Source organism: Anoplophora glabripennis, unplaced genomic scaffold (assembly GCF_000390285.2).
Source record: "Anoplophora glabripennis isolate ALB-LARVAE unplaced genomic scaffold, Agla_2.0 scaffold44, whole genome shotgun sequence".
Classification (NCBI taxonomy): Eukaryota; Metazoa; Arthropoda; class Insecta; order Coleoptera; family Cerambycidae; genus Anoplophora; species Anoplophora glabripennis.
In genome coordinates, this window is record NW_019416229.1 from 1241751 (window position 1) to 1385929 (window position 144179).

Genomic DNA, 144179 nt, shown 5'->3' on the forward strand with positions numbered 1-144179 from the left:
TAAAAATCACGCGCGTCTTAAGTTCTTGACTGGAGTTCGTTTCGTTCATGCGTTCAATTCGTTTCTTGACAAATTACTGAGCGGTTAAAGTGGTTTCTCTATCAGCTCATGATTTATTTATTTTAAGTTTTTAAGGCTTTAGTTTACTTTGATTATTCTTATTTTTTTAATGTACCTAGTTATAAGTCTGTGTAGAAATTTTATTATAAGCAGATACCTAATGTTGATGTTGATTGTGAAAATATTTAGTTCCTGTTCCTTTAGTTGATTAATTTATTTTTGTTTTGTTAATTAAAAGATTGTGATTATAAGTGATAAATTAATAGGAAGAACGCTTCTGTATCTTTAAATTAAAGCTTTTTTTAAGATTTCTTCGGTTAAATTCCTTATTTACTATTTATTTAATTAAAATACTGCATGATTAATGATTATTAATAATTATTATTGGAAGAAAGCTACGATTCAAAAACATTGAAATAAACATAAGTATATTGAAAGTGTTTAATAAAAAAACAAGTTAAAGGTTTTTAAGAAAAAACTCAAAGTTTAATTTAGTTTTGTTAGTAGAAGTAGAAACATAAGTAATTAATAAAAATACTGAATAAATAATAAATGTTAATGATGATTGTTAAGTATAATAGCATGTTTATATTTCGCATTGCAATACCAAAATTATGACTTTTTAAAGTTTTAGAAATTTCTCGAGAATTCGAGAATTCTCGGAAATTCTTAGTCGAGAATTCTCGAGACCCGAGAAAAAAAGTAGGCCGAGAAATCAGAAACCCTACTAGGTAGGTATATTTACCGGATTTCATGAAAAACGCTGCAAGCTGTAATATTTAGTTCAATTTTCAGTCCAGTCTAGTCCAAAAGTAGACAAAATATTATATTTTATAATATTTTACAGTTCCGCCAAATTTGTCAAGTGTGTCATGAAAACAATAAAAAAGAACAACACACTTGGAGATAAATATCATTCAAGGTGGAAACACCATTTACAGACGTATCTACATTTAATTTTATATTAAATTTTATATTACGAAATTAATAAAAAACTCATCCATGTCAGTGCATCGAAAAATTAAATTACCTATTATACAACGTTAGTTTTAACAAAATATTGAGACATGTTGCCTCAACAGGCCTTTGTACACATCTGGCTTTTTACTTGACTTGCAGGGTGCAGAGAGTATAGAAAGTAGATATTTGTTTTATGTTGCTATACAGGGTTCTTCACAGTAAGTCGCCTATTCAACGTTTCAGAGAAACCAAAGATAATATGACCCTGAACTTTTGTATACGGGGGTTATTAGATATGCTTTCTCCAATGAAAATAATGCCATCAACCTAGCACTTTTGGTTATACCGGAAGAAGCTGTCAACTTCGTACTTTTAAATGGAACTCCCTATATATAATTGCATTATCGACAAGATAAATTGAATATAAGTCAAAAATGTTAAAGTTTCCCTGTACCTAAATCTAACATTTTTCGAGATAATCGACATTCTATAAAAATTTTCAGGCGTTTCGAATATTCCTTATATATTCCTTCGTCCTGGAAGCTTTCACTTGCTTTTCGGTACACACAAAGAACATAAGATGCACTAACTTCCACTATCAAAATTACCTGAAAAAAATTATACTAAGTACTGAAAACTTCAAACCGATAAAACTTTTTAAATTCAAATGGAATACCACGCATTTACCATACCATATAGTAGAAAATCTAATTCTCTTTTCATCGATATAGCCATTGAAGGGGTTACTATTTCGATTTCCTCAGATATTTGCAGTTTTCTTTTATTCCCAAAAATATTACAATAAAAATATCATCAAATGTGCCTTGAAAGCCAAATATTGGTATGTACTGTCATTCAGATTTTACAAGTATGAAGTATTTTGAATTTATTTTATACCCATGAATTAGAATTATTAACTGTATTTGTATGATTTGGGATTTTGCAAGTAAAACGAAATAATTAATAAAATGATTTCGGTTGGTTGCCTTAGATTTTTCCTCTAATTTTTAATGTTGTAACAATTTTTAAAGAATAACAAACATAAATAATTTAAAATAACTAATAAGTGCATTATTAGAAAATTTTATGATGTTTGGAAAGAAGCCGACTGGAGAAAGAATACAAATTAAAATTGTGGTTATTTTACATATCATTGTGTTCTTAATGTACCCATTTTATTGTAGTTGCAGTTGCTAATAATAGTATCCCATTGGCAGAACATCTTACTAGTTTTTGTAAATATATTCCCTCATTATTTAAAACGCAACAAACGAGAAAACACGCATTTTATTAATATAATTATGAAAACAAATGTATTTCAATGTTCTACAGAGAACGATATTGTATATAGCTCGCCTATTTCATTCGAGTTCAATTCCTCAAATGTTGCAAAACACCAATTCATAGAAATGCAGCTAATAATTCTGATTCATGGTGAATGTCGCATTGATATAAAATAAATTCAAAATATCTTCTTTAGAATAATTATTTTGCTTTTTTCTTGTCGAGCAAATACTTGATACTTGAAGAATACTGACAATGCCAATATTTGTCGTTTAAGGCATATTTGATGATATTTTTAAAGAAATATTCTTGAGAATGGAAGAAAAGATCAAATATCTGAGAAAATCGAAACTGTAACCACTACAATATACATATCGGTGAAAAGAGAATTTGATTTTCTGTAATATGGTACAAAATTACAGGGTGTTTCATTTGATTTTAAAGAGTTTTGTCGGATTTATGTTTTCAAAATGTAACGTAAAAAATAGTTCACTTGGTATAATTTTCTTCAGATGATTTTGATAGCAGAAGGTAGTGCATCTTCTGTTCTTTACACAAAGAACATAAGATGCACACGTTCCAAAAAGCAAGTGTAAGCTTCCAGGACGAACAAAGATAGGAATTTTCAAAACGCCTGTCAATTTTTTTTATGATATGTCGATTACCTCGAAAACAGTTAGATTTAAGTACAGGGAAGCTTTAATATTTTTGACTGATTTTTAATATTTATCGATAATGCAATAATTGATATATAGGGTGTTCCATTTAAAATAAACAAGTAAATGGCTACTTCCGGTATAACTAGAAGTGCTACGTTGATGGCATTATGTTCATCGAAGAGAACATATCTGATAACCTCCGTATACAAAATTTCAGACATATTATCTTTGGTTTCTCGAATAGATCTATTACCGTGAAGACCCTGTATACCTACATACAGTTGGATTCAGGAAAATATATACATTATTCCATTTCCGATCTGGTTACCATGCTGTTGGTACAGTTTTCTTAACGTTTCGACAGCCATCTCGCTCTCTTCTTTAGATTCAGAATTTCTTTTGAAGAAGAGAGCCACACGTCTCGAAACGTTAGGCAGCCTAAACGGACGACGTGATAACTGGCCCGGAAATTGTTCAAACACCTGCAACTGTCGTGGAAACCTACAAACCAAGCCACATAAATTGTTCCATAAAAAAAACTTTTCAAGGCCTTGAAAAATATAGTAATGAGTAGGTACCACTTTGTAGTAGTAGCTTGCGGCGTTTTTTACGAGCCATTCAGTCATAATAAAGTCAATTTATGTTCTTTTGTTCTATCGGATTCTTGTCAAGACAAATATCTGTTTCATCCGGTGTATTATTCATACTAGTAAAATAATTATTACTTAATTGAAATTAAATCTATAAATGAAATTACATAATATATTCATCTTTTATTCTTTGGGCATTTTGATTAAAAAGTTAGGAGTTGTACGACAATATACGTTTATAAATGTTCTAACTTTAGAAAAAAAAACCGTAAAAATGAAATTCTTAAATCACTCACCTGCCAGAACTGCCACTATCTGAGGCAAAGTCCTTTTGACGAGGGCTCCGACACTTTCCACAGTCATTTTGGGACTTTTTTTAATAAGTGATGTTAAGCAGTGCCTTGGCGACACCACGCAATGGCAAGTCGGCGGACAATTGGCAGCAAGTAGTATCCTCTATTAATAGATCGGGCATTAAATATAATAACCTTTTCTGATACTCATCAGTGAATTGTGATGGATTAACTATCTAAATTTGCGAAGCAACAAAAGTTTGTTTAAACGGCATTGTATAGAGCACGTATTCAAACCCACTATTGTCAAAATAAATATGCTATAATATATCAAGAAACATAGAAATGTCAGAACGAAGTTAATAAAGCTTAACTGTTTTTTACAAAGCAACTGTTGTTAGAGCACGTATTTATATTATTTAAATAAAAATATGTTCGTTTTCTTGGCTTACGACATCTTTTATTCGTAAAAAAAATAATCTTACTACAATAATATAAGTTAATCTCTGAATAATTATTATATTTGACAAATTGGAATCGAGTTTCTTGCTTTAATTTTTTTTTATCAATTTAAGTTATGATCATGAAATATACAGTGTGTCCGAACGTGTCTCCATCGCAGGCGAAGTAGGTTCTTGGAAATATGGTCGATGATCTTATTTATTTTTGCCTTTCTCGCTCTGGCGTGGTAAGGATTTGCAAGCTTTCTGCAGAGTCTAGTTACATTAAATATGTTTTAGGCTTTGTGGTCTTCTGTGAGTGCCTGAAAAAATGGAAGCCTTTGAGAGCTTGTACAGGCCTCATGTGAGGAAGAAATTGTAAAAATTTTGAATGTTGTGGAATATTAAAAACATGAATTTATGGAAAAATATTGATTTACAATAAAAGTATTAGATTTGTATAGAGCTTTACATAATGCAACCTTAAATTTTGTGTCGTACTACACGCACAGGTCAGGTTCCGGACCTTGTTACTAAACTGTAACCATCAGGGGCGTTCAATCACAGTCCTTGGTGGGACGCAGAGATGGGACTAGGGTTTGGAAATTGACTTTTCTAAATTTCTCTTTGGATTGTAGTCCCCTGGAATGGCTGATGAGCTTACAATCAGAAGTAATCAGTTCGAATTTTGCATTCTTCGGAGACATTTTTATTTTCCGACTGCTTCAGTATTTAGGGCCGTTGGAAGCTTAATTCATTCCTTTTAATGATTTAAACCAATGTACTTCTATTAAAAAGTATCTACTGATACATAGGCTTCTGATTGTAGTACCGTAAAATTAAATTCACAAACGTATATCCCTGTAGACGATAAGTTTTCTTTTTTGAATTGATCTAAATCATAAAAAATATTTAATTCAATTCCAAATTTAGCAAAGAAGTAAAGTTTAATGGGGTCATTCAGTAAATTTTCAAAAACGTTCTTATTTTGTATACACAAAGTATTGCTCATGATTAGGCGATCCTCAAAATTTCAACTCAATCCGTTGAGCGGTTTTCAAACTATGTGATTTTTAAAATTCAAATAGTTGTCTGAGCCATGGCAATGCAATGACGTCACCGCATGGGACAGGCAGCTTGGCGCGCGGTATACGCTACTTCCAGATGATTGTATCTGCAGAATGTTTTAGAATTTGTGCATATTAAATTTAAAAAATGGAAGCAAAAGCAGAATCTTCTAATACGCCAGAAGTAGGTTACGATTTTTTCTTTAAATAAAAACCACGACTTTATCAGTGCTGAGATGAGAGGAGTGAAAATGCAAAGGTACGTTTGAATAACATGTATAGCTTCTATAAAGTACGTTTGTTGTACGAATGTTTTGATGTTTTTATACAATAAGAATAGTAAATAAGAATAAGGATATTGCGTTTAATTGGACGAAACCATTTTTGTCACTGGTTTCAAAGATTTACCTAATCAAATGCAAAATTTTTATTACCATTTTTATTCCCATAACTACATAAAATCTACCTAATATCTTATAAATATATTAATAATATGATATTTATTATGTATTTTTATATAAATACTTGGTACCTATAGGTATTTATATAATACTCAAAACAATCAACAATGGAAAAACACGAACACAACACACACATACACACAAATGTAGTGTTTCTAGAGGATACAAACGTGTTTATTACATACCTAAATTACGCGGGGTAGTTTTGTTGCTTTCAAAATAAGTCATTTTCAAATAAAAGATATAAAAAAACAAATCAAAGTAGAGACTAATTGATTGATTTTAGTTCCGCACGACAGAATTACGGAGACATTATTATTATTTTCTTAGGTGTCTTCACAGTAGTGCTCTCACACTGGGGAACAATACAATACCTATACCTATGTAATTTTTTTCTGTTCTGTGTCTTCCATATTGCTAACAAAATTCAGTATCTTAACGTTCTCAATCGAAACTTAACAGACAACTAAAACCCGACTACCCGACTGACTGACAACACACGCAAGCATGCGGTTTCCCATGCGGTGACGTCACATCCGTCGGTTTAGCGGATACTCGGCGCGCCAGTTTATGATTTTTTTTGGATGACTTGTAGGCGATATAAAATCTAATTTTTTTGCAGAGAAACTTAAAATTGCAATCGATATATTTCCTTTAAGCAAATAAAAAAAAAATTATGAATGAGCCCATTAGAGTACAATATCGCCAAATATTCAATTGTTAATTTTAGCGACATGATAACAAGCACTGTTTTTAATAAGTATGTAAGTTGGTGTTTCCAAAAATATTTACCAACAACAAAATATGACGAAAAAAGAAAAATATTCTTAAAGTGATATTAGCTACCTCCAAGTTTTAGGTAAAAAGTAAGATCATATTTACATTCGGCTACCTCAAAAACTATCCCACATTAAATTTCATTGAAACAAATTTAAAAGTGACGGAGTTATGGTAAAAAACTTTTTAAGGAAGCAAAATTATAGTAGAGCAACTTAATCTAACAATAAATCGGTTTATTTTCACCCGAGAAAGCTACCCTTGAAGCCCCTTCGCTTCCGGGTCCCTGTATATGTCTCAAAACAATTGTAAATCATTTTGTCAATATTAAGTCCATGAAGCCTAGAGCAAACAGTTGCAATATCTGTCTTCAAATAGACGCAGCGTTATTATAGTTTATTGTCTTAATTAATACCCTGTTTCAAATTAATCATACTACTGCTTGTCTTGAAAAACGTCTACGTAACGAACACGAACCTTGATAATGAACATGTCAGTTTAAATCTTCGCTTTGTTGTAAAATTTGTAAAAAGCTTTCGTAGGCTGTGATAAGATTAGGGCGATGATTGTTAATGGTTAAATTCAACTTGTATTGATATTGAAACAGGAATTACAAAAAAAAAATAAAATAATTATAGATATTTTTCCACTATCCGAACAAACACCTATGAATGTATGGTATTGCGTCGACGAAAGTGTATTTTTCTAAACTTCTAAATGTAAGACTAAGGTTTTTCGTGAGGGGACATAAAGGGCTGATAAAGGTGAAAACGGTAGTCGATTGATACGTTTATAACTTGTGAATGTTCCTTTATCTTGTGGGCATAAATATACAGGGTATTTCGCATAATTTTCTCTTCATTTAACTACGTCGTAACTTGTATTGGAAAAATATTTGAGTATGTGGAAAAGATATAAGAAATATTATAAAATAATTTCTTTTGCTGCTTAAAAATACTATGTAGTTTTCTTGTTTATTAATAAAATTACTCTTTAAATGTAAATTACATTTTATTGAATTCCACAAAAAATGTAAAATTACACGCTTAATGTAACTTTACTTATATGATGTAATTTTACATATCTGCTTTGACGTCAAAATAACCAATGTAATTTTACGAGAGATTTTGATGAGTAATTAAGCATACTAAACGAATATTTTTGTTGCTATGCTGGTAAAAAATCATGTTTCAGTGTTTAGGGAACCACTGATACAAGGTTAATTGTTCAAATTTTCCCAGCACTGCACAAAGTGGGTGTGGACATTATGTACGTATGTACGTACGCAGCTAAATTGTTAAAACTTTTTGCAGCAGAAAGAATAGATACACCTTCTCCCGAAAGCGCTTTTATATAAACAAGGACAGTATTTTTATTTCACGTAGTAATTAGAAGAAGTAGATATGTAAAATTAGATACGAGCTGAAAGAAAAGCATAAGACATCTATCAAGGTCAGACTTGCTGAATAAAATGTTACACATAAAATCATTGCGAGAACTACAATAGAGTGATATTAACTCTGCTAGTTCGAACCGGATTCTATTTAGACGGATTCGACTAAACAGCTGTAGCTGTCAAATATTGACCTCTTTAATTTCTTTGCTTTCATATATCCGTAATTTATGTCGTCAGATGAAAATAAATGAATAAATAATAAAATAAATAAATAAAATTGCCAGTGACATTCTTCTTCTAGATAAGAGACGGTCCAGTTTTAAGAAACATATGTTTTATTATTAGTTCCCACATTTTAAATATATTGAAAAAAAATTATCAAATCAAACAATGTTCTTCGACACCAGAAATTTAAGTATGCAAAAGGCATATAAACCCAAAGGCGCTACTTTTAACTGCTCATATTTCGAGAATTATTCTAAGGGCTATATGGCCCAAATAGTATTTAATTATGTCGCTATAAATCCTAGTAAACAACTAGTAATAAATATTTATTCAAAACGTGATTAATCCTTGACAAGGGTGCAATAGTACAGCAAGAATACAGGATGTTTCTTTCGATGGTTGCATTGTGTAACCTTTTCATTATGTCAGGTATGCGTTTTTGCATTAATTTATATTGATGGCTTTCTGCCAGAGTATTGCATACGACATAACCTAAGATTTACAGGAAATGGCATAATTGTTTTCATGTTAGTCTTAATGTAGGTTTGTCCTGAGGTCGTTTTTAAGGTTTTATTAGGGCATTAAATTCACAAACATTAAGGATTTTCACCTGAAATAAAATTTTATACTGTTTATATTACTGTTTTATATAGTATATATTTTCAAAATACTATGGATTAAATTTTGAACAAAAAACAACGTAAGTCGTCGAGTTACGATAGTTTGTTGGGATTACTGGACTAATTAAAAAATGTAAGTTGTAATTACACTCGACTATAGTTAAAAAGTTTATGGTTCTTTATGATTTTACTGTTTAAAATTACTTGATAATCTGCTACAAAAAGAAAATAAACTACGAGTCCTTTAAATATATTTTTATTCTATATATTATTTATTATTTTATTTATTTCTTCTATAAGTACTAAATTGTCATTTTCTTTAGTTATATTATTAGGTCCGTTTAAAATTGGAATATCGTTTTCAGCGGCAAATACTAATGGGTAACGGCATTTTTCTCAGCTAGAACAAGACGGAAACTTGTCTTACAGTTAATTTATTAGTGTTTTCTAAAGAATCAAGTTGGTTATATAGATTAGAATGATTGTTTTTTTATTGTACTAGGGTAAATGAGTGTGGCAATATCGAATATTATTTCTCTTGTAGGTTTAAAACAATTAATCTAGATAGTTTTCAATAGTTTGGGAACTAATACCGAAAATTTTTATATTTTTTTATAAAACGAACTTACTAGAAGGTACCGACTGGAACCCATGCAATAGCACACTAAAAATAACGTAATCGTAAACAATATCACGTGACTGTACATGCGATACTCTGCTGATATGTTTTCTAAATAACAACGTGTCTTACGATATTTTGGCTGAACCTTAAATAAAATAAGTGGATTTACGACAATAAAACCGTTTTTTCTCAATAAATTGGGAAATCATCCATTTAGACCTGTGACTTAAGATAATCAAAAGAGTTTAGTTTTGGCCAAAAATGTTACTTACGATACTTTAGCAAAAACCCATTGATATGTAGACATATCATTTTTAGGTTTTTATTTTGGATAATTAATTATTACTAGCTGTTTCCTAGGTAGTGTTGTGATATAATTAAATGCTAGTTGAGGCAAGTAATTGTTTCCTATATCAGCAGTAAAGAGTCTTGTCTGTGGGTTGGATATCTTTCGCATACCTCGATTTCTGGTATCGAAGAATAAGGTTTGACTGTATTTGATAAGATTAAAAAGAAAATAGTTTTTGAATTTGTTTAAATTGTCTACATTAAAATAGAGTAAAAAGGTCTTTCAGTTTATGAATCTCCTGAAACAATGAAGCAACAAAGTCACGGGTAGAAGTAGCAGCAACATATACAGGGTGTCCCTAAAAGGTCTTTACAACGCTCTACCAGGTATAGTGCGGTTCAAAATAAGTCGATTTATCTAAATTTTCCTTAGTTCAAAGTTTCATTAATTATACCTTCCATAATTCTACGCCAATGGAGTAAGTATAAAATTTAGATTAATAAAATTATTTACTACAAGAAAGGTACTCTTGATAAGTCTCGATTATTCTCATGGTTTATTCAAAATTTGTAGTTTTAATCATTGGCAGCAATTTTGACACACAAATTATTTACAATTCATTGTTCTTGATATTCTTTAAATAAAAATGAGACTTTTTAACAAACACGCTTATTCGTTTCGACGTATTCCATATGATTTTTGTGTACTAGCTTTTTTAACAAGTTACCAGGTACTTGCCTTTACACAAATAATTTTGATTGTTGGTTGTCATATTTTCAAGTAAACAAATCTTGTTACACTTAAGACACCTAAATTATTATCAAGATTCAAAAGTTGCTCATTTACTTAGTTGCTACTACTTAATAATTTGAATTAAATTTTCATTTATCAGGGCCGTATGATACAACCAATGCAGAATAACCGACATGTTATTACACTGAAAGAAATGGGCTTATTAAACTGTTTATGTAGAATAATATGTATAGCACATATTAAAACTTTAATACAACTTTTATTTAAAAAAATCACTTATCTCCATACTCATTAAACAGAGTTTAATTGAAAGGTGCTTATGTACCTATGAAATAAAGGTTATAATGAATTATTACTTATACATTATTATGTGTTACAGACTTTATGTTACAATTGTATAGTAGGGAAGATTTGTTGTATAAAGACCAGTATTCGAATTTGTATATAACAATTTTATTAACAGAATTATTCGTTCTTATTCGCCACGATAGCGCAGTCGGTCGAGAGTGCGGTGGCAAGCATTTCTCGGCTAGGCTTCCTACTCTGGTCCGGGTTCGATCCCCGGTGTCGGCACTGGCAATGTCGATGGATAATGGGTGTTTGTCCGCGTTTTTTCAAATGTAGCCCCCTTCCGCACAAGCCTTTGGCTTTTGGATTTGGGGGTTGTCTCATTTCTGTGGTGTGTTTTATGTTTTTTTTTTATACTGATTATGTTTCCGTTTTTAACGTGCATAATCAGTTATGTTCGTAAAATTTCCGATAGTTTACTGTGCATCAACTATTACACTTCTAGTTTGATGAAAATAAACAGTATAGGCACATGTTTTGTGAGATAAATGATCATATCGCCTTGTGTGTAACTGTTTTATGGTTTGTAATTGTTTTGTTTTTTCAAATGTAAATCTTGTCTAAATCTTAAAAATTATTATCCTGTATACCATATTAGAAACCGCTGATGTTAAGTTTTACGTAAGATGGAGGAACACAAGGCTAACCGTGACAAAGAAGATCATGGGTAAAGTCAATCAACCAAAGGAAATAGAATTAGAAGAAAAGAAGCTCAACCTTTCAGGGAATGCTTCATTCTTAAGGTGGAAGAGTTATAGTGCAAATTCTCATGTAATACAAGAAAATACGGGTGCATCGTTACTAAGAAAATACAGTTTTGGGAGCGATTTGTCATCATTTTTAATACTTAAATGTTTCTTATACGTTTACATTAGAACCTTAGCTTGTAATTACAGTTATACAATAAAATGTCTGAAAACTTAATGTCATATATTTTTAAATCATACAGAGTATACAACAGTTTAATACATTTATTATTATAAAACTTATAACCAGTACTAGATGATTAATAACGATATGGACCACTTTAATAACAGTTATTGCTATCATTTCATAAAGGGTATAAAAAACATTGTATACTTGTTATACAATAATTTAATAAAGAATACGGTTTATAGTCACTATACTAGCAATACGCGTTTTATATCAAATATTCACCTGTTTATCTGTCACATATAATATATAATGGTTTTATAATGTCATATACAATTGTAATATAGAATAAAGTGCATTTCTTGTAATTTTTAGTCAGAGTGTACTCTGGAAGATTTCCAAATCATCGTATACTCAACGAGTGCTGCTGTGGGGAGACGTCTTCGGAAACCAGTCGCTTTGCTCCTGAAACCCCGGATTATGGAAGGCAGCTTTATGTAAGGGTTTCTGAAGTTGAACAAGATATCTTGGAACTGTTGAAGAAGACCCGGAAGGATTAAGTAGATAAATAGGAATATCTAAAAATATTGGTAATCGGGTACTTAGAGAACAGTTGTTATATCCATACTAGTTCAAGACGTCTTACCCCATGATCCTGTAAGGCGCCTAGGTTTTTGTCAATTTGTTAATAGGCAAAGAGAAATGGATTTCAACTTTGGGAGCAATATTTTGTTTACCGATGAAACATGTTTAACAAGAAGAGAGATATCTAATTTTCACAATGAACATGTTTATGCAGACGAAAATCCGCAAACAGTGAAAGTTAGACATTTTCAAGACGAATGTAAAATTAATGTGTGAGCAGGAATAATTGGAAATTTTAATGTTGGTCCTGTTATTTTACCACAGAGATTAAAGGGAGAAATTTATTAGGAACATCTACAAAATACGTTGCAGACTTGTTAGAGGATATACCTCTACAACTTCGAAGAGATATGTGGTTTATGTATAATGGGGCTCTACCACATTTTTAATTACCTGTTCGTAACCAATTACCCAAACAAATTGATGGGCAGAGATAATGACGCTCCTGTAAATTGGCCACCACGTTCCCCCGACTTAAATGCATTGAATTATTTTTTATGTGGTCATCTTAAGTCCGTGATTTACATGACATCGATAGAAAACGAACAGCAACTATGGCAACTGGTATACCGCCCAAACGGAGCAACTTTGATCTAAGGTAAGTTTAACTAAGTCGACTTATATTGAGCCGCACTGTATCAGGTGGAGCGTTGTAAAAATCTTTTACAGACATCATGTATAACATTTATTAATAAACAAATAATGTTTTACACAGTTCTTGTTTTTATATTTATACAAGATAAAATAAATAACATAAAACTACTTAACTATTTTGTATCCATCCATGTATGTTTCGTTTAGCTGCTAGAGCGTGTCAAAATTGGCAAATGTGTTGTTTGCGTTTACAAACAATAAAAATATCTTATGTTTTTATCTATTATTGTAGTATTTCTATTATTATATTATAAGAAAGCCGTTTGGATATTGAAAACATTTACCAGATTAAAAAAACCTTGTCTTTGTGCCAAAACTGAAGTAAGATTTTCCGCACAAAAAAAATCTAAACTAAACAAAGCAACTTTGGCTAGACACCATGTTTTTATCTTACCTGAGTTGATAGTCTGTATATTTTCCAATTTTGCATGCCCATTGCCGACTATTCTACCAGAAAGAGACGGATTCCAGACGAATTCAAAATCGCATTCTATCGAGGTCGTTACATTCTTCATCTGCATTGCCTTTCTATTTATTATATAAGAAGTTTAGAATAATTTATGGAAACTAAGTATAGTGACAATGACATAGTAGAAGGCAAAAGCACTAGTAATTAATTGATAACTTATCTTTTGAATTAAATTGAATAATTACTGTTTCTAAAGACAACTTGCGCGATTATTCTTGTCCCAAACACGTTTAAAAATAAAAGTAAATTAGAGGTGATCTAAAATAGCACCTATTTTCACGGTCATGGTCACAGCTGCTAGACGACATGTAAATTGATTGCCTCACTGTTTTTTGCGCCAAATATATTTAGCTGATCCTCTGCCATTTCTTTCAAAATGAATGAACAGCCATGGTTCTTCGTTCATTTTATAGCTATATCTATTTATTAAATAAATACAGATTTAATAAAATAAGGTTCAACAGAACAATAATTAATTAGAAATTAAAATAATAAACGAATATTTTTAAAAATGGTTCTAGGAATATAAGAATATTTATAAACTATCAATTAATGACTGAAATCTAATTTATGTAATTCATTTTTTATTCTAGAAGAAATGTTATGAAACTTATAACAGAATGCAATGTGCAAAGTAAAGTCTGCGTATTTATTTTTTAGTGACAATATTCAAGAAATACAATAACAAGTGGATATTATATTTCAAATCTATTTTTAACTTTGAGACGTTATTTGAGACGCAATAAAATGTTATTGTATAGGACACTTATGTAAAAACATGGGTGTAAAGAAGGTGGAATTAATAAAATGAATACGAATTTTCCTTTAACTTAAATACCCAAAAAATATTTATTAATGGAACAATATGCCAACAACAAAGCCTGTTTCTTATTAATTTGTTGTACACAGGAAGTAAAAAGTCTCAAGGTTAATAAAAAACTAAATAAATAAAATTTTAACACAGAAGACAAACTTTTATCCTGATATTTTTATCGATGTTCTTAAAAATCAGCAGTAAATAAACTAATTTATGATAGGTTGCGATATTTGTTTAATATATTTGGATGCAAATTATATTCTAACACATGTATTTTATTCATTTATTGATAATTGTTGATGCAATCTTTATAAACATAATAATACAAAGCACGATTCCTTTATTATCAATCTCATATTAGCTACATTGTGTGGTTAATAAAAGACAGTTACTGATACCTTTGGGAAATTAAACATAGAATAGAATGAAGTTTTTAAAGTACTTTGATAATGATGAAACGCTACACTTGGGCAACTTATTCGATTGTAACTAATTTGTCTGACAAATATCTTTTTGTCGAATCATCTTTCTATGTCACGACAGGAAAAACCTTTCGAACGTGTAAATAAAACTGATTATTTGTTTACATTTTTATTGTTGTATACGACTACAAAATAGTTTCACAAATAAATATAATTGCTTAATACTACTGACGATTTAGTGTTCTTTTTATTTCCAGTTTATAATACTTAAGCTAAAAATAAATATTGGTTGCTTCTGTTTTCTTTTAAATAAATAAGTGTTTCATTCAGGAGTACCCATGTAATTGATTGACACTACAAACAGGAAAATTTTACGATAGTTTTGACTTAAAAACAATTCCTCGCAAACAGGAAAATTTTGCGAAATAAAATATGTCTGATGCAATATTTACTTATAATTGTAATATTTTTCGTGTAGATTTATGTACTAAGTATCCAAGTAAAAGAAATAAAGGAAGTACGTCTGTCATTATCAGGTACTTAAAAAGTTCCTATATTTGGCGGATATACACAATACTAATTAGTTTTGATTTAAAAACAATTGCTGTTTCTTCAATTTTCTAATAACGCATACCCAGATAAGGCAGTAGATAATAAATTAGTAATTTTTTCAGTACTGAATAATACAAAGTACAATTAAGGTTGCACTTTTTAAAATTTAAGGTCAACGGTTTCCTAATGAAAGGAGGGATGTTCACTTGAGATTAGCGTGACTAGATTTAATATTATATATTATTGTAACTTCAGAATATTGGGAAGCCTATACTTTCAAAAAATAACTGTTGCCAAAATACCTTATTTTAGTATTAAACATAACCGAAGAATACGTTTAATGTCATTTGAATAGTGGGATATTACTGCTTACTCAATTGAAACATTTTTATTGTTATTACTCGTTTCTTAGTCATTTTTAGCAATTAGTAAGTGAGTAGTCTCTCATTATAATTAATAGTAATACAAGCAGAATAATAAACACGAATTATAATAGATATTCACAGTATCAAACAGCACCTTACCAACGATATCAGTGAATGAAGCGCCTTGAAAAATTTCATATACAGGGTGTCCGGAAAGGTCATATCAAAAATGAAGGGTATACAGGGGAGGTCAAAATACTTGTAGTACCTACTTCATTCAAAATTTTTCCTATCGGGCTTCATTGTGGAGTTATTCGCCTTCAAAGAAAGAAGTTTGAAAATCAAATTCCAATTATAGCTTCTAAGTCGTTACTATGACAACAATGAAATTTGGGCAATTAAAGTAACTCATGGTAATGTTCATTTCCAAGTAAACTGAGATTAAATATGTCTAGATTAAACAGGAGTAGACGAAATTATCCATTTACATTTATACATCATTGACAGCGTTGCTAAATTTGACATTTTTCTTTCATAGTGCGATTCCTCTTTCACTTTGCTAAAAAAAAGGTATACCACATATCAGTGGATATCTTGTACCGGAGACCCTATATAACTGCGAAAATTTATTGGCTATATGGCCGAGCATAATCACATATTGTCGCTAATTTGTATATATTTGAGGGTTGCTTTCTCTGTACAGCAAGAATAAAACGCTTTCTTACCGGTAATAATAAAGTATTTTATTGAAAACTAAGTTGTATAGAAAAAGACGGGACGACTGTTTGCTGGAGAGTCCCTGTGTGTGGAGTCGGTCGTAGATATATGAATACGCATCTAGTCGCCGGCCGGCGCCAATCCGCCGTAGACCCTTCCTGGAACGCTGGTACGTCCGGCGGCGTCCTGCTGGCGCTCTTGACGTAATGCTTAAAAATGGGTCACTTGCGGCATGTGTACCCACATGTTCCTCTATTTTAGGAATATTTTGGGTTACAGACGCCGTATTTTCATTTTGTAATGCAACAAATCATAAATGTGGTTAAATTATCATGGAAATACATAGAGAACAAAAATACCTATCCTAAAATATGTATGTGGATATGAAATTCCTTTGTTTATAGTAGTTTTGGCAACAATTTATCAAATATTCATATAAATGAGGTAGAAAGACTTTCATCTCTTTACTCAGTCCGAATTCCACAGCTACTATTGTGTATTTATATTTCCCATACCACTATTTTGGGTAAGATCGCCATTTACGCCGAAATCCTCGTAACCACCAGGCATTGCCGGGACTCTCGACTCCGGCGGCGGCTCAGCAGATACGAGCTCTGTTGGGAAAACAACCGAACTTAATTTTTTTTTTAAATTTTATGTTTCTATTTCTTGAAGCATTCATTTGAAATGCCGTTTAAAGTCTTTAAGTGACGAACTTTGATATCGACAATAGTCTGAAACCGGGTTCTTTCATTGTAATTTCGGAAACAAGAAAAAAATCACAAGGAGCCAGGTCTGGAAAGTAAGAAGTGTGAGACAAGACGGTAATCTGATTTTTGGCACAACACTGGTGACGAAGCTGAGTGTGCGGGTGCATTGTCATGGTGCAAGAACCATGAGTTGTCTCGCCACAACACCTTGCGGATTTTTTTTTACGTAACCATTATAAAATGCTTTGTATAGTACACACGATTCACGTTTCACCTTGAGACAATAATTCAAAACGAACAATTCCATTAAAGTCGAGAAAAACAATGAGCATTATTTTGACATTGAATCAGAACTGACGTGCTTTCTTGTGACGTGGAGATCCTTTGCCGATCCATTGTGATGATTGAACTTTTGTCTCAATGTCGTAGCCGTAAACTCAGCTTTTGTCTCCCGTTATGATCCTTTGAATGGATATTTCATCATCATTGGATTGTTCAAGAAGTTGCCGATAAACATCCATAAGATTTTCTTCCTGTTGGTCGATCATCAAACGAAGAACAAATTTTGCTGCAACTGGATGCATGTTTAATTTTTCAGTCAAAATTTCATGGAATGACCCAATTGGGATGCTAACCTCTTCTACAATTTCTCTGACATCAGACAATGGGCGATTTACACGCACCAGATCTTTCACTTTCTGAACGTGGTCGTCAGTTGAAGTCGAAGGCTTTCCTTCCATAGCTTCATCTACTGCGAATATTTGACACATCGCACCAGTCGGTCTTTCTTATTTCGGCTGGTTACCTTGTTTCGAGGTTTAGTCCACGCTATCATTTGTTTAGCCTGGTAGCAATGGATACACTTTCCAGATGACACTAGTTTGGTAGAAAGGCTTTCAACTGATCCGTTTTCTACATATTTTAATTCTTATGAACATGTTTTTGCCCTGTGGCTAGTTTTTTCACTGTCTCTGTGATTATATATTGAGATGTATGGAAATGTGATGTATTTAATAACAAATATTGGTTTGGAAATTAAAAAAATAAAACAGAAAATTAATGTATTGAACTGGCAGTAATTAGTGTTGTATATAATGATTATAAATTGCATATGAGAAAGGGGTAAAAATGAAAGAAGAAAATATCTTACAGAAATCGCTGGTCAAAAAAATAAAAAGTAATGATAAAATTAAATTGATTTTTTTTATATAAATTTGAAATTAACGTAATATGGTATTAAGTAAATTAAGTAGTGAGCAATGAAAAATTGAAATGTGAAAACAGGAGTGCGGTTACTTAGAGACCGAAAAGAAAAAACAAGTGAGTTAGTTGATTTTCGAAAAATTGAAGGAAAGAGAATTAATCAGAAAGTTGAGAGAAATACTAAGAAAAGATAATTTAAATATTTAAAAGGTTCAGAAATAAATAAAGAAGACAGAAATTGAGTATATAATACGTTAATATGAATTGAAAAAGGTAAATCATTGACAAATATTAACATATCAACATTTCCCAGAGGATAGTCTACTGTGGAAGACCAGATACCCAACATCAAACCGAATACCAGCTGTAATATAGAGAAGCATATAGATGGTAGCAGATGTATTCTTGGAGCATAGCAGTTCAGTACGAGAATTGAAGTAGAAATATAGAAAAACAAAACAGGAGCACAAAAAGTGAACGGAAGGATAGAAACTGTGTCCAAAATTGGAAAATAATTGTAAGAGATTTGATAGATAATTGTAATTAGAAATAAGTTAATTAGTAAATAGTATTGGCGTAGGTTACGTAGGAAAAATATAATTTTATCTAAATTGTGTCAAACTAAAAAAAAATCTATTTAATTTAATACAATTTTTTTTGAAAAGCAGGATTTCATTCAGTGATAGTTTCTTCTAAAGAAAGAGAACCACCTATAGAGATAATAGAATATTTTTTTGTTTTACATTCTATAGAAAAATATTATTTTCAAATTTATTTTGTTTTGAAGAATTTTAATTTAAAAATTAATAAATATTCATATTAACCAAAATTTTATTTAAGAATAATTTATGGCGATAAAAAGAAATATAAATTTCACTGAGACTATTGTCTACTTTCTTAAGCAATTGAAGGTAAGTAGATTTCCCCATTTGACAATTTGAGATATCCAAAGGTACATGAACATAAATTATATAAACAAATTAAATTACAGGACTAATAAAAATAACATTGGAATATATATAATTGCCTTTAAATCCTTTTGACATTGCCTTTAAGCTTGACTTTATCCCTTATTATCTTCATAAGCACAGAAAGTCCTAGGCAGACTGAACTGGAGATTAATGATCGCCCACAAAAAATAACAATTTATTTTACCAATAAAAAGCTTATTATTGCAAATTTTTATGGTGTACTGATATATCACAAGTAGAGGCGTGCTCTACCTACATTGAAACTTTACAACGCAATAAATATTCAACGAAAAAACTATATTTGGTTTTTCGGGATTTTTGGACCTGCCGCACAGTGGTCGGAAATCGATATTAGGTGGCCAAAAATGGGAAAAATAAAGTTTTTAATTTTTTATCAAATATAAATGTTTCTTGTTTTCTACGTTACGAATGAACGTGAATATAAGTTTTAGTAAAATATGCAATATTATGAAGGAAATATTATGAAGGAAATATCAATGATCAAACTTAGCTTATAATTTAGTATTTGCTGAAGCTTTTGAAAATTAATGTAAGTGTACTTAATTAGTGATTATTATTAAATTAAAGAATAAAACTATTGATATCGGCTTAGTTACATAGTAACATGGTTTATTTCACGCGACTTCAGTTGTATGTAGGGTTTCTGATTTCTCGGCCTACTTTTTTCTCGGGACTCGAGAATTCTCGACAAGGAATTCCCGGGAATTCTCGAATTCTCGGAAAATTTCTAAAACTTAAAAAGTCATAATTTTGGTATTTCAATGCGAAATATAAACATGCTATTATACTTAACAATCATCATTAACATTTATTATTTATTCAGCATTTTTATTAATTACTTATATGTTTCTACTTCTACGAACAAAACTGAATTAAACTTTTGAGTATCTTCTTAAAAACTTTTAACTTGTTTTTTTATTAAACTTTCATTATATTTATGTTTATTTCAATGTTTTTGAATCGTAGCTTTCTTTCAATAATTATTAATAATCATTAATCATGCAGTCTTTTAATTAAACAAATAGTAAATAAGGAATTTAACCTAAGAAATCTTAAAATCTTTAATTTAAAGATATAGAAGCGTTCTTCCTATTAATTTATCACTTATAATCACAATCTTTTAATTAACAAAACAAAAATAAAATAATCAACTAAATGAATAGGAACTAAATATTTTCAGAATCAACATTAACATTAGGTATCTGCTTATAATAAAGTTTCTACACAGACTTATAAGAAGATACATAAAAAAAATAAGAATCGTCAAAGTAAACTAAAGCCTTAAAAACTTAAAATAAATAAATCATGAGCTAGTCGAGAAACCACTTTAACCGCTCAATTATTTATCGAGAAACGAATTGAACGCATGAACGAAACGAACTCCAATCATGAATTTAAGACGCGCGTGATTTTTAAATTTCTGGATTTCTCTACACTTTTTTCTCGTCTCGAGTAAGGCCAGATTTCCCGGGAATTCTCGCTTCGAGAAGTCTCGACCAGAAACCCTAGTTGTATGAAGTATTATAAAATATATACAAGATTAGTGATTCCTCATAAAACACAGGTACAATCTGATGTGAATTGAGAAGTGCTGGAAAAAAATGAGTCTGAATAATAACTGAAAGTTGTTTTAACTTGAAATAAAAGAATGAAAGAAATACAAAAACAACAAAAAAAATATAAAAAAATTTTATCACAAAAAATAAAATCTATATATCACTTTAGATGTTAAATCGTGAATATGATTATTAAATATACATTATCTAACAAGTTAGGAATTTTGGCCGGCTAATTTTGCTTTTCATCCACTGTGTGCCGTGTACAGTGCAAGGAAGGCTTCAGGGTATCGAAGGGCAACGAATATGCTTGGTGTACACACACCGACCAAAGACTGCTCTGGTTATACAACTATAGAAGACCCCACATTCGATCCCGCTTCATGATGCCACCTCAAATTTGTGCGATTCATGGGTATGAACTTGCTCTGTTGTGGAACCTGGGCTGTTATTTTTTATCTGTGCAAAGCAACTCGATCTCCTTGCCTCAGACCGCATCTCGTGGCATTCGTGACATTCTCGCTGAAAATTAGAAAGTGAGGTGAAATTTTAGGTCATGAGGGTCATCTGCAGTCGCCCTGCTAGCACTATCAGGCTCTTCTGATGTCGGCTGCTGCGGCTTAGTATGTTTGGAGCCTTTTGCAACTCTGGATAGTTTCGGCGGTTGGATTCGAAACTTGGATATAATTTTATTTCGAAACGTGGGTGAAAATTTCGATTTTAGCTCTTTTGTTTCACAGGGATAGTCGCCTACATGCCTTCGAATTCGGTAACTACTCTTGGCTATCTCTTCCATGTGTAGGAGCTCTGCAAACGGCTCCGTAGGTCACATTCAAAAGTTGAGTGAAATCCTAAACACACAATGGACGTAGAATACGTCACCACTTGCAACAACAAATTTAAACAATAATATTACAATACTCCAATTTTTTCTTGAAAAAATCTATTGAAACAGATGAAACCTTGGTTTTTCTTTTACATGTTTCCCAGTTTTTGAGAAGAACGCATTTCAGTATCTAGGAACACTTGCACATATATTCAAATTAGTATTTGTGGTCAGGGTCAACACGTTTTTTGTACACGTTTTTCGTTTGTAAATTGATTGAACTACAATTAACAAAAACATATTAACTTAGGGAACCATAACAGATGATCTTATATGTAGAAAAAAACGTATAATTTCTGACATTTTTCAGTTCAACTACTTTCCTCGTATTTGGTTTGATCCAGTCAAACGTATTTAAAAAGAATGACAAATCTGCATTGGAGGTTACTATACAAAGTTGTCGTAGTGAACTAATGGCCAAGTAACTGAACCATTTGCTGACCTTCTTACATTTGCGGTTTACTTCTCTTGTCGTGCGTAAATTTTAGCAGCCCACACAGGATACAAAGTACGGATCCGTAGGGAATGCTAGTTTCCCGGCGGTTTGGATTTGAATATTCCACGTGCTGGTGACTAAGATTAATTCTTGTTTATTATACAGTGTCGTACTTCGCATAATAAGGACAATTATTGTCCTTGAGCTTGGGATGTCGCCAAGACTTTCACACCAATTAGTGGGTACTTTACTTGGATCACGCGTAAACGTGTGCAATATACAGGATGCCTCTAAATTAGTTCTTAAAACTTTAAAAGGAGCTGTCAATATCCGGAAATGGAAATGCATATTAAAAGAGATAATAGCAACACATTTTTTTGTAACTACATAACTATAAATGCTAAACAAGTATACAGAATTTAGCTCTAATACTAATAATAATTCTAGCAACAAATACTGTCAACTGAAAACTTCTTATTTTAATTTTGATCAAAGCACACGCTGTAGAAGTATGGTAGTTGAACTAAGGGACACTCTGTATACATATACGTGAGTCACAGCCTATAAGTGTGTGCGTTTGTTATACTCGGGACGAAAAAGTTAAAATAGTTTCTGTCAGGGCATCAGTCACTTAGGGGAGGTAATTCGTCTATTCTTTCTAAACTCCGCCTGAGATGACGACGAAAATCCTTGGAACTAATGGACTTATAAGTTTCCGGGGAGAAATTTAATATAACGCCCCTGTCATGTGATCTGGTCAAGGAGACATTATAGAAACAATTTTGTATATAATGGAAATAATCAGGAAGCGTCAGAGTTTAAACGGAAACAACTGTGCTGTGGAAATTAGAAACCATAATCTCGGAAGATTAAATGTGGTTTCTAAAATGCAATCTGGAAATGATTATCGTATCACGTATTTTTACCAGATAATATTTTCCGGATACACAATGTGCAACAAGAGCACCTTTCTGCATAAGTAAGGAAAATTTTTCAAATAAAAAATTTAAGATAAAAACGACGTATCATGTTCCGTCATGTTCCATCATTACAATTTTGTCATATTTATTTTCAAACATAATTCAAACATAAAAATAACGTCCCTGCACTAGAAAGAAAAATAAAAGAAAATGAAATAAATAAAACAAAAATGTATAAAAATTTAGAAAAAAAAAAGTATACTATTGAATGTCAAGGTACCTAACAGTTTGCGAAATAAAAACAATATTTTTGTTTCACGTATCCTAAACAGGAACCTTAATTTGATAACGTAATGTTTTTCATTCACCTCCATTTTTTACAATTCCTGCACCAAAACGGTTTTTTTAGCAAGTGATAAAGCGTGATAACATTTCTTTTGTCACATAACAGTACAGCACATCAAACATGCTGATCACATTGTTCTGTTGTGTTGTATTGGTGTTTAAAGATGGTTAAGAGTAAGACAGACAAGTTATTTAGTAGGTATCTATTTTACCCAGTTGCGACTATGTTGATATAATTAAATAAATAGGATTTTTCTTTTTGCAATGGAACAGTTAGATAAGGATTAGAAGATATTAGTTGTTATGTAGCAGTATTTGAACTCTACAATGAATGCAGATAGTGTCTGGTTCATCCGATAAAGGAGCATATGCAACTAAAGTCTGTATCAATAAACTAAAATCTGAAAATTGATGTCATTGCATCCCACAGATCTGGAGCAACAGAATTTATTCTACTGTCGTAAGAAGCAGGCATCATTTGCAGCTACGCCAAAGCTTAAATAGAATTGCGGATAACAAATACATGTGTAAATTCAGAATTGTATGAAGTAAATATATTGACAATGGTAAAAATACAATTAAGTGTGACCCCATTAGTTCTAGTGAAAAATATTATTCTTCTAATTCATCTGTTCAGATGACTTGCAACACAAACTAAACTTACGATCCACAAATTATCATCATTTCCCATTTGTAATTTAATGACGTTCATAAAATATATTGTATTGAAACATGCCGCCAGTAAACTTTTAGTTCGCGAGATAGGTATTTTAAAGTATATAGTATTTCTAGTATTAAGGTTAGTAAGTGGTTACTTGTTGAGAATATGTTTGGAGATCGAGATGAAGTCGGGATCTCCAAAATATTCTAAACCTGTAAGACATTTAATGACTGCAGTGTTTATGACGTTTTTTTTTGTATGCTCAAAATGCCTTTCTCTCATTCTTAATCGTCAGGTCTTCTGTTTCATTACAGGTGCTTTTTTGCTCTGCTTTTTTGGTTATTTACGTTGACCTATTTCTGCTAAACACCGACTCCAAGAGACGAGCAATCCCCAACTTGGAAATTTGGTCGAATCCCATACTGAATAAATTTAGTTAAAACAAAAAAAATTATAATATATGAGACCGAATATCGTAAAGAGATATTTGTTGTCATTAGAAATTTCTTCTCCAAGATAATATTTTTGCCACAACTTAAGGTTCTTTTAAATTATGATTCAAGAAAGTCACTTATTCAGACTTAGAAAATACTTATCTCAAAATCACAATATTTTTACATAAAGCTGTTGATATTGTCAACTATAAGTATCTTAGAGAGAGGAAGAGTAATAATCAAAATTTAAATAATCACTAAATATAGTTAAAACTTTGAAAGATAAATATGTATGGACATATGGCATTACTTTACTTGGACACATATTTCTTTAGTAGATTTTTACAAAAATACCTTCGGTACAAATATTCATTTAACTCATTTTAACATTGGACAAAATTCATAAATATAATTGGAATCAATTACATGTCAGTATTACACAATATATTTAAAAGCAACGAAGTGTCCAGTTGCAAATTGAATGCATATTGAACTGACCCTTGCACTATGTCCATCTCGCTCGCTCTTTCTATAAACTGGTGTACTGATTTAGTCATTGTTCCTGATTTCTTCTACCGTTTTTTTTAATTCTAATGCACTAAGTATTTTGTAAGGAATATTTAAACTCCGGAAACATGGTGAATCGGGGCCAGGGGTATAAGTATGTTTTGTGTAATAAAATGTAAAAATGAATTGTTATTGTCTCTTAGCAGCCAAGCGAGTTGACCGAAAAAATAATATATTTTTTTTAATATGTAGTTGTTTTGGTATTTTCAATAGGAAACGTGACAATATTTCAAAATATACTGCTTTTTTAAGTGGAAAAATGTTGGACATAAAGGAAAAAATTAAGAATCTTTACCAGAGAACACATATATAAGTTTTTAAATAATTTTTCTGATAATGTCTATTTAAATATAAAAATTGAAATGATGTTTGGAATAGCAGGGCCTTAAAAGGCACGGTGGTAGGCGTTCGTCCTCTGTACTGAGGGATATATCAAAAACTGTGTAGAGTAGAAATCAATTTTCAAACAAGATTTTACATGGGAATTCTCGAGGAAATTCTAAGGTAACGAATGTGATATCGAAGCCCAGACTGTTATTGCAAAATGTGAAGCAACTATAGCATCATCAGAAGAGAACGTTGTTATAAACACAAATTCGATTGCTCCAATAAATTGTAATAAAATTGTTCAAATTGTAATATTAATTTTGTTTTTAATAAAATATGATTTTTAAAATTCTACATTTATTACAAGTGCAAATTAATTGAAACACTAGCTGGTGCTACAACATGACGTCTATCTGAAACTGTCAGATTTCTGAAGTTTTTTTACCCACTGAACCCGAATTGCTGTATATTGTCATGTTCGAGATATTCTAACCTAAAAGTGCGACCAATTACGATTTTTCGCTATACTTGAGGTTATTTTACATAACGAGGTTGTTTTCCCCACAAAAGTTGTTATAATATCTGAAAGTATTAATCTTCCCCTCTTCCAAAATCCATTTTGATTCGTTCCAATATCTTCTTTCTTCTCCGAGAATTCGTCTGTTCAAATTGATTAGTTTGGAGTAGCATCAGGTGAAGATTCAAAAAGAGAGAAGGATCAAATTAGAAACACCTAAATTTTCTCTGGCTAACAGGTTTTCGGAGTCGCTGATTACGAATCTTATGTAAAATTTCAACATACAAAATGGCGGATGGATAAAATTCGAAATGGCCGATCCAATATGACGGGTTAGGTGGTTCTATAATACCATCATTCTGAGAATCGAATTTCCCCTGGAACAAATATGAATAACGTAGACTCCACAATCGGGAAAATTATGAGAAAGTACACTCCACAACTACAAAGCCCTAGAGATCTAAGTCCTAGTACAACAAATTCCTTAACCCCATAGCCCTGCTTCAACAAGCCATTTCGTGGGGAAGAAAAGAGATATTCGCACGATTCAAAATGCATTCTGAAAAATAACTAAAAAACGTATTTTTCACACTCTATTGTAATCTCTAAAACCTAATGTGATCGAACTATTGTAGGGTCGGATTTGGATTTAGCGTGTTAATAACCTTCGGGAAAGTATAGCCTAGTTTCTGGTTTGGAAGGGTTTGGAAGGTCAGGCACATTTTGTCAACTTGTGTAATTATCTGCGACTTTTATTATTTTTATACAATGAGAATATGAGAAATCATAACGAGTTATTTTTTTCTACCAGGTACAACCTTGTGTTAATGGAAGAAAAATACCTTAAAATGCAAATTGATTTAGGAGTAAGAGGAATTCGAAGAGGAAGTCAAAAAACAGTAATTTATTTATTTAATTATTTCTAGTAGGTACTTTTTGCTCAATTCGGCTATTGTAATAGATTTTTCCTCTTGGCCTACTAATTTAATTGTTTTATTTATCCATATTTACAATAAGTTGAATATACTTCACTCAATGCAGTTAGTTATTCACTTTTCGCGAAGTCTGTATTAGGATTTTTTAATATCTATGATTCCTGAAAACTCTTCGTCGAGATGACAAAATTATTCCGAGTGCACTAAAAATAGGCGTAATATCACATAATATCTACACATTTTTTTACATTCTCGTACTTAGGTAATTTTCTTCCATAGTATCTAGTGTAAATTGATTTTAAAATTATTTATTATTTAAAATTTAATTATTGTACATTTGAAAAATATAAAAACCATCAATAAATATTTACATCAATATTAGAAAGCTGGATAATTTTGTTGTTTGTATACCTACTAAGTGTTATATGTTACTGAAATCATACTTATACATACAGGGTGTCTCACGGTGACGGCCCATTAGAGTTATTTCAGAGACTACTTCGATTTGAATTTTGAGAATTTGGGATACCGGGTTTTTGGGCATGCCCTTCTCAACTAAAATAATGGCGTCCACGTACCACTTCTGGTTATACCGGAAGTCGATATCAACTTGCTTATTTTAAATGGAACACCCTATATATTATTGCAATTTTGGATTCTACTTATTATTTTAGGTGGACTTTTATGAAGTTTCCCTATTCCTAAAATTAACCGTTTTCGAGATATTTAATTTTTTTCAAAAAAATGGAGAGAAACAGTGACTAGCTTCAAACCATGTTGTAGTAAGAAAGATAAAGCAACAATATTTATAGGGGGGATAGCTAGACCCCTAAGCTTCCTATCCATACTTTCAAAGTGGCTTAATTGCATAAAGGGTGCTAGAAATTTAATGCCGAGTTTAGTTAACTTCAAACCTTCATAAGTCGTTTTTTTATGGAACACCCTGTATGTTTTTCTATATTCTGATAGTTTTATTCTCTTTCAAGCGATATTAGGGTTCCCTAAACCTCTCTCTTCTAGTTTTTAAGTTATCTACTATTTTTTGTGTAATTACCTAAAATCATGTAATTTCTTGTGAGCATAGCTATGGAATTTTTAGCAAAACTTCAAAACATTCATAAGTGATCAATATGACCCCCATTAACAGCTAAGCTCTTGTGTATTCTAGAGATAACACCATCAGTCACCGCTTTTGCTATTTCAGCTGCAAGAATTCATGGAACGCTCTTCGTATTCGAGCAATCAAATCCTCTTTTAAAGCAACGGGTGTAGAATAAACTTTTTGCTTTATTACTCTCCAAACATAAAAATCTAATGGAGTGAGGTCGGGAGACCTCACTGGCCAATTCCACGGTCCTAGGCGTCTCATCCATTTATCTTTAAACATTGTTTGTATTTGTTGTATTGCAAGAGTCTAACAACAAATTGACAGTTTAGTTGTTTGTTTTGAAGTTTTGCTAAAAATTCTACAGCTATCCTCGCAAGAAATTACATGAAACTAGAAGAGAATAAAATTGTGTATCAGAATATAGAAAAACATACAGGGTGTTCCATTAAAAATTAAAAAAAAAACAACTTATGAAGGTTTGTAGTTAACTAAACTCGGCATTAAATTTCTAGCACCCTGTATGCAATTAAGCCACTTTGAAGGTTTGGATGGGAAGCTTAGGGGTCTAGCTATCCCCCCTATAAATATTGTTGCTTTATCTTTCCTACCATAAAATACAGATGGTTTGACTATTTCGCTCCATTTTTTTGAAAAAAATTAAATATCTCGAAAACCGTTAATTTTGGGAATAGGGAAATTTCATAAAAGTCCACCTAAAATAACACGTAGAATCCAGAATTGCAATAAAAATTTATTTAAAATAAGCAAGTTGATGGCGACTTCCGGCATAACTGGAAGTGGTACCTACGTGGACGCCATTATTTTAGTTGAGAAGGGAATGCCCGAAAACCCGTTATCCCAAATTTTCAAAATTCAAATCGAAGTAGTCTGAAATAATTCTAATGGGCCGTCACCGTGAGACACCCTGTATAAATCACAAATTATCTTATATATTATGTTTTATTTTCCAGGCATTAAAGAAGATACATGGTTTCCTTTTGTGTACCTTGAAAACATCACTTTAATCTATAAAGTATTCAACCATTATTTTAAAGTTGCATTTTTATTATTTTTGGTAATGAACATCAAATTTCCAAAAAATCTGGAAACACCGTTGGACCTAATCCAAAGATTCTTCTTGAAATTTATCAGGATCAAAAACAAAAATTGATTTGGATCAGAAAGGAAAGTGTTCAATTCTTAAACATATTTACAGAAGCAGAAGTTAATAATATAGACATATTTCTTTTCTAGATATGTAATATTCCAAAACCAAACCAACCATATTATGTAAATATTATGTAAAGTTTTATATTTTAAAATAATACATAGCTGATAATGTCATATTCTCCAAAATATAATGTACTAAAGACGCGTTATTAATTATGCAATACGAGTTTACATCCATTTCGCAAATTCACTGATTTAACGTTGGTTACAACGTAATGTGATATAATTTTACAAATAACCATTTTTCAGTGTGTACACGCTATTATTCTTTGTTATTGTGTTTTAAAAAATATTGTCATGGGCATCTTACTGATAATGTAAGTAAAAAGTGCATAAAAAATTAAATAAGATTCTTTTAAATACAAAAGTTCAAATCTGGCCCTTCAAAAGAACAAAAACACTTTCAACTATGTACTTAGTTCTTACTCAAAATGAATCAACATTGTATTAATTTTTGTCTATATTGCCATTGTTATTGTCTTTGTCAAAATCAATACTATTCTTGAAATTCTCTTTTTGAAAATATTGAAATTGATATTTTCAATTCAGGTTTTGAAACATTGAGAAAAATCCAAAAAATTATTTGACACCCTGTAGGCTGAAGGGAAGCAAAACGTGTTCGTTATATTTTAATCTCAGGACCCTCCTGCTTGGTTATGTCGCCGTCCTTAATAAAAAAATTCTACATAGTCATATCCCTTTGGAAAATAAGATGACGCACCTCATTTAAAATCGGAATTAATTATAAGATTAGTAGAATATTCACTGCTCGTACATAGATGCAAAAAAATCCTGAGCATTTAATTATTTTTAATTGATAGCTATATTTGCATTATTGACATGTGTTACATTAAATATTCGCATTTATTATGCAATTGTTGTAAGAACGTTTAAGTCTACGTTTATTGATATGATTTTTAATAAACTTTATAAAAGTCGTCAATTTTATAATAAATATCCTGTTTGTTCTTGCCAATGCATACTATGATTTTAATTTACACTTCAATTAAACTCCAGAGACCTAGGGGTCGGTCTGCGGTAAAAGGGATAATTTTAAACTTATACGTAATAACCATTTCCCTGAAGACCTCTATCTGGCGTGTTGGGGTTGCACTCCTAGGGCATACGAAACTTTGATTATTTCCATTTTATCATTTTGGGCTCAATTTTGTCGGAATGGAGATTCAACTTATTGCTTAGCGCGCAAGAAAGTTTCCATAAAATTAGTATTAATTTGTCCGGTTACAAATATATGAAAACAAAACGAATAATGTGACGTCATTTAGTAAATCTAGATATAGTTTCTTGAATTGTGACGGCAATTTATACTGAATCGCCGTATTCTTGGTATTAGATATTAACGACTTCATTATGTGTAACAGGTAGCTTAATAAGAATTTAATGATAGAGGATTGGAAATACTTCTGAAAATCCCAAAAAACCCTCAACGTCTTCCTAATACTACGTATTGATTTAAATATTCAATTATTGCACTGTATTGAAACGAGTAAATTGGAAATTCCATTTTCCCGTGAAAGCATATTCTGATTTTATTTCATATTACGGAAATTAGTTTATTAATCTTTAGTTTTACCAATTATGCAAAATTAATTCATAATGCAATAATATTTGACACTGATACCATTTTGGTAAAACGTTAAGTTTTACTGTACTGTATTTACTTAAATGTATGATGTAGGTATTGATAAAAATGTTTTAAAGAACCAAGGAATATCTATGTAGTTTCATATGATATTCTGCAGCGGTGTCACAGTTAGGTTATTTAATCATAATTTCGTTAATTAGCTACTATTTTCATTTTTTGCTACATACTCGTATACTGCAGAAAATATATTTCCAAATAAACAACATTCGTAATGATATTTTAAATAGCTTGTGATATATATTTTTTTAATATTTGATGATGATGATAAATTTATTTAATATGCAAGGTGGGTTATTAGTAGGTACGTCGCGGAATGTAGTTACAGTTTTTTTTTTGTATTTTAACATCCACTTATAGGTTTAACAATTAAATATAGAAAAAAACTTTAAATACAATTGTACGACTTTTCCTTTATTTCTTTCAACATCAAAATTTGTTGGCATAAAATATATGTTTAAATTAAAAATATCATTATAAAAATTAAAATTCATCATTACTGAAATAACAAACAACGATTTTTATAACTAACTTTTACAACAACAGAAGGAGAATACATAAAAAAAGAAATAACATTAAAATACCTACAATTTTTACAAATTTTCAACATGCAGGTAATTCGAAAATATACTTTAATGAAAATGAAAAACGTCCGCATGTCAAAAAAAAACAGGACCAACGGTGTGTGACATCATAGAATAAAAAAGTTTTTATAACTCGGAAACGGCGCTGAATTGAAAAAATAATTGAAAAAATCTCTCCACACCCCAGGTGCTAATTGTCCCTTCTGCGTTGAATGCAAAAAGTCCGAAGTCCATATGTTGAAAATAAATTTCGGAAAGAAAAGGTGTGTGAGGTGATACAGTAAAAAAGGTCTTATAACTCAAAAAAATAATTACACCCCTGGTTCTGATTGTCCGTTCTGCGCTGAATGGAAAGGGTCCGAAGTCGGTCTGGCGAAAAACAAAAATGTTGGTCAATAATTGCAACAGCAATAGGTTGCCAATTTCAAGCACTTAAATCGCGGTTTGAGGCTATATGTCTGTGGTATTTGATTATTATATTATCAGTCGCATACGTATTGTATGGCTACACATACAGATACTTTTGTATATAGGCAACCAAATATACAAGTAGGTAACTGCTCACTGTGATACAGACATTTATTTATGCAAAATTTTAGCTTTCAAAAACTTTTTGTCTTTATTTAGGTATCGATTTTGATTATTTTTTCGGCATATTGGGAAGAAATTCGTCTAAATTTCAATTTTGGAAAAAGACTGTGTGAACCAGGATGATGGTATTTTATGATCTAAGTTTTGAAAGACCCTGTGGAGGCTTGGTCAGATTGTCTTGTATTATCTTCCTAACATATCAAAAAAATAATCAGAATCGATATAGATGCCCTTTAACGTTCAAAATTTTGCAAAATTCGGGGTTCGCGTTTTTCATGTCTATGAGATTTATTTCTAAACTACCAGTTAAATTTTTATAAAATTTCCACACATCGACAAACTGAGAGAAATAAAACAGCGTAAAGCTTTAGAAAATATATTCTAAATGACATATTCATACCACACAAAATAAATAAAAACGACATTCTAAGAAAATATGGAATATGATTGATCACAGAAAATCACTTCTGGTTTCACAGTCATAAAGTTTTGATAAGGCGAAGGCTATACTGTACATTACTTACAAAGCAGAATCATATATGTATTAAATAACTATACAGTGTGTTTGCTTCTCCTTACTTTCTTTTTTTTAATTCTTTGAACATTTCGTTAAAATTTCAGCAGTTCAGGATTTAAAACAAAAACAAAACAATTAACATGCTAGAAGGAGATATAATCAATCACACTGTAAACTCTTAAAAACTAAAGTCAGTCATGTAGTAGTATGTTATTAATTTTATAGTTCCTAGCATCAGTTTTATGTTAAAATCCAGCAGAATGAGAATATATTTTTTATAAATATATACTTTCTAATAGTGTAATTTACATATTTCAGCATAAATACATTGTTGCTTAATACATTTGCATTGGTAGACCTGTGCATAATTATTTTGATAAATTCATCATTTACAGGCAAAATAGTAATTATTGAGATACGACGATACAATATTGTATCGGCGTCATTTTAAATTAATTTAAAATTGAAACATGTTTTACTTATTTCTTATCACAATTTTATAAGTACATAAAACATATAATATTACTCAAAATAAAGGTTATCTTAACTAATTAAGAACTACTCTGCTAGAATCATATAATAATCTTGTGCATATTACAGATCAAATTCTAAAAAAGAAGAAAAATCTTCTTACCTACTCGACATTAAATTATTGGCAGCTACGTTTTAAAAATAACAAATAATTTTGCTAAAAAGATAGCACCATGATATATTTTTAAGAGTATACCCTAAATAGATAGGCACTTAACATATAACGATAAAATATGTTAGTAATTCCAAACTGGTGTTAGTTACAATTCTACAATTACATAATTATTTCGTATTATGTACAAAGCTAATAACTAATATTGTACTTTACTAGAAAAGACCAATTTCCTTCCATACTAATTTTACAACTGAATCCGTAGATAAAAACTAGGCACTTGTAATGTCTTTAGTTTTGATTTCTAAGTCGTCGATGCTCCCACCCTCTATTTTAGAACTTGATTGTTTGTGGGGGAAAGGTTCGCCCTTCAGCATGAACTGGATCTCCTCCAAAGTTTTCCCCTTAGTTTCGGGTATGTAAAATTGTGCAAATACTGCGGTCAGAAGGCACGAAGCTGCGAAAATATAGAAAGGTAGGTCATAGTAGTAGGCATTGGCTAGCCTCTGGTATAACTCTACGGAGATGAGAGCGAAAATCACGTAGAAGAAGTCGGCGATTGTCATGCCCATAGCCTTGACTTTGGCTGGGAATAGCTCCGCTGTCATCACTATGGGGATGATACCTAGGCCGAATTTGAAAACAGCAGCGTAAACCATGACCGATGCTACTGGTATCCACGATATACTATCTACATCAGCGCCGCTATGTTTGAGTGTGAAGAATATTGCCAGAACTAGCAACGAAAGCCCTGTCAAAAGACTCGAGGTCGTCAACAAGATTTTTCGCCCGAATTTGTCGACTATAAAGTCGGCGATTGTAGCAGCTATCAACATCAGAGCTGCGAAAAGTATGCCGGCTATATTTGAGCTTAAGTAACTAGATTCGGCCGCTGTTAGGATTTCATGGAGATTCATCAACATTACGCTTATACTGCTAAAGTGCTGAGCAGCGTTCAAGACGAACATGATCAAAACGGCTTTCCTGTTGCTTTTGGAAATGACGAGATCCTGGGGCCTTCCTCTTTCAGTTTTCTGTCTCTTCACAGCAGCCGCTATCTCAGCAAACTCCTTGTCGATGTTTTCAGAGGTGCGGAGCTTTTTCAGATGTTTTTTGGCTTTTTCTTCCTTGCCTTTAGAAATTAAGTAATAAGGGGAATCAGGCATGAAAGGAAATGTAGCTAGCTGTACGACAACTATAATTCCTCCGATGATTGAAGGTACGCAGAAATCAACGAAGGGAGCTACAGCGTAAATCACTAGGATCCCTATCAGCATCATAATGTAGATGATCCCAGCTAAGAACCCCCTGACTTTTTGATCTGCGATCTCAGCTATGTACATCGGCGCCGCTACGAAGGCTACGTCTCCGGAAAGGCCAGTGAGAAATCTCGCCACGTAGATGTACTCCACCCTGTCTGCGACCCCGATGAGTGTCCAAGAGATTAAACTTATCACCGCTGACATTATGATGGAGTTCTTCCTTCCTATTTTATCAACTGCGAAGATAGTAACAGGTAGACCCGTTATTCCTCCGCACATGTAAATGGACTCTAGCCATGTGTGGTCGCTGTGCGTGATCTTCACTGGGCTGTCTGGTTTTTCCAAAATGGGGAGGACAGGGGCTGTCCATCCATACTGCATGCCATCTGAGATTGCTCCTAACGTGCCTATAACAAAATGTATTTTTAACCATTTAAAAAAAACTATCTTACTTTGTGAGTAAGGAGATATGTGATCTCTTTCACGGGGTTCATTATTTGCTTTACCATTTGTTTATATTTATATGGTAAGTGTTCTAGATTCTTTCAGTTTTTATTTGTGACTTTCTGATCAAACGAAAGATATGAAAACTGGCATTGCCAGTATTTTTAGCAGATTCAAATGCGTACATTCAAATGTTTTTATCGGAATTTTGGGCAATTTCTTATTCTGAAAATTTTTATTTAGATACTTTCTATTAAAAATTGTTTCTTTGACTTTTTATTCTAGAAACATTATGAGCTAAACTGAATTGAAATTAGTTATGTTCCTTGATTGGAGGCTTTCTATTTTAACAAGTGGAAATATGCTACTGTTTTTAATAACGCCATTGAATTATTGGATTGATCTAATAAAATGGAGTCAGTATCGTGAATCACATCACATAATAAACAACCTACAGTGTCAACAAAACTATTTTAAGTTAATTTATCGGTGCTTATGGAATTCGTGTACAGGGTTTACCAACAAAATTAATCACAGCAGTAACTTTTTATTCGAGAATTGCAAAAATTTTTATAAAAACTAATTTAACACCGCATATCTAGATTTCTAGATGTAAGTTATATTTTTTGTGGAATAATTTTGTCAAATAAAAAACAGTAACTAAAAATTAGGTAACTTAAAATTAGCAGTATATTTTGAAAAATAAAACATAAATTAGACAAAGATTAAAAGAATTATGATTTTATTATCTTAAGTGGGACATATTGAATGTAGAATAATATTTTTAATATGTTGTAATCCTAGTTTATCTATATTTTAAATGTATTTTAAATTTAATGGTAAATACCAGTAGTAATATAATAAGACTGCTACTCAGATTGGAATATTCGTAGTGAACTAATAACTTTCAATTATATACATATGACATATTTAATATTTACATAGACATAAAAAAATGCAAGACATTTCGTTCAAAAAAGACATAACTTATATCTAGAAAACCCTCAGACAACCATATACAGGGTGGGCCATTAGTGTGAGAAAGTAAAATAACTCCCTTGTTATTACAAAAATAATTCCCTTGTTATTACAAAAAAAAAGTTTATATAAAAGTTGTACAGAATAGAAAAACCTATGGGACAAAATTAATTTGAAACACATAGGGCGATGAGTAAAAACGGGACACGCCAAATATTACATTTTTTAAATGAAACACCCTGTATATTTTTAAACATTCCTGAGAAAATTATATGTACAGCATTATAAACAGTTTAACATTTTAGTGCGGGGCTGCCAAGTTATGTAGAAAATTCTTCGAATTTTGGAAAAAACATGACCTCGAATAAGTTGTATTAACTTTCAACTAGGTACTAACACTTGGAGCAAAAATATTTGACAGAGTTATAAGCAAGTGTTAGGCAAAGACTCCTATATTAGCTATTATCAGTATTTTATACAGGGCATTTTTTATAATACGGTCATTTCAAGAAAGTTCAAACTTAATTTTATAAAATTTTTCAAATGGAACACCCTGTATTTTATGGTTCTGTTTTATTCACATATCAGTCCATTTCAACTTTTATTAAGTATATTCTACACCTAAAGTTGTTAATTTTTAAGATATAACAATTCTGAAAAAAACTAATTTTTATTATTTTCGGTCTCACGAAATGGCTTTGGAAAAAAGTTTCTCATTGTGTCAACTTGTCAGTTCATAATTTATCATTTCATTTTGAGTTAATTTTATTAATTAATATTTATTTGTGGTATTCTATAAATAATAAAAATTAAGTTTTTTCAGAAATGTTGCTGTATCTTAAAAACTAACATTTTAGATATAGAACAAGTTTAATAAAAGTTGAAGTGGACCGATATGTGAATAAAATAGAACAATAAAATGCAGGGTGTTCCATTTGAAAGATTTTAGAAAATCAAGTTTAAACTTTCTAAAAATGATCGTATTATAAAAAATGCCCCGAATAAAATATTAATATTAGCATTTGTCTAACATTTGCCTATTTGTCTAATTATTTTGTTCCAAGGGTTAGTAGCTGAAAATTAATATAACTTCTTCGAGGTCGTATTTATTCCAAAATTCGAAGAATTTTCTAGCTAAATTGGCAATCCCGCACTAAAATGATAAACAGTTTATATTGCCATATGTAAAATTTTCTCGGAAATTCATATATTTAAAAATATACAGGATGTTCCATTAAAAAAATGTAATATTTGGCGTGTCCCGTTTTTACTTATTAATCTGTATATATCAAATTAATTTTGTAGTTTAGGTTTCTTTATTCTGTATAACTTTTATATTAACTACTTTTTTGTAACAAGGGAGTTATTTCACTTTCTCACACTAATGGCCCACCCTGTAGCTATTAATTGAATTTTTTTCCTAAATATAAAAATAAAGAAAATACAGGGGCAATTATTTTTATTTTTAGTGAGGAGCCCTCTAGATATTTAAATTCTTGATATTTTTTAACATTTACAGATACTTATAGTAATAATTTCAATTTCTCTCTCTCTTCTCCTATAGATACAGGTATTTTGAAAGCGTAAAAACCTTTTTAAGCGATTGCAATGGTAATATCATCTAATACAGAATTAAAAATGACTAGATTATGTCATAAAAATAGCAGCGATATATTTAAAAAAATCAATCTGATTATGGCCCCTCGAAGACGAAACGTCGGATCGCAAAAATGTTGACGCCATTAGATAGAGCGAAAAAAGTGGCAATGTAAATATGCAATTTATTTAAAATTTGTTTTCAAATAAAGCCAGAAAAAAAATAAAGTTTTGGGTCAAACAATGACAGTTTTTTTTTCGTAGAACTGAATGGTGTGATAAATTTTTGAATGTTTTTTAATTTAAACAAATTATCAACAATAACTGAAACATTCACTGTTGCAAGTTATTTTTTATTTTTTTTGCATTTTTGAGTCAAAACGAAAAAATGATTACCGGCAGAACTCGTACGATGATTTTTTAAGTAGAATTTTTCTTTGAAAAAAAGTGTTCCAGACCGAAAAAAATGAATATCAGAAAAAAATTTAAAGTTATTTAAGACAGAGGAAGGTATACTTTCACCAAGTTTCGTCAAAATTAAATTATTTTTACGGAAATGAGAAATAAAAAACGAAAAATCAGAGAAATGCCTGTTTCTCGCATTTTCCTCGGAAATTTTGAGGTTATGTTAAAAAGTGACTTCTACAAAAGTTGTAGATTTTTGCATGATCTACAACTGTTGTATTGGATACTTTCTTTTTTGACGTCAACTTTCGCCAGAAATCCCAGTGCTATAATTTTTCATAACTTTTCAACCCCCCAAATTAACCCTCCGTCGCCCCTGCTCACGCATTTATTTTTTTTTTAGGTTTATTATAAGCCCCTTTACCATTTCCACTTATAAAAGTCCAGGTAACAATTTTTTTTTCTCCAAGTGTAATTTGGTTGGGCTATTAATAATAATGATTTCATTTATTTCGCACCCAAAATTTATAATAGGTGAACATAAATAATTAAATGATTGAATTTGGATAATAAAGGAGAAATACAAAAATACCTAAAGAAACGTATTACAATCTTGTGAACTATAATTAATGTCAGAGATATTGAACGTACTGTTAAATAAATGACATATTTTTAAAGGGTGATTTCATCATAACATTTGTTCTGTTAAATGAGCAATAAAATATATAACCGAGAACTTTTCCTAAGTAGGTTCTAACAAACAGATTATGAACTAATTTAAACAGAAAACATAATCAAATACAATCTTCCTATGTGTAAGATAATCTAATTGAATTAATTTAATAAATAATTAATCATTTTCAGTACTCCTGTGAGAGGATTATTACCATAAAGTGTAAAAAACATATTTAAATTAAAAATTGTTAATTGACCAGATTTAATTTATCCATCAAATTTTGATAAAGACTGTAGCTAATCCATAAACGGTATGCTAGATTACTTCTGATAAATCATGCATATATTATCTCAAAATTATTATTAACATTAATAAAGCTATTCAAGTGTCTAGTAAAAAATTTTCTTATAGTCCAGTCGAATTAGAACATAAACCCTGAGAATTTAAAAAAAAATTATTTAGACTTTTTATTGCACTTTAATTAATTAACGTTAATTTTTATTGCTGCTAGCGCGTTTATAACATCAACCATCAATGTAAAATTTTTTGGAAGTAAAAGTTTAACTCTTTCTTTAATCGTATCCAAAATCCCAGTCCGATACGTCCAATAGTTAATTAACATTTAACGTTATAAAAAATCTATCTTGGGAACAAAAAGGCGTAAGTGATATCCTTTTTTTTCAAATTATAGTAAAAATAAGCTGTATTTAATGCAAAAAGAGCGAATTCCCGAGCGGCTTTTGCATGACCCTAGAACAATTTATTGTAACGCTGTATTGCACATCTTACTCTGATAGTTGCAAGGAGAGGAACTTAATTTCAATTTTTTTAAAATTTTCTTCTTAAATAAATCTTTGGATCAATTAGAAGCTATATCTACCACCTTAACTTTCAAAATAACGAACGAAATTAATTAATTAACAAAAACCTGAAGCAATAATTGCACGGCCAATCGAATCGGCCTTAGGCACACATATTGGTGTTTGGATTGACCGTCTTTTCCATAAGTTTCATCTACATCCATCGTTTTTTGCAATAATAATGCGCAATTTTCGAAAACTGATTTTTCTGCGTTCACGCTTTATTTTACAGTTAACAAATTGGTGAAACATGACTTTAGATATCTTAAATTGTTGGTAATTTAATTGCTTACAACATAAAATAACTAATTTTCTGATAAGTCGTAAGTATAGATTTTTATGGGCTGTAAAAAAAGTGAAAACAAACACGTAATTTTGCCACTTATTTTCAATTTGCCAACTTAGCGTCATTTCTTTCGAGTTATTTTTTTGATATGATCATTCTATATATCCTTCACCATCATAAAGTGTAATAAAGTGTCTACTAACAATTTTTTTAGGTTCAAACTCTAATTCGATTGGACTATTAGTTTATTTGCTGAGGATAACATATCCCTTAAGATTGTTAACAGTTAATTTACAGATTAGATAATCACTGAATTGGCAGTATATATTCGAGAAATAGGTAGGTAAGAATACTTTTATTATGCTTCTCTCTCCTTAAATATTGATTGTACCTTTAAAATCAATATTTGTTCCAAGAATGATACCTTCCATTGTTATTAAGAGTTTGTTTATTGTAAATGCTTGTATTTGGTCCGTTTTCTACAGAGCCAATACAGAATATTTAAAAATGTTATATTTCTAACATTTAATAATAAGTTTCAAAACATCTGCAATACCACAGTAACCTATACAATCGATTTACTGCGATTTAATGTCTATTCTTGACCGTGACTTCATTTTGTATAATATGGATTTAAGAAAGCTCTCCCCACAAACTATGAATATGTTGAATAATATAGATTTGTAGATCTAGATAAAGTTGCAGTGACTACTACAAATTCAATGAGAAATGTTTGAAAAGCTTTATGGATTTTTATTCGTCTTTTTATTTAATGTTTCAATGTGTTGTTTTAATGGATTTTTTTAAATAAGCGTTAAACAATGACATACGTACAGGGCGTCCTGTAATCCGGGAGAATTAGACCAAACACATGACTGTTTAAAAAATCTGGCCTACCTCGAATTTTATGGGCTTCAAATTAAGTAAAAAATACACAGAATAAAAGCCTAAATTTGAGTATTTGTAGAGGTCGAGCGTCATATTGTTTATAACAAAAGAAAAAAATAATAATTGCTCTTTTTTCAGTTTTTAGCTTATATCTCCGAAAATAAGCCTCTAATCGACATGAGGTATAGGTACTCATCGATTTTGTTCCTGAAGAAATTTGCTACATGAATAGGCTTTTGCGAAAGCTCGCAAAATTTTGCAAAATTAGGGGTGAAAGAAAATGTGCAAAATTTTTAACATTAAATAAAACGAACGAATTTAATCCAATTGGTTTGAAATCTGTATATTAGAAAATCGCCGAGATAAGGACCCTAGTTACCGTTTTTATTTGTTTTTTGTTAATAACTTTTTTATTTTACATCCCAAAAATCTGAAATTTACAAAGAAGCGAGATAATGTAATTACTTTTCGATCCTTTTCTGCCGAATTTATATATCTTGACCTAGGCAGAAGATATACGCGCTCGCGTTTTCGACTTTATAATTTTGCAGTAGGCCGCCATTTTAAAATTGGGGGTCCGGATTGCGGGTAGTTGTTGAGCACCCCAACAGTTATCTTTTCCTGTAGTTTCATCCAATTTCAGTCAAATTTGTTCTTTTTATTTAATGCTGAAAATTTTTTTTCACCGCTATTTTTGCAATGTAAAAATAATTTTGCGAGCTCTCGCAAAAGCCTACTCATTTCCTCAGGAACAAAATCGATAAGTATACCTCATGTCGATTAGAGGCTTATTTTCGGAGATATAAGCAAAAAACTGAAAAAAGAGCAATTTTTTTACTTTGTTATAAACAACATGACGCTCGACCTCTACAAAGACACAAATTTAGGCTTTTAACCTGTGTATTTTTTACATAATTTTAAGCCCATAAAATTCGACGTAGACCCGATTTTTGAAAAAAAAACCTAATTCGCCCGGACTATAGAAATGGTTTTTATTTTATAGGGATGTTTCGTATATAATTATTCGTTTCGAACCTTCCCCTAAAATGTAGATAATTTTCTATTTAATATGTTTTTGACAAACGTTAAAAAAATTTTGTTGATCGTTTATTGCTTTTGATAAAGTAATACATGTCATTTTCTACTTTCGGCAATTTAAAAGTTCAATATTTAAAATTGTAACGTTGGATTGTTGTTACATAATTAAACTTATAGTAACAACTAAGTTTTTTATAAAATCTTAAAATGGGAAAAAAATCGCAATTCTAATAAATGTGTAAATTTTTATATTGATGCATTTTATTTATGCGCTTTTCCAGAAAATAATAAACAAAAATATAATTCATTTTAGGTGGAGCAAATAAATAGTTTTTTCAATATTTTCACAAACAGCGGTAGTATGCAAATTTTGGAACATTAATGAAACATCACATTGGTATTAATATATTTCCAGTTTCTCTTTATCTTCTGCAAGGGACTGATGAAAGTTATAAATGTGTGCATTTTTTCTAGTTCTCTCATAAACATATAGTCCAATTAACTAAGCCTTTAAATCGAAATTTTGTCAACTTGGCTAAAATTTTGATAAGAGTTAGTTTAAGGTATATTATAACAATAAGTGAGAGTAATTTTTTGTTCAACCCCCGGCCAAGGGTGGAAAAAGTTAAAACAAAGGGCTTTTTCAAGATAACTCAAAAAGGGTAAGAGCTAGAAAAAAAAGTTTTTCATGAAAGTTGTAAAGCAGACAATTCTACATAAAAATGGTCTCTTAGCTTTTTCTTGTACTATTAAAATTAACAGAGTTAGGGAGGCTAGAAGTTAAGGGAAGATTTCAGAAATTTAATTTTGTTAAATCATTAAAATTAACGATTAAAAATTTGATTTTTTGTTATAACTTTCTTATTAAAAATTAAAAAATATATCTATTTCTCTGAAAAGAAAAGTTACATATTTTAGAGCAGATTGAAAAAAAAAATTACAAAATTCAATCATTTTTCTGTTTGTTATGATTTTTTTTAAATTTCTGAAATCTTCCCTTAACTTCTAGCCTCCCTAACTCTGTTAATTGTAATAGTACAAGAAAAAGTTAAGAGGCCATTTTTATGTAGAATTGTCTGCTTTACAACTTTCATGAAAAACTTTATTTTCTAGCTCTTACCCTTTTTGAGTTATCTTGAAAAAGCCCTTTGTTTTATCTTTTTCCACCCTTGGCCGGGGGTTGAACAAAAAATTACTCTCACTTATTGTTATAATATACCTTAAACTAACACATATCAAAAATTCAGCCAAGTTGGCAAAATTTCGACTTAAAGGCTTAGTTAATTGGACTAATAATTTTAAGTTGTTCTATTTGGGAACTTTTTGTATGTCTTGTAAACTTTCCGTATCTTCCTTTTTTATAAATAGGTAGGTATTATAAACTGACATTTACTATTTTTTTATTTTTTAACTTCTATACCATTAAAATAGGTTTTTAATAGGACGATGTAAATACATATATTTTTCAACTTAGTCTAATTGCTTTCTGATTTTACTTAATTATGTAACTGACATTGAATCATTGCTTACTTCAAAAACAAAATACGTAACATTTTACAACCTTTGAAAAATGTACCCACTACACACTGTGTTTCACTTTCCACCGGGTCATCCTTATATTAAATTAAAAAAGGGGCAGACTTTTATAAACATCTATTAGCGATCCTTTTATTTGTAATACTTTAGTAATATATTTTAATTTGGCATCCGAAAGAAATCTTTTGTATTAGCTGTTTTACATTGACAATTTATTGATGAATTAATTCATGAAGTCGCTTCATCAAGAAATTGGACTAGTTTAATGCACCAAATCTGCTGTCAAATAACTTCATGAATTTATTCACCAGGTTCTTGACGAATTAGAGCATGTTCTAATTTTCGTCAATTTATTCGTGAAGTTCGAAAGTACCAACCCAACAGATTTCCACCCTCAGATCAGTAATGAGGTTATGTTATTGGAATATGTAATTAATTGTGTGGCGTCGTACTAGTTTTGCATTGTTTTTAGTGATTTGTTACTTACAAACACTAATATTTATATAATATGTGTCAAAACGGTACCGCTGTTGTATCACTACAATTATGAGTGGAAAGGTGACATTTTTGAAATTTATTTGCTTCTTTGATTCGTTGGTAGAATTGATTCATGCGTCAAAAAACTTGATAAAGTCTGTAGCAGTGTAAAACTACATTGTTTACCAATAAATTCGTGAATTAATTCATGAAGAACTTCGTCAATTTATTCATCAATAAATTGTCAATGTAAAACAACTATATCAAATTTGAATGAAAAGCTGTGAAAATGCTCAGGCACTAAACATTTAGTTTTTTTCTTTAGCATAACCGTTAATTTAAAAATTAACAAAGATGGATTAGTTTTTTCTTTTATACTATTTATTTTATCAGCTATCAAATTCACGGGAAAACTTTTCTACCTAGTCGTTAAAAAAGATTAGTGCAAGAATATCAAGTAATACGCATCAAAAGAAGAAACAAAGTTACAACATTAAATAACTAAATAATTACCTCTGTTTCTTAAAAGTTATTAAGTAAAATGTTTATAAGGATAGTCTTCTTATTACGAGGTTTCATAAGATAAAATTAGACATAGATGTGGAGAAATTACTAAGCATGGAAGAAGAAAAGTAATAAAACGGCTGAAAATACATAAAAAAGGAAGTTGGATAATTATTATTTATTTATTTAATATCGTTTTACTATTTCGATTGTTCACATTCATATTTATTTTTGTCACAGTGTACACAAAAATACTGTTTGTCTGTCTAAAAATCGGATGCTTAGTAATAGTGCAAAAAAAATAAAAATAGCTGCAACGAGACTTACGTTGTTTTGAAATAAGCGATTCAAATACTTTAAGCAGTTGTAAATACATTAAATCTAGCAACAAAGTTTAAAACGTTTTAAAAAAATTGCTCACAATTCGTGCGTTTATGTTATGAAATATTATTATTAGCCGAAAAATGACATAAACACAATAAACTGGTAATAGCAATTTGGATTTGTCAATCGGAACAACATAAGCCTTACTATTCAACCACTTCATTTACTCCGACCATTTCCGAGACACGTTGTTTACCGCCAAAAATTAGGCATCTGTTTTCGCTACAAAAATAGTTTCACTTAGTTACGTAAGCCGCGATTGACGTAAACATCGGGTGAAACGTCATAGCGTCTATTTTTATTCCCCGTTTCCTGAAATTAGCAAAGCACCAACAAGAATAACATGAAAAGTACTCACCGGTCAGAACGGCGATCATCTGAGGGAGCGTTCCCTTGAACATGTGGCAGATCGTATTCTCGCGCATTTCTGTATGTAGATGCAGACGTTATTATTCAAGATCTGGCAGTGGTCCGCTGCTATAATTAATAGATTTAACTGTAATGCACCAAACAAGTGCTGGTGGTTCAACGCAGCCAACAAACATGCAGTTGGGAGACCTTTCCACGATTCACTTGACCTGCACTACCGATCGATTGCTTCCTCGTTAAGAAACATAAGACCTTGCAGACGACCTTCTTGTTCTTAGGATCCTCCTTGTCTCCTCTGGAGCAGATCTACCTGCGACAAATACCACAAAGTAGTACCTGGACGAAACTAAATCTAAACTGATTATCGGATTTATACTGGTTGTATATTTTCGCAGAGTTATTTTTAGTCAGGATCAGGAATTGGTCACTGTACAACAACTACTCCGTAGTTGCCTGTTCAGTGATGGTTCCTTATTGAGAGGGATCACTTGTAATCTTCTTTTATTATAAAAAAGTGAGACGAGGGGGAGTAAATACAACTAAGACAGATGTGTAGATAAGATAAACGTGTGTTAAAACTAAATCTGACGTGAAACTAAAAACGGATTAGGCACTAATTCGTGGCCGAAAGTGTTTTGGTAAACTATAACGGCTTTTAAAATCTAAAGGACAATACGGGCAGAATTTCTGATTTTCTAGGTGACATTTTAATTGCAAAATGACAGATTTATGATTACCTGAAAATCAATGACGGCAGTATTTTTTGATTGATCACCTTCGTCGGTAATCTGAGGATTACTCGGAAGTTCAAATTCTTGTTGAAATCGTTACTACAAGAGACAAAGAAATACAGGGTGCCTTGAGCGTTCCTTTCAACAGAACATATAATTCAATAAAGTAAGCAAAGTTAAGTATCTAACATTTTTTGAAATTGCAAAGATAAAAACTAATTTGCTAATTTAAATAAGTCAGGATTTATTTAAAAAATAAAATTATTTGGATCAAGTTACCTTAGTACCATTTTAGAAACCTTATGGCCTGCCAGAAACAATTTCTTTGTTCCATTTTTTCATAGTCCTCAATTCTATTGCAGTTATCAAGTTCCGTAGGATCAATATTTGGGTATATTCTAATCAAATATTATCCTTTTGCTAAATCTATTCCTTATTTTTTTTGCTATTTAAATAAATTTACCTCAACTGAAATCAATAACATTAGTGAGACGCCGCGACATAAGAAAGCAGTAAGTTGGTTTAAATCAGAAAAGTATTTGATATGGCTACAAATTTCGCAAATAGATTAAGTTCAATTAGATTAGAGAGCATTAGAAACATTCAACATGTATATTTTTTATAGAAAATGCACTCCTAGTGACTATGCTATAAATAAGAATTAAATTCCGTATACCAAATTTCACTGAAATAAACCTGTGTTCAAAAAATAAGGTGAATTGCTTATTTAAAATTCGCTGGTATTATGAAAGCATAAAATTATATATTTTTTGTAGGTTGGTAGTACTGTCCTTGATATCCATGCATAGTTTCAAGTCAATATATTCAATATGCTGCAAAGCTACTCGTGTTTTTGTAAACATACGAAAGTGAGTTTATCAATTTTCACTGTTTCGAGAGTTGGAAAAAACGTTGGCATAAGTGCATTGTATCAGGTGGGGATTACTTTGATGGCGACGAGATTGATTTGAAAGCATAAATAAAGATTTTTTATTTTTTGACAAATTCACCTTATCTTTTGGACAACACAGTATATTTAAAAATGATAAAATTATCTATAACAAATATGGCCTATTAGTTATGGCACACGCTGTATATTTTCAATGGGCATTACCGGATGTCTCGTAAAAAATCGCTGCAAGCTTCATTTTTGGACCGATTAAAAAAAGATTAGCGTTAATCACTTCGAAAATACTACAGACTGGGTTCTTCTTTCAAGGCCTATCTTAATGACATGCGATTGTCATTTTTTATAGTGGAACAATGCGTTCTTTTTATTTTTCCTGGAACATAATTTTTTTCAGAACACTGTATCTGACAACCTAATTCTTGTCTCGATTTATGTCAAAAATTTACAAAATAAATTGGTACAATACTTGTGATTATATACTCCAAAAAAAAATGTCAATGAACCATGAAAACAATCGTATTAACATAGAAATAAATGTCATTTAAGGTACACGGAAAAAATACACATTTACGACAAGAATAAATTGTACGAAAATTTGACATTTACGTTGTGATTATTTTTGCAATTGCGAAACCATTACCAAATTTTATTTTGCAGTATCGTGGGCAAGTTTGATACAATTTATGAATTTTTATAACTCTTTTCTGTATGTAGAAGGAAATAATTACCACGTATGTTTCTGCCTTAAGCTTTTGCATTAAATTTAATATTACCATTTTACTAAAGTAACAAAAAATCATCTTATTCAGTGCACCGGCAAATCAAGTTACCTTAAAAATTAGATATGTACATATTTCATTTAAAAAAACACAATCGTTTTTCATTAAAGTAGGCTTTAAAAAGATTATAGTTTCTTTTTATTTTTTTTTTAGTCATTAAAGTTAATTTTGTTTTCAAAACAGGACCAACAATAGTGGACTTATAGTTTAACACAGCCGAATGCATTTGCTAAAATCTTTAAAAAATGATTATTTGTAAATAATTTACAAACAAGTCAGTACAACACAATATACAATACAAAGCTTATTTATGACGCATACATATCGTCGTAATTATAAAATAAAAAATTTAGATAAATGAAAAATAATACCTGCAAACTGGTACGCCTATGGCCGTTTTATACATGATTGATTTATTACTTTATACCATTTTAAAACAGGCTACAGAAGCTGATTATTTGTAAAGCTCAAGGAATTATTCGGGTTCTTTGATGTGTTCATCCAAATATATCGAACATTTGTAATGCAATTTTGTTTTTCCAACACTTCATTCATATTTCCTATTCTAGGCTCTTTTATTAGAATGTCACGTCCAGTGCCTGTTCTAGATTGAGACTGTAAATTTATAAACATCCTGTGTAATAAAATTACAGAGCATCTTATGAGTACACAGACTTGTGATTTCAGGTGATTAGGGTATCGTCTCTAATGAAAAATAGATTTTATCTAAAAAGTTGCTTATCCATCCATCAGTGTCGGATTTTAGTATCCAGTTCGTTTGTTTTAATTTTTTAGCGAATTAACTTATTCCAATTTAGTAAAGCAACAGATTATTGTAACGTTAAGGTAATAACCCGAGAATTAATGTAATTATGATATGCGATGAAAGCCCGAGTTTGTTTCTAATTATACCCTATACAAATCAACTATTTGGCTGTTTCTTCGTAGTAATAGAATAAAAATATTAAAAAATATATATATTTACTGGTGCCTACGGCGCGCGACGTACTGATTTTGTTTAAAATTTTAGTAATAATGATCTTGCGTTGATTGAAAAGTGATTTTCAATCTAGACTACGTATCCATCAGTGTCACATATTTTACGGATTATTAAAAATAGATAAAGTAGGGATTAAGTAGCTTTTGTAAAAGTGGGTTCTTTTCTTAAAATATCATAGACCAAATCATTAATAAATTTTGTCAACAAAGGATTATGGTGAATGAACATTCTTTAAATTCCTACGCAAAAATTTTTAATATCACGTTTAGATTGATTTCATAAATCAGTGATGTCTTTAAAAGGAAAAAATCTATTCCATAAAACTATAGACTTATCTTTAACGATGGGAAAATTTAATTTATAAATCATTAAAAACACAAGGTTCAGCCGGAATTATTCGGATCCAGTTTGATTTATGAAGGCGACAAATTAATTCCAGAATGAAAACAAAACCATAGGAGTTTGTAGATTTCAAAATTTAATTCGCTGGCTTAAATATCATGTTTTGAGCTAGGTGTATGATACATAAAAAGCCGTAAGTCTCCAGCGAAGATATTTACGTTGTTTTGAAAAATCCAACCATTAAGATAACCCACCTGACGGAATTTTTCCATTTGTTTCTAGATCCAATGAAGCTAAAGCAATTTCTATACCAAATAAATGTACAGGATGTTTTGGCAAAGGTACTATAAATTCAAGAACACACAGAATATTAAAAAATAAAAAGATTCTATTCTTATTAGCCATGGGCTTTAGTCTTTCACTAAATTGAAATTTACATTCAAGCAAACTACTCCCGAATTATGGCCCATTCGTTTTCTGACATCCTGTGTATTACGCAGTGAACTAAATCGGTACGTTTCCAGTGATTTTAACCAGAACGTAAAATAAAATTTTATATTAAAATATACTACACCATAAACAGCCTAACCTCAAATACGTGGATATAAAATATTACTGGGTAAGGTTTTACCTAGCAAGTTCCAGCATATGACCAAAAATTGACCATACTGACGTAGTTGATAACCTCAAAAACTTACTTGCACAAATTTCATTATATTTTCTGAAAAATATGGAAAAAATATAGTCCCTCATCTTTGACACCCTATAACTGCGAAAGAGAATAAACCCATGGAAAGGAATAAAACATCTTTATGTTTCGGTTCCATTAGCGTTTGTGTGATGTTAGCCTACGGTTTCACCAGCCACGGTTTATGACGTGCAGGAAATCCTTTTCGGGATGGAGTTGCTCAAATCACCGAATAGACTCTTTTAGTGTAACGTCAACAAATTGTCATACCTAATTGAAAATGTACTGACCGAATCTGACCCTTGCGTACTGTTTACATAGATATACTATAAAAATGAACAACTTCAAATTAATTTATTTTCACAAGGATTTCGAAGTATTTAAGGACAACCAACACTTTTTTGGTAAAAGAGATACACTAATGTGCTTAAAACTTACAAAAAACGATATAAAAGAATATTCCTAAATTTAAATAAAGTAAAAATTTAACATTAGCCGTGTTATCCCTAATGCGCATTCTCGGAAAGAATAGCCTCATACGCAGGTGAGTTCTTGTTGATATGTCAACGCTGTCATTATTAGCGTATTTTCTCTTCTTCTGCTTAATCTTGACATTTTCTAGTTCTACTAAGTACTTTTTTTGTTTTCCTTGGTGTTGTGTCAGTGTGTTTATCGAGTGTTTTTTTTCTTCGAGTGGTTTACTATAGACGTACCTTCTCTTAACTAATACCAAACTTTTCTTGAATGATATCCTATTGCGAGGCTACTTCGCTTACATGAAATTATCTTTAATGCACATGCTCAGTAACATTGATATAATTTTAATTTATTAATTACTATAAAAATCAATATTGTTTTGTAAATTTAAATATGTAAATTCTATAATTCTTTTAATTTGTCACTTGGTGTTCGAAACTTCTTAAATATTTCTAATATTGCCAGAATATCGCGATATTTAAGGTCATGACAAAGACATTTTTTTGGTACATGTCCAACGTACATAAGGTTGAAAATTAATCTAGTAAAAATATTGGGAAATTCTTCATGACAATATGCACAATGGGGATTTATTGCGAGCGGAAAATTATACTCCGTTTGTATGTTTATGGCATCTCGCTTATAAATAAATAAAAGTAGAACGACTAGGGGAATCTATAAGCAACTCAGAACCACCCCCATTATTTCCTGTAAGTAAGTAGTAAAAAAATGTCAAAATTTTCAACTTTATGTGAGCAAAAAATATTTTGGTCAGAATTTTGCCGGAAAAACATCTGCACCCCATCTGAACATTCGTGTTGACAAAAATACAACTCAGAACCACCCTGTTTTTTTTTTTGGTTGTACACCTAGGGGTAGAAAAATATTATTATGGTACTTAAATATTTTGTTTAGGATTTTCAACTTTATGCCGGAAAAAAATCTACCCAATAGTCCATTGAAATGAAGGCTGAACCTCCATTTTTTCCTCTCTCGATCAAACCTGACCGCAAATATGTATTCGACCCTCAGGAATCCGAATCCGCAAATTTTTGACCTAGGTGGTCAGGAAAGGGGTCAAAAGGTCAAAAAAACGTAAAAAATAAGGTTTTTCGCAAATATCTCGTAAACTACGGCAAGTAGCAAAAAAATAATTGCACCATCGTGTTCCCAGGGAAATTTTACATCGATTTTATGCTATTGCTTATTAAAATTAAATAAATTTATGTCATGTTTTGGACAATTACTAAGCAAGAGAGGGGAAGTGTATATCTCCGGCGGTGAAACGTATTTGGGGAGTAGTAGAGCGCGCACGCTACATGTATCGGCTGACTCGCAGTTGACAGCTCTAGCAGGTGTGCCTCTTTGGAATATAATGCGATTTCAAATATAATTAGCCTGCAGTTGTAGTGGATTTTTTTTGCTACTTTAATTTTTAAATGGAAAACCAAAAATATTACTAATGATTAATGAATGAACAGAAAAAAAATTTTAGAATGAAATACTTATTGCAAAAATGAAATATACAGGGTGTCCCGAAATTAGGGGGTAATATTTCTACAGGGTGTTCTGTGTCGAAAAAGATTACTTTTTCTTTATATAAACGTGGGTCCAAAAATTCTTCCTAAATTTACCATAACTTTTTTGTGCGTTGACTTTTTTTAACTTTTGAAAAGTATGAAATTTCATGATTTTTTATTAAAAAAAGGTACTCTTGGTTCATATTGGTAGAATGTTCCATTTTTGTGTAAAATCCGTTTAAAAATAATGTTATATGTGTTAATCATCGGGAATTGAAATTGTCAATATCGCAGATTTTGAATAACAAATATGCGTTTGACGTTATTTGCATTGACAGTTCAGTTATTTAGTTTTTGTGAATTGTTATCTTCATAAAAATTCTCGAATCTTTAGTAAATGATTATTTGACAAAGTAAAAAAAAAAAAATTATTTGCAGCCAAATAAATGAATCCTCTGTTGTAATTCTTCCAAATGATTTATTTCTGTAGCATAAACTACAGCCTTCAACCTACCCCACAGAAAGTAATCTAGAGGATATAGGTCTAGAGACCGAGGTGGCCATGGAATGGGACCATCTCTACCTATCCACTTGAAAGGAAAATTACCGTTTAACCAATTTATGACATTATGGGTAAAGAGAGGTTGTTGATAGTGTAATGTTAAGCGTACTTTTAACGGTGTATCATCCAATAGTTCTCTTACATCATTTTGCAGAAAGTTTAAGTATCCTTCTGTATTCAGACAAACGGGAAACTGGATTGGTCCAAGTAGCTAGGTCCCCTAAAATTCCTGTTCACAAATTTATTGCAAATCTATTTTGAAAATTTGTGCGCTGTATTGCCTGTATTTAATGGATTTTATACAAAAATGGAACATTCTACCAATATGAAACAAGAGTACCTTTTTTTACTAAAAAACTGAAATTTCATACTTTTCAGTCAAAAGTCAAAAAAGTCAACGCATAAAAAAGTTATGGTAAATTTTACCCCCCTCCCCCCCAGTGTTGGAACGTATGTGATGAAAATTTGTAAATTTCGTTTCAGTAGCGGACTGAACACGTAAGAGTTAAGCTAATTACCAAATTTTATAAATTTATCTCTACTGGTTTCGGAGTTATTTAGAAAAAACCATCATCAGATTGTCCCCTTTAATCGGCTATAACTTCCTTAGGAAGAATTTTTGGGCCCACATTTATATAAAGAAAAAGTATTATTTCTCGACATAGAACGCCCTGTAGAAATGTTGCCCCTAATTTCGGGACACCCTGTAGTTCTCTGAAAAATTGACTAGTAAAGCCAATTCTACAAATACTTGTTCATAAAAAAAGTAAAAATTTGTATAAACAATTCTTCACAGAATGACAACCTTTTATTTCTTAATTTTAAAGATAGTAAACTTTTGAGGAATTGAATAATGAATAAAATAAGCCTAGTAGTCCGGACGAATTAGGTTTTTTTTCAAAAATCGGGCCTACCTCGAATTTTATGGGCTTAAAATTAAGTAAAAAATACACAGAATAAAAGCCTAAATTTGTGTATTTGTAGAGATCGAGCGTCATATTGTTTATAACAAAAGAAAATAAAATAATTGCTTTTTTCAGTTTTTCGCTTATATCTCCGAAAATAAACCTCTAATCGATATGAAGTAAAAATAAAAAAGTTATTAACAAAAAACTAAAAAAAACGGTAACTAGGATCCTTTTCTCGGCGATTTTTTAATATACAGATTTCAAACCAATTGCATGAAAGAGTGCTTAAAAAACATAAATTTCTTAAAAAAAGCGTCTCGATCCAACCAATAGGAGTCGAGATATTTTTTTTTATTCTGGCTGTTCTATTTACTATTTTGTAATAAACTTGGGCTCGTTGTGAAGTAGAAGACCTCCTTTATACGTTGAATTTTTTTTTGAAACGATTTGACCAAGAAATGACCAAGTAAACGTTCGTTAAAGGCAGCGCGATTCGCGCGGCTGAGCGGTAGTCAGGAGAGGGGAGTGCTGTGACGTCGTAATGCCCTTGCTGCGCTCATCTTCGCAAAATTCTTCCTTAACAAATGGATTGTGGCATTTAGAAGGCAGCTACCGATATGCTTTTTTTTTAATCGACTTTATTTGCGTGCTCAGAAGAGGTCGACGTATAAAATATTGTCTTAAAATTAACTGTTGATGCCTACGAAATTTAGCACATTTTTCTTTTCGCCGCTAATTTTGCAATAAAAAAAATGTTGTGAGCTTTCGCAAAAGCCTACCGTTGTATCAAATTTCCTCAGGAACAAAATAATTAAGTATACTTCATATCGATTAGAGGCTTATTTTCGGAGATATAAACGAAAAACTGAAAAAAAGCAATTGTTTTATTTTCTTTTGTTATAATAAACAATATGACGCTCGATCTCTACAAATACACAAATTTAGGCTTTTATTCTGTGTATTTCTTACTTAATTTTAAGCCCATAAAATTCGAGGTAGGCCCGATTTTTGAAAAAAAACCTAATTCGTCCGGACTACTAGGCTTATTTTATTCATTATTCAATTCCTCAAAAGTTTACTATCTTTAAAATTAAGAAATAAAAGGTTGTCATTCTGTGAAGAATTGTTTATACAAATTTTTACTTTTTTTATGAACAAGTATTTGTAGAATTGGCTTTACTAGTCAATTTTTCAGAGAACTACAGGGTGTCCCGAAATTAGGGGCAACATTTCTACAGGGCGTTCTATGTCGAGAAATAATACTTTTTCTTTATATAAATGTGGGCCCAAAAATTCTTCCTAAGGAAGTTATAGCCGATTAAAGGGGACAATCTGATGATGGTTTTTTCTAAATAACTCCGAAACCAGTAGAGATAAATTTATAAAATTTGGTAATTAGCTTAACTCTTACGTGTTCAGTCCGCTACTGAAACGAAATTTACAAATTTTCATCACATACGTTCCAACACTGGGGGGGAGGGGGGTAAAATTTACCATAACTTTTTTATGCGTTGACTTTTTTGACTTTTGACTGAAAAGTATGAAATTTCAGTTTTTTAGTAAAAAAAGGTACTCTTGTTTCATATTGGTAGAATGTTCCATTTTTGTATAAAATCCATTAAATACAGGCAATACAGCGCACAAATTTTCAAAATAGATTTGCAATAAATTTGTGAACAGGAATTTTAGGGGACCTAGCTACTTGGACCAATCCAGTTTCCCGTTTGTCTGAATACAGAAGGATACTTAAACTTTCTGCAAAATGATGTAAGAGAACTATTGGATGATACACCGTTAAAAGTACGCTTAACATTACACTATCAACAACCTCTCTTTACCCATAATGTCATAAATTGGTTAAACGGTAATTTTCCTTTCAAGTGGATAGGTAGAGATGGTCCCATTCCATGGCCACCTCGGTCTCTAGACCTATATCCTCTAGATTACTTTCTGTGGGGTAGGTTGAAGGCTGTAGTTTATGCTACAGAAATAAATCATTTGGAAGAATTACAACAGAGGATTCATTTATTTGGCTGCAAATAATTTGTTTTTTTTTTCTTTGTCAAATAATCATTTACTAAAGATTCGAGAATTTTTATGAAGATAACAATTCACAAAAACTAAATAACTGAACTGTCAATGCAAATAACGTCAAACGCATATTTGTTATTCAAAATCTGCGATATTGACAATTTCAATTCCCGATGATTAACACATATAACATTATTTTTAAACGGATTTTACACAAAAATGGAACATTCTACCAATATGAACCAAGAGTACCTTTTTTTAATAAAAAATCATGAAATTTCATACTTTTCAAAAGTTAAAAAAAGTCAACGCACAAAAAAGTTATGGTAAATTTAGGAAGAATTTTTGGACCCACGTTTATATAAAGAAAAAGTAATCTTTTTCGACACAGAACACCCTGTAGAAATATTACCCCCTAATTTCGGGACACCCTGTATATTTCATTTTTGCAATAAGTATTTCATTCTAAAAATTTTTTTCTGTTCATTCATTAATCATTAGTAATATTTTTGGTTTTTCATTTAAAAATTAAAGTAGCAAAAAAAAATCCACTACAACTGCAGGCTAATTATATTTGAAATCGCATTATATTCCAAACAGGCACACCTGCTAGAGCTGTCGACTGCGAGTCAGCCGATACATGTAGGGTGCGCGCTGTACTACTCCCCACCGCCGGAGATATACACTTCCCCTCTCGTGCTTAGTAATTGTCCAAAAGATGACATAAATTTATTTAATTTTAATAAGCAATAGCATAAAATCGATGTAAAATTTCCCTGGGAACACGATGGTGCAATTATTTTTTTGCTACTTGCCGTAGTTTACGAGATATTTGCGAAAAACCTTATTTTTTACGGTTTTTTGACCTTTTGACCCCTTTCCTGACCACCTAGGTCAAAAATTTTTGCGGATTCGGATTCCTGAGGGTCGAATACATATTTGCGCCCAGGTTTGATCGACAGAGGAAAAAATGGAGGTTCAGCCTTCATTTCAATGGACTACAAGAGATTAGCAACAATTTCCTCATCAAAATAAAAAATTTTATGAAATCGGATTTGCTTTCGCTATTTACTTTCCACAATAATCCAATCCATTACGACAACATTTACTTTACATCAACATTTCATCAGTGGAACAATGCATGTATTTGTCATGCACTCGTACTCTTGTTTACTTATAATTTGTGGGCAAATGTTTCTAATAGTCAGTATTTACTTACAGTTGTCAATATACACCTGTTCCGACTTCAGCCACTACCACCTAAACTTTTAGCACAACGATACATGCTTGCAGTATAATCAATATTTATCGGCAAAGGAATAACAATGAATGATTTTGTTTCGGTTCTACACCGACTTCATATCGTGTTTGATTAAGATAAATTTTGCTGACCTTACCTTTTATAGAGAGAAAGATTTTGTCCGGAAAAAATCAATGATACTGTTAGTATTAAAACTACTCCGAAATAATTAGACTTAGTTCAGGCACAAAATTTTTCAGTAAAGTGGAGTATATGACCAGTGCATAAATTTAACATTGACCTTATGCCAACGTGTATCAATAAAGATGCCCTTGATCTATTGCCCGTATGTCGTTATCCTATACGACTGCACCCAAATATTTTTATAGTCGCTAAAATATAACCGATTTCTGACCTAAATCTGTTCTTTGTATTTATAGTCCAGTCGAATTAGATCATAAAGCCGGAAAGCCTAAAAAAATTACACAGGCCAACAAAATTTAACTTGGAAGCAGAAACGTGAATATATATTTCCGAAGGATTTAGGTGCGCTGAATTCGAATCTGGCAGCAGAATTGCTCTATCACGTCAGGTTTTTGAGATATCCTAACCTAAAAGTGCAAAAACACCGTTTTTCGTAATATTTGAAGTTATGTAGTAATTTTTTTTCAAAAAACTAATACATTGAATCTAATAGTACAACGCTCCCTCCTGCGAATGCCGTTGAGTTTGCTCAAATATTTTTTTTTTCGTTGAGATATCACATGTTGAAATTTTTAAGTTTCTCAGTTTCTTAATATGCAAAAATCTACTAAGGATCCATTAAACATCAAGCAGTCGATTGCAATTCAGAAACTTCATACCCATACGGTTTGTGGGTTTGGAGTTGGTGGGCTTGGGGTTTGTAAGCTTGGAGTTTGTAGGTTCGGGTTTTGTGGGATTGGGGTTTGTGGGTTTAGGGATTGTCGGTTTGGGGTTTGTGGGTTTGTGGATTTGGAGTTTGTGAGTTTGAGTTCGTATGTATTGAAGGTTTCTGAGTATGAAGTTTCTAAACTGCAATCAACTGTTTGACGTCTAAGGGATCCTTAGTAGGTTTTTGCATATTAAGAAACTGAAAACGTAGAAATTTCAACATGTGATATCTCAACGAAAAAAAAGGATATTTTAGCAAACTCAACGCCATTCGAAAAAAGGAGCCTTGTACTTTTAAATTATATGTTTTTTTTAAAAAAAAAAAGAACAGATGACATTACTACATAATAGTGATGTAACGAATATCCGCATTCGCATTCACATTCGCGAATATTCGTTTGATTTATGATATTCGCATTCGCATTCGCAAATATCTTTGAATATTTTGCGAATATGAACGTGAAAGAAAAATACAGAATGTGAAAACAATATTAGGTAAATTAAACAAAAAAGTATTCATTTCTTTTCTTTTTAATTACAAAACTTACTTAAAACAATTATATCTTTCTATAATCAACCTTTATATTTGATGTTAATTAATCACCTTTCTTTAGACATTAGAAAACAAATAATACTATGTTTATACAGAGTGTCCCAAAATTCATGCAACAAAATTTGGTCACAGATTCTTAAGACCCGTATTTTTTATTTTTGCCAAGTGGCTTCCTCTTTCAGATTTACAGCCCCCTGAAGTTAGCCCCTAAGAATAATCTTTTTTTTATATCTCAGAACCCTGCTGTACGAGAATCACTAAATTTGGTACACAGGGGTTTTATGACATGTGGAATCTGATGGTGCTACGTTTTTGGCAGGGAACCCTCTTAAGACAATTTTTCGTGGGCCCCCTTGTCTTTGGAGCCAAAAAAATTTGATCGCATATTTAAATTTCTTAAAAATTATCAGTCCCCTAGAAAGCCATTAAATTTAGAAACTTTTTGTCTCTTTATACTTTTTTCGTAAAACGCAATGTTTTCGAGAAAAATGTCAAAATGTGATCGAATGCATATCGTGATTCGCCATTTTCCTCAAAAACATTGCGTTTTACGAAACAAATATCAAGAGACAAAAAAGTTTCTAAATTCAATGGCTTTGTAGCTAACTAATTTTTAAAAAAATCAAATTTGCGACCAAATTTTTCTGGTTCGAAGGACAAGGGGTCCCACGAAAAAGTGTCTTAAGGGGGTTTCTCACCAAAAACGTAGCACTGTGAGATTCCACATCTCATAAAACCCCTGTATACCAAATTTAGTGTTTCTCGTACAACATGGTTTTGAGATATAAAAAGACTTCTTAGGGACAGATTTCAGAGGTCTGTAACTCCGAAAGAGGGGCCCAGTTGGCAAAAAGAAAAAATACGGGTCCCCTAAATTTGTCTTAAGAATCTATGACCAAATTTTGTTGCATGAATTTCGGAACACCCTGTATATATTATGTATGTATGTAGGTAATCTAATTAAGTATTGTTTTGATCAGTCTTTGTCTACACCTATTTTAATAAACATTTAGACTTAAAAAATAAAAACTTCTATAAGAAAAAAAAAACAAATCTTAAACTTCTATAAACATTAAAACAGTCTAACCTCACAATTCACAAACTCATCTGAGCCGGTAGTGAAAACAAAACAAAATTCCAATCATACAAAAATACCGTACTACCAACTTAACAACGCTAATTTCTTTAGCTTCTAGCGCCGCTGTCACCGGAAATATTATGTGCGTCGCGCGCGGCATATTTTGAATCATAGATAAACGGCGCTAGATTTAAAAACTGAATATTCGTATTCGCATTCGCGAATGTCAACAACAGATGTTCGCATTCGCATTCGCGAATGCTTAAAAACTGGCATTCGTTACATCACTACTACATAACCTCAAATATTACGAAAAACAGTGTCTTTTACACTTTTAGGTTAGGATATCTCAAAAATCTGACATGATAGAGCAATTCTGCGGCCAGATCCGGATTCAGCGCTCCAAAATCCTTCGGGAATGCATATTAGTCTGCTTCCTGACCCTTGTTGACCTGTGTATTAGTAGACATTTTGTGTTGTAGACAATTTAAGGTACTTAAAGCCATATTTCACCAATTTGTTAACTGTAAAATAAAGTCAAATGCGAAAAATCAGTTTTGGAAAATTGCGCGTTACTATTGCAAAAAGCGACATGTTGATGAAATTTATGGAAAAGACGGTCAATCCAATAATCAACATAATATGTGCCAAAGCCGATTTCATTGACCGCGAAATTGTTGCGCCAGGAACTTGTTAATTAATTCGTTCGTTTTTTGCAACTAATTGTTTAATTATTAAACGTTACTTTTAGAAGTTAATATCATAGATATACTCGTATGTACTACTTGATCTAAGGAAACGTATCGAAAATGAAAAATTTCAAAATGGTAAAACTGAGTTGCTTAAGTTAGAACTAACAAAGCAGGATGTGCAAAAGAGTGTTATAAATAAATTGATCTTATTTTTACGGTAATCAAAACAAAAGTCACCTACGCCTCTTTGTTTCCAAGATAGCTTTTTTATAAAGTTATTTGTTATTTAACTATCGGACGTATCGGACCGGGATTTTGGAGACAATTAATGAAAGGCTTAAACTTTTATTTTCAAAAAGTTTTACATTGATAGTTCATGTAATAAACGCGCTAGCAGCAGTAAAAGTTAACGTTAATTAGTTAACGTTAGTTATTTAGTTAATTTAATTTCCTACAACATAGAATAACTATTTATTTATTTGCCAACTTAGCGTCAGTTTTTTTCTTTTTCGTGCACAGAATTGAAAATAAACAAGCAAATTATACCTTCACAATTTTTACTTGTTTTAGTTATTTATTAGTTAACTTTCAGTACTATGTTAATAACTTTCGCATTTCCAACTCACCATTTTAGAAACGTAATATATGTACAAAAAAGCATTCCCTGAATTTCTCGCAGTTTATCTTCCCCTATCGGAGCAAAAACTGTGTTGTTATTTTTATTCCAGCTTTAAATAGATTGGAGGAGATTGTACGTTTTCATTTCATTTTAAATAAGTCATTAAAATCTACGCTTGCCGGTATTAAACTTGTCTTCAAGGCATTGTTTAAGATTGAAAGTTTAATTCTGCGATAAATTAAGATTACTTCGACTTCTGCTTTGAAAACAAATCCCTCTGAAGCCAGTAGTAGGACATTTTCTCAGATTACAGTGCCGTTTTAATAAAATTACTTTCTCATGAAAAAATGTCCAAAAATTGTTCTTACAAACTGCATCAGAAGTGTCAATCAATCAAAGTGAATTAAGTGAACGTGACAGAATATTATTAAGATTCAGATTATAAATTCTATAAAAATATAGAGATTAGTGGATCATATATCTTAAACATAATTGATTTTTTCTTGATAAGGGAGTACAACGCATTTTTCACTATTCACCAGAATGTTAAATGAAAAGATTTAAAATATTTAGTTCTCTTCTCTCACTCCTTCTACGTCACTTGCTTCCTGTTCAAATGGCCATTTTACAACTATAAATTTATATAAATCTTTACTGTAATGACATTGAACATTTATTAAAACACTAAATATTAATTGTTGACAAGAAATATTTAAATTACTATGTCGTGGTCCATAACAACATGTTAATTATTCGTTATTTAATTATACCGCTACAAGACGGAATTATTGTTGGAGTTTAATAACGCAGGATTAGTGACAGCTGCCCTGCTCAGTCACTGGAGAGTCATAAGAGACAAATTGGACATAATTAACTATAAATTAAAGCAAACCAACATTATTTAATTGCGAAAGAAAATAGAAGATCTAACAAAACAACCAAAAACACATTAGTGTTTTAACCACTACATTTTTTGAAATTTACTAAATATACATGGTGTATCAAAAATGTGCATTTAATTTTCTATAGTGTATATTTGTCTGTATATTTGAACGTAAATATATTGTATGAAAGAGAACAATTTAAATGTATCTAATAAGGCCATGTTTTTGTGAAATTCACTCACAAAAAATTGTTTTTTTTTGCTTGCCAGAAATCCCATTTTTTTCAAAACTCTTTAAATGTTTTGTCCACACAAACGTATGTCATAGTTTCCCATTTTCTTCGACGTTTTAAGAAGCTAATAAAACACACATGCTCATATTTATAACTACACTAGCACTTTTTGAGTTATTATTAATGTCTTCTTCGTGATTTGAAAAACGCAGCTGATCTTAAGGCTTTGTTGTTCTTGTTTAATTCAATCTGTTTGAAATCTTCTCTTTAGTGTTGCGATTTTATTTGACTGAGAATCCTCAATGTCTTTGTGAATTGCAGCATTTTTTAATGGTCGTAAGATCTCCACCTGAATTGGCTGGTAATAAAGCAGCTGATGAAAGGTCTTATATTGTGGGTAGTATAAAACCAGCATCGCTAAATTCAGGCATTCTTGACATTGTATTAATCCCAATTGATGCTGCGGTGCACAGTTTCCACTTAACGTTTTGTAGAAAAAAATTTAGTCGTTAGAAGTATATGTTGAATGTAATAGTATACATATATTTTGGTTCTTCAGAAAAGAAATTAGTTAACCATATTTTCAATATTGTTTAATATACATAATAATTCATTCACAATGATGTCACAACAAATCGTTTATTAGCATTGGAGAAATACGTCAGTAAAACATTTTCAGTAATTGCTGTTATTCCTTTCTTTTGTTCCCATTACCAAAGATAGATAATTTTTTTCCGAATGCACCATTACACTTTATCAGGATTAATGCAAAGTTGCTTTCTAATCTCGGTACTTTTTCCATTTTTCAAAGATGAATATTATTCGTTAGCAAACTGGTTAACCTCACCAAGACAAAGTTCTGTTTACATTTGTGCATTCTTGTCAAAGACAGTTCAAACACTGGAGTTGGGGTCTTGTATTTACTCTTTTCTTCCTCTTTTAAAGACAATTTATAAACTTTTCCTGTCTCACTACTAGGAAACAGACTTACATTCTTTGTGGCTAAACAATTTCCGGCTGGTTGCCATGTCGACGGTTCAGGCTTCTCAAACTTTCGAAAGACATATTGCTCTCTCCTATATGTATATGCCTAATGCCTAATACGACACGTATACTATAAATAACTATTTAAGTTTGTTTTTGATTAGAAAACATGTCCTTCGTTCAATCTTTTGAACCAACATCTCACATGACATATCAAAATTGTCAAAACAATGTCAAGATAACGAAAATTTGTACTTAATTCCTCGAGACATGTCGAAGGAATCGTTAATTCTGGTGGGAGAATTAGGGAAAATAAAAAAATACAATTCGTCAATCACGTGGATTAAAGCTATTAGTAATAAAGCGAGAATTAGCAGATAATTAGATTTCTCGAGAGCCGTGTTGAAAAATGACGAAATTATAATCGAAATGGAGTAATGTACAGATTGGTTACGGGAAAATTATCCCCTGTCTTATATTTTCTATTACTATTCTAGACTGAAATAAAAGATGCGGGAAATTTTGATTACTCTTCGTATGGAATTTTTTCATTAGTAATGTGGCAAATTTCATTTTACCTGATTCAGACTATGACTTACAAGTCGCCACGAAGTGATATAATTTTTTTTTAATAATGGCATAACTAACATTTTAGAGAAAACTAACTTCTATGTAGGTATACAAGAGTAATTAAATTAGCAACAACTAATATTTGATAAGCGAACTGCTAATTCAATTTCAAAGTATCGTCATTATCAGACATAGAGTAATTACATAGCTACATTCAATTCGGAACATGTATAAAACCTTTTCTCAGTGTATCATTAAAATATCGTTTACCATTTTATACCCAACACGATTCATCGAGTTGAAATATTAAGACACGACTGTAAATGGGAGGGCGTTATATTTATTCCGTGCAATAACTTGGCTGGGCACGTGCTAAGCTGATTTGTCCCAAGATTTTCTATTTTCGCTTATCAGATGAATATAGAGAGACATATTTGCCCATTGGAGTGAATAAAACCTGCCCGTATTCCCATATTTTATGAATAAACTGCTTGAAATAAAAGAGGATCAATGTAGGTCATGAAAGAGATTTCTTGTCCTGAAATATTCATAACTACAGACTGATTAGTTACAGTTTGAACACTACGGAAAAAAATGGATAAGGCTCAATTAAAATATCAAGCAGTTACTCATATTTCCTCCTTAATTTATACAATACTGTACTCGTAGGTACAAAATTAAAGGAACAATAATATTTCATAATTTTTAAAATGATTTTTCAAAGGCTGGATCTCACTGAAAAATGGTAGTGTCGAAATAAAGAAAACCCGTTTTGAAGCTTTAAGTCTCTAGTTTCAAAATTTTTTTTGAATTGTGACTCGAGGAATCAAGAGAAAAAAAATATTTTGAATTTTTGGACTGCCCACGGATTTTTTCGAACTCAATCAATACGATTGGTTACCGAGATATTGATGGTTGAATGTCGAATCATCGACATTTCAGCAACAAATTATTGCACAGTAAATACTAGAATACTTGAATAAATTCTCTACAAGGACCTGTTATGGAAGAAACAATTTTTTTTCCATACTTCATTTTTTATTCTACCATCGATATCTCGTACCCAATAGTCGTACGGAGATCTTTCGAAAAGCAAATTGAAGCTGATTAAACAAGATAACTGACTTCTATATTGATTGAGTTCGAGAAAATTTTCCTATGTCCGTGGACAGTCCAAAAATTAAAAAAAAAATAATGAAAATTCTTTTTCTCCTCTATAATCATAGCTCAGAATAGTTTTTTGTAAAAAGTTCTTGGAACTAGAGACTTCAAGCTTCAAAACAGTTTTTTATCTCGACAGGTCTATTTTTCAAAGATACAGTTTTTCAAATGTCACTAAAAGAATGATGAAATATTTTTGTTGCCTTAATTTTTTCCGGTAGTGTAGTATGACTATTTTTTATATATTTTTTTTCAACGTACCTCGATTAAGTCCAGCATTTTACTTTATAAATATCCAATCTTCTACTGACAGCTGAATTTGAACGACAGTTTTCAATATGCTATCTATTTAAGAGACAAACAATTTCTGGAAATGACGAGCTCAGTTTACATTTCAACAGATGAAAAGGATAACAGCAACTGTAAACCCTTGTTTGGGAAGTCCAAGAAATGTCAGGATATATCGAATATAGTCAAAGGAGTACACATGAAGATAAAAATCTTTGAACATTGTTAAAGGAATATATGTACTGTAAAGATTTTCAGTAATCATTTTTTGGTATACTTACTATGTTTATAATTCAATAAGTTATATAGACGTAAGGTCAGTTTTATAGCTAAAAGTTGTTAAACAGTCTAAATTTTAATTTTCGTGAATCAAAAAGCATTTGCAACATCTTTCTATAATCGTTGGTTTTTCAGTTATCTAATTTACATACAGTGTGTTTATTAATTGAATGCCGATACTTAAGGGTGTAAATTCTTGGGTCATTTTAAGAAGAAATCTTAATATCAACATATGTCCTAAATCTCTTAATTTTTGAGCTACAGGGTGTTTCAGTTTTAAGAAAAAATTTACTTTTTTATTATAATTTTCTTATCACTCCAGATATTTTTATGAAATTTTGTACACACCTACTAATCATTAAGGAGCATTGTTTGATGTAAAAAATGTTTTAAAATATTTGCCAATGACGTCCGTACGAGGTTTGACCTAATCATTTTTGAAGAAAAAAATGGTACGCCGCTGCTTTTTCTAAAAATTAAAATTATTTTTAAAATCTCCATTTATTTTACAGCAAATTCGGTCCCTAGACTTACTCTCGTACGACGCACCATTTGCACGTAAAAAAATGAAAACCAAAAAAGTTTTTTCCCCAAGTTCATTGAAGAGCTTAGTGTACGCAATGCCAATTCAAACCGAAGAAGTGTTACGAAATCGTATAATAGTATGCTGCCAAACCATAAGAGACACCCCAGGAATTTTTGAAAATGTACGTCAGTCTATGCGAAGAAGAGTAGATGCTTGCGTGTGGGTGGAGGACAATTTTAACAACTACTGTAAATACATAATAAATACATTATGACACTTTACCCAGCCTACTAATTTTTATTTCATTTGCTTTAAGGGGGCATTTAATGAGCTTACCGTTTTTTCTATCCAAACATTTAATATTATGCCTACGTGAACGTCATTTGTGAAAGTAGAAAATTAATTTTTGAACCACAAAAAGTGTTTCCACGCATGGTGGGTGTCTACAAAATGGCAACAAAATATTAAAAGCAGTCTCAATGAACTTGGGGAAAAAACTTTTTTGGTTTTCATTTTTTTACGTGCAAATGGTGCGTCGTACGAGAGTAAGTGTAGGGACCTAATTGGCTGTAAAATAAAAGGAGATTTTAAAAATAATTTTAGTTTTTAGAAAAAGCAGTGGCTTACCATTTGTTTCTTCAAAAATGTTTAGTACAAACCTCGTACAGACGTCATTAACAAAGATTTTAAAACATTTTTTACATTAAACAATGCTCCTTAATGATTAATAGGTGTGTACAAAATTTCATAAAAATATTTGGAGTGATAAGAAAATTGTAATAAAAAAGTAAATTTTTTCTTAAAACTGTAACCCCCCGTAGCTCAAAAATTAAGAGGTTTAGGACATATGTTGATATTAAGTTTTCTTCTTAAAATGACCCAAGGATTCACACCCTTAAGTATCGGCATTCAATTAATAAACACCCTGTATATCCTGAGATACCTTATGTTTAATGATTTATTACATCAACATTAAATTTCCTTTCAAATGATGTATCGCATTTTTTTGCAATTTGACTGTTTCTTATCAAAATTAGAGCTTTTCGATTGTATTTGATTTACTGACGAAAAAATGTATGGCACATTGAATTGTGTCTATGCTTTATTTATTTTTTTATAATTATCGCAGAATTGAAAAATCATGGGTTATAAAAAATATCGCGAACGCACTGGATTCTGTATCAAACAGTGCAAAAAAGTTGATTACAGAAATTCTTAAAACAAAGTTAAGAATAATGACCAGTAACTTCTAATGTGTCCCAAAAGAAACGCAGAATTTCACATATGAAAAAGAGATTTTATTAATTAAAAAGTTGGTAAAGTTTTTACATGTTTTTAAAGGGTAGACAGTGCACTAAATACGATAGAAGATATCGGACAGATGTCTTCCGTGACTGATTTAGCATACTCTTTTAAGAGATCCTAAACTATATCATGCTTTCGTGATACCTGCCGCTGAATTTCGTTGATAACTCTCCGAATGTCTGCCTTTAATTCATAGTATTCCTTCAACAGAATAAACTTTATACTTTACGAATCCCCACAGGAAAAAATTGTTTGGTGTAAGATCGCATGCTCTTGATGGTCAAGTCACTGCACTGTTACGCGATATAAGTCGTGCATTATATTTTTGCCAAAACCACATGTCATCCAAATCCTTACCATCCAAATGAGGCCACAAAAAGTTCAATAGCATCTCTCGATATCGTTCTCTACTGCGTTTCCTACCTCATTTTCAAAAAAGAAAGGACCAATCACCCACCAGCGTAAAATCCACATCACACTGTCTCTCTTTATCATTTGGTACAGTGGTCCTTTTTGAATGACCCGAGGATTGTCCCTGCCGTAAATTCTACCGAATTTCGCTGGTTTACATAAACACTAAGATGGAAATGCGACTATAGTCACTACAGATGATTTTTTTAGCAAAATCACCGTCCACTTGTTGATTCTCCAACATCTAGTCCACGAATGTCCGGTGCATTAAATGCTCGTCAGGTTTCAATTCCTGGGTTAACTCAATATAGAATGGTTGCAGATGTAGATCTTTTGTTAAAATCGGCGGCTGCATTGTGTTTTTTGAAATATTTAATTGCAGTGACCGATGGCGACGGCGCACTGAGGTTACGGAAATTTCCGTCACACTATCACTCACCAATATTTTAGGCTGTTATTTTATTGTCTGAAACTGTCTTGTTTGTTCAAATTTGTCAACTAATCTTTTCAGTAATTTCATTCGAGGCGTTCCTTCTATCGAATATTCCACGTAATGTGCCCATAGTCTCAACTACACACTCTCTGTACTTGTAATGAAGTTTCACAATCTTCATTTGCTCATCCGTTGTATAGCAATCCATTTTGTCTAACATCCCCAGATGTGACAAAAAAGTCTCGCATTTGCCTATAACGCTTTCAATGAACAAATTTGTTAATTCCTCTCTTCTACATACTCTGGCCAATTTAATAATCTTAGTAACTGCCCAAGAATAGTTTATCTTCTATAAAAACTTACCGACAAATTGTTTAGGAAAAGAGTTAGTTAGGTCTGCAGTAAAACTTGTATAGGCGTTATATTTTTCATACTTTTATTCGTATCCAATTCCTCATAACGAGTAAACAGTCTAATACAGAACTCGTGTTCCTGGTAGAAGAAAACCACTATACCACTATAGAACACTTATTTTATTTAATTACAACGAATATTCACTAATTCAGTAATAATTTAAAAACAGAGGGACTACTTTAACACTATAAATATTGTTCATAGTCCAGACGGTATCTGTTTCAAAAAGCCATATTTGGGTGAATCGTATATCCACGGAGATTTTTGGCTTTTTGGCTTTCAAATATCACTAGAAATTAAAATTTTTCTATGCGCAAAAAAAAAACGTGGGCTTAACTTCTGGCGGCACAATATGTTAAAAAAATTAGAAAAATGTCATATTTTTCTTCCTATTTAATTATGTATCTTTTCAAGAGTTGATTTTAGGCGAAAATGGAAGAGGAAAAAATTTTTTGTAATTAAATCTTTTACAAAAAGTGACTAATTACAAATCGAATGAATCATGATTATTATGGTAAAAATCGAAAAAATCGCAAAAATGGGGTTAAAAAACAATGCTTTTTAGGGAATTTTTTGGGGTATTTAAATTGGGTATAGGACCTTTATACTTGGCTCAAGAAAACTTCATGTTATGTAGAATCTTCTCACCAAATTTTATCAAGATCGGTTCCATAGATTTTGCATAATAATTTTGCATTCCAAATCTTGAAAAAAAATTGCAAATTTTCAAAATTTTGCTCAGCAAAAACCAAGGCCCTTAGATACTTGAAAATTTAATCACATATAGAAGGGTTTCAAGCTTTTCAATCAAATCAAATTTTTTAAAGCAGGTTTTATAAGTTCTTGGAAAAATGCTTCTTTTAAAAAAATTTTACATATAATTATTTGCCAGATTTCTGCAGTAGCTACTAAAACGATAATTTTTTAAATGGCAACACCGGAAAAAAATATTTATAAATTTTTCTTAATCAAGTTATTTCCTACAACTTTGCATTTGGAAGTACTAGTCTATTACTTCAAATAAAAAAATAACACTGTATTGTAGAGATTCTTTTCCTAACGGTATGTACGTGTATCTATTTCTTTCAAGGTCGTACTTTTCGAATACGAAATAATATATTGAAATGAAAGAAAGATTCCTTATTTAATATTAATTTTTTTCTGTGATTAAAGTATAATTCAAATATTATTTATTGTTTAAAATATAAGCAAATGAGAAATTAACTCTATATATTACTAATTTTCGTCATAATTTGAAAATAATTGTTGTTTAAACAATTTGAGAATATTTAAATAAATTTGTTGTAAAGTTTAAAGATAAATAATTATCGGACTGTTGAAAGACCAATAATTATTAACGATAGGCATTTGAAAATACGCTAAAATTGAAAAAAAAATCATCAAAATCGGACCTCTAGAAGGTGAGATATTAAAAATTTTTAAACGCATCGCGGTTTTGAACGCGCCGATTCAATTTCGAGCAGGCCGGAGCGGCCGCGCTCTCTGCTTCCCCCACCACCACCACTCGTACGATTTTCTTGAATTTCTCGCTTGCATAAATAACTTTAAACACGTTTTAAAGTAGATTGCCAATGAAGAAAAGTATTGTAATCTTAGACCTGGTAAGTACTCGGAATACCAAAGGTATTTTTCGAAAAATTTGCCCGGATGTCCCAGTACCAAAGTTATTCTAATTGTTTATAAGTACAAAAATTCGAGCAATGTTTAAACAAGCGCCAAAGCTCTCCTAATTGACGGATTCGAATTTTTCAAAAAAAGTTTGAAAGCTTGAAAGCCCTTCTGTATGTGATTATATGATATTAATTTTCAAGTATCTAAGGGCCTTGGTTTCTGCTGTGCAAAATTTTGAAATTTTGCAAATTTTTTTTGAAAATTTGGATTGCAAAATTATTATGCAAAATCTATGGAACCGATCTTGATGAAATTTGGTGTGAAGATTCTACATAACATTAAGTTTACTTGAGCCAAGTATAAAGGTCCTATACCCAATTTAAATACCCCAAAAAAATTCCCTAAAAAGTATTGTATTTTAACTCCATTTTTGCGATTGCGATCAACTCATAATTACATACATTACATAATTAAATAGGAAGAAAAATATGACATTTTTCTAATTTTTTTAACATATTGTGCCGCCTGGTCTATCAATAATATGTATACAATTCGATCGCTGTCAATGAAACGATGATTTAGCTTGTACTATTTTCAAATGATATGAAATTATATAAAATATATCAGTGTTATTGCATTGTAATCATTTAGATTTAAAATTTTAAGGATCTTAATTGATGCCAGCAAATAAAGTTTAGTTTGTAATTCGGATCATAAACGAACATTATGATACATGCCGTATTATTTGCGGTTAGTAACATAATAATCCTTATTATGATCCTTATAGCATAAATAACTATTCAAGAGAAAATAATACTGCTTCCTTGTTTATTCAATTCAAATGGTTCTAGAAATTCACTGTTGGAACACAAATTAATAAATATTTATGTAACGGGGTAGTAAATTCCGCAATAGTAGATTAAAGTCGATGAATTAACGTACCTACCCAACCACCTTGAGGCATGAAGCGTGTTGCTGTTTATTTTACCAACATTCTACTGTACACCTGTTTCCGACATGCTCTTCAATATATTTTTGAACTCTTAATAACAAAACTAAACATTGAGAGAAATGTAACATTGAACATATGTTTATTCAAATTGAACTTGCAACGTCAAAAAATCATGAAACTTACTTTATTTGAGATCCCTATTTCAGACGTTCGATGATGTGATGTTTCTTACATTGCACCACTCGAATTTTTGCTATGTACATAATATTCTAAAATTCAGTTCGAAAAATTTATTACGCTTGGCATAAAAACATCAGCTGGGAGATGAGCAATAAAACACTAAATTCCTGTCGGATGAAAAATTAAACAATTGAAACAAATTGCGTTCGTCTAATCTACGCATAATTAGGGCAATTAGATCTCTACTTCGGCTTGCTTTTTCATCTTGTTTGGTTGGTTAAAGGACCTCATTTCTTAGAAACTTGATTTTTCAAATGCAGCTACTGCTAAAGAAATGTAAACACGCATAGTAATTTAGTTTTGCCTCCAGATATATCAGGATGAATAGTAGGTATATCCAAAAATTACGACATCATTGTATATAACTTATAAATTTTTAAAATTAATAATATGTTTGCCAGATATCTATCTTATTCATACGGCAAACTTATTGTTTGAAAGTTCTTATTTGTGGCATTGTCTATACAGTTTTTCTTCTTTTTTCGCCATAAGTATCGGTAAGGGATTGTTACTTAACAAACTTGTTGTGTGACATTTTAAAACTGATTGATATGATTACTTTCATAGACAGAGACTTCATAAAAGATTACAAGCCACGAAAAATTCGTAAATCTAATCAATGCTAATGATTCGTCTACAATGAACAGTGACAAACCGTTACGTTTACGCTCGAGATAATGCTATCGCCGATTGGTTAAATAGAATCTAGTGAAAAATTATACCAATCACAGAAGATGAAACAGAACATTGTATTTTAATGGAAAGTTGATTTTATTGTTTTAATAATTTTTAATTTTACTGAAATTTATTTGCCAACACGAAGGAAATAAAATTACTATTCTAAACAAAATTACTGGTCACGTGGCTTGTAATCATTTATCAAGGCTCTGTAAGACAGAGTAAGTATATTATACTACTACATGATAAATATTCCAAGCAGTCTAGTATATTTTATGTTGTGATTCTTCACATTATTTTACGAAAAAGGATAATGCCCAGGAATTTATCTTTTCCAATATTCAAGGCGTTGAAAAAATTTTTCTCCTATTTTTTAATATCAGTAACGAAATATTTTCTTTTTCTCAAAATTTGTCTTTATAGGGCATGTTCTAGCGTAAATCAAAATTTAATTAACTCACCAGCGGCATGCGATACGTTAGACAATAGCATTCAATTATTTTAAAATATAATGATATGCGCGCCACTGATATTTTAAATTTTGTGAGCACTTTTTGAAATCCTCGTTCACTGCTTAACAAAGATGCCTGCTAGTATTTTTCATTGGCAGTTTAGTTCCGGAGAAAAATGCTATTTTATTAAAAATAATACACGATTTATTCCTGAACTAAGTTTATTTTAAGTAATGAACGAGAATTACAGACAAATATTACAAAATTAAAATTTTGCAGAGACATGCATACTATTTTTTTAAATAATTGCCTACATATACACTCCTGGGTTTTTGACATAATATAAACATTTTTTCATAAAATAATTTGAAGAATCGCCCTCAAGAATAATTGTAGATGATTTAGAAACACCTTGTATACCTAATATTCAATCTATTATTATAACGAGCGTTCAAATAAAAACGTGGTCAAGTTGGTTCTGAAAATTTGGACGTAGGGCGTAGCGTATAGCAAATGAACTTAAACGTCCTCTGTCAAAGGGCTATATCGCCGCTATCAATTTGAATATTTTCGTTTTAAAAAGCGTTTAAAATGGTGTTTTCTCAAGAACAAAAAGTGTTTATCATAGAGTCCTAATTTAGAAATGGACGCAAGATTGATGGAATATGGAAGTATTCTATTGAGGAATGTTTCATAGAATTTCAAAATCAATTTCCCGGCGTTGTTGAGTACAAAATTTTTCAAAGTGCAGTTCAGCGTTGTGTTAATGTTATTCGTGAAACGGGCAGTGTAACAAGAAAAGAAGGAAGCGGCCGACCTAAAAAGCGGACTGAAGAATTAAAAGAAAATGTCCAACAAATAATGGAAAATGCGCCAAGAACTTCTGTACGTGTTTTATCACAAATGGTGGGAGTATCAGTCGGTACCTGCCACACAGTGTTAAAAAAAGATTTGCGTTTGTTCTCCTATCGTTTAATTTGTCAGCAAGAACTTCATGAAGTTGAATCTCCGCGACGGGCTGTATTTTGTGAATGGTTTTTAAACAACTACGGTGAACTTCATAATACCACCTTTTTTCTGATGAAGCCTGGTTTCATTTAAGTGGTTACGTAAACTCACAGAATATGAGAATTGGTCTTCTGAAAAACCAGATAACTTTTTTGTCGAGGGCCCTCTACACGCTCAAAAAATTGGAGTTTGGTGTGCTCTCAATCGAAGGAGGATTTATGGACCTATTTTTTTAATGGTACTCTTACTGCGCAAAGGTATAGAGAATAAATTATCGCTCCTTTTGTTAACCAGCTGGAAGAAAACGAAATTACAATTATTAATTAAAATTAAGTTATATAGTCATTAACGTTATTGAAACTGACAGCTGCTATACAGCTAGTTGAGAAATGAGGTTAAGTTGGTCGCTAAAAGCTACTCCCTACGTCCAATGTGTCAGAGCCAACTTCGACCACGTTTTTATTTGAACGCTCGTTACTTATCTCGTCTCTCAGGTTTCTCAACTAACACTGCTTAAAATTTAAAGAAAAATTAGACACCTATTTTCATTTAAAGAGGACGTTTATATACTCATAATTTTGTTCACCATTATAAAAAATGTAAGCAAGTTAGAAACAATATCTCTTCACTGTACCAGTTTACAGGTACAGGTTTGAATCACAAATGGTGACTAAAAATGAAATGTCGTATTCTTTGGTGTGATTATGTTTATTGTGTGTGATTGTGTTTATTGTGTGTGTGATTATGTTTATTGTGTGTGATTGTGTTTATTGTGTGTGTGATTATATTCTGTATGTTCAACAGGCGTACAAAATTCAGGAAACGTAAGATAAACATACGAGATGAAAATATGCTTTTTTCCTTAGTTTCAGTGTATTCTAGTTGTCTTATACCCTGAAGAAAACTTATACAGGGTGATTCACAATAGTAACCAAAACTGAAACTTCGTATTTTTTGGGGTGAATTTTAAGTACGCTTCGTTAAAAAGATACAGGGTGTTAAACTTCAAAAAATATTTTTAATTTTTTTAAATACTAATACTTTGTCCAAAATTTGAGGGTTTTTTCTAAAATTTACATGCTCTAGTGGCGGAGATAAAGGCTATCGGTGGCATATTTTTCTAAATAAAATAGTACGCCACTGCTTTACGGCAACAACCTATGATATTTTCGGATAAGATAAATTGCTACTCTTTTACGTTTTGCGAAAAAGCCTGATTTTCGAGTAAAACTTAAAAATCCAACTGAAAACACTTTTACTTAAATGACATGATAAGCACTAATCATTCGGTTATTTATTCGAATAAAGAAATTACACACACATCATTTTAATAATTTTATTTGAGTAAATGCTCAAAAATACCTCCATTTCCACGAACACAGGCCCGACATTTTTTTAGTAACGAAAATGTAATTTGTTGGAAATTTGTTGCTTCAATTTGATGAAAAGCAGTAATTATTCTTTCTTCTAACTGCTCAGAAGTCAAAGTTGCTTTCGAAGCTCACTATGTAATTTTAAAAAGAATTATATTCAAATATCGAAGTGTGTTCTCAGTTCGATTTTTAAGTTTTACTCGAAAATCAGGCTTTTTTCGAAAGGATAGTAATTTGTAGAAAATTGAATGACGAATCCGAAAATATCATGGTTGTTACCGTAAAGCAATGGCGTACTATTTTATTTAGAAAAATATGCCACCGATACCCTTTATCTCCCCCGCTGGAGCATGTAAATTTTTAGAAAAAGCCCTCAAATATTGGACAATGTTTACATAAATACATGTGCCCGATTTCAAATTATTTCACTTACTTACTAGTTTTTAAATTATTTAAAAAAATTAAAAATATTTTTTAAAGTTTAACACTCTGTATCTTTTTAACGAAGCGTCCTAGATGAAAACTTTATAGGAAAGACTACCCTTAAAATTCACCAAAGAATACGAGGTTTCATTTTTGGTTACTATTTGTAAATCACCCTGAATTTTGTACGCCTGTTGAACATACAGAAAATAATCACACACACACAATAAACACAATCACACACAATAAACATAATCACACCCCGTATAATGCTTTTAAGAAACTAACACATGCATTAATAAAAATTATTGAGTATCTTTACAAATTTACTGGAGAAAGCAGGCAAGGCATATTTTCTGATATTTATATGTTCTATGTGATCTTTCAGTGCGAAAAATTAAAGGAAGTTGCTCTAGTTTAGCGTTACGCTTCGTCACTTCCTGGATGGATCTAAGTACTTGTTCTATCATTGTCCTACTATGCGATTTATATTCTATATGACTCCAGCCTTAACAAAATAACAACCAACAATATTTTTATGGAATCCTATTTATTAATATGACCGTTTTCTCAAATTGTAAATAGGATTTTTTTAATCACCTATTTTTTTTAAATATTAAAATTAATTAAAGATATTTATCTGCAAATAAAACTTCACGTAAATTTTTGTTTTCAAAATATTTGCAATTTCGATATCTGCAGTAAAATGCAAAATAATAGTGCACAAATTAGTAGGCTTTGAATATTGAATTGCAAATTGTTTCAAATATATGAAAGGTGTGCTATATTTATAGTATAGTATATAAAAGTTTCTATGGCACTATTTCCCAACCGATCAAAATTTTAGTAAGAAAATTTCATAATTTCCATACCGTCATTTGCTTTGAGACATATAATTACGGATCACCCCGTATATATGGAATCTTTGGGTATTCTTATATTTTCGAAATGTTCTAGCAGCAAAATTTTTAAAGTAATAGATTGTTAAGTATTAAATTATGTTTTAATAAATTTTAATTAATTATGGAAAATTTAACTTTTTGAAGAAATTAATTTTGATTTATCATATAAATATTTAATTATACCCTTCTTTATGAATGGACATTAAATTTAAATACTTATTTATATGAGTAGGTTTTCTGTAGACACTCCTTTCATAAGTATTATCAATTTTTTAAATGAATACACCCGAGAATGGTAATTTACTTTCTTCTTCTATTTCTCAAGCAAATTTTCTAGATTTTTATTTTTTAGAAATGCATTCAAATCGCAAATAGCAAATATATCGTCTCCATATCCAAATAATAGGTTTTTACCACATTTTTTACATTTGCTGACTGATGAGGACATGTTTTTTAGAAACGTATTATTTTTAGTACCATATTAATTAATCAATTGAGAGCCATATGCAATATTCTGATTTTCATGTACAGAAGCCTCTATTTGTATGCACAGATATTTTAGATATCGATTCCGCTAGTTGTTGGCCAAAATCGATTCTAATTTTAAATAGGTACCATGCACATGTAATATTTTTTTCACCTACTGAACTCGATTCAAATGTAGTTTCGATTAAACTTTCAATCCAATCAAATTTGGTTTGGACTGAAAACTAAATGTTTTGATAAATTTATTTAGCAAACAAGTAAAGATAACACACAAATTTTTTGCTAAATCGCTTCCTAAACATTTGCTCAGGCCAATAAACCAAAACATTACACCTAGAGTAACGTTCCACTGGAATATTCAAATCTAACCTAGTGAAAGTCGCTTTATCTTAGTTTGCATTACTGCAAGGCAATCGCAAAATAATCATTGTCGTGACATAAACACGTGTTGTTATTTTACATCCTGTGGGAATGTATTGACGAAATAATAGAATATTTTACTTACCAAATCAGTTAGACCCTGCTTTGGTCTCTAGTCGCATTGCGGCTGACTTGTGGAGCAACAGAAAACTGCTCGATTGTAAAAGCATGAACCACATGCAGTACGAAGCACTGTGTTATGGGCCACCTCTTGCTACGTTCTATTCTCCTGATGCCTAGATGAAGAGCAATTTTGAAACTGAAAGTAAACAATCGCGTTTCTGGTCTATTGGTGTGGACTCCAAGTCCGCTTCACCAATCTAAAAAAATGAGATGTGAATGAGAAGTCGATAATACTATTAAAATTATGTGTTAGTACTAAGCTCAGTTAACTGGTAGAACTTTCTACATTACAGTATTATTGCAGGCTGGGCTTATATAGCACATTTGTGCGGAATTATGTGTTACTGCAGTTGCTGTAAAGTGAATGTTTTTAATTTAACAATTATGGCTAGTTATATTATAGAGCTTAAAATAAATTTAAAACTAGACAGTACCTAAATATTTGTTTTAGGAAAATATGTTTTATATTTCCCTCACTTGAAGGATTTAAAATATGCATATACGAGTAGTTTTATAATATTTAATATAATAGTTATCACACGTTTCTAAAAGTCAAGGCTTTAATAATTAAAAATAATCCACAAAATATCACTTTTCCAGGCTAGACTGCACAATTAATTGTCATGGAAAGAATCCCTTCACTGTATTTATATTGTACATATGTATATATTCTCTTCAAAACAACAATCCTAATAAAACAAACCTTCATTAGAAAATTAATTAGATTAAACGATTTGTCCAACTTTGTCATTCCAAGAATGCCACCTAATAATTTACAATTTAACTACTATAATGCTTTATAAGTAAACGTACAGATTTATCCATCAAAGACTTAATTATTTTGCGTAGTTGTTACTTGAGAAAAATGTCAGGTGTAAGCAAATTCTTTTATGTATTTTCCGCTTTTTTGTACCAAGTAAGCAAAATATGGTTTAATTGTTTAATATTTATAAACTTGAACATATTATAAAATGCGATCAGATAACTTAACTATTATGTAATTTTAAAAATCATGTTTTAATTCAATGATAAAATAACGTGCTTGAGGTCTTAAATATTTTAAAATATATTTATAGTTAAGTAAACTATAGATATAATTTATATAGTAAATTAATCCTGTAGTTTTTTACTTTTTTTGTTCTGTTCAGTGTCGTACTTTTAATATTAAGAGCTACAGTATATTTTAGGATATCAGGACATTAGTATTCTTTTAACTTGCGGTTTTCTGAATATTAAATATTAGTACTAAACAGTACAGTTATACAATTTATTTTTTATTTAACATGAACTTTATTAACACAAAATATTGACTATTTTAACATTATAAGAAAACGAAAATATTTAAAATAAATGTTCAAATTGGAGACAGCAGCCCAACAATATGCTAATCAATCAGCGAATGTTCTTAAGGCTTGGATTTTATAGTCAGCAAATCGCATTTTTAATAAAACAATAATGGAACAAGTAGGTCCATCCAGGAAGTGACGAAGTGTAACGATAAATTAGAGCAATTTCTTTTAATTTTTCGCATTGAAACATCATGGAGAACATGTAAACATCAGAAAATGTACCTTTCCTGTTTTGTCCAGCAAAGTAAAGATGCTCAATAATTGTGAATAATGCATGTGTTAATAGCTTCCTAAAAGCATTTTGCGGGGTGTAATATGTTTATAGTATAGTCTTTCCGAAGTCAGTTGAACATGTAAAAAAACGCCTGGCAATAAAATTTAACGAATTTCATAGACGTCCCTAAAAAAATTTTCTGCTAAAGGTAAGAAATTATAATAATTTGTATATAATGTGTAGAAAATTTCTATAATATGTTCATTTGGCCAACAACATTTATGTCCTCAAACAATTTTATTATATTGATGGTAAATTTCGTTTTGTTCCATTTCAAAAGGCCTCCAAAATGCCATGTTGTAATAATATTAGTAAACAAAATATTCCACTTAGTTCTCCCTTTCGCAATTGTAATATGAATGATTAATAGAAGGCGCCTATAATAAATTAAAATTACCTGAATCACAACAAATTCCGCATTGCTGCACTGCACTGCTGGGAAATTTGTCAACCACTTGTCAACTGCTGAGATTTATTGCCCAGTAGCCCAATACAGCTGTTTGGATTCCGTTTGGCCGCGCTAGTATTCTTCAACTGGGCGAATACATTTCTACCACGTTAAGTTCAATCAGACCTGTATGTGGGTATAGCCATACCCAAACATGGGAACAAGTTTTTCAAATATTTCAATGCCGAGTTGCTGCGTCAGCGACCGAACCTGATCCATACAGGCAACCTTTTGATTCTTCAATTAATATCGGAAAGACTTTTTCTTATAACGTGCCCTTCTTTCTACAGGGTAGGAAAGTATCGATGGTAATAAGATCCACTTCTTATTTGTGGAAGGGCGAAATGGGCGGTGACTATTAGACGCCTTCACTATACCCATCCTTGTCTATCACATGGATTTCTATGGCTTACTTTATCGCTCTCACGTAACTTCAGATAGACCATCGGTACTTTCCTACCCTGTATATGTTCAACAGGCGTGGAAAATTCAGGAAACTTAAGATAGAACATTTTTCCTTATTGTAAATGTATTGTCGGTTGTCTCATACCCTGAAGAAAGCTTATATACCTGATATAGTAAAGATATATTGTTTCTAACTTGCTTAGATTTTCAAAAAAGCTGAACAAAGCATTGCGCATATTAAGGAGTTTTACAGAACGCGTTGCGTTATTTTCTGAACAACCACTTTAATTCGAACTTCCAACTGTTCTAACAATTAAAGTTTGGTCTTCAGTAATCGATTGTAAAAGCCTTCAAAGAAAATAGTCTGAAGGATTTAAATCTGGTGATCGTGCAGTATTGACAGTTATGTCGATTTACAAAACCACTTGGACAAAATGTCGATTCATAGAAAAATATGATATTATTGAAAAAGTTATCATTACCCTCAACTGCAGCCTTCTGAATTATTTTTATTTAAGTCTTGTACTAAGTGTATTTTATACGGATGAATTATTTTGGACGATATTATATTACTAATATCTCGCTAATATTGTGAAATAAGGCTAGTTTTGTCACTGAGGATTTTATTTCTTCTTGCAAATTGAGAACAAGCAGCAACATCTTCGTTAGATCGGCCAAATTTTGACTTCTATTTAATAATGATTTAATTTAAATGGAATTTATCTGATAGTGACCCCATTTCAAGTAAGAATATAATGTTTTGTTGCTTATTAAATGAATGAGCAACAACATTGCAACGAAAAACAATCATTTGGGAGGCAATCGTGTAGTGATAAATTAAAATGTAAAAGTTTTATGGAACTTATAGTTCACCCTGGAACAGGTTTTAACACACTATTTAAAAAGCTGTACTTTTATCTAAAATAGAAATAATTTTAAATATTAGTGACATCTACAATTAAGTAGATAACACATATTTTTCGTTCATCGCAATTATTGATTAATTAACTTTTTCATTTTATTGATGGATTAATATAATGCTTACAATTTTCTAACTCTAATATTGTATTTTAATTGATGAAAATCCGTAAGATGGCGCAGCAAGTCTCTAAAGTTTACTGCGGATAAGTTTCTAGTACGAACTTCTAGATGTCTCCCTAATATTGATATACGTATATTACTTTCACTAAAGTTTTTCCATCTTCTGTCTATCAAATTTACAATTATTCTAATTTGTATGTTATTAATTGCATAGCATATATGTATGTAGAAATGTTTTCTAATAAAATCAGGAATTTTTTTAGCTTTATTAGAAATGGGCCCGCTTCAAATAGTTAAGGCCAAAGTAATTGAAATTTAACAGACATTCATTAAGTGGCGTTGTCTGCTGTATTAAATTTAATGCGTTACCTTGAATTTGGCTTTGTCATAATGTTTATTTTAAACATATTCGAGCATACTATTATTATATTCTCTTTCTTTTAACTACATCTATACCGTGATTTTTTTTATATATTATTGGTCTTTGAGGGTAATAATAATCAAATACCAAATAGATTAGTTTGTCTTTTATTATTCTATTTATTAAAGAAACTATAGATAGGTATCTAAATCAATATTGTAGCCTACATGTTTTTACATTTAATTCTTCTTCAGCTTGGTTTTATTCAGTCTTTTACGATAAAAGTAAGTACACGTTACCTTTATTAATATCACAGTTGTAAGAATAACACCAATGATAAATGCAAGGACGTCCAGCAAATAGAACTGATACCAGGTAAGTTCTAGGTAAGGTACTCTTAGATGCTTAGCACCATTATGACGTATCACGTATTCCACCCAGTATACTGCATTGTCCATTGGTTTCACTTGCCTGTCTTTCATGATTATTGATCGTTCCTTGACATTATTGGTATACCTATAAATATACATATGGTATTAGAATACTTCTGTTTATTCATATCAGTCATATAACTCGTCATATTTAGTCAGTTCCGGATACACTTTTGTGTAGTAACACTTACTGAGGATTTGCCAAAACTTCATCTAGAAGTCCCGATAGCTTTTCCTCAGAAATTTCCCTCAATGGGAGGACGATACCATAACCCTGTCTTTCCGCACCGTAAGCGTTCATTTTCTGGTCTCCTCCAATTGGAATAGCAATAATTGGTACGCCATGGTAGACCGTTTCTATTGTACTGAGAAGCCCTCCATGCGTAATGAATAGTTTTACATTTGCATGAGCTAAGAAAAATAAGACTGGATTAATCGTATTCTCAAAATATTGTCTGTAACACTTACCCAAAATGTCCTGTTGCGGTAACCACTTTCCCACTTTGACGTTAGGTGGTTTGCCCGGCAGCACATCATCTTCCCACTTCCACAGTATCTTTTCCTTTCTTTTACCAAAAGCCTTTAAAATCGCTTCTCTCGTTTCGATTGGTAGGTCCTGACTTTTCAAATTGGAGCCCATACTGAAATAAATTACTCCTTCTTTCGCTTCGTCCAAAAATTTTTGTAGGTCATCAGGCAACTTCTTTGGTGGTTGTATGTGATATCCACCAATTTCAACCATACAAGGGACATGTGGTTGAGCGGAGGAAATACTTTCGTGAGAATTTAAGAGCACTAGAGACACGTTATACAACAGGTCGTCAATATTCACAGGATTTGGGAAGTATTTCTGGATGAACTCATTATGTTTTGGATAAATGTATAAGTTGTAGTACAAAGTATTTGCTAATTTGAAAATGGTGTTTTCTAATCTCTGCATAAAGGACATCTTTTCGGGGAAACTTAGTAATATTTCCGGAAAAAATGAAGGAAGTGATGGATTTCCCACAAAATGATTCAGCCAAGAGTTCGCCGCAACGTTGCTAAACAGAATCAAGTGTGCGTTGAAATGGCTCGCAAACGCTTTCATTGCTTCAACATTAAATTGAGTAATGATAACCGCGTCGAATTTTTGATTACTTTTTAACAACTCCTGGATTTTGTTATTTTTAAGAGTCTCTTCTGTTATTAGATTTGTTAATGTTTCTATCAAAAATGTTGTAGATATTCCGCTGGATATTCCACTAAGTCCTTCCATTTTGAATAAGTCTGGTTTGGGAAAAGATTCTACAAAAAATTGCATTCCATTATTGGGCAGTTACTGTTAAAGGATCAATCCTAATCTATGAAGTGCTACATAATTTCTCTTCTGTCCTTCATAAACCGTTTTGAATTTGCGTATATAAACTTTTGTTCTAACTAAAAAAATATTATATACTTACTCATTACAGCTTCCAAAGTATTCTCGACTATAATTTCGGTCCATTTTCCGCCTTTTGGAGGGTTCTTTTCTTTGAAAGGGCTGATGATGGTAACGTCATGACCAGCTTCGGCGAGGCCTTTCATCAATGTACTTCCTAATATATAATGACTTGGAGCAAAGAAAGGAAAGACGCCAAGAATTCTAGCACCTTCATTTTTACCTATAATTGTTAAAAAGAGCACTAAAAAACTAAAGAAACCTATTCGCGCACTCATGTTGACAATATATGTTTTGACGATTGCTACTTCCACATTATATAAACGTCGCTGACGTAAGATAAGACCGCATCTAGAAACAGATTGATAGCGGCAAGTAGAGCAATTTCGCAATATTAGGTAGGTCTGAAATTTAAAATATGTATGTTCAATGTTCATAATAAGTGTAATCTAGGATTATTTACAGGGCATATCAGGTTTTATTCCGATAACTTCAGGAACATGTAGAACAAGTGAATATATTTCCAATGCCAAGAAAGTTTTTTGTCTCCTCTGATATTTTGATATACAGGGCGTTTCCTAAGTACGGTCCGTAACTTCAGGACACAACTTTTTATGGTATTTAAGGAAAAAAGTTCCTATAAACATATAACCGGAAACGCTTAGAATCCGAGATACAGGATGTTGAAAATTAAAAAAATATAGTGATGTAAAATAGCATGCTATTTATTTTTGGGTGATATATATCAAAGTATATATCAATATACAGGGTGTCTCGCATTTAAATAGCAGGACTTCAGGAATCAGTAGAAGACCTCATTTTGAGTCTAAAAGTTCCTATATATATGGGTCCTAAAACGCTTTGTTTCTGAGATACAGGGCGTTCAATTTTATTTTTGTTTTATTTATTTATTTTTTAACTAAATAACCGCTGACAAAAAAAATCATCATGTTGCGGCGAAAGACTTAGTATTTAAGGGCAAATAATTTGACACAGAAAATCATCGCATATTAGTTCCAGTGGTGGAGATAGAGGGGTCTCTATGCATATTTTTATAAAAAAAAGTATAGCCGATTTGATATTTTCCAAATGTTTTCGAAAAATATGAAAGAGCATTCAATTTTACCCAGAAAAGGCCCTCTTGTCCAAAGTCGATAGGAGGTGGCGTTTTCAAGAAAAACCGAAAATACTGTTTAGAAGTCGAATTAAGAAAAACCGAAAATACTGTTTAGAAATCAAATCAGACTTGAAATGTCATTCTAATATTGACATTTGCGCTTATTTTATTATAGTTTCTAATTGTGTGTAGAGTATTAAAAAAAATTGCAACAAATTCAAAATGCCGTTTAAGTTTACGAACCAAGAATACGCAGATATTCACTTCGTATACGGGTTTGCCAATGGGAACTCGGCAGAAGCTGCTAGGGAATATCGGAGACGATTTCCTAATAGAAGACAGCCGCATCCACACGTTTTTATTAATATTCATCAACGTTTCGCTAATGACGGATTGAATCTGGTCCATAGGGATCGCAACATAATTAACGTTAATATTGGCAGAAATAGGAGGAATCAGCGAATCTTGCACGAATTTGACAGAGATCCCACGACGAGTACCAGAAAAATTTCCAGGATTATTGGTGTTTCCAGGTGCACTATTTCTAGAACATTAAGACGAGATCATAGACATCCCTACCACTTACAACCTGTTCAGGGTTTACGTCCGGGTGACGAGGAACATAGAATAGCTTTTTCTCGGTGGATTCTTAACTCAATTGAAAACGACGGAAATTTTTTATCACACATATTATGGACCGACGAGTCATGTTTTACTCGTCGAGGTGTGACAAATTTACACAATCAGCATGAGTGGGCACATGAAAACCCGCATGCAATCAGACCACGAAATTTTCAGCACGAATTTAGTGTTAATATTTGGCTCGGCGTTTATAACAATTGTCTTTTCGGCCCTTACATCTTACCTCAACGACTGAATTCTGCGAATTTCTTAGAGTTCTTAGAGACCGAGAGTGCCAACATGTGGGAGGAAATTCCTCTGAATTTAAGAATGCGAGCATGGTTTCAACTTGATGGCTGTCCAGCTCATTTTGGCCGAAATGTCAGGAACTGGTTGAACACCCACTTTCCCGAAAAATGGATTGGCCGCGGGGGTATCGTTGCATGGCCTCCCCGATCCCCTGATCTGACACCCCTAGATTTTTTCCTCTGGGGTTTTATTAAAGAGAGAGTTTATACCACTACTGTGGACACAAGGGATGAACTTATTCGTCGGATTCGGAACGCATGCAGTGAAATCAGAGACAATAACTTAATTCAAATGAGACGTTCTATTCAGCGTCGGTGTCAGTTATGTATCGAAGAAAATGGTTTACATTTCGAACATTTGCTTTGATGTAATATGGTTTTCGTTATTTATTTTTGTATTTATTTTCATTTAATTAATTAAAAACAATTTTAACCGAATTTTTGAACTACATATTTAATTTAGTTGTAACACAATGTTTAAAAATTATTATTTGACTTCTAAACAGTATTTTCGGTTTTTCTTGAAAACGCCACCTCCTATCGACTTTGGACAAGAGGGCCTTTTCTGGGTAAAATTGAATGCTCTTTCATATTTTTCGAAAACATTTGCAAAATATCAAATCGGCTATACTTTTTTTTATAAAAATATGCATAGAGACCCCTCTATCTCCACCACTGGAACTAATATGCGATGATTTTCTGTGTCAAATTATTTGCCCTTAAATACTAAGTCTTTCGCCGCAACATGATGATTTTTTTTGTCAGCGGTTATTTAGTTAAAAAATAAATAAATAAAACAAAAATAAAATTGAACGCCCTGTATCTCAGAAACGAAGCGTTTTAGGACCCATATATATAGGAACTTTTAGACTCAAAATGAGGTCTTCTACTGATTCCTGAAGTCCTGCTATTTAAATGTGAGACACCCTGTATATATCAGATGAATTTTGTTAAAAACAAACTATACTAAAATTAGTTTTTTTATATTGCTAATGCCTTGCTGATTATTTTGACACCAAATACATGTCATTTATATGAACTGTTAGAAAAGTTATCAAGTGATCTTTATTTTTTTCATATTTAGATTGGAATTTTTTATTTTTTTTATCATATTTACATTAAGACACCTTATAGTAAAAGTAATAATCTATTTGAAATGGGTTGTTGTTTTAATTAATAAATTCATTATAATTATGATGATTATGACTTCTAATTTTTGTTGTGTACTTAATATAATACAATGACTGTTTATAAGCAATTTAGTTTTACCTACCTACAAATAAAAAATGGGAAGTTTCTAGAACAAGAAAATTTAGTATGTATATCACAATACTTAAAAAAAATTAAAGATATAAAAATTGAAATAAAAATTATCAAAAACTTATGATAATAAAGAAACTGCTTTAAAGTAGTACCTACTTACTTAAGGATGGGAAGATAAATATATAAAAACTTAAAAAACAAAATAAACTTTACTCACATTCAACACTTAACAGAAAGTATGGAAATAAATAAAACTAATAATAAACATATTTTGTTTTCCAATATGAAAAAATAAAAAATATAGTAAATCAAATTAAGACATGGATAAATCATTGGTCTTTTTCTGTAGTAAGTCTTCCAAGTACAAAAAACTTGCCTGGCACGTACATAATTCTATCCTGTTCATTAGTGTCAGTGCCAATTACTGGGTCTTCCTCATTCTGTCCACTAATTATATTTAATTCATTTACCATATCCATATTTTGGTCATCTTCATCAATGGTCTTTTCATTTGCTTCTTCTAAACCTTGCTCATTATTTTCAGAAAAAGTTCTCTGATTATTTTCAATATCAAATTCTTCGATGCATTCATTTTCTAGATCTATCTCTTCTGCCATTTCTTCGTCAATACTGTCTTCGCCATTAATATCATCAATTTGTTCATCATCAGTCTCATCATATATTATCAAGTCACTGTCCTCACTTGCTGTACTTTCGCCCATTGCAATTTCTTCATCACTCTTAACTTCAGTTTCTTTTCCGGTAAGTAAATCGGTTTGTTGGAAATCTTCGTCATTTAATAACTGCAAATTGTATTTTACTGTTATTAACTTATTTGTTCTTTCTATGGTCAATCGATTTCGCTTTTTAGTTTTAGTCAAAGAGTACGTTTTCCAGTTGCGCTCACAACTAGCTGATGTTGGAGGGAAATTTAGTATTCTTGTGGCTACCTTTGACAACTCATAATTCTGGAAAAAACCCTTCCACCATATAGTAGGATTCGTACTGTTGGCAGCTCGCCAAATATTTGAATTACTAAATGGCCCTGCTCGGGCTTTATAATTTGCCAAATCTGACAGTATTTTGTCCATATCGTAGTTCCGGATAGAAGCAAACTCAGCTATGAAATTCAAAGCTATATTCATATCATCTTCAGTCATTCTGTTACCTATTTCTTTCGGGTCCAAAAGATAAGCCGCTAATTGGACTGGGTGAAAAATAAAGGATTTTCTGTGTTCAAATATTTCTTTAGCCTTAATTATCTCTACATTATTTAGGAAATCCAACTTATCACAAAATAAGTCATCCAGTACTTTTATGTGGGAATATACTTTAGATAATAAAGAAGTATCTCCTTCCAGTGCCTTTATTACATCTGCAATTGGTTTAGTAAATTCCGTAATAAATTTTACCTTAGGCCAAAACTCGTCCTCGTCTAAAATGTATCTACGAATTCGTGCGTCCACTATTGGACGAATATATTTATGCAACACAGCTTTTTGAAGAAAATCTTTGTTCTTTAAAACACTTACAAAAGATTGCACCATTGAGCCCCATCTGGTCTCAACATACGTTATTAGAGCAATTTCTTTATTACCATTATCGGTTAAATGAATTTCTTTTAAAACTTGCTTTGCCATATGCTTATTTTTGAAAAATTTTATAATATCTTTTATAGATGCAGTACATTTTGAAACTGAGGGCAGGCTGTAAAGATCTTTAAGGAGAAGGTTAATTCCATGAGCAATACATCCATAGGTTACTAAGTGTGGGTGTTTTTCTTTTAATAAACTCCATGCTAGTTTCATATTTCTCGCATTATCCGTCACTACGGCATCTACTTTTTGTGATCCCACTTCTTCTATAGCCTTAGATAACACATCTGCTATATATTGCCCTGTATGACTTTCTGTTTTACTATCTATCGTTTTGTAAAATATCGGTTCCGGTGTTGAAAATACTATATTTATTAAGGATATTCCGTTGATATCCGTCCAACTATCCGAAAGCAGGATCAGAGAATTGGCTTTACTTAATTTTTCACCAATTTTTTCCTGTATTAAATTGTGCTCCTTATCCAACAAACCTGTGGATATTTGATATCTTGACGGAGGACTGTAAGATGGTCGTATAGTTTTCAGAAATGTCTTGAAATATTTGTTTTCCACCAATGACAAAGGGGAACATGTGGCATATATTGCTCTAGCTAGTAGCGTATTCAATTGTAAACTTTCTTTATCACTTATGTGGTCGCAAAAGTTTAGAATGCTTGAATTCGAAGATTTTATACTTTGTGTATCAGCAGTAGGAATCTGCAAAAATTAATTAGATACTTTGTAATCTTAGTAGGTAGATTTTTAATTAAATGGTAAAAAAGTAGTACAATTTAAATGAGAAATTTAAGTAAGTAGATACCTGATTTTCTTTATTCTGAGGACTTCTGTTTTCTTGAGAAAACAATCTTTTAATTTCGGCTGGCGCTTTTGAACAAACTGATAAGTGTTTTTCCATTCTCCTAGGATTGGCTATAAACATTTTTTTACAATATATACAATCTCCATGTATATATTTTCCTCTCGAGTACCTTTTAAAGTATTTCCATACAAGGTTTTGTTTACGTGGCATTTTGATTTTTAAATAACTTTTTATTTTATGATTTGCTTGACAATGACAAGCCACCTCAACTACCACCATAGATAAAAGAGTTAACTACCACACCACAAGCTTTTAGTTTTAAAATGTAAGGTTAAGTTTGAAATTTGGCTTTGTTGATGAAATGGCGGGAAAATTGATATATATCAGCTATTAACATAAATATAATAGCTGATATGTATCAAAAACAGATATATATCAATTTGTTATATATTTTCACTCACATCACTAAAAAAATATATTAATATTTCAAATTTGTAACATTAAATGATAGGTTCCTGAAATTTGACAGTTATTGAGTAAAGAGTTATACTGTTAGTATAAAACCAATTTTGATCTGCCACCAGTGGCGTAGTTAGGCGTGAGTCAGTCAACGTCTTCGTCTTAAAATGTGGAACGCCAATGGATTTTTTAAAATTTTAGTTATTTTCGGACTCGCTTAACCTAGACCTAAATGGTATGTGTCTCTAATAGTTTAGGAGCCGTACAAAAAATATATAACTATATTATATACCGACTATTTAAAGTGTTCTATTTTGAACCAGATACGTAGAAATTTAAATTCTGTCAAATTATTGAATGCAGTGATGCAATATTATGTATAGGGTACACTTAATCCATGCAGCAACTTAGGGTTATGTCCACTTAGTCATGTATTGATACAAGATTTGACGTAGAAATACAAATTAAATACATTCGTAACCATTATTGAACACTATGGTGCAATATTAGATATAGGTACGTATTATGTACCTTTACCACTTATCCATCATAACTACAAATTATAGCTATACTAATAATTGCAAAATAAATATATTCGAGGTCAAACTACTGAATTATTTTTTAAAGAATAATAATTATATACATTTATCTATGAGTTAAATGTTTTCTATAAGGCTATATATAGGGTGTTCCACCTAAAAGGAATTCTTCTGTAACCCTGTAACTGTAAAATTTATAAAAAATGGTTTTAATAAAAGTTGTCTGAAATCATGTGGGCTATGTAAAGAAAATTTTTAGCTTTACAGGGTGTTCAATTTCGAGTGGGCGCTACATAACTTGGAACACCCTGTATATTATTTTGTTCTGTGCTGTACTTTTGTAAAATACTATGTATCGACATTGTACTAATACAATTGCAAGGCCGTCTTGACGCTCTTACATAATTACACTTTTTCGAACTTTAGAAAAGAACCTGATTTTTCTGGAAAACTCTCAAATGTAAGTATGGACAACCTTATATCAGTCGAAAGGGCATTCAATTTTGCATTCACCCATGACAATTAATATGGGTCATTCCATTTGAAAAAAAAAAAGTTTTTCAACTCGTAAGATTATTAAATGTAGGTCTCAGTATTTCCGAGTCTGAATAAAGTACACGTTTTGCTCACAGATGATAAGATAGAGCCAAAACCAACTGTGAAAACTGCAAGATTCTAACTCTTACGGTTTACACTCTGTCTAGCCTCATTTAGAGAGCTGAAATCGTGATTTTTTTTCAAAAACAGCTGATTATCTCGAAAATGGTAAGTTTTAAACACTACGTACATTTAAGGAGGTATATCGGGGTCCGGGGGAAGTGAGCGCAGGGGGGGTCCTATGCTTTTCTTATGGGACTAAAACCAGCTACCAACTTGAAAAAATTTAATTCTATCGAAATTATTTGCGATAAACATTATCTATATTAGCAAAGAAATCTCCTCAAAATGCACATAACATACATATTAAAAATTAACAACATAAAAATATCATATTTAAGTAGTTTTAAATTATATTTAATGAACGCATAAACACTATGTAGATGGGGCAACAGCGCTAATAATCGAGTGCAGTTGTACTCACTGCGAACCTACAGACCTCGGACATCGGAGATATTGCGCGTCAGATTCGGGTAAACATGCGTACGCGTTCAAAAATGTATTGTGTGCAAACTATGTACAATATAATTATTAAATATATCAAATATATCGTATTATCCTCGCGAAGATTTGTATCCTTTATTTAAAATCCTTAAATGATGTGAACTGGTAAAACAACGAGAATTATGTTAATTTAGTTCTAAAGAAATGAAATGACACTCGCGCCCATCTCTCGTCCAAGTCGAAGAAAATATTGGACGCAATTTTGAAGGTTCCGCGCTGGAAATTACATTATTACTCACTGTTCGTGTTTTTAATCTCTATTTTAGTAATGTTACAGAAGTTTTGCAACTATAACTATTTTTTTAGATATAAAGTTTGCTGAGAAATATTTATGTTCCTTTGTTATTCCGTACAAATGCTTTTATCTCAAGTATTACTAATTATATTAATCAAGCAAAGAAAACCCTATGTAACCCTAAATATTGCTGGGTAATGATTACGATGTTTTTATAAACCATTAAATATATTAAAAGGATTTATCAAATGTATTTTTTATTCCAATAATATATCACAGTTTCCTATAGCCTTTTCTAATTAATTTAGTTTTTTAAAAACAGTACAAAAAAATATCTGTTGTGGATAATTTATTGTTGATAACAATGTACATGGGATTTAGGAAAAATGTATATGTTTGAAATCAATTTCGTTTTTATCAAGTCTTTCAAATGTATTCCCTCCTTGCTGTCAGCTGATTGCGATGCCACATTAATCCTCAAGTCAGACAGAAATGCAATTATTGGTTTCTGTTTCCAATTAATATAGCTGTACTATGTTCAAAACTTACATTAGTTTTACATCAAAAATAAGATAATACTGTGGTGTACTATCAATGGAAAAGTTTTGTTTCACAATCTCTACATTTTTTTCTGTTATGGGCAAAAAAAGAGCCGCACCGTCCATCTTCAACATATAAACCTATGTTAAAATGAACAACTTTCAACAACAATATCTCAAAATCTAGATTCAAAAATATTTCAAAAAAATATGACGCACAGAGGGAGCACTGGGTAATACGCTATATAAATTTCAAGTACCTACATCTGTGCATTTGAGTAGGTAAACCCGATATACCTCCTTAATAAACTCTACCTAATATTAACCAAGGAATTCAAAAACGCAATAATATAGAGGGTGTTCAATTTAAAATAACAAAGTCAAGTAGCGCCCACGCGAAATGGTATATTTATATTTATATTTATATTTATATTTATATTTATTTTCTTCTTGTAAAAATATAGATTTTGTTCATCGTACACAAAGATAAATTAAATAATAGTACTTATTTAACTAAATATCAGAATGATTCTATTGCGATAAGTGGGACATAATAGCTCTTTCTTCGCAGAATGTACTATGTACAGTTCTAAAAATCCAGTAACAAAATAATAACTTGTTTTAATTACATTAGACAACAAATAAAATTATCAATCAAAGAATTAATCAAATTAGAATAATATAACATAATATTAAAGAGTAGTAATACCTTTTCTAAAAACTTTTTGCAAGATACATAACCTAGCAAAAAATGTTGAGACAAAAGAAAAAATGCCAGTTCAGGGTTTCATACCAGTTTAATTCTTTACGGTAACAAGTTCTAATAAAAAAATGACACGTTAGTTGTTTCTGGAGCAATAATTAAATGTAGAACAAGTCGTTTAACACAAAACATCGAAGTAGTTCTTGAGAGTGTTGCTGAGAGCCGTGGAACATCAATTCGGCAACATGGTCAAGAATTGAATATTTCGAGAAACGTATTCTTAGGAAAGATTTGCTTACAAAGTTCCATTGACTTAAGAACTGAAGAGAGTTCGTTGGATGAATTATGGAACAATAAGTGGATGCTGATTTTTCGAACAAAATAATTTTTAGCGATTAGGTTCATTTTCATCTTAATTTCGTTAATCGACAAAATTGTCGTATTTGGGGTTCAGAAAATACACCAGTGATTGTTGAGAAACAAATGGATCCACAACGTGTCACTGTTTGGAGCGGATTTTGGGCTGAAGGAATCATCGGACCATTCTTCTTCAAAAATGCGGCAAGTCAGGCAATAACAGTTAATGGTGCTCGCTATAGCGACATGATAATCCAATTTATTGTGTTTAAATTGCAAGATAAAGATGTAGACGGCACGTGGTTTCAACAAGACGCTGCCCCATGCCATACGGCCCGAGAAACAATTCGGTGCATGCATGAGTCATTTCCTGGTCGTGTAATTTCCCGTTTTAGTGATCAGAATTGGATGCCCAGATCATGCAATTTAACGCCGTTTCTTTGGGGCTTTTTGTAGTCTATGGTTTACGCCAACCAGCCCACCACCACCTATGCCTTGAAGGAGGAAATTGAGAGCTGTATCAACGAAATTCAACAAAATGTTTGCGAAATTCACCCTCAAATTATGTTAACATAATTATTTGAACTAAACATATATTTCTGAAAATATTTGATATTCTAAGTTAAATTTTTCAGGCAATTTTATATTTACTAGACCGTTAATAATAAACACAAATATAAAAATATTTACTCTTTCTTGGTCTTACTTTGACTCCTACGACATAAATACGAAACAGCCTTTTTAATCACAAACAGAACCGTAAAAATAACGGCAAAGATAAATAGAAAAACATCTAATAAATAGAACTGATACCAGGTCAGTTCCAAATAAGGAACCCTCAAATGTCTAGCGCCATTGTGGCGTATAACGTATTCCACCCAGTATACTGCATTATCCAGAGGTTTGACCTGTCTGTCATGCATGATTCTCGAGCGCTCTTTAGCATTATTGGTGTATCTACAAACAAAATAAACATACGATAACTTCTACTAGTCAGTACAAGTTTTATCAAATCAAATCAACAATAACATGTATTAACGCTTACTTAGGATTTGACAAAATCTCATCCATAAGTCTCGACAGATTTTCTTCGTTAAGTTCTTCAAATGGAAGGACAATACCATAACCTAATCTTTCCCCATTGTAAGCGTTCATTTTTTGGTCGCCTATAATTGGAATAGCAATAATTGGCACGCCATGGTAGACCGTTTCTGTTGTACTAAGAAGCCCCCCATGAGTTATGAAGAGCTTTACGTTTGGATGAGCTGAAAAAATTAAAACCCAGCTTTATATTATTTGCAAAATTTTACCTGTATCACTTACCCAAAATGTCCTGTTGCGGCAACCACTTCCCTAGTTTGACGTTTGGTGGCTGACCAGGTAGTACATCATCCTCCCACTTCCACAGTATCTTCTCCTTTCTTTTACTGAAAGTCTTTAAAATCGCCTCTCTCTTCTCTACAGGCAGGTTCTGACTTTTCAAATTGGATCCCATACTGAAATAAATAACTCCTTCTTTTGCCTCGTCCAAAAAATTTTGTAGATCGTCGGGCAACTTCTTCGGTGGTTGTACATGAAACCCTCCAATTTGAATCATGCAAGGGACATGGGGTTGTGCCGTAAATATACTTTCGTGAGAATTTAACAGCACTAGGGACACGTTATACAACGTGTCTTCTATATCCACAGGATTTGGGAAGTATTTCTGGATGAACGTATTTTGGTGTGGATAAAAATATATGTTGTGGTACAAAGTACTAACGAATTTGAAAATGGTGTTTTTTACTCTTTGCATAAAGGACATTTTTTCTGGGAAATTTAATAATATTTCTGGAGCGAATGATGGAAGAGATGGATTTCCCACGAAGTGATTTAGCCAAGAGTTTGCCGCGGTGTTGCTAAATAGAATCAAATGTGCGTTGAAATGATTTGCGAGCGCTTTCATCGAATCGATGCCAAACTGTGTAATAATAACTGCATCGAATTTTTGGTTACTTTTTAACAACTCCTGTATCTTGTTATGTTTAAGAGCACCCTCTGATACTATATTTGACATTGTGCTTATGAGATTTATAGTAGATATTCCACTCTGTCCTTCCATTTTAAAAGGGTCGTGCTTAATAAATAGTTCTACAAAACATATATTTATTAAACTGCTGAATATAAATAAACGACTGATGAAATATTACGATTTGACTAATTTTCATACTTTTGTCCTAATTTAAAACAATCTTATGTACTTACTCTTCAACGGCTCCATAAGATCATCGAGAATAATTTCAGTCCATTTCCCACCTTTTGGAGGGTTCTTTTCCTTGAAAGGGCTAATGATGGTGACATCATGGCCAGCTTCAGCGAGCCCTTTCATTAGAGTACTTCCAAGTATATAATGGCTTGGAGCTCCAAAGGGAAACACTCCAAGAATTCTAGCACCTTGGTTTCCATTAATAATTCCTAAAAACAGCAGCAATAAGCTTACTCGCGCGCTCATGTTGGAAAGTAAATAGTAACTAATGTTTGGAGGATTGTTACTTCCACATTATATAAAAGTTATTGACGTTAGATAAGTCAGTTCTCCTAAACAGATTGATTACAATAAATTAAACGCAATGGCGCAATATTAGGTGGATCCGTTTATCATGAATCCAAGATAACTGTAACCTGGGGATATTTATATCAATTTAACCATAATTCAAAATAAATGTGAAAATATGTTTATCATTTTTGTCTGAAGGTTAATAATAAAAATATAAGACGTTGTTACGTCCTTATCAACTAATGAAGTCATGATTTTGTTTGATCAGACAGATAGTACCGAAATGTTTAATAAATACAGGGTGACATATTCAGGGTTAAATTATAGAAAAAAGTATGATAATTGGGGAATGATTATAATAGATATTTATCAATTCATGAAATGCTTCCTCTGACAATAAAAATTCGTTTCTTTATTAGGTAAAATTTCAATATTGTTTTACATGGTGTCTGCCAAAGAACGTTTAACCGCGTTAGAACGTTGGGAAACGGGAATAGTTCATATACAAATTAGTTCATATAAAACAAACCATTGAAGTTAGAAAATTATACATATTTATTTTTAGTCACATTTTGGAAAGCTATACAGCATTTTATGTATGAATAATATCCTCAAACTCTTATTACCGTTGGATTAAAAAATTCAGTTTACCAAAAGTATTCTTTTGTTTCATATCTATAAAATTCACCATTTTCAATAGAAACGGATTTTCCTTTAGGTACTCACGTCAATTTCCTATTTTTTAAGTTTATAAGTATCTTATGATGATACTAAATTTTATACAGGGTCATAACAAACAAAATTTAAATTATTTTCAGTGGAACATCAATGTTGATTCATACATATTTGAATTCTTTTCAAGATTATAGTAATATTGTGTTTAATAATATTACCTCTCACGGAAAGGATATCGTTATTAGAACATGCCATAAATGTTTTGTAACCACATCCTTCTTATCATGAAATATCAAACTTTATATTACAGTAATCTTGAGAAGACGTTCCGTGTAAATATAAAATAACATACAGGGTGTTCCGTTTAAAAACTTCATGGGTTTAGTTTTTCACGTTTTCGAAAAACGACTGGTACAAAATTAAATATAATCATATGATACTTCCATGTGAAAGAAATAAAATAATTGTCATCTCCGAAATGACATAGTAGTCCTTTTTGATTTATGTACAGGATGTCCCAAAGTTCGCGTCTCGGGTCCATAAAAGATAAACGAAAAATGACAGTAAAAATCTGGTGTGAATAGACTTGCTAAGGTCCATTTTGCACTTGAAAAATATATTTTTTTTAAATTCGGAAAATAAAAAATTACGTTATCAGATTTTTTTTTCCACCCATTATAACTAAAATTATCTATTTTTTATGAACATTGTTTGTGCACAAATTTTTTCTCTTATATCTTTTCCTTAAAAAGTTACAATAACAAACATTATACAAAAATGTATTCTATTGTATTGGAACTAGTAATGGCAACATTACTGTGAAACACAATCGCTGTAACTCCTGTCACAAAGTTTATATATTAGTTGTTATGCTTAAAAAAGGTCACTCCACGAAGAAAAATAGAACTATACACAAAATGACGGTTAAATAGGATAACCAAATATGGAAAATATTAAACAATTTTAATTGTAACTAATAGTAATATATGTATATAATAATAATAATAACAATAACTAATAACAAACTAACTTCCCTTGCAACTTTAAATAATGTTTCTCTTGAAAGATTCTCACAAACATGTCGAATCTTTTGCTTTAAATGCTGCAAGCTTCTCGTAGGTGTCTTATACAGGGTCGGAAAGTCCCCATGGTTCATCGGCCGTTACGTGAGAGCGATAAAGTAAGTCATAGAAATCCATGAGATAGAAAAGGATGGCTATAATGAAGGCGTCTCATAGTCACCGCCCGTTTCGCCCTTCCACAAATAAGATCCACTTCCACTTGTAATTCAGCGACCGGTGGTCATCTTTGTTTTCGTCGTTTGCCTTTTCTGTAATAGATGTCACTACTTATATAATTCCGACTTCGTATTCCGATATGTTAATACAATCCGTTAACAGAGGGCAGAACTTATTAAAATGTTTATATTTACAAAGGTTAAAAAAATATGAAATTTTGAAAATGTATTACATACAATTTTAAACTATGCAATGATAAAAGTGAAATATGTAAATGTGAAAGCGATAACCTATTTTGAATTATATTAGCATTTTTGTAACCAAATATAATATGAAACACCAAGGTTCGATATTCAATACCTATTTGTCAAACATACCATTGAAGTATTAATATCAGTTGGTAAATAGGTATCACTTACAATTAGTCAATTTTGGATTATAAGCGATGCCAGTTGTAATTGTTAATTGTATTATTAGATATTAATTTAAATTAAACCACGCCATATTTGAAGAAAATATTTATTACCTCAAATTATGTTTTCAGACAATTACTAGATTTCCTGCAGCGCACTATTAACAATAAATGTAGGATATATAATTATTCTTTCTTAATCTTACTTTGACTCCTACGATATAAATATGAAACAGCCTTTTTAATCACAAACAGAACCGTAAAAATAACGCCAAAAATAAATAGAAACACATCCAATAAATAATACTGATACCACGCCAGTTCCAAATATGGAACCCTTAAATGTTTAGCACCATTGTGGCGTATTACATATTCCACCCAGTATACAGCATTGTCCAGAGGTTTCACTTGCCGATCTTTCATGATTGTTGAACGCTCTTTGGCATTATTAGTATACCTTTAAAGAAAATTAAGTTTCATTGCTCTCCACCACATATTCATTATATTTAATCTGTTAATGGCTAATATATTTTGAATACCGTTTAAGACGTAATTAACCAATTAGACATAAAATAAGTCTGTATGTATAAAGTCCTATAATCTGATGAATTAACCTGTCCTAACAGACACTCAAAGTACTGGTGCTGAATGTATTAATACTTACTTAGGATTTGACAAAATCTCATCTAGAAGACGCGATAAATTCTCCTCGGAAACTTCTACAAATGGAAGGACTATACCGTAACCTAACCTTTCCGCGTTGTAAGCGTTCATTTTTTGGTCACCTAGAATTGGAATAGCAATGATTGGTACTCCATGATAGATTGTCTCTGTAGTACTAAGCCCTCCATGGGTTATGAATAATTTTACATTTGGATGAGCTAAAAAACAAATTTCAGGCTTAACAGCGTTTGGAATGTATTTTATATAAGAATTACGCAGAATATCCTGTTGCGGCAACCACTTTCCTACTTTGACGTTGGGTGGTTGACCAGGCAGCACATCATCCTCCCACTCCCACAGTATCTTCTTTCTTTTACTGAATGCCTTTAAAATCGCCTCTCTCTTCTCTGCCGGCATATTCTGACTTCTCAAATTGGAACCCATACTGAAATAAATAACTCCTTCTTTTGCTTCGTCTAAAAATTTTTGGAGGTCATCGGGCAACTTTTTCTGTGGTTGTACGTGGAACCCTCCAATTTCAACCATGCAAGGGACGAGAGGTTGTGCCGTGAATATACTTTCCTGGGAATTTAGAAGCACCAAAGATGCGTTATACAGAAGGTCGTTTATATCTACGGGGCTAGGAAAATATTTCTGGATGAACTCATTCTGCTGTGGATAAAAGTATATGTTTTGGTACAACATAATCGCTAATCTGAAAAAGGTGTTTTTTAATCTCTGTATAAACGACATCTTTTCAGGCAGTTTTAATAGTATTTCTGGAGAGAATAACGGTAAAGATGGATTCCCCACAAACTGATTCAGCCAAGATATTGCCGCCGTGTTGCTGAACAGAATCAAGTGTGCGTTGAAATGTTTTGCAAGCGCTTTCATCGCATCAACACCAAATTGGGTGATGATAACCGCATCAAACTTTTGGTTACTTTTTATTAAATCCTGTATTTTGTTATGTTTAAGAGCGTCCTCTGCTACCAGATTCCCAATTTTGCTTAGGAAGATTCCGGTGGATATTGCACTTTCTGCTTCCATTTTGAACGGGTCGTTCTTAGTAAATACTTCTACAAATAATATATTTATTAAACTGTTGAATATAAATACATGACTTTTAAATAATATTTCATACATTTGTTCTAATCTAAAATATCTTTGTACGTACTTTTTATTGGCTCCATTAATTCATCGATGATGATTTCAGTCCATTTCCCGCCCTTTGGAGGGTTCTTTTCCTTAAAAGGACTGATCATGGTGACGTCATGGCCGGCTTCAGTCAGTCCCTTCATCAAGGTACTTCCAAGTATATAATGGCTTGGAGCTCCAAATGGAAACACACCCACCAAGAATTCTAGCTGCTTGATTTCCATTAATAATAACTAAAGAAAGCAACAACAATTCGTGCACTCATGTTAGAATACAAAAAGTACCAAATATTTTGAGGAATGTTATTTCCAAATGTACAAAAATGTTACTAACATCAATACACTTTTGCAAACAAACTGAGTAAATTGAGGCAATTTTACTTAGGTATATTTATCATGTAGCCAAGATAACTGTAACCAAGAGTTATCTATATCTACTTAATCACGAACCCAAACAAATATATAGACACTGTTGTTTTCAAGGTTACGTGTAACTATATCATTTATCAATTAATTATTTAGTTGGGCATCAGATAACGCGAAAATGTCAAGTAAACATATATTCAAGGTTAAAGTATTGCGCAGTTATGATAATCAAGAAATAATTATAGTCATTTATCTACGAATCATGTTTTTATTTTAATTAATCGTATTTATATACTTGAATAAAATTGAAGTTTGTTACAAATTCTTGTAATATTTCTTTTTCTGCAAAATATACCTTTTTGGTACTATTTCTCCAAGAAATATAATTGTGAAAATTTGAAGTATGTACATTTATGTCAAAACAAGAATTTATTTTCAGATACATTAGTAGTTTTGTCGTTCTGCAACATTTTTTCAAGCATACCTAACCTCAAATTAATTAAACCAAATTAGGTACATAATATGTGAAAATATTTATTAAACTAAATTTGACTAAGATTTGCTATAGGTACTATAACAATAAACAAAAATAAAACAACGTTTATTCTAACTTAGTCTTACTTTGAACTCTACGACATAGATACGAAAAGGTCTTTTTAGTAACAAACATAACCGTAAAAATAACGGCGAAAATAAATAGAAATACATCCAATAAATAATATTGATACCACGTCAGTTCCAAATAAGGAACCCTTAAATGTTTAGCGCCATTGTGGCGTATTACGTATTCCACCCAGTATACCGCATTATCCAGAGGTTTGACCTGTCTGTCATGCATGATTCTTGACCTTTCCTTTGCATTTTCTCGATACCTGGAATAAAAATAATGTTCAATAGTTATTAATAAGCTATTAAGGATGATCCTTTGCACAAAAACGCAAAAAAATCAATATGAACATGGGGCCTAAATTGGTTGAAATGAAGTATTGTACTGTTTCTAATTAAACTGCGTTTAAACAAAGATACAAAAGTAGGTTTATTGAGTACGAAGTAAGAAGATTTGTAGTTGATTTTATTTTAGTGATAAATTCCAAAATTCTGATATATTTGACCCACTATCCCTTAATTAAGTGCAGAAGGGAAATTTTAGTTATTTCAATTGTCTTTGGAGTGTTTCTGGTCATGGCCAATTTGACAACAGTTCTGATACGAGAAAAACTGCCCAAAAAATAGAAAATTGAAAATATCTCTTAAAGTAGTAATGGCAACCCTAACAATGTTTATATGGCTTGAAAGGAAATTTCAGTCTGCATACGACAGAGCAAAAAAGGTTCCATTTAAGTGAACAGAGTTATAGCTGTTTGAAATTATCAAAATGTAACAGCAAAACTGAAACACCTAGTATTAAATGTTTTAATACTAGGTGTTTAATACGTTTGATATCATGCTCCTGAAAAGAATTATTAGCATCTCCGCGGACTCTTGCATCTATCAATTTTTTTTTTATAAAAATTAATATCTCAAAATCTATAACTCCTAAGTATAGGGAATATTCAAAAAAGTGACCCTCAAATTTCATGTAGAATATGAAAATGCAATAATAGGGTGTCCCATTTAAAATAACGAAGTGTGTCGTCTTCCGATATAAACGGTAGTACTGAAGAGATCTATATATTTTAGTTTTGCCCCAGGGACATTGCCATGTTGACAAATTTTTCAGAGCAGTACTTTCCTAGATATTGATATACGCAGTTCTCGGTGGGACACCCTGTATATACGCAAGTATACGCATAATAGTACGAAACAAAAATAATTTTTGTTTGAATTAGCTTTATAATAAATAGGATAAAAAATTAAACGTTTTCACAAATCCAACCAACACTAAAAACCACCCTTATCCATTTTACGAATCAGGATATCGAGAAGGGGTTTTCAACTTTTCGCAAAAAGCGAGGTAGTGAGTAACATCTAAACTATTTTTTCTGTTTTCTGGGAATAGTAGAAACATTACATTTTCTCAAAAAAAGTAGTTCAAAATAGGAAGGAAATAATTTATTTGTAAATTTAAGGTTGCTTTAAGGTTTCTTTGATATTTTTGAACAGACACTATCCGATTTAAACCATTCCTTTTTCTGGTAAATTATTACAGGAATACGTGTTTTATGTAAAAAATACCGTCGACCCGAAATTTTAAGAGAAAAGTAGTCTAACTTCAAAAAATAACCTTTGTTGGCAGTAATTCATAAATAAAAATTCAAATCCGCACCTTCTCAAGAATATAAAACATAAACTCATTTTCAACAGCCATCTTTGAGCGATCAAAATAGCTCCCTTATGACGCATTTTAGTAACTATGAACTTTTTCTTGTGTAGAATGACCCTTCCAAATATATGAACAACCTGCATTTATATGAATTGAATTTATCGGTTCATAATCTAGATTTAAACTCACTTTGGATTTTCCAAAATCTCCGCTAAAGCTGAAGATAGTGTTTCTTCAGTCATTTCTGTGAATGGGAGAATAAGACCATAACCGGCTTCTTTGGCGTTGTAAGCGTTCATTTTTTGGTCTCCGAATATGGGAATTGCAATGATGGGGACACCATGGTACACAGTTTCGGTAGTACTTAATAGTCCTCCATGAGTTATAAATAACTTTACATTTGGGTGAGCTAAAATTGAAGCAGTACATTATTTGTAAATCAGGCAAAATATCGGTATATAGCATTTTGAGTATTATATTGATCGTAAGATATAATCTACCTTAAAAGTAGATCACATAGATTTCAAGAAATAAATCAATGATAAGATAAAAACCGAACCGTATGATTTATTTAATAAGAGTCATTCATTAATCTGCAATGCTTTACGTTCTGTGTTTCTAGAACTGTGTAGGTATTAATTACTAATGAAGATACGAACAACTGGTAAGATGAAGAAAGAATCCTAGAATACCTTTTGAGAAAAATTATTACGGTACTTTTATAATAAAATAAATCCACACTTACAGGCACGCATCCACTCACGCAGATACCAACTCATGCACCCACACCCACATGCATCTCTACTTTACATATCTCCCGCCCACAGTCAAAAATACGAATTAAGTTGATAAGTTTGCATACCTAAAATGTCTTGCTGAGGTAACCACTTTCCCAGTTTAATGTTCGAGGGCTGACCAGGTAAAACGTCATCTTCCCACTTCCACAGCACCTTTTCTTTCCTTTTACCAAAAGCTTTCAAGATGGCCTCCCTCTTTTCTACGGGAAGGTTTTTGCTTTTTAAGTTGGAGCCCATACTGAAGTAGATAACACCCTCCGTGGCATTGTCCAAGAAAGACTGTAAGTCTTTCGGTAATTTCTTGGGAGGTTCCACATGGAATCCCCCAATTTCCACCATACATGGAACCGCAGGTTGAGGAGCAAAGAGGCTGACATGGGAGTTCAGCAAAACCAAAGAGATATTGTACATCGCGTCATTCAAATCCACCGGATTTGGAAGATACTTTTGGACGAGTTTATTTTGTTTAGGGTAAAAGATTAAGTAGGTGTTCGACATAGAAAAGAACTTGACCAATGTATTCTGAAGTCTTTGAAAGAATGACATTTTGCTTGGGATATTTAACACGACCTCTGGGAGGAACGAAGGCATGGACGGGTTTCCGACCAAGTGGTTGAACCAAGAATTAGGCGCCGTTTGACTGAACAGAATAAGGTGACCACCAAAATGATGCGCCAGGGCCTTTAAGCCGTCATTCATGAATTGCGGCACAATATAAGCGTCGAATTTTTCATTTGATTTTATCAGGTCTTGTACTTTGGTATAGTTCAATGTTTCTTCCACTATCTTATTACCCATTTGATTAGCCATTATAGAGAATAGTAGTGGATTGAAGTCCATTTCAAACATGTTTATACTCTCAAATTTCTCTGAAATAATAAATATCAAGATGTCAATTAAAATACATACAGGGTGATTCATTAACAATGGGAAAATCTAAAGCTGACCGTACTACACGTGAAATGGTGACAATTGGCGCAAACATGCCTTATCCGAAAGTTGATATTTTCGGAAATACAGGGTGTTGAAATTTTAAATTTTAATTCGTTTTTTGCGATTGTTCTGAAAATATGTAGGTTAGGAAAATTTGTGAGACAATATTTTTTTAAGCGACGAATAAGATGTGTGTTACAATTTCAGCGTTGCTCATAGAGGGCGCCACTTACGACAAATTTTACAGAAAATTTAGTTAATCACTTTTTACCCTGTATATCTAACATGAAACTTGATGAAACTTGATTCAAAAGAGCAATCATTTTTCCATTAATTATATATTCTTGTTTCATTTCGGAATCTCGATCCGTTTTCGAGAAAAATCGATTTAACGAACACTATGTTTTGATAATACGAAAAATTTCTTCATGTTATTACAACAATTAACAATAAAACAAATGAAATACGTAATAATGATTTAAAGTAATTGTTCGAAGAATCCACCGTTGACACTGATACACTTTACACGACGTTTTCTGAGAGATCCTCGAGTTTGAAACAACATATTGGGATTGCGTCTGACTTCGTTGGCAGCGATTTGTATTCTTTGCCACAACTCTTCAAGCGAATCAATATATTCTTTGTAAACTATATTTTTCATTCGACTAAATGGAAAAATCAAGATGATTGAAGTCCGGATTTCTGGGTGGACAAGCAAAAATGCTTCCACGTTCAATTCAGCGATTTGGAAAAACTGTGTCTAAATATGCACGCACTGGCCGAGAAAAATGCGGTGGAGCTCCGTCGTGCATGAACGACGTCTCTTCTTAAATAAAGTGGAACTTCTTCAAGCCGAAGCATTTACCCTCCAATTACCTGTATCGGCGACACTGCTTTTCGGAAAGAAACCGTTTGCACATTATTCTTAACGCACAGTTGATGTTTACTCGTGTACAAATTATGACATTTTTATCTTTAGCCGATTTAAAAATAATTAAGGAAAACTATTTGGAAAGTAACAACTTCAACACACTGTATCTCGAAAACAGGGCGTCTAAGAAAAAAACTTTACATGAACTACCCATATTATTTTTCCATGAGGAACTTGCACACAAGTTTTTTTGAAACATGAACGGGACACCCTGTATAATTTATGAAACACGTGTTGGTTATTCCTAAATACTTCTAAATCCTCGTAAAAATTAATTAATTTAAAGTTGTTCATTTTCATAAATAGTACACAAGGATCAGATTCGGTCTGTACAATTTCAATTATGACGATTTGTTACGGGTTGCCTAAATATGTGAAGCCACAATAAAATAGTCTATTACTAATAAATATAATTTTCTTCAGTATTTATATTATCGCATGTGTGATTTTATATTGCCCAAGCGAATAAATAGACGGAGTGATCAATGACATTAAAGCATTAGTTAGAATGTAATTTCTTTTATTTGCACTAACTGTGATTATGATTAGCTTAATAATAAAACACAGTTGCATATTTCTGTTTTCTATTATTTTAGACATTAAACATATTTTAACCCACTTTCAAATTTTTTAATTTACCTATATTCGTAATGTAGTCTTTATTCTTTTCATAAATAGTAATTTACTTACTCCTATTACATTAGATATTTACTACTGTTTTGTTCACAATAATATTTTCCCAGAATATATTAGTTATTAAGCTAAATCAAGGTCAAATTTGGATGAGCATAGACGCATCGCATATCTGAGAAAAACATATTTCAAACGCTAAGCCTCCCAAAATGATTATTATCATTATTGTTACAATCAGGTCCTGTCACTATTACTACCTTGTAATAAAAGGAAATAAATTTTAAAAGTAGGTACGCGATTTTTTATTATAAATAACTATTCTGACATCGGTTTAAAAAATACTTACTATTGAATTCTTCCATAAATCCCTCCAAGATAATTTCCCTCCACTTCCCCTTTTTTGGTGGATGTTTGTGAACGAATGGGCTTATCACAGTAACGTCGTGTCCCGCTTCAGCCAGGCCCTTCATCAAAGCACCACCAAGTATGTAATGACTGGGAGATGAAGTTGGAAACATCCCTAATATTCGCGCACCCCCTGTAAAGGAGGGTGCTAACAGTAAACAGAGCCCCACTAGATACCTCAAACTTGCGCTCATCTTGAGAAATATACTGCCGCTCAGATATCACCTGTATTTAATGCATTCGGCGACGCTACCTATTTCTATGTAAGTCAATACTGGTAATTTATAATATTACTCACAGTTATAAAATGTGGTATCACTTATCAGCATAGCAGAATTCAATGTCAGTATGATAAATGATTTTAGCTGGGTGTCGTCAGCATAGTGCAAATCATCATATTTATATCAGGATCGCCTTTAAAGAGAAAAAACATAATAGTTCCCAAATGTTTAGTATTAACGTAATTACTACAATAGAAATTAGAAGTGAGTTGAAGTTAGTATTCTATATTTATAGAGTGGTAGGCAACCAGCTTTACAAGTTATAAAGAGGTAGTATGTTGATGTTATCAAATTTTAATAAGAGGTTATCAGTATGTATAATTCGATTCGATTGATTATAATTCTTTGTGATTAAATTGATTCTAACTTAATTTTGATTTACTTTCCACGTCTTCACAGTGTTTTATACAGGGTGCTTATCAAGTACTTGTACAAACTTTAAAGGATGAATCTTTGACTAATTTTAAGATAAAAAGTTTATATGAACATAGGTCCGCAACAGATTTTTTCTTGAGAGCATTCAAAAAAAAATTGTTTCAACATTTTATAGTAAATGTTATTAATCTATTTGTAGAAGTAGTTTAGTCTTAGTCTTGTAAATGATCTAAGTTTGTCACATCGCAATACAATCAATAAAAGATACATTTTTTCACTTGTTTTTCAAAAACTCTTAAAGATTTAACAACAAAATTCCAACGCAGGTATAACTTTGAACCTGTTTTTTCACTAAATAGCTGCTTTCAGCGACTACTAAGAGTACTTTTTTGTATGTAAAATTGAATGGAGAATAAGTATGTCAAAAATGACATACAGTGCGACACAAAAATGTTATGATTATTTATTTATTTATTTATTTATTTTTATTGCCCAACAAGTTACTCCTATTACAGGACAATATTACTACACTAGAGTATATGAATAACAAAGATAGATTATAAGTATACAACACAAACATATATAAATGTACATACAAGAATCAGGTTACATTGCATTTTACTTGCTGACCATTGTATATTTTCAATGCGAGCTGAAAATGTCCGCTTCTTATCGAAGATGACCCCTAAGTCTTTAATGATTTCACAGCGCTGTAAAAGGCTTGAATTAAACGTATAACAAAAAGACACAAATGCTTGTTTCCTCATATAGGTCGTAACCTTACAGTTTGATATATTCATACACATCTGACATCAATATTCAATTCTATTCATCTGATTTTGGATGTTAAGGATGGAAACTGATGCATTTCTGGTTGCCTAAATTATACCGAAAAATGGTAGAAAACAGCCCTTTTTTTATTCCAATATATCTTTTTAAAGCAATGGAAGAAAGTAGTAAAATTTCATATCACATTTGGCAAAGTATAAATGAAGACAGTAAAGCAAAAATTAATTGGGATAGGTAAATAATTCGTGAGAAATTAATTTCTAAATATGAAGGTTTTTTGGACTTTTACAAAGAAACGATTATTTCTTCATAGTATTATAGAATTATGCAATTTTTTATATAGTTGTCTTTAAATAAATAAACTGATTAGACTTTATTTCATAGTTTGTTCATCACTTTATTATTTAAAAAGTTATATTGGAATAAAATTATTAAAAAATATTCATTCATGAATAGCATTATCTCCGACTTTTAATTCGCTTGATTTGTAATAGATGTCGCACTAGTAAAAATTTATTTATGAATGGACTCGGGTTATTTTTAACGAACAGCTGTTGTATGTGGTTAATTTGGTATAACCTGATTCTGAATTGGTAGTCATGGTTTCTGTTAATTGATACGTAAATATTTAAAGAATGTCATGATCATTTTAGATATATTTTTGTATAAAAGTATATAAGTAACAGTGCAAGTCCATACTATTATATAATTTTAGAAAATATGAAATATAAACAATTTTTAGTTTATTTAAAACCATAATTTATAATTAATATACCTATATTAGTATCTACGGTTAGTGGATAAGAGGGAAAACATTTTTATTTTCTATTCTACTAGAAAAAGTAATTCGTGACAAAAAATATTTTGCTTTTTAATTGAATATGTTTGTCATGAAAAACTGTAATTTATATATATACAGGGTGATCAGAAATTTAACAAAATTAATAACGTTGAAGAATAAACTGCTTTTGTTTTTGATAATATAAAAAAATGTTAATAAGAAAAGTTGTTCATAACGGAAAGTTATGTTATAATTACGATTTGTGAATAAAGCGGCTTACTTTGGTATAAACAGAAATGGAAAATATTATATTTTTAATAATTAATATTAAGTAATTCTTGATAAAAAAAATTCGCATATTAATATAAATAGAATTTTAATTGTGAATATACATAATAATGAGAAAATATAAAAAATATGTACGATATACTTATTTTGTCCAAAAAATGTGTAAAGAATTATGTACAAAAGGACGATTTGAGACTAAATTTTTTTTATGAGAAATAGGTATTCAGTTCACTTCACTTGAAAAAATAGTTGTAGGTACTTTAATACCTCCAATATAAACAGAAATTCTGTGGAACAGTGTAGTTTAATAAATATGTAAATAAATGAAAGTAATAAAGAAATAAATAGAATAGGTACAGTAGAACAGGAAAAAATTTAAAAAATCATAAAATAAAATTATTTCTTTTTATTAATTTGAGCTTCTATAATATATTCTGGATCCATACATCTTTTTCCCTGTGGAATATTTTTGTATATTATTTCTGGTAGTATACAATTTTTATAAAATTGTTCCAAATTTGTTGCCATTGATTTTTTCCATAATTCTTCATCTTTCTTAATTTGTTCTACATAGAGCGGGTTGTTTTCACCACTATAGGTATATTACGAAATAACATATAGACTTCTTCCGGTTATATTTAACTGTCTCTGTATCTGAAAGTAAGAAAAGAATTTTACCAGATAATATTTGTTATAAACATAGATAATTATACATTTTTACCTATTATGCTTTTGATTTACCATAATGATATATCTAGTCATATATAGGGTGCCACAATAGTGCGATAAAGTTTAGTATAACTGCCTGTAGTAGTGATACGAAAAAAGTTACTTGCTCGGATTCACATTTTATTATTATTTCCATTATTCATTATTTTCAGACCGAATTAAACGTTCAGAAAATCTTGTTTTTGGCCTGAAGATTTTGCCCTATACAACTATAACTGAAAATAATTATAAACTTTGTCACACTATTGGAACAGCCTGTATGTGCATTGCAACGACAATATGTCATATTTATATTACGGCTAAGTAAGCGGAAAGTCCATTGTCGCATATGTAATTTTTATTTTCAAATAATCAAATACAATACCTACATATTTATTTTAATATCTATTATTTACTTGAATTTAGTACTAAGTACAACTATGCCTAGCAAATTGTAATACTTACTCTGTTAATGTTTTTTCCTTCATATAAAAAATAGTAAACTCCACAAATAAAATATTTCGCAGCCGCAACGCAACAATAAAAGATAATAAGAAATAATTACATTCGCACCTACTCTGGTCCGAATCCATATAAGTAATACAATGTAGAAAATAATATGAAGTAAAACTTTTAGTTGACTGCAAATATTATAAATTTGTACAACCACTTGCCATCCTCCTTTTTTGTAAATATATACATAATAATATGTAGAAGATAGAAAATAGAAATATTTTCAGAACAAAAAACCGGCGGCCGCAAGTTGGAGTTTTTATTATTTTATTACCCTTCTCTTTTCATTTCCAATTATGAGATAGCAAGAGAGTGGGATGGACGTATAGGCCGGACAACTCATTATCGTACACGTGTGCGTGCACCTGGCATTTTCTCGTTTTTTTTAGGTGAGTTTTGCCGGAATTTGAATGAATGAAATAATCGTACTATTTTTACTATAAACGTATTTCCTGTAGCGACATCTATATGAATATTGTAGTACCACAGAGTAAGTAATATAGTACTTTGTTAGATGAAACGGGACTTCAATTTCCGTTCTTAATGCATTTAGATGCGGTGTCAATTTTAGAGTAAACTTTAAGATCATCAGCAAACATCAAATAATGACAATCAACAATAGAACACAAGTCATTGATAAAGAGCAAAAACAGAAGTGGACCCAGATTAGAGCCCTACGGCACTCCCGAAACTGCCTAAAAATAACTCGATCTATAATCATTGTAAGCAACATATTGAACCTTATTACTCAAGTAAGAATTGAAAAAAATTTGATAGAGATGCACTAAATCCAAATGCATTTACCTTATTTAGCAAAATTGTATGATCAATGCGGTCAAATGCCTTTGAAAAGTCCGTGTAAACCGCATCTACCTGACCATACTGATAACTTCAAATAGATACTACGTAATACTTAAAAGATCTCCTTTCCATAAATCCTTGCTGATATGGTAAGATGCAGTTAGATATGGAAGGATTATACAATGACTTTTCAAATACCTTAACAAAGTTGTTCAATATAGTAATAGAGCGGTAATTAGTTACTAACGGATCCCCAGATTTCAAAATACAACATACCTTACCCACTTTCCACAGCTTAGGAAACTTTGCAGTTTTTTAGCGCAAGTTAAATAATATTAATATCTTTTTCTAAATAACTAGACACTTGAACAACTCCCAGCAGAGATTGCTTTGTTTTTTAAACTATCCGTAGCTACCAATATAACGAGCATTCAAATAAAAACGTGGTCAAGTTGGTTCTGAAAATTTGGACGTAGGGCGTAGCGTATAGCAAATGAACTTAAACGTCGTCTGTCAAAGCGCTATATCATCGCTATCCATTTGAATATTTTCGTTTTAAAAAGCGTTTAAAATGGTGTTTTCTCAAGAACAAAAAGTGTTTATCATAGAGTCCTACTTTAGAAATGGACGCAAGATTGATGGAATATGGAAGTATTCTATTGAGGAATGTTTCATAGAATTTCAAAATCAATTTCCCGGCGTTGTTGAGTACAAAATTTTTCAAAGTGCAGTTCAGCGTTGTGTTAATGTTTTTCGTGAAACGGGCAGTGTAACAAGAAAAGAAGGAAGCGGCCGACCTAAAAAGCGGACTGAAGAATTAAAAGAAAATGTCCAACAAATAATGGAAAATGCGCCAAGAACTTCTGTACGTGTTTTATCACAAATGGTGGGAGTATCAGTCGGTACCTGCCACACAGTGTTAAAAAAAGATTTGCGTTTGTTCTCCTATCGTTTAACTTGTCAGCAAGAACTTCATGAAGTTGATTTTCCGCGACGGGCTGTATTTTGTGAATGGTTTTTAAACAACTACGGTGAACTTCATAATATCACCTTTTTTTCTGATGAAGCCTGGTTTCATTTAAGTGGTTACGTAAACTCACAGAATATGAGAATGTGGTCTTCTGAAAAACCAGATAACTTTTTTGTCGAGGGCCCTCTACACGCTCAAAAAATTGGAGTTTGGTGTGCTCTCAATCGAAGGAGGATTTATGGACCTATTTTTTTTAATGGTACTCTTACTGCGCAAAGGTATAGAGAAGAAATTATCGCTCCTTTTGTTAACCAGCTGGAAGAAAACGAAATTACAAACTTTTACTTTCAACAAGATGGCGCAAGGGCACATACGGCAGGCGAGACGATGAATATGTTGAGGGAAGTTTTCCAAAATCGACTAATAAGTCTCAATGCTGAACATGAATTTCCACCGAGGTCATGTGATATTACGCCGTGTGATTTCTTTTTGTGGCCTTACCTTAAAAACACTATTTTTGAACTGCCTATTCCTGATTTAAACCATCTGCAGGCTCGACTTATAGACAAGATTCGTGAAATTAACAATACCCCGAGCATCTTAGAAAATGTCTTTAATTCTTTGAGGAACAGGTGTGAAAAGTGCTTGGAACGAGGAGGGGGACACTTTCAGCAGCTGCTTTAATTTATTGTTATAACAAGGAGGGGGACACTTTCCGCAGCTCCTTTAATTGTTTGTTATTGTTATCACGATTATTCTTTAAACGCCAAGAGCCAAGCCGTTGCGAACCCATGTGATTTATTTATATTCTTTTGTTCATCAAATTCAATAAAAAAAATTACTAATTCGTTGATATTTATTTTTAGAGGTCGCTCGAAAATATTTTAGGTACACTTCTTTTAAAGTTAAAATAGTAATGAGTAACCTTTAGAAATTAAAATATCGATTTGAAATTTTCAGAATCGAGTTATTTTTCAACCTAGAAAATGATAAAGTAACGGGAAAAAAGAATTTAAAAAAAATCATTATTTGACGATTTTGGAAATTTTTAAAAATCTTGAGCGACCTCAAAAAAAAAATTTTTTTTGAGCAGATTTTTTGAAGGGGCTCTTAAAACATGATAAACTAACATATTTCACAAGAGACAGAAATATATGTTTTTCCGCCGATTAAAAAAATACGTGTCTCTACATTTTTTACAGTAGACTGAAAAAAAAAATTACAAAATTCATTAGTTTTTCTGCTTGTTATGATTTTTTTAAATTTCTCAAATTTTCCCTTAACTTCTAGCCTCCCTAACTCTGTTAATTTTAATAATACAAGAAAAAGTCAAGAGGCCATTTTTATGTAGAATTGTATGCTTTACATACGAAACTTTTTTCTAGCCCTTACCCGTTTTGAGTTATCTTGAAAAACCCCCTTTGTTTTATCTTTTTTCACCCTTGGCCGGGGGTTGAACAAAAAATTACTGTCACTTATTGTTATAACATTCCTCAAACTAACTCATATCAAAAATTCAGGCAAGTTGACCAAAATTTCGATTTAAAGGCTTATTAGTTGGACTATTATTGCTTTAACCGATTGTGTTTTTGGTTGCTTCGTTAGATTTAATATTTGTGAATTCATTTGAAAAATTGAAAATCCAAGATAATCAACAATGGCTCAGGAGATGAGATGTGATTACAAGACAGTAGAAACCACCTGTATTCGATGAGAAAAGTTCCCAACCTAATAGGGGCGTTGTAGGTATAACCGAAAATCCCCATGACATCGTTTAATAACTGTTCTATAATCACTGTTCCGTTCTTACTAATTAATTTATAGTGTTTCTGTTTAAATATTTTGATTGCACCTTTGCACGGATCTTAATTTTTGTTCTTTCTGTGCTGTCAGTTAGATAGTTATTGGTGACATATATGTATACGCATTCTTGAAGAAGTAATTGGTTCCTTCATATTATTACAAAAATCACTCACTAGCTCTTCTCTGAACAAATATTCCGCTTAAATATTGGGAGAAGCATTATCATGTGCTTTAAATGCCAACTTCTAGCGTTTACAAAGGTTTTTTTTTTAGACTGTTTGTTAATATTCTGTACGTGACTGTATTCGCTGGATGCACCATCGGTTGATCCTAAATGACCCTAGTTGCTATCTTTAACCGTCTCATTGTCTATAGTTTTTTCATTATATGCTCTCCTAAAATTTTCGCCTCCAAATATTTATGTAATATAGTCAATCTGTCTCTATAAACTTGCAATTACGCAACAATCACTTCAAATTTTTCAATAGATTTCAGAAACATCTAGAAGAAAGCCTACTTTAGTTTCTTATCGTTCAATAAGTACTTTTATTTCAGTAATATTTACTGTATCGAAATCACATCTGAGAAGTGTTCTTACAAATACAGAAGTATTTCTTCTAAATGAGATAAGATTTTCTGCTAATCAGATGAAATTTTCTGATGATATCATCGTTTGACTAACAAATTATTAAAATGTAGGTTATATCTATTAAAGCTGAACTCTAAGCTTTGCAGCTGAAAAGGCTGTGTCCGTATTTCAATTTTTGTTGTAAATTCTTATGAATATATTAAAAAGTAACATAGAACAATTAATCTAATTTAATTTTATCTTTTCTTTTGGCTTTTGAGATTTGCAACAAATAACAATCTTTCTAATACTAATGAATAATACATATATGCTTAACGAGAATATTATGGTTATAAAACTAATCACGTCCAAGGAATGGTATATATACCATGGAATTTTAACAGCAGCCACGCCGAGATGGTGAGCTCCTTTAGTTCTAATAACATATTCCACCCAGTATACAGCGCTATCCATGGGCTTCAGTGGTCTGTCGTGAAATAACTGGGACCTTTTTTTAATATTATCTGTGTACCTGTCAAATGAAATGTCATATTTACATTGTGTTTTAAGCAGTATAATACAAACTACTCACTGTGGATTAGTAAGCAATTCTTGCAACATTCCTGACAGCTTTACCTCTGAGAAGGAAGGGTCCTCGTAAGGCAATGATAAAGCATATCCACTGTGAGTGGCAATTTCTGCGTTACGATGTTGGTCTGCGAAAACTGGTATTGCCAATATGGGTACACCATGGAAAACAGTTTCAGTTGTGCTCAATAGTCCGCAATGAGTAATGAACAACTTCACATTTGGGTGTGCTATAATAATTATTACTTTTTATTGTAATACTTAGTATAAGCATAAATCAAGACTTACCTAATATATCCTGCTGAGGGAACCATTTGGCTATTTTTACATTTGGAGGTTTTCCGGGTAAATCCTCATCCTCCCACTTCCACAGCACCCTCTGCTTGAGTTTACTAAAGGCTGTTAAAAAAGCATCCCTCTTTTGTGGAGGAAGGTTCTTGCTTCTCAGGTTTGATCCTAGACTGAAATATATCACCCCTTCCTTGGCATCGTCCAAAAATTTTTGTAAATCTCCTGGTAGCGTTTTAGGAGGTCTGATGTGAAAACCACCAATCTGAACCATTTTAGGCACGAAAGGAACAGGTTGATTCAAACTTTCATGGGAGTTTATTAAAACTAACGATACATTGTAAAAAAGGTCATAAATATCTGGAGGATCGGAAAAATATTTTTTCAAAATTTTGTTTTGATTCGGAAAATAAAAGAAGTAATCTATTACGTTGAAGAATAAATACATAAAAACGTTGCCAAGTCTTTCAAAAAAGGACATTTGCTCTGAAAAATCGCTGTTTGCTGGGGAGATATAAGATAATGGCGATGGATTTCCAACTGCGTTATTTATCCAAGGGTTAGCACCCAAACTGCTAAAAACAATTACTGGAGCGTTGTAAATATGACCAAAAATCTTCACAGTATCTACTAAGAATTGTTCCACTATGATCACATCAAATTTTTGATCAGATTCCAAAAACTTCTCCACATTTTCATTTTTCAAGAAATCTTCATTTAGTTTTATTGTCAAGTTGAAAAAATTAAGCATGGTTTTAATCATTGATTGGTTTTTGTTGTCCAATAAGTTCATTTCCTTCAGAATTTCTGGAAAATAAATTGTTTTGTTACTGAAACCCGTTCCAATAAATGATTTATCTAATTGTAAGTACATGATATAATAAACGAGTTGATTAAAGTGATTATCTGATAATTATAAGAATTGATTTAAATCTCAAGGATAATCAAAGAGCGGAACAAAAAAGACTTACTGTTGAAATCTTCTACGAATCCAGTTAACACCACGTCCGTATAACTACCATTTTTAGGGGGGTCCTTTTCCTCATGAGGACTAATCATGGTCACATTATGTCCCGCTTCCGCCAGGCCTTTCATCAGAGCGTTACCCAAAATATAATGACTTTGAGCAGCCATTGGAAATACACCCAAAATTCGAGCACTGTCCACTGTGGTGCACGAAATGCATAGCGGTATTATAATTATTAATCTACACCACATATTTACTGTGTTTACAACACTCTAACCAAACTTGATATGAAATATGGAACATATTTTTTTTTTCTGTACGAGATAAGGTTATGATCGTATGATAAAGAAATACTTGTTGTTGATTAAAAAATTGTCAACTGAGGCAACAAGTCCGCAACTTTGCGAAACATTTAAACACTTATTTCACCACGTGTTGTAAATAAATGTTTTTGAATTGCTGTTCACTAAAAGATATACTCATTATCATCCAGCAAAATGTACTCGTACATACAGTTGCCTACCAAGTTCTTAGTACTGGTTGCTATGTAGAGATGTTTATATAATATAACGATGAATGAATCATGTGTGCTTATTAAATCAATCAGAATAGTATTTGGATTTCGCAATTCGCGACTGTATAAACCATGCTTTAAAAAAATTGACTTTTAATCACGCTTAATAGCTATTTATGTAACAAATAAGCAATTTATCTGACTAACGAGTCCATTAAAATATTTTGTATACGTACTATTCTGGTTATATACAAGAATATGTTTACCCAGCGAACTGATTTTAGTTAGCAAAATTAAAAACTAACAGATCGGTCAGAACTCAACTTTTGAATTACATCATGGGCAGGGAATTTTAACAGAAGCTACTCTAAAAAGGTGAGCACGGATTGATTCGGATGACATATTCCACCTATTATATTAATATCTCTATCTCTACTCCTCATTCTAATCACGAGAATTAGCCCAGAAGTCGGAGACTTGTGCGGAGAGGAGGCGGCATATTATTATTATTAAGCAGGCGGTGTTTGGGCCCAGGAACGACTTAATGTTGGTAGACCCTAACCACCATTCAGTGTAGGAATGAGGGAAACCTGGAAAACCTCATTAATTAGGGGGGTGGTCAAATGCCAACCGGTGTAAATCTCTCACAATGACCCAAGCCAACATTCGTCCACCCTACCATACCTGCACAGAGGGTGCCAATCCTTCGTACAAGCATAGCTAATCTACGGTCTACCGGCCGCGGGAATCGAACCCGGGCAGAATTAGCACACATCGATTTAAGTACTGACGCCTAAAACCGTGCGGCTACCGACCGTATTGTAGAGTACTATCTATTCAAGATACTGAAATGCTAAAAGTCAGAATATCTTCGTCATATTGTTTTGTTTACTTTTTTTTTACTTAATTGTTGTTGTAATTATGTTCGTATTATTTAAAAGTTGCACTTGAATGAGGCGTATTTTAGTTTTGTACTTTGTTCCCTGTATAAAAAAATAAATTTTTGATAACGTGACTCATTCATTTTTCCAGCAAAAACTTTCATCAAAAATGCCTTTTTTCGTATCTTGCAAAATAAGGTATGTTTACTCTTACGCAAAATAACATTTTTGGTTTTTGACCCAATCTGTACAACAAAATAGAAGTTCGTCGTTGTGATTCGTATTTTCTAACCAAGCAAAAACTTTTATCAAGAATTCCTTTTTTTCGTATCTTTCAATGTTTAGTCCATTTGTAAACTCAATTCGCGGACATACTAATAGCTAAATGGCTTCCTCACAGTAGTGAGGAAGCCATATAGCAATTTTAACATTTGAGGGTTTCCAAGTAAATCTTTCCACATCATTTTCTCCCTGAGTTTGTTAAATGCCATTAAAAAAATATTCCCTCGTATATGGAGGAAGCCTCTTCCTTTTCAAATTCGATCTTACAATTAAACTGAAATATAATAGTTTGTTCTTATTCCTGAATAGAGGATTTCTGAAGTTATCAATTTTTCCGTTTACTAACAAATGAATTTTTCTTTGTTCATACTTATATTTGGAAAAAAATAAGGGAATCTGTTAATTATACAATTCTGGGATAAAATTGAAACTTTGTTATAAGTGCACGTAGTTATCACAAAAATAAAGCCAACGATCAGACTAGTATTAGGTCAGATCTGATGTGATAAAAATTGTCTCACTTTTCACAGTGAATCATGTCGACTTGTTCAGTTACACTAATCTGCTAACCACGTAACATCTTTAAAATAAAGAAAAGTAAATGTAAATGTATGAGTGGACGATTGCTTGACAGGTTATTTTCAAAATCGGAAGATAAATTATTTATTAATTCACTGATAAGTCCACATATATTAGACGCATAAAACCATCTAAAACAATTTGAAAAATTCACAAACAAAATAAATTAATAAATACAAACTGTTTACTGGCATGGTATTCAAATAATATATCCTGTTCTCTCGTTTACAGAAAATTTTCACCAATACAATATTACCAATGTGATAATGTAGTGTATTTATGAATGAAAACATTTATTGTCTACCATTTATAGTAAATATAACTGCACTAAATGGTAGACCTACCACCACATCATATTATACAAAACAATACCTAAAATTAGCAGGAAATAATAAGAAAACAATTAAATACAAGTTTCGCACACGACCGTAACAAAACATTATCGCAAATGACTCGGTAAACAAATGAATAATGATTTGGATTATCACAGAACCACAGATATCACAGTAAAAGAAATTATTGATAACGGCTCATACCCACAATTTGCAACTAACTCTCTCGCTAGTGGTATGATGAACTATCCGGCTTATTTCCAGATTTATAAACTTTTTGATATTCCCCTTTTCATTTATTTAAAATTTGTTTCTCGCCGATCGACATTAAAGGCGTAGTTTCAGTGACAACTGTCACATTTACTTAGGCAATAATTTATTACTTATTATTATTATTTAGGACTTTATTATTTACGCATTAGATTAATTTTTAATGTCGTCGCTAATATAAAAATTGAAATTTGTTCTTTAACGAAAGTAATTAATTGTTGCAAACATTTATAGTGAAATTAGAACAGGCTGTAAGGGATATCCCCTGTCCTGTTTGTTTTGAAACATTTACTTCGTCTATGTAGGTTGAAATGTTTTCACTAGTAGATGGTTTATGAACTATTGAATTTTCTTAAGTGGTTGAATTATTTAAAAAATGGCTTCCAGCACTTGATGTGTACATCAAATTAGGGAAATTTTTTTTACTAAGGATTGATTTACGAGTTATGGACTCCTCAATGTAGCCTTCAGCTACCGTTGAAGATTTCCATCCACCATGCATTTTTAATGTTGTGATGTCAGCACCTCAATTTATTAATAGTGTAGCCAAAGTTCTACGGAAACAATGTCCAGTATATTTCTCATATATTCAGTGTCTCCAATTTTTATTTGAAGTAATTCATCACATCGACACGCCCCAGATATGTCAAAAATCATTGCCATTACCGTTATACCTAAGTATGTATCATCATCACCATTAGAAATTATTCAATTTATTGCGACATTTGTTATTACAGGATATACCCACCTAGACCCACCTAATTGTGTCATTAAAAAAAGGCTAAAGTCAGATTTAACGTTATGGAAATGATTGTATTTGAAAAAATAAGCTGTATTACAGCTTATTATATAACTTTATTTTTGGAAATTGGTAGTTAATATTTCATAAATCAAAATGTGGTACTTTATTTACCCATCAGATCTCTTTAATATCAAATTTCACAACTATGGTTAAGACGATTTGAGTACATCCTGTACGTATTAAATGTTGCAAGACGGTTAACTATGTGTGTCTAACTCAATTAGTGGTCATATTTTAGTATGTTTTTTCATAACGTACAGAATTAAAAAGAAAAACATTCCGTTTCAGCTTTATCCGTAGACACTCTGTATACAGGGTCGGAAAGTCCCCATGGTTCATCGGCCGTTACGTGAGAGCGATAAAGTAAGTCATAGAAATCCGTGCGATAGAGAAAGATGGCTATAATGAAGGAGTATAATAGTCACCGCCCATTTCGCCCTTCCACAAATAAGAAGTGGATCTTATTTGTGGAAGGGCGAAATGGGCGGTGACTATTAGGCGCCTTCATTATAGCCATCTTTCTGTATCGCATGGATTTCTGTTACTTTCTTTATCGTTCTCACGTAACGGCCGATGAACCATGGGGACTTTCCGGTCCTGTATGTGATATCATCGCTAGGTACCTCACAATTTTTGCAACAAAACTGAACAGACAATGTCACTGTGTCGCGATTAGATACTTTACGATAAATATGTCTTAGATTAAATATAATGATCGCCCATGTAGGTAGGTACCTATCTACCGTCTATACTGTAATGACTATTAATATTTAAATGTCATAAGTCATAATGAATGATAATACTGTTGTTTATTCTGGGAATGCAATAATACGTAATAAGATGCAATACTTGTAATGCAGAATCTGTAAATATCAAAATAGGCATATTCATATTTCTAAAATTTACAACCTTTTTGGATACCTATATAAGATATTTTAAAGTGATATGTGTTCTTAATGTTAAGTCATTTATTTTAACAGCTGGTAGAACTCGTAAAAAAGTCGATTTACCAAAAATCGTTTATATAAAATTATAAAAATCCGGTTCTACAAAAACTGTTCAAAATTGTTCAGAATTGTTACCATTTGTTTACCATTTATGTTGCACGCAGTAGTCGAAAATGATAATAAATCTGGTTTGTTTACCGTCGAGGTACAGTTCCCCATGTAGCTGCGGCTCAATGAATATGAAGAAACTAAACAAGTTTTCTATAAATTATTTAATATTTGGTTAAGTATAGGGGAACTAAAAATAAAATTGAAAATTATGTAACAGAAACAAAATTATGTTAGCAAAATTACATATTAGAAATTAAAATAGGAAACAAATATTTCAATAAATGCTCGAAATGTTGCCCATTTACTTCAATGCATGCCCGACATCGTTTGACCAAGGAATTGTAAACCCTCCGTAAATCAACGGTTGCTTGAATTTGCTCAGCGGCTGCATTAATTTTTTGAAGTAAATCATCCCTCGTGTTACTGGGTTTGGCATACATCAGTTGCTTCATATGACCCCAGTAAAAAAACCAAGCAGGTTGAGGGCAGGGAACCTGGGAGGCCACATAATAGGTCCATTTTTCCCAATCCAGCGTTCTGGAAAATGTAAATCGAGCCACGCAGATACGCGCAGATACCTGTCTTCCATCTTGTTGGTAGTACATTTGATTTAGCAAAGCTAAGGGAACATCTAGTACGGCATCAACAATATTTTCTAAAAAAATCCGTGTATCTCTACAATAATTTGAGGAGGCATCAGAATCACTCCGTTAAAGATGCCTCCCCAGACATTTATGGAGAATGTTCTTTGAAACGCGGAAGGTCATATCACATGGAGATTTTCAATGGACCAGACATGACATTTTTTTTAAATCATTTATAACATTTCCCGTAAAGATAGCTTCATCGATCCCCAATATTTTTTTATGGAAATTTTCGTCATTATCGATATGTTCTAACAACTTGCAAAATTGTATCCTTTTTGTTTCGGAATTACCAGGATGCAAGGTTTGTACTTTATGTAGGTGGTATGAGTTCAGTTCTTGTCGGTTTAAAATTCTCCAGACGCCGCGTCGTGGAATACCACTTGCGTTGTTATTCTTCGCACACTGGTGGATGGATTATCAACAACAGCAGCTATTACATTTTCTTCTAAAATGTTTTCATCTTCCAAATTACCTCTTATTCTGGCATTTCCAATTATAACACTCACGGCTTCATGGGCTCTTTGGAAAACTCGTTGAAATACGTGCTGTGAAGGTTGCCTTCTGTTTGGAAACCTGCGTAGATATTCTCGTGAGGCCGCCAATGAATTTCCATCACAAAAACCATAGACAAATAACATATCGGCATATTTGTTGTTGGAAAATTCCATAATTGGTACTCTTGTTGTTTTGTAATCTTAATTTCTCGTATTGTAATTAATTTTGACATGTACACTTGTAAACAACTTTGTTTTTTATGACAGGTATCTCCTAGATAACAACAAATAAAATCTTTACGTACATTTTGCAGCCGATAATTTAGATCCTATTTACTCGATAACGGTTCATTTTTGAGCTATGAAACAAAAGCACATTTTTTGTTCAGAATCGATTGCAGATTCAGGAAAACGTAATCAAATTATATAAAACAAGGATATGTAAAAGTTATGGAGACATAACCTTGAGGACAAGTTGGCCTAGGCTACCTCTGGCTTCAGATCGAAATAAGTACCATGTAGTTTTAATGACCTTTAATAGATGTACATTTCACCCAAAAATTACGTAAATCCCTGAAAAGGTTTATGAGTTATTGCGGAGTTATTATTTTTTTCTAAACAACACCCTGTAACTCAGCGAAAGTGCATCACAGAAAAATATTTTATAAGAATTTTAATCTTATTTTGGTCTGGTCTATCCCCTGATAATATTTTGTACGCTGACACTGGGACACCCTGTATAAATGATTTTTGGTATATCGACTTTTTTACGAGTTCTACCATGCAGCTGTTAAAATAAATGTCTCAACTTTGAGAACACCTGATATACAGTAGGTCCGTATTAACATCCCCTTAAATACAAGTAGGCTGGTGGTATAAAGTGAAACAATTTTGTTATGGGTGGGACCCTGAAACGTCATAACTTGGAAATTATTGGTTTCCAATTGCCACGAACAGAAAATTGCACAACAAAATTAGGATATCATGGAATCAAAAATGGTTATGTACGGTAAAAAATTTGAATACATGGTGTCCAGTAAGGAATGCGTCATATGAAAAGCATCTGCCTTGGGTCAATATAAACTGATATAGATCAATACAAACATATAAATAAAAAAAATAAAACTATTTTATTTGAACAAAAAGAAAAAAAAATATGAATAATCAATTTTTCTTGACTTTTCCTCTAGTTTTTAAAATTGCGCCTAATATCCTTTTAATAACCATATAAATTATAACTAATAAACTAATAATACATAATAAAGTAAATGATATAACGTCTAATAACAAATACTTGTACCAAGGTAAATCCACACCAGCCACTCTTAAATGAGGTGCACCTTTATGTTTTATCACGAACTCTGTCCAATACACTGCAAGATCCATGGGTTTGACTGGTCGATCATGCATCAGATTCGAACGCATTTTGGCATTATCTCGATATCTAAAAAAATAAATTGAATTTGCATACAGAATCTTTGATAAGTTTTGTTTCCAAACTTACCTCGGATCGTTAAGGAGATTGTCCAAAGCAGAACTAAGCTTTTCCTCATCTAATTCTGATAATTTTATGGTAAGACCATAACCATCCAACGTAGCACGAGCAGCGTTCATTTTTTGGTCAGCAAAAACTGGTAGAGCCAGAACTGGTACACCATGGTAAATTGTTTCAGTGGTACTTAGTAAACCTCCATGGGTTATAAAGAGTTTGGTATTAGGATGGGCTAGAAAAGAGCAAAATAATTTATTATATTTTAACAACAATTATTAGTCGAAGAAAGAGATGATGCCATGACATAAGAATAATAAGTAAGATCCTAATTATTCAAAAGGAAACGTGAAGTATCAGTCTTTTTCTTGATTTGCACGGTATAATATACAGGGCGATTTACAATTGCACAAAAAAATTTCTGAATAGATGCGGCATGAGAAATGGAGTCAATATCGTAAAAAAAATTTTGGAAAATCCTTATAATTTCCGAGAAAAAAAATTATTGAAGTAGTAGTACTTTCAACCATTACATAGATGGAGAATTGTAGTCTTGAGCGTCACGTCGCCTCAGCGACTCCGAATACTGAAATCCGATTTTACAATCATCGTTGCGATATTGTTTACAAAAGTTTTTTAGTAATTAGTGTTTCTTTCTGTTTTTTTTTTCTTTACAAAATTGTATTTGTAAGAGTCCCTGTACATCCAAAATTATTTTTGGTTGTAAAGTTCTGAATCACCCTGTGTATATCTTACTCTGCTTTTGAGGGAAATTGATATAAAATACGTATAAACTTACCTAGTATATCTGCTTGGGGAAACCATTTTCCTAGTTTAACATTGTCGGGCTTCCCTTCAATGCTGTCTTCGTCCCATTTCCACAAGACCTTCTGTTTGATTTTACCAAAAGCTTGATGAAGGGCTTTCTTTTGATTATCAGATATCTGTGACGGTTTAATATTTGATCCCATGCTAAAGTAAACTACTCCTTCCTCGGCACCATCTAGGAAATCTTTCAGATCCTTTGGTAATTCCTTTGGAGCATTAACGTGGAAGCCTCCGATGTCGATCATACATGGTACGTGGGGTATGGGTTGGTTTATACTTTCATGGGAATTTAGAAACAATACAGAGGAATTGTAGATAATGTCGCTCAAATCTGGTGCATCTGGGAAATATTCGTGCATTAATTTATTCTGTGCAGGAAAGAAAATTAAATGACGATTCAACTCGTACGATATCCTGAATAACCAGTTGGTGAGTTTTTGCCAAAAGGTCATGTTGTGCGTGAAGTCAAAGAAAATTTCTGGTATATAAGATGGCGGAGATGGATTTCCAACTAAAGGATTAACCCATACACTAGCACCAACGGTACTAAACGTGATCAGAGGAGCTTTGTAGTGGTGAGCCAACACTTTTAAAGCGTCGTTATTGAATTGCTCTATAATGACGGCATCGAAGGTTTGGTTAGACTTCAAGAGTTTTTGAAAATTAGGGTGGGCGAATGTATTACGTGTAATTTCGGTTCCTAAAATGTTCACAAGAGGGATGTACCAAAATGGATTCATATTTTCTAAATCTAGAAGGTTGGCCAATGTCTTGGGTTTATCTAAAATAGTAAAATTATCGTAAATATTGGAGCTATTTATACAGGGTTCCCCATATTAGACTATGCAGTTTAAAAGTCGAATAAAAACTTTCTGACCAAAGTAAATTAACTTTCTAATGAACTAATATGTAGCTAATTTTATGGGATTTATAACGAAAATAAATAATAAGTAAATTTTTAAAGATCATGTCTTCCAAATGCCCTCCTTCGACTTCAATGCAATTTTGAATTCTAAGTTCAAAATTTTGCATCACTCGACGCAGCAAATCTCCATTTATTTCTGCAATTTTATTTTGAATCTGCTCTTTCAACTCCAGAATTGTTGCTGGACGACTTGCATAAACTTTTTGCTTCAGGTATCCCCAGAGAAAAAAATCTGGGGCCGTTAAATCGGGAGATCTCGGGGGCCAATTCAAATTTCCAAATCGGGAAATTATACGGCCATCAAAAAAATCTCGCAAAATCCTCATAGTGTTTCTGGCTGTGTGAGCTGTAGCTCCATCTTGTTGGAATAATATGGCACCATTTAGTAGTCCCCGTCTAGTTAGTTCGGGGATAAGAAACGTTTGCAACATGTTTATGTAGCGCTCGGAATTAACTGTAACAGGACGGTTATTTTCATCCTCAAAAAAATAAGGACCGATAATTCCAAATGATGCTACACCACACCACACAACGACTTTTAGACTGTGGAGGTTTTTGGTAAACAGTTCGTGAGGATTTTCTGCTCCCCAGTACCTAAAGTTTTGCTTGTTAACAACACCGTCCAAATGAAAATTTGCTTCGTCGCTCATTAGCAAATTATGTATTCCTCCATGGTGCTGATTTAAAAATTCTTGACAAAATGTCAACCTCGCTTCTTTATCTGTATCACTGAGGTGATGCGCCATTTGGTATTTATAGGGGTGAAATTTTAAATCTTTATGCAGAATTCTGTGGAGACTTCCCTTGGATATTCCTAGGGCAAGTGATTGCCGATTAGCAGATCTCTTAGGGCTTCTTGTGAAGGCAGCTCTCACTCGTTCAATATTTGCAGGCGTACGCACCGTTCTTCGACGTCCAGGTTTTTTAATGTTTTGCACAGAGCCATTTTCACGCCAATGACGAACCCATGCCGAAATTGTAACGCGTGTTGGTGCATCGCCCCTATTATTATTTCCAAACTGCCGTCGAAATGCACGCCGAACTTCTTCCACTGAACCAGTTCTAATGTAGACTTCCACGGAAAACACACGCTCTTGAATTGAATAATTCATAACGCAATGAAAATTGTTAAAAAATGAAAATTAAATTAAGTTGTGACATTTGTGACTAAAACAATGAAGTGTTTACTTTTGTCGTTGCTTAGAGACAGGCGCCTACTTGTTAAAATGTGATCCTAATGGTGTAGCATCATTTGGTAATATTGGTTTGATTTGCTTCGTCGAGTAATGCGAAATTTTAAACTTAGAATTCAAAATTGCATTGAAGTCGAAGGAGGGCATTTGGAAGATATGATCTTTAAAAATTGAATTATTATTTATTTCAGTCATAAATCCCATAAAATTAGCTACATGTCAGTCCATTAAAAAGTTAATTTACTTTGATCAGAAAGTTTTTATTCGACTTTTAAACTGCATAGTCTAATATGGGGAACCCTGTGTTACCTAATCTATTATCTTATTTTGCACTTTGATTTCTAATCATAAAATTAAATAATAATCAATCGCTTTGTAGAACTTTTAAAATTAACCAAATCCAGTATCTAGTTTTGGACCATGTTCATGAATCACAGTTAAAACAAGACATTAATCTCTACAGTGATATTTTATAAGACACTAATAGACAGAGAAGTAATAAAACTTTTTATCTTAAAGTCGAGTACAAGTTTCTTTTATTTTGTTGAATTCTTTACAGCGAATATCAGAAAATTAGCACTATATACTATTAAAATTAATGCTTACTTTCTTCCTCAGATAGACCAGTCAAAACTACTTCTGTGTACTTCCCATTCTTCGGTGGTTTCTTGTCTTCAAAGGGACTAAGCATAGTCACATCGTGTCCTGCGTCAGCTAACCCTTTGCCAAAGGCATTTCCAAGAATGTAATGACTCCGTCCTACCATAGGAAACACAATCAGAATTCGCGAACATTTTGCGGCTGCGAAGAGCAAAGTAAAGGACACAATGAGTTTCATATTTATACCACCGGAGACAGAGGACAAATCGATGATAAAATAAACTGTGCCTTTATTTATTAGTCGTAATTAGATAGTATTATCAGACAGTAGTGCAATGATTATTTTAATTTGATAGTTCGTCGACAATGTCAGTGTGTTTAATATATCGAGTTTAATATTATCTAAACCAACATCACGACAGCACTCAATAAATATAAAGAGTGTACTAGAAGAAATAGTCTGCTAAAAGATTTACTACTATTTTAACGATTATTTTGCCGTTTTATTATCTAGAAATGGGATATGTAGAATACTTAACCACAGCGTATCTATTTAAACTAGCAACTCATTTTTTTTAATTACAAAATTATAGTTTACTATGTATAATTATTTTATGATTGCGATTTGACGACTTAATTTGATAACTAGATTTCTCGTCTGGATACGTTCCAAAATACATCTTGGAAGATTATCAAGCATTACTTAAACATGTGACAGAGAAAATTATAATCAATTGTTTATCATACTTGACGTCTTAGTTAACGATTTTTATGAAAAATGAAAACTTGCCTGCTTGGCTCGGCTATTGGATATATATATATANATATATATATAATCAAATTCCCTTTTACCCTTAGGTGTCGGGATTACAAATAATTTCATATAATTAATTTCCTAACTATTTATATACAAATTTTCTCCATTGCTTTTTGTCTCTTGCTATTAGCTTTGCTTCTTGCCATGACTTGCCTCTATTTTCTAATGCTTTTTCTGCTGTGCTGTCCCACGTTTCCCTTGGTCTTCCTCTCCTTCTTTTAGCTTGTATTTTAGCTTCCCATATCCTTTTAACTTGTCTGCTATTATTCATTCGTTGTGCTATTGGATTTTAACTTATAATATTGCGGGAAATCACTACTGCGGACTGCATGCCCTGACAAGTATTGAATTGTACAGCTGTGGACTAGTGTAAATCTGGCTTTGGTGTTGTGAGTTCAAACTCCGCCTAATTCTTCTATACTTCGCGGTCGAAATTATAGAGAGTGATTCATCGCTAGCTCTTGGACTAGTAAGGAGGATGAGGCGTGCGGGGATCGAAAATCGATAGGCGTGTATACGTAAAAGGCAACAAGATGTAGAAAATATGGAAAAAATATAATAAAACATAACATCTATTATTTTTAGAGGTTTTATCGAGAAAACTTCAAAAATATTTTAGTAACATTTTGTTTTTAAATTTTAAGTGTTTTCTATAAAACGATGCCCTCTTGGGCATCGATAACCCACCACCACCCGGCTTACGCCGCCGCAAAATATTGTAATGTTTACTATTAATATATTTATTTAAGTAGGTACTTACATATTTTATAATAATTATCTCACGAATATTATCACTGTCACACTTTCACTTCACTGCCACATAATCACTTCACTATTAATATATTTAAATACTTACATATCACATTATTCACATTATATATTTCACATATCACTGTTGCTATCACTATCACTAGAATCATCTTCACCCAAATGAATAATGACTGGTTCTATGAACACTTCTACCGTTGTATCAAGATCCCACATACGTTGTTCCTCTTTCTGTGCATGTCCAATACACTTACACCATGTTTCAGCAGTGACGTGATTAATAGCATCCTGTAATAATAATTTCACGTCGTTTATTTTAAAGGTGGTGTTTTTTCGTGCGATTTCATTCTTTATTTGTGCCCAAACCAACTCAATTGGGTTTAATTCACAGTGGTATGGCGGTAAACGGAGTACACGAATTCCTCGATCTTTGGCCATCTCATCCACTACATACTTAATGTATTGACCTTTTTCTCTTTGGACAATTTTTAATAATTGTACTTTTAGCATGGTTTCTGTATATTCAATATTTTTCGATTGTAACCAGTCCATAATATTTCCTTTTCTCCATGCTGATGTCGGTAACATTTCAACTCTTCTACTATGATAAGGTGCGTTATCCATCACAACAACTGCTCCTGGCTCCAGATATGATAAAACATATTCAAACCATTTTTCAAACACGTCGCTGTTCATATCTTCATGATAATCTCCCGTTTTTCGTGACTCAAATACATGCAAACCATTTTCTAAAAATCCCGTATCGCTTCCAATATGTGTTATAATCAATCTTCGTCCTTTTCCAGAAGGTGCCTTTAATCCAGTAGAAAATCCATCTAAAAATGCTTGTCTCTTACTCTTAACATTACCATCCTGCCAAACTTTTGATACAGTATGACCTTCGTTTACCCATGTTTCATCCATGTAATATATCTTCTTACCAGATGCACGAAGTTCTCTTATTTTTTCTAAGTATTCTCTTCGCCATACCACAATTTCGTCTTTTTCAACGAGCATACTATTCCGATTCCGTTTCAAATATCGAAAATTCATGTCACGCATTATTCTTCTAAGAACCTTATCAGAGAAATTAGGAATATCCTCATCTTCAGCTATTGCAGCTTGAATTTTCTTTATCGTTGGTATTTCATTTCTAAAGAAAAATCCATGAATTTTCCTACGTATGGAGTATTTCACGTCAACGTCGACTTCTATTTTCTTCCTCCCTCGTGTTTCCACTTTTTTCTTCTTTGGATTCACTTCTACACTATTTTTTATGGCACGATAAACAGTAGCAACGGATACTTTTGTCAACGAACTACACATATCAACAGCTTCACTTACACTTGTATTAGAATTTCGCGACCGAATTCCTTTATACACGTTTTTTACCATTATTAATTCCGCATCGCATAGGTTAGGGCGTTTATGAGCAACAGACCGTTTGCTACAACCGGCACTTTGATCCATTTTAATTATTATTCCTACGTTTTAAAACGTCCCGATTGTATTTTTTTAATTTATAAATTTACTATAGTCACGGAATATGCAAACCCTCGCGCGCGCTTATAGTTTGACGTTTCTAACTACGGCTAACTCGAATTCTACGTACGTCCGTTTACACCCACTAAAAAGAGCATTTCCCTATCTGTAATAAGTGCGATAGACAGAGATAGGAAATAAATCGCGTTCAGTGTAACTCAGTCTATGACTGTTATAGATCCTATCGATGTGCAAAGAGAGCGGCACATCATTTAACATAAGCAAATAATATTGAACCGTTATAAAAATTATTTTAAGTTTTATACACTTTACGGTAATAGTGTTTCTATATTATGTATGAATCACTCTCTATAATTTCGACCGCAGAGTATAATTTGTTTCCAATATTTTTATGTTCTTTTTTGCTGTACTTATAAATGCTCGAATAGTCGCTTGTTTGGATTTCACTGAACAATATCATAGTTTGGCAAATATTTGAAAAGATATTTGATACTTGGAAACACCTTTGACTTCACTAAGAATTTTGGATATTTGATTAGTCCATTTGTTGCATTAGTCCACTATTGCATTTTAAATAAACAGTACCTATCTATTTCATTTTGTTTTTAACAACCTGCAAATCGAGAACAAATCATTTTATAGGTCTAAAAAAAGTAAATCTGTAAACATTATTTAACAGAGACGATTTTATTTGACTTAAAATGATGTGCAAATCTAAATAAGTTCATAATTCGACATATCCTGATGATATGCATTTAATTGTAATTATTAACATCGGGTAATTTTAAAAAATCACGCAATCACGATATTGCTGTATCATGACGGAGGAGCAATAACCTTGAGTTACAAGTCAGTAAGAATAAACATGTTGATTCAATATTAAATACTGTATGTCTGTAAGATAAAGGCTATTAAACATCGTACACATTATTAGGCCGGCTGTCCTTTGGATGAGTTTTCGTCCGAATTATATCAGTCAGAATCACGACTAATACACACACACACAAAAAGAAAAGTTGTCTGTACTTTTCATGCGACATAATATGTTATCTGTAGTATTTTTGCCTCCTGATCACGAATCCGGTGTCAGAATTGAGCTATCACATCACAGGAATTTCCTAACCTCAAAAAACAGGTAAAAAATAGCAGAAATTCATGAAAAATTGCTCTTTTTCTGACCTCAAAAAAACAGTACAATTAAGGTCAGATATCACGAATTTTCAAACAAAAACAGATTCGCGCCAAATTTGGTATACGGGAGTTTTCTTGGTCGCTGATCACGGATCCGAGGTCAATTTTGCAAAATTCAAGATGGCGGATCCAAGATGGCCAACCAAATTTTCAAAAAACAGAATCGCAGCAAATGTGGTATACGGGGATTTTCCGTTGACTACGGACCCGAAGTCAATTTTGCAAAATTCAGGATGGTGGATAAAAATGGCCGACAAAATTTTCAAATAATAACAGAATCGCAGCAAATTTGGTATACGGAGATTTTCGGAGTCACTGATTACGTATTCGAAATTCATTTTGTAATGATTTACTTTATAACCTGAGTACCCAATCATGTGTTAACCTACTTTTTTCGGCTATATCATGTTCTTTTTTCTGTAAAAGATCTATTCACGGGTTGAATTTTGTAAATCTGATCTCGGATTCGTGATCAGTGACCTCGAAAACCCCCGTATACCAAATTTGGCGCGAATGTGTTATTTTTTGAAAATTTGGTCGGCCGCCATCTTGAATTTTGCAAAATTCACCTCGAATTTGTGATCAGCGACCCCGAAAACCCCGCTATACCAAATTTGATGCGAATCTGTTATTTTTTGAAAATTTGCTCGGCCATCTTGGATTCGCCATCTTGAATTTAGCAAAATTGACCTTGGATCCGTGATCAGCGACCCCGAAAACCCTCGTATACCAAATTCATATAAAAAAATACTTGGAAATGTTGCAGAAATTCATTTGTTCTTGCAGTGGACAGACACTATGCAGTGATGAAGAAATATGATCTTTCCTATTACAAGGCTTTAAATGTTGCGATCTGTGGCTCTTGCTCTACAAAATGTCAAAATTTAGACATACGAATCGACGATATGGAGGGACTGACGGTGAGACGTATTGAAAATTTATTGTTCATGTAATAGTTACTGTAGTTATAAAATTTTATAATTAAGTATAAATGTATTTTTTTATATGAATAAATATCTATATTTATAATATGCATTTCTTGTAACAAAATTAAATTTATTTATTTTTCATTTAAATGTGAGGTTTGCATTGGTAATCTTAGATACTATACGATATTATCATTAATTCAAAAGTATGCAGTTGCTGAATCAATAGTTTACGATCGATATTTATAGGTACTTAACGACTTAACGTAGTATTATTATTGCATTGTTAATATTGTACAGCGATGATAAAGTCTGGAACAAAATTCATAACTTTTATACTGTGATTTTTAAAAAAAACACCGAAACAGGTCGATTTGTTCTTAGGAGGGGCATCTGTTAAGATGATTCGGTTGTATACAGGGTGACCCAGAAAAGCTGGCTTCTTTTTTTCTTATGGAACACCCTGTATATTTTCTCATATTCGGATAAAGCTTTCTCTTACGAATACAGTGATGTAAGGTTTGATGGGTCTATAACGCTGTATAACAGTTAAAATACCTATATTCACATTTTTAAGAATTGTCGTTTGATGAGAATAAAACAATTTTATTTGAAGTAATAGAAAAAAAAAAACAAATAAATTACATTCACGTTTCCCCTACTTTTTAAAATTGTACGATATATACCTCTAATAACCACGAGAAATATAACAAATAAACTAACAGTACATAATAAAATAAAAAATATAACATCTAACAACAAATATTTGTACCAAGGTAAATCAACTCCAGCCACTCTTAAATGAGGTGCACTTTTATGTTTTATCACTAATTCTGTCCAATAAACTGCAAGATCCATGGGTTTAACTGGTCTATCGTGCATCAACTTAGAACGCTTTTTGGCATTATTTCGATATCTTAAAAGGAAGTGAATTTAAATGAAAAGTATTTGATATATTTGTTCTTGATACCTACCTCACATCGTTAAGGAGTTTGTCCAAAGCAGTATCAAATTTTTCCTCATCTAATTCTGATAACTTTATGGTAAGACCATAGCCATCCAACGTAGCACAAGCAGCGTTCATTTTTTGATCAGCAAAAAATGAAATTAAATATATATTAACTGTGCAAGACTAAAGTCAAAATTAAGCTAACACGGTTACAGTATGTCTTCAAAACCGAGTAAAATCTTAACAACTTGAACCATACATTCTGTTAGAAGTCAAAAACATGTTAATGTCTGTAACCCTTGACTATAAGTGTATATAGTCAAAGCTGTAACTTAGCAGACAATTGCGGACTAAATGTAATATTGAATTGTTCTAGCTTGGATACCACTCAATTACGTCTTGCAGACTTACCTAATATGTCTGATTGAGGAAACCACTTTGCCAATTTAACATTGTCAGGTTTTGCTTCAATTGTCTCTTCATCCCATTTCCACAGGATCTTTTGTTTGATTTTTCCAAAATCTCGAAGAAGGGCTTGTATTTGATTGTCAGATATCTGCGACGGTTTAATGTTTGATTCCATGCTTAAGTAAACTACTCCTTCTTTGGCACCGTCAAGGAAATCTTTCAAATCCTTTGGCAGTTCTTTTGGAGGATTAACGTGAAAACCTCCGATGTCGATCATACTCGGTACGTGGGGTACGGGTTGATTGATGCTTTCATGAGAATTTAGAAAATATATCGACGAATTATAGACAATTTCACTTAAATCTGGCGCCTCTGGAAAGTATTCGTGCATTATTTTATTCTGAGCAGAGAAGAAAACCAGATGAAGATTAACCTCATATAACAATCTAAATAACTAGTTGGTGAGTCTTTGCCAAAAAGTCATGTTGTGTGTAAAGTCAAAAATCAACTCTGGGATATAAGAAGGCGGTGAAGGATTTCCAGCAAAAAGATTAATCCATGAATTGGCACCAACTGTACATAACGAGATCAATGGAGCATTGTATTGTTGTTCTAGCACTTTCAAGGCATCGTTATTGAATTGCTCAATAACGACGACATCGAAGGTTTGGTTAGACTTCAGCAGTTTTTGAAAATTGGGGTGGGCGAATGTATTACGTGTCATTTCATTCCCTATATTGTTTATGAAAGCAATGTACCAAATAAGAATTCATTTTCTCCAAACCGAAAAGATTCATTATTACCTTGGGTTTATCTGCAAATAATAAAATTATCATAATTATTCTTTTATTTTCTTAGGTCTTTAAATGTTGTAAATGTTGTAAACGAATAGACCAGCCAAGACTACTTCTGTGTACTTCCCATTCTTCGATGCTTTCTTTTCTTCAAAAGGCCTCAGCTAGTCCTTTACCAAAGGCATTACCGATAATGTAATGACTCCGTCCTGGCGTAGGAAACACTATCAGAATTCGAGAACATTTTGTAACTACGAAATGCAAAGTCACGAATAAGATCACGATGAGTTTCATTTTCATATCATCATTGAGTGCTGACCCAAATTAAAAACTTGATGTCTGCTCCTTATTATTTATCAATATTTAATCTTATCTAGCGGAATTATTTTAATTCGACGTTTTATTAATGTTATGTAGTCAAATGTAGTAACATGAGCATACTGGATGTACGGAGAAGAATATTTTGCGGAGAAACTTCCTGACCCGATTTTGCCAAATTCAGGAGGTTATTTGATATTCCTTGAAACATTTTTTTTGGAGGGGGGCGGAGGTCTTTTATATAAAAAATCATATGTGCTCCTCTCCAGATTTATGACCATTGAAACAAGGAGAGAAGAGGTTAGTTTTACTTTTTTTCTTACATGTGGAGGACACTACAAAAATAAAACAGAAGTAACAACTCCTAATAATTTATTGAGTATTTTTTTTATATCGCAATATGGTCATTTAAAGATCGGTTTTATATAGGTCGATTTATTTAAAATAAATAAGATCTTTTCTATTTTTTTTTTTTTTTTTTTTCATTNTTCCTTGAAACATTTTTTTTTTTTTTTTGGAGGGGGTCGGAGGTTTTTTATATAAAAAATCATATGTGCTCCTCTCCAGATTTCTGACCAATGAAACATGACCAATGAAACCTGACCAATGAAACAACACCTGAAACCTGACCAACGAAACACCTGAAACACCTGAAACACCTGAAACCTGACCAATGAAACAACACGTGAAACCTGACCAATGAAACAACAACATGTGGAGGACACTACAAAAAAAACAGAAGTAACAACTCCTAATAATTTATTGAGTATTTTTTTTATATCGCAATATGGTCATTTAAAAATCGGTTTTATATAGGTCGATTTATTTAAAACAAATAAGATCTTTTCAATTTTTTTTTTTTCATTAATATAACAGTTTCTGAGCAAAAAGTGCAGATAACATTAAAACGAACAAAAAAATTCAGTCTATGTTATAAACCGAAATGAAAACTTATTAAAAATGGTAATTTCTGCATCGCGCACTCCTCTTATTGGAGGGTAGTGTGGGTTTGGACAGGTGTCTCTACTTTGGCCGGGATTGGCTCCGCTGAAAGTGGTCGGAGACGGCTCTGTGGTTCCGGCTGGAAAGTTGAGCGAAAATTTGAAATTTGTTCGGGACTTGGAATACGACAGAATAATATACTAGGCCAGTTATTTAGTATAAGTGTATTTTTCTAAGTACCTACATAAGCATCAACAAATATGTAAAATCGAAGATTTAAAACGTAAAATAAACGTAAACTAGTGAAGGTGCAGATGCCATGTTACAACCGTTTTTTAATAATAATATTTGTATAACATTTTTCTGAAAGTCTGACTTAAAAATATCGAGTTCCCTCCCTATGACAATAGTCGAAAATGAGAGTTGTCTTTCAACTTTAAAATTGATAAAGAAATTTTAAAGAAATGCAATGAAACAACAAAGGTTAAGTGTTTTAATCTGTGCTCAGTATAGAATAGATGCTGATAAAACAGATAAACTACATTAGCGAGAAATTATATTTTATCGTATAATATCAATTTATGATTTATTACAACTTAATGATTTGAACATAACTAAACATTTCTCAACAGAAGTAGGTTAGAAGATCAATCTACAGTATATAAATAAAAATTAATCTAACAGCGATGGTTTATCGATCTCACAAAGGTAATGAAGATAACTAGATAAAATTTTTCTTCTAAAATACTTTGTCGAGGATATAACTGGTTAATAATTTGTTTTAATTATTTTAAGATAATCAAGTATAAAGTCATATTAATCGATTAAGTTATATAGTAAGTACTTTCTTTATTTAAAAATGTCAAGTTTTTAGTATACAGGGTGTCCCGAAATTCATGCAACAAAATTTGGTCACAAATTCTTAAGACAAATTTAGGGGACCCGTATTTTTTACTTTTGCCAAGTGGCCCCCTCTTTCGGAGTTGCAGCCCCCTGAAGTCAGCCCCTAAGAATATTTTTTTTTATATCTCAGAACCCTGTTGTACGAGAATTACTAAATCTGGTACACAGGCGTTTTATGACATGTGGAATCTGATGGTGCTACGTTTTTTGGCGGGGAACCCCCGTAACACAATTGTTCGTGGGCCCCCTTGTCTTTGGAGCCAAAAAAATTATCAATCCACTAGAAAACCATTACATTTAGAAACTTTTTGTCCCGTTATACTTTTTTCGCAAAACGCAACGTTTTCGAGAAAAATATCAAAATGTAATCGAATGCATATTGTGATTAGTCATTTTCCTCAAAAACTACGTTTTACGAAATAAATATCAAGAGACGAAAAAGTTTCTAAGTTCTTTCTTTCTAGTTAACTAATAATTTTAAAAAAAAATCAAATTTACGACGAAATTTTTCTGATACCAAAGGCAAGGGGGCCCACGAAAGTGTCTTAAGGGGGTTTCTCGCCAAAAAGCGTAGCACTGTGAGATTCCACATTTCATAAAACCCCTGTGTACAAAATTTAGTGATTCTCGTACAACATGGTTTTGAGATATAAAAAAGACTTCTTAGGGGCAGATTTCAGGGGGCTGAACTCCGAAAGAGGAGGCCATTTGGTAAAAAGAAAAAATACGGGTCCCCTAAATTTGTGTTAAGAATCTATGACCAAATTTTGTTGCACGAATTTCGGGACACCCTGTATTATAATCAAAGTTGGTTATAAGAAGAATATTCTAAATAGCCTTCTGTTCTTTTTGCAACATTTCTTTTTTGCTGTTGGAAATTTTCAGAAAACGCAGTGGTTATGAAACGGCATTTATTTGGTACAAAAAAAAGTATAAATGTTGCATGTCTTAAGAATACTATCAACACTTGGGTATTTAAAGTTTTCTAGACTAATTATTAACTTTCACTCTTATGGTAAACTTACTAAACATGCCACTGCGTTTGCATATACTCTTCGATTGTTGTGATAAGTTTTTTTAAAACATTAGTATAAAATAATAATTTTAATGTAAAACTTATTATTATTTGTACACTATAAAAATAATAACAATGATATTTTAACAATAATAGTCACAATAAAAAAACAGCATTCACACCACAATTTCACTAATTCTTTTTTAACTTATCCTCACTCTTTCTCCTTCCACAGCATATTTTCTTAACAATAAAATAAATTAAAAATATAAAGGCAGCACTAACTAATACAATAAAGGAAATTACATCTAACAATAAATATTTGTACAATGGTAAATCCACCCCTGCTACTCTCAAATGAGGCGCCCCCTTGTGTCGTATTACAAACTCAGTCCAATAGACTGCCAGATCTATAGGCTTCATTGGCCGATCGTGCATTAATATGGACCTTTGTTTAGCATTGTCTCTATATCTGAAAAAAGAAATAGTATGATAATACACATTTTTCTTCTGAAATGTATATAGTATTACGTCATTTATAATAGGCCGTAATGTGTATTTTTAAAATATCATTACGAGACGTAATTTTCAAAACCTCCTTTCCAAGCTTTAACGCCCATCCGTTGATAACCTCAACTAAATAGATTGGTACCTTCTATACTTACTGGATATAAAAAAAGATTTCCAAAATTGGTTGATAAATAACGAAGACATTAATAGGTGAGCGGAGCACCTCTTAAAAAGCGCACAAAAAAACGAGTGGACCGACCACCAAAGCTCCAGTATAATTCGAGAAAACATAATTTAAAAATGGCGACTTTTGGTTATTTTTCGACCTTAAATCGCTCGTAGCTCGAAAACAACGCTTTTTTCGAAAAAATCACAAGAGCTAAAAAATGCTTATTTTTGCCCAAAACATATACCCAATATCTATTTTTTAATTTTCGCAATTTTGCAAGTTTTTTGTTAATAAATTACTGACCATCTATACAAAAAAATGTCATTAAGGTTTTTTGTTCGCTGCAACGTAATATAGCAATTAGAAAAGGTTCCATCCTGGCCTCTCTCCGTGGTCGGTCCACTCCTTTTTTTGTGCGTCTTTTTATAACCAAAATGTATTCAAATCAAAGTGAAAATATCCAAGCAGGCCCTGCAAGTGATAGTGATAGAAACAATTGAAAATTGTTTGTACTTAAATTGAAAGTGTGTGTTACTTTTCTAAGACAAGATAGCAAATTTGACTGAAGCCGACAAAATCGAAATGTTAATGATGACGAGGTAGACATAGAAGACGATGCACGAAGAATCCGTTATTCAATGAAACTTGCCCAAACCGTCCTACAATATCACAATCAAGGACAATTTAAATTAGAACAACCCCACACAAACCTTATGGGAAATTCCGTTCGGTCGATTTTAATGAAATTTTGGGAATAGGTTGTTTTTGCTATGAGGAACAAAAGTCTTCATGGGCCCAAAGGTCGCTAATGGACAGTTTTGAGGATATTCGATGTTAAAAGTTGATAATGCGAATGCGTGTCAAGCACGTGTTTAAATGCTTATTAGTCGCGCAAAAGCTCCACGAAGCTTCTTAAAAACCGTATAATACGTATATATTCGTCTAGATAGTGCGTATCCATTCGTTTGTGTGTGTGTGTGTGTGTGTGTGTGTGTGTGCGTGTACGTGGGCGTGCTAGTGCATGTGGATGTGCGGGTGTATGTATGTGTGTGTTAACTTAACCATTCTTCTCGATCAATTATATATTTTAGTTATTAGCGTATGATTAAAAACAATCTAATGATTGTATCCAAAGTAATACCCAAGAGAGAGTAGTCGATTTATAGCAATATATCCAAAAACATCTTCATTTACCATTACCACTCTACTTAAATGTACCATATTTCGCGGGGCGAAAGCTCGATCACGACTATGACATTGTATTTGTAGTCTGAAGGCCATTTATATTGCAACAAGCTCAACTGCTAATTACAAAATGAACACACCTGTGAAAAAATGACCAAAGCAATATCAGGAGTATAACAGCAAAATCTGCAAGTGAATGGTAATTGAACAGTAATATCGATTAAGAACTATTTGACAATAAGTCCAACGAAACTGATATTTTTCAACATTCTAAATATTTGACGTACTCATAAATAATAGTATAATATTTCTAATATCTTCACATAAAATATTCTCTGCTATCGGTATCGATAGATTACTCATAGTTGGATATCTAAACTACAATGTTAAATAAAGAAGAATATTTTTTTCTAACAGAATAAGTAGGTATATTTAAAAACACGCTATTTTTCGATATATATTTTGAAATACTGATTTAAAAACACGCGAGAAACTGTATCCTAAAGTTGTTTCGACTACTCTAACTTAGGTGTTACTCTGGAGTTACTTTGGATACAATCATACGCTAATAACTCAAATAAAATATATAATTGATCGAGAAGAATGGCTAAGTGTGCTGACCAGATTGCACGTGAATATTACGTACGCACGTATTACTATAGCATTACTCCGAGCCTCTTCGTTTATTTGTTTATGAAAAGTATACACATATACACACGCACGCATGCACACGCACACACACACAAACGAATAGATACGCACTATCTAGACGAATATATACGTATTATACAGTTTTTAAGCTTCATCGAGCTTTTACGCGACTAATAAGCATTTAAACACGTGCTTGACACGCATTCGTATTATCAACTTTTAACATCGAATATCTCGGAAACTGTCCATTAGCGAACTTTAGGCCCTTGAAGACTTTTGTTTCTCATAACAAAAACAACCTATTCCCAAAATTTCATTAAAATTTACCGAACGGAGTTTCCCATAAGGTTTGTGCGGGGTCCTTTCTGGACACATATGTGATTAGCCTTAGGCCAGATGTTAGTCGGCTGTAGATGAGGACATAATTATATGTCTTTTTAATGATGCAGGAAAATCCACATTCAACACTCGTGAAACTCTCTTCACATGGTAATATCTTTTTTTCAGATTTCTTCATAAGTTAAAATATCACAAAGTACTCTTGGTGTAGGAATTGTTCGCCGACGATTTTGATCGACGAGTCCAATTTTGTGAGATAATAGTGGAACTCTCCAATGTAAATCCTAAATTCATTAGAAATATTGTCTTTGTAGGATACTGCATATCGAAAAGGTTACGTTTTTATTGTCGATTCTTTTAAATCGCAGTGAAACATTTATATTATAATATGAGAAATGAAAATATTTTGAACTTGTTACTTATCCTTTGTACAATCAATCATTGTTTAAAAATAAGTTTAACATGTGCAATTACAAGTGTTGACTGCAAACAATGACATATGTCCTACGAAATCAATAATGCTTCATATTTTTTTCGTATTTATAAATTTTATGGTGTTGAAATCAAACAAATACTTTCTATGCGTCAAATTATTTTAACTACTCATCTTTCAAAGTTTCAACATTACTGAAAATAGTTCTTTCTTCTTTCTTTTCATAATATAAATAATCTACTTACTGGGGGTCATTTAGAAGTAAATTTAAATATTTGGTTAGTTTTTCTTCTGTAATTTCTGAAAAGGCTAAACTAAAGCCGTATCCATTCGTCTCAGCTCTTGCTGCGTTCATCTTTTGATCTCCAAAAATCGGAAGAGCTAGAATTGGGACGCCATGATAAATAGTTTCAATAGTGCTCAAAAGTCCTCCATGTGTTACGAATAGCTTGGTATTTGGATGAGCTAAAAGAACAAATATTAATTTTATTTTACTCAACAAAAGTTCTGCTTTCTTCTTAAGCATTTTAATAATTTACCTACCCAGTATATCTTGTTGAGGAAACCATTTGGACAGCCTGACATTGCTTGGTTTTCCAGGTAGAGTATCTTCGTTCCATTTCCACAGCACCTTCTGCTTAATCTTCCCCAGAGCGTTGAGAATAGCGGTCCTTTTCTCGTCACTCATTTGTGATGGTTTTATGTTCGACCCCATACTAAAATACACAACGCCTTCTTTAGCATTGTCCATAAAATCTTTCAAATCCTTCGGAAGCTCTTTAGTAGCACTCACGTGGAAGCCTCCTATATCTATCATGTTAGGTACGTGAGGAACAGGTTGGTTGATGCTCTCATGAGAATTTACGAGAACTAAAGAAGCGTTATAGTTAAGAATACTCAAATCTGGTGCATCAGGGAAGTGTTCCTTCATCATTTTGTTCTGGGCCGGAAAGAAAAACAGTTGTCGATTGAGTTCTGAAGATATGAAGAACAACCAGTTAACTAGTCTCTGTCTGAAGGTCATTTGGCTGGTATAACTCAGGAAAATCTCGGGAATATATGATGGTGGTGCAGGGTTACCAACCAAGAAATTCACCCAAGCGTTAACCGTGATGGTGCTGAACAAAATCAAGGGTGCTTTGTAGTGGTAAGCCAGCACTTTGAGAGCATCATCGTTGAACTGCTCTATGATGACCGCGTCGAAGTGTTCATTTGAATTTAGTAACTTTTTTAGGTTCGGATGTTCCAAGGTCTTACTGGTAGCTTTATTTCCGACAAAGTTCATAAATGGAATGTTAAAAAAAGGATTCATACTCTCTAAGTCGAAAAAATTAAAATTGCTATTCTCTGAAACAGAAAGTTAAGATAAATTAATATGTGGATAAATTGAATTTCATAAGGAGCAGTTTATAACTTTGACAATAACTATTCAGCAATATACCGGATGGCCCAAAGTGAATGGCCTATTAGATTATTTCAGAACCTACTTCGATTCAAATTTTGAAAATTGGCATATTTTAAGCAGCAAAAAAATGCTGTTTAATAAAATGAAACCCAAAAAAATCGTATAAGGCTTATTAGGATTTGCAATGTTGAGGGATATTGTTTTGAAATATGACCGTTCCTAGGACCTGTAAATAGAAAATATTTCAAATTCAATTTCAAAGAATAAAAAGGTTTAGCCATATCAACAATTTTCAGTACAAATAATATTTCAGTATTAACAATTTGAAGATTATGCTTTACTTAATTAAATGGTTATTTTAACGTAGTTTAAACATTTAGTAATGTTTTAAATATATATTTAATTAGCTAATAATAAAAAATATTTTGTTTAAAAACGGATTTTAAATTTATTAAAACGGGTTAGATAAATACATAATTCCCATGAATCTATTCATATTGACAACACTATTACATGATCGCTTCATAATTTAATTTTTTCAAAAAATTTTGTGTTCTATAAATATTTTTGTTCTATTTAATTGTTTGAATTCATTTCATAGGATTTCTAAACAGTTTTAGAATTTATTTGAATCAGCTAGGTTTAGCTTTAAAATAAAGTAAAAATTCAATAACTTGTTAATATCGAAAAGTAGGTACCTACAGTTACTTATCAAAATCATGTTCTATTTGTACAAAATAAACTATCAGCAGATAATAATAATTCCAAATAGATGTACTTACATTATTTTTAACGAAACTATCTCGATACATGTTTGTTGTATCTAATAATGATAAGAAATAAAGATTTCAGATAAGTAATTATGATACAGACTTCAGATAAGTAATATCAATTGCTTGTCTAGATGCAGAATTCTCAATAAATCGATATTATTATCGATCGAGGTAAATATTTATTTTTATTAATTACACAGCCACACAAAAAAAGAAAAGTTGTTTGTACTTTTCATGCGACATATGTTATCCGTAGTATTTTTGCCTCCTGATCACGAATCCGGTGTCAGAATTTAGCTATCACATCACAGGAATTTCCTAACCTCAAAAAACAGGTAAAAGATAGCAAAAATTCATGAAAAAGTGATAGGAAAAATACAAAAAATTTTTTTTCATTTATATAGTTAAGACCCCGCCGAATGTGAATTAGCGGTCAGAATTGATGGTTCTTTTTGTAACCTAAAAAAAAACGGGTCACGAATTTTCAAAAAATAACAAATTCGCGCCAAATTTGGTAGACGGGGGTTTTCGGGGTCGCTGATCACGGATACGAGGTCAATTTTGCAAAATTCAAGATGGACGACCAAATTTTCAAAAAATAACAGATTCGCATCAAATTTAGTATACGGGGGTTTTTGATCACCAATCCGAGATCAGATTTCCAAAATTCAACCCGTGAATAGATCTTTTGCAGAAAAAAGAACAAGATATAGCCGAAAAAAGCAAGTTAACACATGATTGGGTACTCAGGTTATAAAGTAAAATATTACAAAATGAATTTCGCAATTCTGACCTCCAATACGTAATCAGCAACCCCGAAAACCTCCGTATACCAAATTTGCTGCTATACTGTTATTATTTGAAAATTTGGTCGGCCATTTTGGATCAGCCAACTTGAATTTTGCAAAATTGACCTCGGATCCGTAGTCAACGACCCGGAAAACCCCCGTATACCAAATTTGCTGCGATTTTGTTATTTTTTGAAAATTTAGTCGGCCATCTTGGATCCGTCATCTTGAATTTTGCAAAATTGACCTCGGATACGTTATTAGCGACACAGAAAACCCACGTATATCAAATTTGGCGCGAATCTGTTATTGTTTGAAAATTCGTGATATCTGACCTTAATTGACCCGTTTTTTTTGAGGTTAGAAAAAGAACTATTAATTTTAACCGCAGATTCACGCGGGTTCTTAACTATATAAATAAACATTTGAATATAAAAAAAAAGTTGTATTTTTCCTATCACTTTTTCATGAATGTATGCCATTTTTTACGTTTTCTTGAGGTTAGGAAATTCCTGTGATGAGATAGCTCAATTCTGACATCGGATTCGTGATCAGATACTAATACTACAGATAACATATGTCGCATGAAAAGTACAGACAACTCTTCTTTTTTTTTGTGTGGCTGTGCTATTTATTATACAGGTAATTCAACTAGATTTGACAATGAAAATCGAGGGGAGCAGTTTAAATAACATTTTGCCTAAAAATATTACCTCACTGTGTAAAGCAGCTGTCATAATACAGGATGATCCACAAACGGTTACCAAAAATCAGGCTTTTTTCGAAAAACATAAGAGAGTAGTAATTAATGGAAAATTAAAAGACGAGTCCGGAAATATCATGATTGTTACCGTAAAGCAGTGGCGTACTATTTTATTTAGAAAGATATGACACCGATACCCTGTATCTCCACCATTGAAACATCTAAATTTTAGAAAAAGACCTCAGATTTTGGACAGTGTTTACATAAATACATGTGCCCAATTTAAAATTATTTCACTAGTTTTTAAATTATTTAAAAAAATTAAAAATATATATTTTTTTTAAGTTTAACACCCTGTATCTTTTTAACGAAACATCCTAGATAAAAACTTTATACGAAAGATACCCCTTAAAATTCGCTAGAGAATACGAGGTTTCATTTCTTGTCACCGTTTGTAAATCTTTCAAAATTTCGATGATTTTTAAGCACAATAGTTACTTGTTGCATCTTAGAAAGATGAATTTGAATTTCCTTCTTATCAAAAATCAATACCCACTCAAAAAATTAATTTAGTTACAAATTCAACAAACAAAAGTGAGATTTAGTTATACTAGAATATCCAAAATACTCGACTTCGACAGTTCGTCACTAACTAGTGCACTTGAAAATTGAAATCCATTTTTTCTGCAACAAGTATATCTCTTGTGCTTAGAAATTACTGAAAATTTGGAACATATTATTTCTATGTTATACAGTAAAGTAACACGTAGTTTTTGTGTTCGTGAAATTGTACCTGGCTTGGCGATGAAGGTCTACGTTATTTTCCGTCTAAAAATATTTTTAATTCTTTCAATTTTAAAAGCCTGTATCTCGGTAAAGAAGCAGTTTTCGAGAAAATTTTATTTAAACTACCCCTTGATTTTCATAATAGAATCTATTTGGCCTATTAGTAAATGAACACTCTGTATGCTTTTTAAAACGTAAATAAGTTAAATCTCAATACATTGCAAACGTTTTTATATAAACCGCATTCCTACTTGATTGATTTGAACTAATTCATAGACTGATAACAACAATTAATGCAATAAGAGTACCTGACTTTATTTATTATGTATTTCTCGGTTTGGAAGAGATTTTATTAAACCACGTGTCAGACAGAATATAATCAAACCACATCCAGAACATATTATTAGCTTAACTGTACATACTGTCTTTTTCTTCTAAGAATCCGGTAAGAACCACATCTCGGTAACTCCCATTCTTGGGTGGATTTCTTTCCTCGAACGAACTGATCATCGTGACGTCATGTCCTGCTTCCGCTAGCCCGCGAGCCAGTGCATTTCCTAGAATGTAGTGGCTGGATGCTGGCATAGGGAACACCACCAATATCTTGGAACATTCCGCACTGTATATCGCGATTAACAAAATTAACAACGCTGTAGGTTTCATCGCACAATGTTGAGTAGCTGAAGTCTAAATGTTCTCACATCAAACTAATCAGTGACGAGAACTAGGG

The 144179-nt window shown here is 31.9% G+C and overlaps 11 protein-coding genes across 13 annotated transcripts in view; all 11 read right to left on the reverse strand.

Moving 5' to 3' along the window:
* The window catches only part of LOC108917687 (facilitated trehalose transporter Tret1), an 11424-nt gene extending 7412 nt beyond the window's left edge, over positions 1–4012 (reverse strand). The window contains exon 1 of the mRNA XM_018724420.1: positions 3850–4012. Within this exon, the coding sequence (XP_018579936.1) occupies positions 3850–3916 (67 nt within the window). The 5' untranslated portion in view covers positions 3917–4012. The remainder of the gene's footprint in view (positions 1–3849) is intronic.
* A 28373-nt stretch (positions 4013–32385) lies between these two features.
* LOC108917651 (facilitated trehalose transporter Tret1-like) lies at positions 32386–76164 on the reverse strand. 3 transcript variants are annotated; one of them, XM_018724368.2, is made up of 3 exons: positions 76067–76164; positions 44876–45196; positions 32386–34852 (listed from the first exon to the last, which is right to left on the reverse strand). In XM_018724368.2, the coding sequence occupies exons 2-3, from the start codon at positions 44940–44942 to the stop codon at positions 33456–33458; spliced, it is 1464 nt and encodes a 487-aa protein (XP_018579884.1). In that variant the 5' UTR covers positions 44943–45196; positions 76067–76164; the 3' UTR covers positions 32386–33455. The 3 variants fall into 3 exon arrangements, with proteins under 3 accessions (XP_018579884.1, XP_018579885.1, XP_018579883.1); XM_018724369.1 differs by lacking the exon at positions 76067–76164 and adding an exon at positions 70183–70220; XM_018724367.1 differs by lacking the exon at positions 76067–76164 and having other exon boundaries at positions 44876–45340.
* Positions 76165–80133: 3969 nt separating this feature from the next.
* On the reverse strand, positions 80134–82176 carry LOC108917644 (UDP-glucuronosyltransferase 2B15-like). Its single transcript, XM_018724359.2, has 4 exons — positions 81856–82176; positions 80882–81700; positions 80605–80824; positions 80134–80498 (listed from the first exon to the last, which is right to left on the reverse strand). Exons 1-4 carry the CDS (start codon positions 82109–82111, stop codon positions 80222–80224), a joined length of 1572 nt encoding a protein of 523 aa, XP_018579875.1. The 5' UTR covers positions 82112–82176; the 3' UTR covers positions 80134–80221.
* A 3184-nt stretch (positions 82177–85360) lies between these two features.
* LOC111691695 lies at positions 85361–87843 on the reverse strand. Its single transcript, XM_023454921.1, has 2 exons — positions 87558–87843; positions 85361–87454 (listed from the first exon to the last, which is right to left on the reverse strand). Exons 1-2 carry the CDS (start codon positions 87834–87836, stop codon positions 85472–85474), a joined length of 2262 nt encoding a protein of 753 aa, XP_023310689.1. The 5' UTR covers positions 87837–87843; the 3' UTR covers positions 85361–85471.
* Positions 87844–91268: 3425 nt separating this feature from the next.
* Positions 91269–94227, reverse strand: LOC108917648 (UDP-glucuronosyltransferase 2B10). Its single transcript, XM_018724364.2, has 4 exons — positions 93795–94227; positions 92874–93680; positions 92596–92815; positions 91269–92507 (listed from the first exon to the last, which is right to left on the reverse strand). Exons 1-4 carry the CDS (start codon positions 94039–94041, stop codon positions 92237–92239), a joined length of 1545 nt encoding a protein of 514 aa, XP_018579880.1. The 5' UTR covers positions 94042–94227; the 3' UTR covers positions 91269–92236.
* A 2275-nt stretch (positions 94228–96502) lies between these two features.
* Positions 96503–98627, reverse strand: LOC108917650 (UDP-glucuronosyltransferase 2B10-like). Its single transcript, XM_018724366.2, has 4 exons — positions 98252–98627; positions 97350–98153; positions 97076–97292; positions 96503–96868 (listed from the first exon to the last, which is right to left on the reverse strand). The coding sequence occupies exons 1-4, from the start codon at positions 98454–98456 to the stop codon at positions 96598–96600; spliced, it is 1497 nt and encodes a 498-aa protein (XP_018579882.1). The 5' UTR covers positions 98457–98627; the 3' UTR covers positions 96503–96597.
* Positions 98628–99111: 484 nt separating this feature from the next.
* LOC108917646 (UDP-glucuronosyltransferase 2B31) lies at positions 99112–104939 on the reverse strand. The gene is made up of 4 exons (XM_018724362.2): positions 104501–104939; positions 101723–102526; positions 101050–101269; positions 99112–99469 (listed from the first exon to the last, which is right to left on the reverse strand). The coding sequence occupies exons 1-4, from the start codon at positions 104751–104753 to the stop codon at positions 99199–99201; spliced, it is 1548 nt and encodes a 515-aa protein (XP_018579878.1). The 5' UTR covers positions 104754–104939; the 3' UTR covers positions 99112–99198.
* A 7732-nt stretch (positions 104940–112671) lies between these two features.
* On the reverse strand, positions 112672–114728 carry LOC108917645 (UDP-glucuronosyltransferase 2B15). The gene is made up of 4 exons (XM_018724360.2): positions 114284–114728; positions 113313–114119; positions 113029–113254; positions 112672–112968 (listed from the first exon to the last, which is right to left on the reverse strand). The coding sequence occupies exons 1-4, from the start codon at positions 114528–114530 to the stop codon at positions 112683–112685; spliced, it is 1566 nt and encodes a 521-aa protein (XP_018579876.1). The 5' UTR covers positions 114531–114728; the 3' UTR covers positions 112672–112682.
* Positions 114729–121245: 6517 nt separating this feature from the next.
* LOC108917649 (UDP-glucuronosyltransferase 2B7-like) lies at positions 121246–125551 on the reverse strand. The gene is made up of 4 exons (XM_018724365.2): positions 125180–125551; positions 122427–123236; positions 121643–121862; positions 121246–121582 (listed from the first exon to the last, which is right to left on the reverse strand). Exons 1-4 carry the CDS (start codon positions 125409–125411, stop codon positions 121303–121305), a joined length of 1542 nt encoding a protein of 513 aa, XP_018579881.1. The 5' UTR covers positions 125412–125551; the 3' UTR covers positions 121246–121302.
* Positions 125552–128855: 3304 nt separating this feature from the next.
* On the reverse strand, positions 128856–132459 carry LOC108917638 (UDP-glucuronosyltransferase 1-9-like). Its single transcript, XM_018724354.1, has 5 exons — positions 132310–132459; positions 131739–132135; positions 131353–131500; positions 131151–131294; positions 128856–128874 (listed from the first exon to the last, which is right to left on the reverse strand). The coding sequence occupies exons 1-5, from the start codon at positions 132457–132459 to the stop codon at positions 128856–128858; spliced, it is 858 nt and encodes a 285-aa protein (XP_018579870.1).
* Positions 132460–135588: 3129 nt separating this feature from the next.
* The window catches only part of LOC108917647 (UDP-glucuronosyltransferase 1-8), an 8725-nt gene continuing 134 nt past the window's right edge, over positions 135589–144179 (reverse strand). Inside the window, exons 1-4 of the mRNA XM_018724363.2 lie at positions 143872–144179; positions 139538–140341; positions 139240–139459; positions 135589–136179 (exon numbers count right to left, since the gene is read on the reverse strand). The exon at positions 143872–144179 is cut by the window's right edge and continues 134 nt beyond it. Coding sequence (XP_018579879.1) covers positions 135900–136179; positions 139240–139459; positions 139538–140341; positions 143872–144112 — 1545 coding nt within the window. The 5' untranslated portion in view covers positions 144113–144179 and the 3' untranslated portion in view covers positions 135589–135899. The remainder of the gene's footprint in view (positions 136180–139239; positions 139460–139537; positions 140342–143871) is intronic.

Bases quoted from the DNA above. Each gene is read 5' to 3' on its own strand.
- LOC108917651 (XM_018724368.2), bottom strand. From the start codon at position 44,942: ATGCGCGAGAATACGATCTGCCACATGTTCAAGGGAACGCTCCCTCAG. The intron at 34,853-44,875 runs GTGAGTACTTTT...ATTTTGTTATAG, and splicing joins GATGATCGCCGTTCTGACCG to GCACGTTAGGAGCAATCTCA.
- LOC108917644 (XM_018724359.2), bottom strand. From the start codon at position 82,111: ATGAGTGCGCGAATAGGTTTCTTTAGTTTTTTAGTGCTCTTTTTAACA. The intron at 81,701-81,855 runs GTAAGTATATAA...AATTTTTTGTAG, and splicing joins TACTTTGGAAGCTGTAATGA to AATCTTTTCCCAAACCAGAC. The intron at 80,825-80,881 runs GTAAGTGTTACA...TATTTTTCTTAG, and splicing joins ACCGCAACAGGACATTTTGG to CTCATGCAAATGTAAAACTA.
- LOC111691695 (XM_023454921.1), bottom strand. From the start codon at position 87,836: ATGGTGGTAGTTGAGGTGGCTTGTCATTGTCAAGCAAATCATAAAATA. The intron at 87,455-87,557 runs GTATCTACTTAC...TAATTTTTGCAG, and splicing joins CTCAGAATAAAGAAAATCAG to ATTCCTACTGCTGATACACA.
- LOC108917648 (XM_018724364.2), bottom strand. From the start codon at position 94,041: ATGAGCGCGCGAGTAAGCTTATTGCTGCTGTTTTTAGGAATTATTAAT. The intron at 93,681-93,794 runs GTAAGTACATAA...TATGTTTTGTAG, and splicing joins TCTTATGGAGCCGTTGAAGA to AACTATTTATTAAGCACGAC. The intron at 92,508-92,595 runs GTAAGCGTTAAT...TTTTGTTTGTAG, and splicing joins GAGATTTTGTCAAATCCTAA to ATACACCAATAATGCTAAAG.
- LOC108917650 (XM_018724366.2), bottom strand. From the start codon at position 98,456: ATGGAAATCAAGCAGCTAGAATTCTTGGTGGGTGTGTTTCCATTTGGA. The intron at 97,293-97,349 runs GTAATTCTTATA...TTTGTTTTTTAG, and splicing joins GCCGCAACAGGATATTCTGC to CTCATCCAAATGTAAAATTA. The intron at 96,869-97,075 runs GTAAGTATTAAT...TTTTCTTTAAAG, and splicing joins GAGATTTTGTCAAATCCTAA to GTATACTAATAATGCCAAAG.
- LOC108917646 (XM_018724362.2), bottom strand. From the start codon at position 104,753: ATGAGCGCAAGTTTGAGGTATCTAGTGGGGCTCTGTTTACTGTTAGCA. The intron at 102,527-104,500 runs GTAAGTATTTTT...TTATTATTTCAG, and splicing joins ATTTATGGAAGAATTCAATA to AGAAATTTGAGAGTATAAAC. The intron at 99,470-101,049 runs GTGAGTTTAAAT...TTTTTATTCCAG, and splicing joins GAGATTTTGGAAAATCCAAA to GTATCGAGAAAATGCAAAGG.
- LOC108917645 (XM_018724360.2), bottom strand. From the start codon at position 114,530: ATGTGGTGTAGATTAATAATTATAATACCGCTATGCATTTCGTGCACC. The intron at 114,120-114,283 runs GTAAGTCTTTTT...TTTATTTTCCAG, and splicing joins ATTCGTAGAAGATTTCAACA to AAATTCTGAAGGAAATGAAC. The intron at 113,255-113,312 runs GTAAGTCTTGAT...TAATTATTATAG, and splicing joins CCCTCAGCAGGATATATTAG to CACACCCAAATGTGAAGTTG.
- LOC108917649 (XM_018724365.2), bottom strand. From the start codon at position 125,411: ATGAAACTCATTGTGTCCTTTACTTTGCTCTTCGCAGCCGCAAAATGT. The intron at 123,237-125,179 runs GTAAGCATTAAT...TTACTATTTTAG, and splicing joins TGGTCTATCTGAGGAAGAAA to ATAAACCCAAGACATTGGCC. The intron at 121,583-121,642 runs GTAAGTTTGGAA...TTATTTTTTTAG, and splicing joins AATCTCCTTAACGATCCGAG to ATATCGAGATAATGCCAAAA.
- LOC108917638 (XM_018724354.1), bottom strand. From the start codon at position 132,459: ATGACACGTAATACATTCGCCCACCCCAATTTTCAAAAACTGCTGAAG. The intron at 132,136-132,309 runs GTTGGTGCCAAT...TTCTCTGCTCAG, and splicing joins CATTGATCTCGTTATGTACA to AATAAAATAATGCACGAATA. The intron at 131,501-131,738 runs GTAAGTCTGCAA...AGTCTTGCACAG, and splicing joins TCCTCAATCAGACATATTAG to TTAATATATATTTAATTTCA.